General features: G+C 39.2%; 1 protein-coding gene across 12 annotated transcripts; it reads right to left on the reverse strand.

The window, feature by feature from the left end:
• Window positions 1–9,923: 9,923 nt before the first annotated feature.
• Window positions 9,924–79,126, reverse strand: FN1 (fibronectin 1). Of its 12 annotated transcripts, none has more exons than XM_070771813.1 (46): window positions 78,744–79,126; window positions 77,693–77,821; window positions 76,575–76,712; window positions 74,973–75,104; window positions 73,637–73,774; window positions 70,474–70,632; window positions 68,016–68,207; window positions 66,962–67,141; window positions 66,165–66,341; window positions 64,462–64,614; window positions 62,971–63,099; window positions 61,805–61,948; window positions 56,534–56,655; window positions 53,519–53,699; window positions 52,860–53,036; window positions 51,949–52,077; window positions 51,767–51,856; window positions 50,802–50,996; window positions 49,793–50,065; window positions 48,277–48,543; window positions 43,164–43,258; window positions 41,570–41,738; window positions 40,788–40,874; window positions 38,218–38,409; window positions 36,678–36,950; window positions 35,401–35,583; window positions 32,973–33,062; window positions 32,167–32,436; window positions 31,344–31,460; window positions 30,227–30,391; window positions 29,545–29,700; window positions 28,751–28,864; window positions 27,713–27,982; window positions 26,343–26,530; window positions 25,433–25,520; window positions 24,377–24,553; window positions 23,500–23,589; window positions 23,104–23,283; window positions 21,911–22,000; window positions 20,490–20,596; window positions 19,256–19,394; window positions 16,369–16,533; window positions 14,403–14,528; window positions 13,774–13,880; window positions 11,043–11,153; window positions 9,924–10,689 (listed from the first exon to the last, which is right to left on the reverse strand). In XM_070771813.1, exons 1-46 carry the CDS (start codon window positions 78,892–78,894, stop codon window positions 10,618–10,620), a joined length of 7,077 nt encoding a protein of 2,358 aa, XP_070627914.1. In that variant the 5' UTR covers window positions 78,895–79,126; the 3' UTR covers window positions 9,924–10,617. The 12 variants fall into 12 exon arrangements, with proteins under 12 accessions (XP_070627914.1, XP_070627886.1, XP_070627877.1 ...); XM_070771785.1 differs by having other exon boundaries at window positions 20,490–20,881; XM_070771776.1 differs by having other exon boundaries at window positions 20,490–20,956.
• Window positions 79,127–144,179: the final 65,053 nt, after the last annotated feature.

Genomic DNA, 144,179 nt, shown 5'->3' on the forward strand with positions numbered 1-144,179 from the left:
GGGGCAATGAACATAACTAAAACTAAGGTCGTGGTTTCTAACACCACTGTCTAAAAGGAGCCAGGACCCCGTGAAGAAATAGCTTACTGCAGTCTGTGCAGAAAACCCGTAACAAAACATCTGGATCAGTAAACAGTGTATTTAAGTTGGGGGAGCGCCTAGGGCCCAGGAAGAAAAACATCAGGCCTCACTCATTTATGAACCATCCCTGAGGGCAGCTTGTACCACCCTGATACCTCTAGGGGCACCTTCTTACTAAAGCCCAGTCTTTGTCCCTTCCTGAGAGCATGAGTTCCTGCAGGTCTTAAGTTTCCAGTGCTTCCATTCTTGGACACTCTTAAAGCTCATTTTTGCTAAACACAGTGCTAGGCACAAATTTACTTTAAAAAATAAATGTAATAAACCATGCCTGTGTGGAAAGTGCGTTAAACATCTGTAGCTTGAAGAATCTTTGTTTTTTGGCCATGCTGTGTGGCTTGTAAGATCTTAGTGCCCTGGCCAGGAATTGAATATGGGCTCCAGCAGCGAAGGCGAAAAGTTCTCTTAACTACTGGATCACCAGGGAATTGCCAAGAATCATTTTTAAATAAACACATACATCACCATCAATGAGGTGAAAAAGAATTTTGCCAGCAGTTCCCCTGCCAGTCCCCCTCCTCACCACACCTGCTCTTGATCACGTTCCTTGCTTTCCTTCTAGGAAACCACCTTTGGGTCGTTTATGATCATCACTACCTGTTTTGATACTCATCAGTTTGGTGATCTTGGGCACTTGCCTTGTGTTAGTTGCTCAGTCATGTCCGAATCTTTGTGATCCCAAGGACTGTGACCCAGCAGACTCTTCTGTCCATGGGGTTTTTCAGGCAAGAATACTGGAGTGGGTTGCCATTTCCTCCTCCAGGAGATCTTCCCAACCCAGGGGTCAACCCCATGTCTTCTACATTAGCAGGCAGATTCTTTACCACTAAGTCACCAGCCTCTTGGAATTTTGTTTTCTCAGCTATGAAATGGAGATGGATTTGCTCTCAGAGAGGCTGAATAGCTCCTTATTATTAGCACACAATCCAGGGCTAGTTTATCAGGTTCAAGTTCCAGCTTTGTTACTGACAAGCTGTGTGATGTTAGGTGATTCACCTAGACTTCCCCTAACTTTCTACTTGTAAAGTGATGTTGCAGTACACAACTCTTAGGGTTGCCCTAAGGAGTAAATGGAGCAAAATGTTTAAGAGCACTTAGAACACCACCTGGGGTGTGATAAATACTATTCATAAAAAAAGCTACGTATTGCTTTCATTATGCTTTTGTGTGTATGGGGCATAAAAGTTAATGGAAGATGATATTAATGTATGGAGATTGGATTTTGCCTCAGTTTTTGAACTGGTAGCCAGAAAGTTTCTGAGTTCCTTCAGTCTTTCATCTACTCTATTTTCCCAAACCCCACTTCTTTACAGCTACCAAATTGGTTGGCTAGACCTGTACCAGGGTCCTAGCCCAGGCCATGACCCCTCACCTGGGTCAGAGATGTTCTTTCTCTGATGGGATTCATGCAGCGAGTAGCACAAACTGATGCTGAGATTAAAACAGCACAAACTTTATTCAATGGCCAAAGAATGGAGAAGTAGGAACCTAGTTTGCAGATCAACTTCTTGTTCCAGTTCAGGTAGAGACACCAAATATATAGAAGGTTCAAGGTAAAAGGGAGGGAATTGGAAAGAGGGGGAGGAATATTCATGAGTTATCCAAGGACAACACTGGTTTATGGAATTCTGCAGGCCCAAATACTGGGGTGGATAGCCATTCCATTCCCCAGGGGATCCTCCCAACCCAGGGATCAAACCCAGGTCTCCTGCACTGCAGGCAGATTCTTTACCAGCTGAGCCACCTGACCTCCTGACCTGCCTCTTGAGAAATCTGTATGCAGGTCAGGAAGCGAAGGTTAGAACTGGACACAGAACAACAGACTGGTTCCAAATAGGGAAAGGAGTATGTCAAGGCTGTATATTATCACTCTGCTTATTTAACTTATATGCAGAGTACATCATGAGAAACGCTGGGCTGGATGAAGCACAAGCTGGAATCAAGATTGCTGGGAGAAATATCAGTAACCTCAGATATGCAGATAATACCGCCTTTAGGGCAAAAAGTGAAGAACTAAAGAGCCGCTTGATGAAAGTGAAAGAGGAGAGTGAAAGAGTTGGCTTAAAGCTCAACATTCAGAAAACCAAGATGATGGACCAGAGGTCCCATCACTTCATGGCAAACAGATGGGGAAACAGTGGCAGACTTTATTTTGGGGGGCTCCAAAATCACTGCAGATGGTGATTGCAGCCATGAAATTAAAAGATGCTTACTCCTTGGAAGAAAAGTTATGACCAACCTAGATAGCATATTAAAAAGCAGAGACATTACTTTGCCAACAAAGGTCTGTCTAGTCAAAGCTATGGTTTTTCTACTAATCATGTATGGATGTGAGAGTTGCACTATAAAGAAAGCTGAGCCCCGAAGAATTGAGGCTTTTGAACTGCAGTGTTGGAGAAGACTCTTGAGAGTCCCTTGAACTACAAGGAGATCCAACCAGTCCATCCTAAAGGAGATCAATCCTGGATATTCATTGGAAAGACTGATGTTGAAGCTGAAACTCCAATACTTTAGCCACCTGATGCAAAGAACTGACTCATTGGAAAAGACCCTGATGCTGGGAATGATTGAAGGCGATGACAGAGGATGAGATGGTTGAATAGCATCACCAACTCAATGGACATGAGGTTGAGTAAACTCTGGGAGTTGATGGTGGACAGGGAGGCCTGGTGTGCTGCAGTCCACAGGGTCACAAAGAGTTGGACACAACTGAGTGACAGAACTGAACTGATTCAAGGACAAGGCTGTGGTTTGGATCTGGAGACCAATGCAACACCTCAATCTATATGGGTGCTAGTGGGTGTGTCAGTATATGCTAATATATTACAATGAGCATATTACAAGACTCCTGGGCTAGTGGAAGTCAGCTATGTCAACATCTTGGGCCTAGGTGATTCTAAACAGTTCTTGTTTCTTCTCTTTGCAGCTTCCTTCTGAAACTTAGATAAAAGTAATCGGTCTCCATTTGAGAGAGGGGCAGGGATGTGATTTTGGAGTGACAGCCTTACATTACCAGTAAGCAACAGGATATTATGGAGGCTTTCTGTAACTAAAGTGCCGTTTTTTCCATTGAAATAAAATGCACATATAAAATTTATCATCTTTTAAAACTGAAAATCAGTGATTTTTAGTATATTCATAAAGTTGTAGAGCCATCAACCACTATTTAATTCTAGAACATTTCCATCACCCCAAAAAGAAGGCACATTCTGATTGCCAGCTATTTTCTGTTCTCTCTGGTAACCATTAGTATATTCTCTGTCTCTATTAGTTTGCCTATTCTGGACATTGTGTATAAATGGAGCCATATACATCATGTGGTCTTTTGTGCCTGACTTCTTTCATTTAGCGTGTTTCTAAGGTTCATGACACAGCATGTATGAGTACTTCATTCCTTTTTATGATCAAATAATATTCCATTATTTGAATATACCACATGTTTATTCATTTATCAGTTGATAGACATTTGAGTTGTTTCCACTGTTTGGAAGAAAAATGGTGAACATTTGTGTACAAGTTTTTATGTGAACACATGTTTTCAGTTCTCTTGGGTATATACATGGGAGTAGAAATGCTGGGTCATGTGATAACCCAAAGGTTAGCTTTTTTTCTAATTAATTAATTTCTTTTTGGCTGGGTCTTTGTTCCTATGTGAGGGCTTCCTCTAGTTGTAGTGCATGAGCTTCTCATGGTGGTGGCTTCTCTTGTTGCAGAGCACAGGCTCTAGGGCCTGATGGCTCAGTGGTCGTGGTGCATGGTTTTTGTTGCCCCACGGCATTTGGAATCTTTCCAGACCAGGGATCACACTCATGTCCCCTGGATTGGCAGGAGGATTCTTAACCACTGGACCATCAGAAAAGTCCGATGATTAGCCTTTTAAGGAACCACCAAACTGTTTTCCACAGCAGCTGCACCATTTTTACTTTTCTACGAGCAGTGTATGTAAGGGTTCCAATTTCTCCACCAAAGTGACATGATCAGCACTTGGCTCCACATATTACAGCTAATGCAGAATTATACAGCACAGCAGGTTTCATTGTAAAATCCTGTCCAGCAGTCTCCTGGCAGAGACAGTGTTTCTTTCTGGAACTAAACGATGACTTCTGAAGTAATGTGATGCAAAGAGCTACCTGGACACATCCTTGGCCTGTGATGTTTTTGCCTAAGGGCAGCCTGCTGGGATGGTCAGGCTGCAGGATGGGTGATTCCAGCCCCAGCCCATACAGGGTGCTGACAGTCACCCTATGCTGGTCACCTCCAAAGTTAATAACTTCAGGCCTTTGGAGACTCCACACAAGAGCCATTTTAGGATAAATTTGGCTCCTAAGATTGCTAAAACTTTTAATCTCTAAAGAGTAAGTAAAGAGGATTCAAGGAAATGTAAAACATGCTTTAATATCTCATACCTAACTTTACTGAGGAATGTTAAAAAATGAATTTCCCATTTGGGGCTTTCAGCTGAAGCATCATTTCTCTTGCTATTTTATTACTTACAGTATTCTCTTCACTTCCTCTGTAATTTATATAGATTTTTGTTTGCAATTTAAATTGAATCTCTTTTATTTTAATGATACGAAATAGGAAGATATGGCAATGATAATAACTTCCATCTCCAATATTACTGCCATATATACTCTTTAAAAATAACTTTCTTAGTCTGAAAAATCTAGGGCAAGGTCATTTTTGTGCTGTACCTGCTTTATCAGTCTACATGGTTATCTTTAAATGTCCCCAAACATGAGAAGTCCCAAGAGTGATCTTTTTTTTAATGGTTGAAATGTATCTACTGAAAATGGGTTTTTTTAATTGGAACTTGCCACTTTTCCTACCACAGTAATGGGAGTTTACTGAATGGGAAGCAATTTCAGCACTTAAATGTGCTGATGTTTTGTTTCTTAATCACTTTAATGAGTTTCATACAACTAGAAATGGAATAGAATTTTCAGTGGAAATATAATTAAACGGAAAAGTCATTTCCTGTACTTGTAATTTCCACCTGATCATTTCTTTATTCACCTCCACAGAATATCTGCCTTATAGGCTTATGTCATCAGTGTTAGTCACTCAGTCATATCTGAATCTTTGCGTCCCCATGGACGTAGCCCACCAGGCTCCTCTGTCCGTGCAATTTCCAGGCAAGAATACTGGAATGGGTTGCCATTTCCTTCTCAAGGCGATCTTCCCAACGCAGGGTTTGAACCCAGGTCTCCTGCATTGCAGGCAGATTATTTCTGTTTGAGCCACCAAGGAATGTATCGATATTTTAATACCCATTAACTTGCATAGTTCACTCAGGTCATGAAAGCTGAAAACAACAAAAATACGTAATAAGTTTTCTTACAAATCAAGTGCAGCAAGACAAAGTGTAACTTCAAAACCGCAATTTTTCTTTTTTAAGGCTCATATGTTTACAACTTTATCTAATTTTGCTTGAATTGCCAATGTCTTACCTGTATCCAGATTGGTGTTTTAATTATGCCTTTTCAATCTGGACTGCTTGAGAAGGCAATGGCCACCCACTCCAGTACTCTTGCCTGGCAAATCCCATGGATGGATAAGCCTGGTAGGCTGCAGTCCATGGGGTTGCTAGGAGTCGGACACGACTGAGCGACTTCACTTTCACTTTTCACTTTTCACTTTCATGTGTTGGAGAAGGAAATGGCAAACCATTCCAGTGTTCTTGCCTGGAGAATCCCAGGGACGGGGGAGCCTGGTGGGCTGCTGTCTCTGGGGTCGCACAGAGTTGGACACGACTGAAGTGACTTAGCAACAGCAGCAGCAGCAATCTGGCCTGCTTAAGACTGTTCTCAGAGACAACAGTAACATGAGTCAGTAAAAACTGTAAAAGATCTTTGGAAATGCTCATGTTTGAATGATTTTGCTGAGAAGCAGTAAACAAGAAAGTTTTACCATTTTGCATTGTGATACCAACACATAAAAGGCCACTGATTTTGTTTAATTTGTTCTAATTATCTAAATGTAGTTCAGTTCAGTCGCTCAGTCGTGTCCGACTCTTTGCGACCCCATGAATCGCAGCACACCAGGCCTCCCTGCCCATCACCAACTCCCGGAGTTCACTCAGACTCACATCCATCGAGTCAGTGATGCCATCCAGCCATCTCATCCTCTGTCGTCCCCTTCTCCTCCTGCCCCCAATCCCTCCCAGCATCAGAGTCGTTTCCAATGAGTCAACTCTTCGCATGGGTGGCCAAAGTACTTGGAGTTTCAGCTTTAGCATCATTCCTTCCAAAGAAATCTCGGGGCTGATCTCCTTCAGAATGGACTGGTTGGATCTCCTTGCAGTCTAAGGGACTCTCAAGAGTCTTCTCCAACACCACAGTTCAAAAGCATCGATTCTTCGGCGCTCAGCCTTCTTCACAGTCCAACTCTCACATCCATACATGACCACTGGAAAAACCATAGCCTTGACTAGACAGACCTTTGTTGGCAAAGTAATGTCTCTGCTTTTGAATATGCTATCTAGGTTGGTCATAACTTTCCTTCCAAGGAGTAAGCGTCTTTTAATTTCATGGCTGCAGTCACCATCTGCCGTGATTTTGGAGCCCCCAAAAATAAAGTCTGACACTGTTTCCACTGTTTCCCCATCTATTTCCACTGTTTTCCCATCTATTTCCCATGAAGTGATGGGACTGGATGCCATGATCTTCATTTTCTGAATGTTGAGCTTTAAACCAACTTTTTCACTCTGCACTTTCACTTTCATCAAGAGGCTTTTGAGTTCCTCTTCACTTTCTGCCGTAAGGGTGGTGTCATCTGCATATCTGAGGTTATTGATATTTCTCCCAGCAGTCTCGATTCCAGCTTGTGTTTCTTCCAGTCCAACGTTTCTCATGATGTACTCTGCACAGAAGTTAAATAAGCAGGGTGACAATATACAGCCTTAACATACTCCTTTTCCTATTTGGAACCAGTCTGTTGTTCCATGTCCAGTTCTAACTGTTGCTTCTTGACCTGCATACAGATTTCTCAAGACGCAGGTCAGGTGGTCTGGTATTCCCATCTCTTTCAGAATTTTCCACACTTTATTGTGATCTGCACAGTCAAAGGCTTTGGCATAGTCAATAAAGCAGAAATAGATGTTTTTCTTTTCAGAATGGACTATTGAAATAACTTCATGTGTAAGTTTGGTATATTGCTTTTGAGACTCTAGCAGGCATTTTGGAAAGGTGGTACTTTTTTTTAATCTTATATGTGAAACTTGCAGGTTTTATATTTCAGTGTGCAAGTTGTTGACAGGCTCACTGTGCATTTAATTAATATAATCCAGTTGGATTTACCTAAATGCACATTGGGGAAAATAGTTTTAGGCTTGTGATTAGATAAGTAGTTTAAAGCCAAGTCAGTCTCAACTCGTTCATTTTTTTTTTTTTTTTGACCATGCCAAGTGGCATATCAGATCTTAGTTCCCCGGCCAGGGACTGAACCTGCACCTCCTGCAGTGGGAGTGTGGAGTCTTACCCACTGCACAGCTAGGGAAGTCCTTCCTTTTTTTTTTTTTTTTTTTAAGTAATTTATTTATTTGTCTGCACTCAGTTTTTGTAGTTGCAGAGAGTGGGGGGCTACTCTCTAGTTGAGGTGCTTGGGCTTCTCTCTGGGGTGGCTTTCCTTGTGGAGCACGGACTTTAGGGTGCATGGGCTTCAGCAGTTGTAGCTCACAGGCTCAGTAGTTGTGGCGTGGGGACTTCCTTGTTCTGCAGTATGTGGGATCTTCCTGGACCAGGGATCGAACCCATGTACCCTGCTTTGCAAGGCAGATTCTCAACCACTGGACTAGGGAACCCTCCTCCTTATGTTTTTAAATGCAAAATTTTTCAACAGGATGGAGCTGAGGTGCAGACTTTCACTAGTGGGCCTCTTCACCTTAAAGATGGAGGCAACAGCCACTTTCTCTTTAGCAAGTCTACAGTAGGGTTTCCCCTTACACCGTGAGTAGATTTGTTCTGGGTCACATCCTCTCTCCATAAGCACTGATGACTCACATTATGTGGGACAGTCATTTAATATCACTGTAATCTCTTCTTCCTAAATGATTTTTCTTATCTTTCACATGTACAGTGCAGCTATCTTGGTAACTACTAGCTTGACAAAGCTGTACATTTAGTGATGTTAACAGAAGTGTGGGGTCTGTGTCCTGTTTAGGACTCATCTGAGCTGTAGTCTCTGTAAAATTAGACCATAAGACCTCTCCCAAATGAGATGCTAAATGGCAAGGAACTTTGTAAACTATACTATAAACCTGTTCCAACATGAGGTTTTGGTTTTTTAAACAAATGAACCCTAAGAAAATCTCTTTCTGAATTTAGTCTTAATATTCATTGCCAGGTGTTTCTTGAAATACTTTCTTTCATTGCACAATGATGTATTAAAAAGTATTTTCCATGTCTTGTATATTATGAATTACTAATCTTTTACTATTTACTAATTTATTTCCAGTGCTGCTGTTTTACTATTCTAGATGCTAGATATAATCTCAAAAGTTTTGTGGTTCCTCAAAGTTAAACTGAAAAGAAACAGCCTTTCCAGACCAGGACTATGCAAACTCTTCATCTGGGCACTTCAGGGTCAGCTAGCAGTAATTAAGGCAAGTTGGATTGAGGTTATTACACCACAGTGCTTCCCTAAGATTAGACTCCTCTTGGCCATATGATTTAAGTAGTTTGAACACCTCAGTCATCTTTTTCTTTCCCTTATATTCCCTCTTTGAACAGATGTTTATTTAATGAAGCGAAGAAAGGAAGTGGGAAAGAGGAGAGAATTATAATGGTTAGAAAAGAATAGTGAAAAGGTTATTTCAATTATACTTCTGAGGAGCTAACTAGCAAGTTAAATAAGTATTTGAATCCACCTAAATGTGGTAAAGTGGAAAATATAAAATTATCTGGAAGAGATAAAATGACAAGACCGAATCTGGGTTTAGGGACTGACAGACTTAGCAAATCGTGTATTTAAATCACCAGAATCTATGAGACTGACGCACTACCTACTGTGCTAACGAGGCACCTTGCTGCTGCTGCTGCTAAGTCACTTCAGTCATGTCCGACTCTTAGCGACCCCATGGACTGCAGCCTACCAGGCTCCTCCGCCCATAGGATTTTCCAGGCAAGAGTACTGGAATGGGGTGCCATTGCCTTCTCTGATGAGGCACCTTGCTTGCTTGCTTGCTAAGTTGCTTCAGTCGTGTCTGACTCTGTGCAACCCCATAGACGGCAGCCCACCAGGCTCCCCCATCCCTGGGATTCTCCAGGCAAGAACATTGCAGTGGGTTGCCATTTCCTTCTCCAATGCAGGAAAGTGAAAAGTGAAAGTGAAATTGCTCAGTCGTGTCCAACTCTTAGCGACCCCATGGACTGCAGCCTACCAGGCTCCTCTGTCCATGGGATTTTCCAGGCAAGAGTGCTGGAGTGGGGTGCCATCGCCTTCTCTACGAGGCACCTTAGATCACCAAAATTTAGAGCCATGTACATAAGTTTTCAAATGTTTGCTGAGTAACAAAGAAAAAAAAACATTTAGGAGGAATCTTTATCTTCCCCCTGAAGTTCTTTCTTTTCGGCTGCATCGGGTCTTGGTTGCAGCAGCAGGATCTTTTGTTTCGGCACAGGGGCTTAGTTGCCCCGTGGCACGTGGCCTCTTAGTTTCCCACCCAGGGATCAAACCTGTCTCCCGTGCATTGGAAGGCAGATTCTTGGCCACTAGACCACCAGGGAAATCCGGCCCTCCCACCCCACCTCTCGCCAATTTCTTTATGTAAAAAAGAAGACACAATATTCAAGTGATGGAATGTAAATCTTTTATTAAACAGTTGTCTTTCCACAGTAGTAAAGCTTTGGCACATACAGTATAAAAAATAATCACCAACCATAATTAGACCAGATTCCTCTTATCAACTGCATACTAAGTATCTTCAGTACAATTTTTTTTCCATATAAAAATACTGGGAAAAATTGATAAATAACAGGTAAGAAAAAGATATTTCTAGGCAATTACTAGAATCATTTGGAAAAAGTGAGTACTGTGGCTGTTCTGAATACCACAGTACAAAGGACATGCTGTTCCTACAATATTGCGGGCCAGTCAGTTAAGTGGAAGCAGAAGTGTTCAGGTAACTTTCCTACTTAAAATTTTGGTAATATCATTTCAAGACATTTTGTATCTTGGTTGGTGCATGTGCTTCCCTATGGATCCCAATCCAAATCACAAGTTAGAATCACTTCATTTAAAATACTGATCGGCATGGAATATTTTGAAGAATAGATAACCTACTGCTCCCATGTATGAGAAAAGTCTGAAAACACTCCCAGGGTGATGCTTGGAGAAGCTGTGAGTTGAGCTGAAGCTGGAGAAGTTACTCCAGAGCAAAGGGCTTAAGAAAGGAACACACTAACATGGGGTCTGCGAACACCACTCCAGTTTGGATGGACCTTGGCAGAGATCCACGCTTGTTTCTCTGGGTTGGAAATATTACTCTCGGGAATCTTCTCTGTCAGCCTGTACATCCAAAGGCATGAAGCACTCAATTGGGCAGTTGACATTCTGTGAAAATAGAAGAGAGAAGAAAAATCAACAGCAAATACTGTAAAGCCTACAGAAGAAAAAAGGGGAAGGGTGGCTTCTCTGACAATTACTTATAGATGGGAGAATACTTCTAGCTTTAAGCACTTGAGCTATACACTGGGCAATAGGAGATGCTCAAGAGAACCCACATTATATTATAGGATACAGTATTCTCCTCTTAGGTCATTTAAAAGAGCTTTGAAAAATGTGGTTCATTCAGAAGAAAGGTACTTCTTTCTTCTGAATAGTAGGGAAATAGTAGGGAAAGAGACTCCCTACTACATGCCTAATCGCCTTTTAAGGAGAAACGTGCAGGGCGCCAATGTACTTACAGTGTTTGTTCTCTGATGGTATCTCTGGGAATACTGGTTGTAGGAGTGGGCAGTGGAGCCTTCGTTACCGGGTTCAGCCCCAGGTCTGCGGCAGTTGTCACAGCGCCAGCCCTGAGAGCAGAGGCATTTAGAAGAGGTTTAGGATAACACAAGAAGATTGCAATTTAGTGCTGTGTCGAAGAATTTCAGTGCTCAAGCTGGCAGAATACACGCAATTTATCATAAAGGAAGTGTTGGTGATGATTTCATGCATTTATAACTCAGAGAATACATTCTGGCTAGCTTCTCACGATTGTACAGCTGCCTTTGTTTATGCTTTTCCTTTTTCTTGAAATGTCCTGTAAACTCCCATGTATGCTAGGTCACTTCAGACTCTTTGTGACCCTATGGACTACAGCCACCAGGCTCCTCTGTCCATGGGATTCTCCAGGCAAGAATACCGGTGTAGACTGCCATTTCCTTCTCCAGGGGATCTTCCCAACCCAGAGATCGAATCCATGTCTCTCATGTCTCCTGCATTGGTAGGTGGGCTCTTTACCATTAGCACCACCTGGGAACCATCTGGTAAGGCTCATTCCACTCCTTTCTTAATAAGCTTTCCACACTAGATGAAGGGAGAGGTTTTCCTAGAGTCCTAGGGCTTTTAAACCCACTCCAGTACTCTTGCCTGGAAAATCCCATGGACAGAGGAGCCTGGTGGGCTGCAGTCCATAGGGTCGTGAAGAGTCGGACACGACTGAGCAATTTCACTTTTCACTTTCATGCATTGGAGAAGGAAATGGCAACCCACTCCAGTGTTCTTGCCTGGAGAATCCCAGGGATGGGGGAGCCTGGTGGGCTGCCATCTATGGGGTCGCACAGAGTCAGACACGACTGAAGCGACTTAGCAGCAGCAGCAGCAGCAGGGCTTTTAAAAAGGACGTAAGATCACTTGGACAGACACCCTTATTTTACAGGTAAGGGTAAAGAGACCCAGATAAATGACTGGCTATGAGGAGCCTGAAAATCCCACAGTGACTTGCCACCCAGCTGGGTGAATACCAGTCATGTTCTTTCACTGGAAGGTCCTGGGACTTTCCAGTCAAGTGAGCTGCCTTTTGCCTAAATTAACCTGAGTTGGGCTTTTTTTCTTATAACCCAAAGAAACCTAAATAATACGATCACTTTCTTTTTTATATTGCCAGTTAAATATTTCAGAAGTATTTTTCCATTTAAAAGCATATTCCCATAATACATTACCAAGACAATTCAGGTAAATACGTATTATAGAATCAATGAATCTTGCTTTCATATAAATGATGTAATAGTACCCAGTCCTGTCTCTAGTGTTTCATTTAGCACTTTGCTTTAGAACAGGTGTCACACATGAAAGATTTTATGTGCATAAATCAAGAGGCAGAGTCTAAGGTGAGACCAAAACTGCACAACAAATTCACTCACCAGCACCCATTTATACAATGAGCACATGACTAGAAATGACTAGGTTCTGTGATCTTTATACATGTTAATAAGAGACTGAAACTTCCCCTCTACCCAACTACAAGTGGTAGGATAAGATCAGAGTAGCTTCCGGGGCTGCCCTCAGCCAGACTCCTGATGACCCTTCCCTGCTGCCAGTTTAATTTTCCTAAAAAAAAAAAAAAAAGAAACCCATCTTCCATCACGTTCCCTTTCTTCTTGGGCACCTGCAACTGGCTAATACCAAAGGCATCAACTGGTGAGTCCTACCCAGGAGTGTGAGCATGTTCTTGAGGTACCAGAATTTGAAAAAGCTATTGGGGAGGGTATGTTTTCATTGAAAATAAAGCAATGTTATGTTCCATTGCTTTTATGTGAGTTACAAAGGCATTTTATTTTGAGATTTCGAAGATTAGAGGAAAGAACAGGACTTTGGATTAGAGGAAAGAACAGGACTTTTTTGTTATACTGAAGTAAGACAGATTAGAAATGGTTGAGAAGTACTGGCATAAATAATGGCCTTGCAAGGCCCTCCGTAAGTGGCCCCCACTTCTTCCCATTCAATGTCTTACCACTGACAACAGGCAGAGGGTGATTTCCCCAGAGCCCATCTGTGCCAGCTCCTTGCCATCCCAGGAGGTGTGCTCTCTCTGCTTCCCTGCTGCCTCAACCACAATTTGCTCATCCTAAACCCCAGCCAGTTCATGATTCTCTTTTCCACTAAACCTTGCCTGCTGACATCAGCCTACCTGGGAGTTGGATTTGTCAGACCCACTCAGAACCTGACTTACTTAGCCTGACTTGCAGTGTATGCTAATTTAATTTAATGCCTCCAACTGTGTTGTTAAGATCCAGGACCATCTTTTACTCTTTTTATTTGTCCCATATTCCTGAGCACAACACCCGACCTATGGTAGGCATCTATTTGGGATTAAGGGAGGATATAAAGAAGTGATATTTTCTAAGATCTGGGTATTATTCAGAATATTTAACAGCAGTGTCACAGGGCATCTGCCCATCAGAATGGAGCAGGAGGCCTAGTGCTCCCCAAACATTTAACACTTTAGTTGCTGAAGAACGGAGGCAGTCTGAGAATAGAAGGTGTGGGGGAGAGGCTGAGGTTGCCAAGAAAGGGGAGAACTGGAAAGGGGTATGCGGTAGTCTTATGTGCCAACAGGAAATGGGCACCCATAGGAAGGGTAACTCTTAATCATTAGCACAGAAACCTCCCCCCTCATCTAAATAGCAAGGAGCCTGGACTATCTGGTCTTACCCGCTGGCCTCCAAAGCATGTGCAGGAGCAAATGGCACCAAGATATTCCTTCTGCCACTGTTCTCCCACGTGGTAAGTCTTCCCATCGTCATAGCACGTGGCCTCATCTACACAGACACACAAGTCAGAAGTGTTTACAGACCGATAACAATAATACAGACTTGATCCTTCTATGAGGGTGGGTTCTGTTTTTTTCCTAAGTTTGTATCATCACAGCCCACATTCCACATGTTAATAGGAATCATCCGTACAAGAGGTACTGCTGTACAGATCTTAGGGCAGTATTTCCAAAGACCAGATATAATGAACTAGAAAAAGTTCAATGCCAAGACAGAGAGCATATTTTAAAAGTTGAATCCAAAGACTTATAAAGCTTTCTTGTAACATTTCACTGCAGATTATAGTCAAAATACTCAGGTCGGAGAAGTGCTAAAGCGCCCTACGATAACATTAAATCATGGCTCATTTTTGAAGCCTATCTCTGCTTTGCCAAATCAAAAGATTAACAAACCCACTGTTCACTCCTCAAGAAGATCTAAAGTCAATCATTTCCAGGGATGAGAGTTACAGCTTAGTAATGAAAAGCAGGAGTATTCAATAGGCACTAAAAATGATCTGTGGCAACGTACGAGGATCACACTTGAATTCTCCTTTTCCATTTCCAAGACACGTGCAGCTCATCATCTGGCCATTCTCTCCCTGACGATCCCACTTCTCTCCAATCTTGTAGTTCACTCCATTGTCATGGCACCATTCTGGGAGGTGGGGAAAATCAGAGGCAAGGAGTTATTGGCATTTCTGACTCATACAATGCTGAGTGAAAGGGGACATGCCCCCGAATTTTCAAAGCCCTGTATCTGGAAGGAGTAGTAAGGAAAGTTGAAGGCCACGATTCCTCTGACAAGCCACTTTTTTGGTTGGATTTTAAAATATTATCTTTGCAGCTTAACATTTTCTCAGACATCTTAAGAACCAATTTATTCCATCATAATCATTTCACGAGAATAGTCAACGACCTTCATTTGACTTCTCCCTATTAAGATTTAAAATTGGGAAGGCTAAACTAGGATTTGAGTAGGTTTTTAGGAATAGATCATAGATGAAAAGTCACTTTCACAGAGATCCTGGGTGCAAAGTTCAATTAACCAAAAAACAAAGATCGGTTGGCTTCTTATAAATATGAAAAGTGAAAGAATAAACCTAAATATCAAAATAAAAACAAAAGTAATGATAAATCAATGGTGTCATTCCTACAAATAAAACTGGTTCCAAGGAATATCTAAAATTCACAGTTATATATTCTTTAACTTCTATACATAAAAGATGACTTTTTAATCTTCAAAGTTTATACTAAAAACAAACTTCAGAAGTTTGTATAACATACACAACTTCTATTTTATCAACAAGTCAGTCATTCCTAAAACTTTAAAAATGTTATTCAATAATTATGACATCAAGGAAAAAAATATGTAAGTTGAGCCAAAGAATCACATCAATCAGCTTACAGCTCTACTCTCATAACTGTGCCTAAGTACTTACATAGGTAATAAATACATAGACTTAAAAACAATTCAGTTTCAGAAATTAAAAACCACCTAATTGATACCAAGTGTTAAAGCTTCCAACTCCTAAACAGCAGTACGACACTTATACAGCTCTTTCCATTTTCAAACGGTCAAGCATAGTAGTTCTGCATTGAAAAAATTAGTTGTTTTTATATTTCAGTTTGAATTAAACTGTTTCAAATACATAAGTAAAATACTCTGAAAATCTTTAAAAAGTCTATTATGTTGTATTTTCCAGAATACAATTTTTGTATGTGTATGTAGGAGGCTTGTTATAAGGCATAATGGTTAAAACCTATAAAAATAAACCAGTTTTCAATAATAATCACATCTCCTAAAAACAAAGACATAAATGCTAATACTAAATCTCAAAGCATGATAAGCAATTCCTAGGATTATTTTAACTAAAACATATTTTAAAATATTAAAATCTCTTTTAATTAAAAATCAAATATTTTTCAACTGAAGTTGATTCTTGACTATCTACAAATGGATAATCTTTACTCTCTAGATTACTTGGCAAGGTTCAAGCTATCCAATGTGTGTATGTGTATGTATGATATCTGTGTACAGGAGATGTGAAAGAGTTAAGTGTGTGTATATACTATGATATGTGTGTATTTGGTTTGAACTGAAACAGAGTGTTTGTGAGTATAAATGTTCATCTCTTACCATGCTAAACACTAAAGATTCAGAGATTTGAGGTTTCTTTGTGTCTCTGCTACCCTTCATTAGACTTGACTCATTAAGCCTGACTTTATTCATTTATTTTAACAAGAAAACTTAAAAAATCATATTACCATTGCAAATTAATGTTTAATAGTCATATTGAAATACAACCTTTGAGATGAAGCCATATTCAACAAGTAAAATTTCCCATCATTTTTATATGATGCAAAATGTTACTTTGAGTCAAGCAATGTCCCTTCATTTGCTTCATGTTTGGAAGAGGCTTGTCTGCCAAACATGCTTCCTGGCACTCTGTGCGATTGCGTGGAACTGCAAGAGATGGACAAAGCAAGCTACTCACTAGATGAATCGCATCTGAAATGACCACTGCCAAAGCCTAAGCACTGGCACGAGAGTTTAAAGCCAGAATCAGACAATCGCTCCCACTCCTCTCCAATGGCATAATGGGAGACCGTGTAGGGGTCGAAGCAGGAGTCATCTGTGGGCTGACTCAGGCCCTGGTCAACTACAGGAAGAAAGAGAGAAGGAAAAAAGACATTTTATTATAGCTCTGGACCATAAGAAGAAAACCAAATTATCGTATATGATGACTTATTCTAAACCAAAAATCCCAGCAGCATTAAGAAGCACTCATGTGTTCCATCAGTGCATCAGCTGCTCTAATGAACAATGCTTAGATTTTGCTGGTCAACACTTGCAACAGCCTCTTAAAAGGAGTCCATCTTTCATTTTTGCCCTCAGTTCTAAAAAAAAAAAAAAAACTACATCATTTCTGGTAAATATAATTCATAGAACATGGAACAGATCGTGAGGCAATTAAGAACTTCATGGGGTGCAAATGCTGGAAATTCCTCTCCATCAGTATCTGAGTGACCTTAAGCTAGTAATATAATGTTTCTCTGCCTTTTTTCCTTCCTTGGTAATGTGGGGATAATAATAAAAATACTTCCTCCTGCTGAGGATCTTGTGAAGATCACATGCGATCATGAATTCCAGGTGTTGGCCTATTGCCAACACTTAGAACATGCTCACCAAATAAAGAGTAATTATTAGAGGGCGCCTTTTGCTTTTAATGCAAAAGTCATAGCAATTTTATATACCATTAAAATGTAATCACATAAATGTGATAGTCACTTTCACTGCATGTTTTGCATAATCGTGCAAAAAGCCTAGATTTTGTACATTATTGTCATAATGGTCAGACTGCTTTACTTTTATCAATAAACCCAACTGTTCCAAGTAAAAGGAAGTAGTGGAATATCAGTGACTTAGGAATCACTAATGGAATCTCTTCATGTTGTCTAAGATCCAGTCTTTTATGTTTTGTGAAAGCTGATTTTAAAATAATCTATGCAAATAAAGCATGCTTCAATTCAGTCTCTAAAAATTAAATAAACTAACTTCTGTGACTTTGAATACCACTGCGTACATTTCTTTTCACAGTGCAAAAACAAAAAACTCAAAAGCAATAATATTTGAAGTGCCTAATATTTTGAAAGGGATCAAACTGGAAGAAAATAAGAGTTTTGTTAAAACTAAGACATCTGTAATGTCTCAGAGCTGGGAGAACCTGGCTAGAATGCAGAATATTACTGTTGGTAATGAGTCGGAAGGAAAAATGGAAGGAACTTAAACTAAGAGGTTTTCAATAACCCTCCTAAAAATAACCAGAAGTAAAGTTTTGGAGATGGAATCTTTTTAAAAAACGATGAGGAAAAAGCACAAAGTCCTTTGTGCTCTTGAAAATTCCTTTCATGTGGCATTCTACTTGCAAAACCACACGAAGCAAAAGGTGTGCATTAAATGGATATATAATTCAATAAGCATAAAATGATCCATGACCCCCCCCAAAAAAAATTCAACTGCTAATTCAGAGGAGTTTATATGTAAAAGAACACAGTGATCTATCAAATGAGAAAGAAGGCTGAGGTTAAGTATCTGGCCATAGGAATAAAACCTATCACTGGGCAGATAGAATTTAGGGTTAGGAAATAGAGAACTCTCCGGTGGGAAGATTCATGGTTCTGATTATTTCTCTATTTCATGTTTCTGGTGAATCTTTAGCTGTCGAAGTTTGAAAAGCTAGCTGATACACTACTGGTTTAAAAGGACTTTCTAGGGAATTCCCCAGTAGTCCAGTAGTTAGGCCTTGGCACTTCCACTGCCATGGCCTGGGTTCAGTCCCTGGTCAGGGAACTAAGATCTTGCAAGCCACAAGGCACGGCCAAAAAACGAAAACAAACAAATATCCAGGTGCTATAAAGAAGAGTCAATGACCATTTAACCTCTATTGCAGGTTCGGGCCTCTATAATCATGAAATATCAGCTAGAATCTGCCTGCCAACACATGAGATGCAGGTTCAATCAATCCCTGAGTCAGAGCCCCTAGTATTCTTGCCTGGGAAATCCCATGGACAGAGGAGCTTGATGGACTACAGTCCATGGGGTCACAAAGAGTCAGAGACAGGTGAGTAACTGAGCATATACACACAATCATGAAATAATGTGGGAATAAGGGAGCTCTTTGGACAGAAATGGGCTATGTTGGTAGCATTTTACATCAGGAACAAAACCCAGCAGGCACTGATATATATACGCAGATAAGGAATTTCCTTTACAGGTAATCACCAGGACTTCCCTGGTAGCTCAGATGGTAAAGAATCTGCCTGCAATATGGGAGACCTGGGTCCCAGGTTCAATCCCTGGGTTGGGAAGATCCCCTGGAGAAGGGAATGGAAACCCACTCCAGTATGCTTGCCTGGAGAATTCCACGGACAGAGGAGCCAGGCGGGCTACAGCCCATGGACTTGCAAAGAGTCAGACATGACTGAAGTGAGTAACACTTTCACTTTCAATCATTTCAGTACTTAAACATTACTCAGGAGCAGCAACCTAGTAAGATGAAGAGGGTCTGGAAATAGAGATCTGGAGACTTGTGTCCTGTGTCACACCCGGTACTTACAGCTGGAACTCAAGAGTGCTGGACTAAACAATATTTGAAGTCCCTTCCAGGCCTATCACCCAATCATGTTTGAGACTCTTTCTTATTTATTTTACAAACATACCAGGATACTTTGAGGGAAAAAGGATGGAATTTAAAGTTGCTCATTTTCTTCATGGAATTATTTCCCAAAGTCAAAAGACAAAAACAGGAAAAGAACAGTCGCTTGAAGAAGCATCACTGGGCTGGTCCACAGTGTGCCCGAATAACCTGGACATTCACATACCAGAATTGCCCACGGTAACCACCTCCTCGCGAACCTTCTGCCTCTGCTGGTCTTTTACTGCCTCCACTATGATGTTGTAGGTGGCCCCTCTGGTGAGGCCCGTCAAGGTGGCACTAGCAGAGGTTCCAGGAACTCGGAACTGCAATGATTAGCACATCCAAAGCGGGGGAGACAGTGTTACAGTGAGGAATTGACACGACTTCCCCTATTCTTTTCTCAATAACCCCTACTGTGTAAACAAGCAAAGGGAGACAAATAAAAATGGAGAGTGCAAAGGTCCCAACCAATCAGGGAGTGAAATGGAACTTAAGTGAGGGGTCGTTTCTATCTGCCATATTTTCCTGCCCCAAATCTACCCTGTGAGCGCCATAGTTACCAGGAACCCTCACTAATTCTAGAGACAGCCTCCTTTTCGCTCTACTTTAGCTGCAAGTCTGGGCAAGCGGAAGCCCGGGCCATCCCCCCTCACATAAAAGGGGGACACTGTGCTATGTGAGGGACATTCATCCCACCAAGTGGCATCTGACTCCAACATGGGGTCCTTCAAACACTTTGTTTGAGGGGCAAATCCTCAAACTCCTATTTCTAAGCTCATAAGTCTTCAGTTTTTAAAATTCTGCCACTTTCTAAAACTAAGAAAACAGTAAAAACTGATATCAGCAAAACAAATTAAAGAAGAGAAATTTCAGTGAGCGAATCAATCACTTATAGGCACTGCTTCAGCCAAGGTCTTTCTCCTTTGACATATGGTAGATAATGGGATTTGATTCTTCAAGGACAAACCATAATGACAGCATTTGAGCCCTTCCTAAACAAAAGTCAATTCAGGCAAGATCTCTCTCTCTCTTCTAAGATCATTTCTTTGTCTATATTACTGTGGAACCTCAAACAATTGAGAGTAACAGAAGTAATTTTATTCTCTCCACTAAATGAAAGCTAATGACACTGTCTGGTACATCTCTTAAAGTAGAGTCATCTTGAGATTAAAAAAAAAAAATCAGGACTTTAAGGGATAAATGTATACATATAGCTGATTCACTTTGCTGTACAGCAAAAACTAATACAACACTGTAAAGCAATTAAACTCCAATCAAAAAAATACCAAGACTTAAGCACATCACATTTCTAAGAGGTCCTAGAAGTAGGGTCACTGGACATCAGAGCTTTGGTCATTTCAGTAGCCTAGCTTACTTCTTCCCCAAGTGTCCCAGAAGTAAAAGGAAACAGGAGTTACCTGTAAGGGTTCTTCATCAATGCCAACTGGATGACATGAAATGATATACTCAGAGCTTTCCTGGAATGGGGTCCATGAGATGGTTGTCTGAGAGAGAGCTTCTTGGCCTGTAGAAGCATTTGGATTGAGTCCCACAACGTGAGGGTAGAGATGATGGTCTACGTCTCCCCTGGGGACATGACCAATTTGGATCTCCTCATTTACATTCGGCGGATACGGTCTTGGCCTATGCCTTACGGGGGTGGCCGTGGTGGGCGGTGTGGTTCGCCTAAAACCATGCTCCTCAAAGATCATTTGTTGCCCAAGACTGGGCTGCTGACCAGAAGTGCCGGGAAGCTGAATACCGTTTCCAGTGTCATACCCAGGGTTGGTGATGAAAGGGGTCTTTTGAACTGTGGAGGGAACATCCAAGATCTCTGGTCCATGAAGATTGGGGTGTGGAAGGGTTACCAGCTGGGGGAGCTCATCTAGCCAAGAGAGGTTAGAGCCAAAAAAGCAAAGCGTGTTAAGCTCCCAGAAGTAGCCTCAGGAAGTCATTATCAATTCAGGCAACAACAACTATTTTACAATCTAATCAAAGCTCCTGAAAAATTAGCAGTTTTTAAATCACAAAACACTTTTTTTCCCCAGAAAGAAATCTTTATGATTTTTCTCAAAGTTTTCTTTATAGTTTAGAAGGAAAAAAAGTGTTAGTATGAATTTATCATACAAAGCTTTGAAACGCTAAGCCACATAAAAGCTGCCTCTGCTCGAATTAAGCCTAATGGAACTGAAATATGCAGGCTTTTTTCCCCTCTTTCTCACTTGAGAATCATGTTATAATTACTAGAATCTAGACTAATTATATCAGCATCTGAAGTATGAGAATATCAGAGGTTTGGTGCAGTAGTTTTTCATCATTTGAAATGTTAAGAATAGGTTAAAACACATAACGTAAAATTCATTTAAAAATTCTATCAGCATAAATAAAGCATTTTATTCAAATTAAACTGAAATTGGATAAAAAGTAAGACATTATTTAGTTCAAGCTTCAGAAACCAAATAGTAAATAAAGACAAATGAGAAAGAGTTTTCTCTTCCCTCCCCTCTTTTTATAAAAACACTTTTAACTCCAAAAGAATATACAGACCAACAGCAATGATCGAAACTTGGCTTTTACATTCTAATACCTGGTTTGAACTTTCTAAAGATGAATAAAAGGTCTTTATATTGACTGGCTAGGAAAAAAATAAAACTGAACTCTGCAGATGGTCAGGCCATTCTTGCTATCAAAAAGCACAACATACATGCTAGGCTGTTAGAGGAAAAAGAGTTCCATGAGAAATACATCAAAACCCGGAGCATTTTTTCACTGCAAGATAAATCGTCTGTAATTAGTTTTGTCATGGCCGGCTCCCCATTACCCAGAAGGTGCTCGTTACCTGTCTTTTTCCTCCCAATCAAAGGCTCACTCTTCTGATTGTTCTTGAGGGCAATGACTTGGATTGTGTACTCTGTTCCTGGTTCCAGACCTGATGGAAGGACAAATCATTACATTACATCTGTGGGCTCAGCTCATCAAATGGAAGTTGATCTTTGAAGCAAGCATCCTCTCTTCAGCTGGTCGCCAGCCTCTTGAAAGGCAATGGAGACTTTGCTTTGCGTCTGTAAACACTCAAATACTCTGTATACAATGGGCACTTAGCAAATTAATTATCTTCCTATCAAATCTGACACCCGAATAAGCACTTTAACTTCTCTGGGGTATTCTTTTAACATGTTGTCTCATCTGCTCTTTGAATTCAATAAAACCTATCAGCATTGTACACTGCCAGCGAAATACACATGTAGGAGCAATCAATGCAGACTGCATACATGAATCTACTTAGTGCCTAGGCCAGACCACTCCCAGTGGCAGGATCAATGAAAAGTCAGACTACAGAACAGTGCTCTGCAGAAAGAATGTTCACTCTTTGTGTGATCCTGGTAGGAAGTATCCAAATCAACACCTTCCATATCTGATTCTGTTTTCCTAACTCCAAAGTTCCTAAAAAAGCAGTGTTTCCTGGTACCTGTATGTTCTATAGGATATTTTAAGTCAAGATGATATCCTATATACACAGTTTTAATTTCTTGGACAAAAATGATACCAGAGGCCTATGATCTCTTATTCCCCATCCCAAGCACACTCTCCAGTATGAGTGAGAATCAATTTGCCTCAAGAACTATCCTGAGAAACTGGATAATGAAGGCCATGAGAGGTGGCACTCTGGCAAATCTTCTAGCTTATCTTTCTTTAGGTTGCCGAATAAGAGAACAGTGTCAGCATTTGGTAGTTTGCTTTGAAAAATGTCTTTTTCTAGGAAGAACTGATATGTGTTTGGCAAACATACAGCAAATAAAAAGATTCCAGAATACCATTATGACAGTACTGAAGTTATTGCATTTTCATGAATTCATGACTTCTGAGATGTATTGCGCTTAACAGCTCCTGTGTAGACAATGCCCTCTGAAGTTATCAGAAATGGGCTTCTTGATCTGATGGTAGAGCACCAAAGACACAGCTGTAGTCTGCTAAGCACTTTGTGTGTCCCAAAGAGTAACAAGGAAAATGGTAGCATGGATGCAGCAATACCAGTGATAGTAGCTTCTGTGACACCAGGGCGGGGCCGAGGGACCACTTCTCTGGGAGGGGACCCAGGCTTCTCGTACTTGATGATGTAACCAGTAATCCTGGCACGGGGTGGCTGCCATGATACCAGCAGGGAGTTGGGTGTGGTGGCCAGGAAACGCAGGTTGGATGGTGCATCAATGGCTAAAAGAAAACAAAATTACATTTATGTAAAAATAAACATTTATGCATTTCCCTAGACTTTAAAAATGGACTTGAATCTAAGAATTCTATAAACTGTAAAAATGATTCACTGTGATCTTAATACAGAAGTATCAACCTCATTTTTGTTGCTCAAGTCCACATGACGGATCATACATACATATAAAGGGGCATTTCTTCAGTAGAAAGTGTAGTTACCAGTGGAGGCATCGATGACCACAGGGGAGCTCCGGGCATTGTCATTCAAGGTGTACAAGTGGATCTTGTAGTCAGTACCAGGTTGTAAACCTGAAATTGGTAAAGAGATGATTTTTATCTGATCTCCACTAACTAGGAAAATTTTCAAACTCATCTGTGATTTTCATGATTCCTCCTATCATTGCCTACTTATACAAACCACTAAAGTGGTTCAAACTGAATAAATTAGAGCGTGGTATGGGTGTTAACTGTCCATGAGAAATATATATATATCAAAAGAAAGGCACTGATGCACACAAAGACAATTCCTAAAATAAATTTTAAAATACAAAAATGCTGTGTTAAAAGTGGCCATTTTGGTGATAAATAGGGGTGAGGACCTATTATCTGTGTTTTAATCTGATGGTCACTGGTTGGTAACTGGGATCAGAACTTTAAACCTCAAAAAGTTCTAAACTGACCCAGATATTAAACATTCTCTGACAACAATTTTGATCTCTGTGAAATAGTACTGTTTCCTTTTTAAATTTAATTTTGCTTTACAATCTACATAAATGTTAAAAACTATACATTCTTTCTGAGTTTCTTTTGGATTTCAAGCATTCGTATAATTTTTTTTTTTTTCATAAGAAAGGGTTCATTGCTGAAAGATCAAATTTGATGAATGGGACTTTCTCTGGCAAACATTAGCAAAACCAGGCATTTACAGGACAAAATTTTTGATCACAGGATGAAAACAGGTTGTAAACAATAGAGCTGGGTTATCATAAAACACTGAAGATAAATTTAATCAGTGTAAGTGGTAGAAAAACTAATAAGCTAATTTATGTTGTGAATTGCAATTAACAAATGTGGTCAGAAGAGTGGGTTCTCAGACCTGTGATGGTGTAACTTCTGACATCTGGCCTGATGGTTCTCTGAATTGGGGTCTGGCCATTTGCTGGGATAGCATCAACTTGGAAGCCGGTGATCGTCTCAGTCTTAGTTCTCCAGCTAATGGTGATGGTGGTCTCAGTAGCATCTGTCACACGGGCCCTTCTTGGAGGGCTGACATCTGCATGGGGTGATAGCCATAGATTAGTATTAGTGCCTGGCTGGCTCATATAGTTAAGGTTTTGATACTAATTTTTTTTATATACCAAATATATCCATTTTTATATATTACTAATAATGTGTAGATTTTCTCCTGTGGCAACCAGAGAGAAAAGCTGCCAGTAATCAGGAAAAAAGAAAATATTCACCTCGTGTATCTGTTTTTTTGAGAAATGAAAAGCTTTAGAGATATGGCCAGTGTTTTCCAAGGCTGGCTTTAGATATCTATAAATACCTCAGCAAGTGTTAAAATTATTGTTATCACAATATAAAATATATGTAGTAACATAAGGAAGGTATATATATTATACATGTGTATATAATATATATATAATAATACATTGCTAGTATTTTGTCATTCTTATAAGGATTCACATTTTTTCTCAACAGGTATGATGCCATCCCTGCTTTGTAGATCAGAAAACTTTGACACTTTATTTGATTTCTGAAAGAGAATAACTGTGGGTTATTGATATTGCAGAAAACAAGAATCTGGGCCACCATTGTCTAATACTCACGACACTGTTAAGATACAACAGAAGCCAGCATGCCGGCATCCCCAACCTTCACTCTATGAAAACAAATTCTAACCAGTAGAACAGAACCTAAGTGTAAGTCCTAGTTCATTGCACTAACACTATCACACCATGATTCTATGTATGTGCCAGTACACCACTTTCTAGAGAGGGCCACAGAAGTAACTCAAAAAGATAGGTAAGCTAATCAATTTCCAAATCGGGAATCAATCCATTGTTAACTTAGTGATCTAGAAAGCATTTGCCATTCTTTAATTTTTGTTTATAAAGAATGTTAATCAACACTAAAAAGTTTGATTACTCACTCTCCAGAGTTGTAACGACTCCCTGAGCCGGTCTGCTTGTCAAAGTGTCCTTAAGAGCATAGACACTCACTTCATATTTGGTGGCAACCTAGAAAGAAGGGCACGGTAAGCTTCAGCAATGAGATATTCTGAAGCCCGGGAATTTTCACTCCAGCATTCAAAAAAATGCAATGGTTAGAAAAGAAAAAGACAAAGCTAGCGAAAACCACAGACATTCTTAGCTTAATCTGCAGATGATCAACAACATATTTAACTACATGACTTTAAAAATGTATTTAGGGTTAAGCCCAAGTAAGCTATAATTCAGTTATTTCCACTCAGCTGACACAAAATGAGGAAAATGCTATTGGCCTGTTTTCTCCTTTGTGACTTGAAAGGTGCAAACCATGAATTTGTCTGATCACAGAGAGAAAGAGAATAGTCTTATCTCTGAACCCTCTTTCTGTAGTTTCTCCTGAAATTGGCCTTATGTTAAGAAGTACACTAGTTTCCTAGGTACCTGGCTAGCTCTTTGCATGTACCTCTAGAGGTTAAAAATGACTTCAGGAAGGTAGTATTAGGCTGTGTTGGTAAAAATTGGAGAGTATTTCTTGCAAGGGTAATAACATTCAGAAAAGCCAAAAATAAGATGGATTTATGCATTCAGCCTATGGCTATATAAATTGCTCCCCCCCACCACACACACACACACTATTTTAAAATAAACAGAATACATGTAAGAGCTATGCAACATCCAGTGCTCCTCATAAAATCCTGTCATCTGGAAAAGCTTCATTCTACTTGACACAAAATTATGACAAAATTAATCTGACAGCAAAGAACACAGATTTCTTATGACATTTTTTCCACCACTGTCAACTGTGTAAGAGATGACCTAATACTTTACTCCAGTGAAAAACACACTTCTTACCATGAGTCCTGATACAACCACGGATGAGCTATCAGGAGCAAGGTTGATTTCTTTCATCGGTCCGGTCTTCTCCTTCGGGGTCACCCGCACTCGATACCCAGTGAGCTGAACATTGGGTGCTGTCCACTGGGCAGTCAGGCTGGTTGGTGTCACCTGAGTAAACTTCAGGTTGGTTGGTGCAGGAATGGCTGTTGGGATGGTTATCGGTTAGAGTTGATCTTATATAAATGGGGGAAAGGGGGAAATAAAGTGAATTCCAACGAGTACATAGGTTGTGCTTGTTTGGTTTGGTAGGTACCCCAGTCAAGCAAAGATTCAGTATAGAAAAGTACAAAAGGGGATGCAAAATGAAGAAAATGCTTGCTGAAAAATAAAGTGCTTTTTAATCCAGCAATGCTCAGGATCACTGGAAACATCTGGGTAAATGCCAACAGTCTAAGAGAATTTAGGTTTTAGTAGTTTGGTTTTTTTTTTTCTTCTTTCCCTTAACAAATTAAAAAAAAAAAAAGTCACATTGGTTTATTGACCATTAGGATTGATTTTCCATTTCTAAGGGAAGATGAGCAGCAGCCCCTTTCTGACAAAAATTATCTTTGTATAGAAAACCATTTCACAGAGTATTCCATTCCAAAGATAGAATTATGTTTTTATTGTCTTTATTTGGACCCCATCACTGCTAAATCTGAAGTATTCTCCATGGTGCAGCATAGGAAGAAAATTGGCTCACAAGAGAAGCAGAAAAGAGAAGCAAAGAGCAATAATACGGATTGTCACCTCCAGGTTTTACGCTGTCACAAGGGGACATCTTTAGCATCCCACGCTGCTTCAGAGACAAAGCACAAGAAGATAAAGCATGGTGGAAAGCATCTGCCCTACCAACTCTTTCCTATGCATCTGATTCTTAGGCCTTTAAGCAAAATTATACACTGAGCATGTGACCTCTAACCAGAGAAGGAAGGGCTTACCCATGTTTTCTCAGAATCCTGCTACTATGAAATGGCTCAGTTTGGGTTCTTTTCTGAGAGTAGGCTCTAAGATGCCAGATTTCTTTCTTTTATACACAGTGAGCATAACCACAGGGAGACAAGAAATAATCCACAATTTTCATGTTAACTTCAAATGTCTTGCTTTATGGCCTTGGAGGTAAGCCAAGCCACTCCAAAATTTCCTATTATTAGAATTTCTCTATGTCACCTACACTTCACTGCTTATTACGGTTCCCCTTTAAAGAGGGGCTTTCCTAATAAAGAGGCTGTGTTTCTGGGTACCCCCTTACATGGGAATCAATAGCCTGATAAAAGTGTGATGCACTCAGCAGGGCATAAAGCCACTGCTCCCATGAGCACCCAGTGGTGCGATGAACGATATACCTGTGGACTGGGTTCCAATCAGGGGCTGGCTCTCCATATCATCGTGCAAGGCAACCACACTGACTGTGTACTCAGAACCCGGCCTGAGGCCTTGCAGCTCTGCAGTCTCTTCTTCACCATCAGGTGCAGGGAATAGCTCATGGATTCCATCCTCAGGGCTCGAGTAGGTCACCCTGTACCTGGAAACTTGCCCCTGTGGGCTTTCCCAAGCAATTTTGATGGAATCGACATCCACATCAGTGAATGCCAGTCCTTTAGGGCGATCAATGTCTGTTAGGCAAATTAATGGTAAGAGGTTATGTGAAAAGCAAGTTGTGAAATAAGCATTTTGATAACATGCAAAGCAGTTCTGCAGATACCATTTTTTCTTTGATGAATTAAATTCCAATTAACCCACTATTAAATAGAAAATTACTTGACCCTTGCTTAAGGCTTTTTGGTTCAGAAAATATTTAATGTCGCATCACTTACTAAAACATAGGTGTACGTGAGATGCATAGATACCCTGCAAAATGTCCCCAAATAAGGATTTATTTATATACATTTTAGGATATTCTACCAAGATTTGTTTTGGCAATGTGATGTTAGTCTCACAGACCTGGATTTTTTTATACTTGGAAGTGGTAAAGTTGATTTTAAATGTTAGATTCAGATTGTTATAATCTTTAACTACCTCCCACCCACCCATTGAGTATTTAAATTAAACATTGGACCAGCCACACAAATGCTCCAAACATAATAGCTTCATGTGGCACGCTTCAATCAACTTTACCATCCAGCTGTCGAAAAGGAGGTGCAAGCACAACATTTTATAGATTTGCTATAGGCTAATAAGATTTTGCTGAGGCCATTTGAGCAAAAGCAATTCAAAGCATAGCACAACTAAGTATGGTAGTTCCCCAACTTCTTTCCCTGTATGTTCATCACTAAGAAGGAAAAGTGTTTGCAATGGGCTCAGCTCAAGATACAAACTAGGTATCCAGACACCTAAGAACAAAGTTTGACTTTGAACATGGGAAACAGACACTGGTTACGTACTGGTTACCGCTGTCTGAACCAGAGGTTGACTCTCTCCGTTTTGATTCTGAGCATAGACACTGACCACATACTCCACTGTGGGCTGCAAGCCTTCAATTGTCATTTCTGTTTGATCTGCAAAGGGAGTGAAAAGCAAATGCAGCTTCCATGTCATTCATTATGACAACCAAGGACTTTCAGAAATCGTAATACACGTGTGGTGGCCAGGAATTTTCATTTGCAGAATTATCATGAAAACATTAGAGAACTCACACATGGATTTCCTCCTGGACAAACATGTTCATTGCTAATACAAATTACCATATTGGAGTGAAGTACATCAAAGGCTAAACTCTAAAACTGAATATGATGGTGCCAACAATGAATGATGCTGCTCTTGAAAAAATGAAAACTAACTGGACTTTAAGATATCACCTAAAGATCTTAATTTCACAATGATTTTATATGAAAACAGAAACAAGAGGTAAAAGAATCTTTAAAAGTCAGCTAGGCCCATCTGTCTTTTCTTAATGTGCATAATAAACAAAAACACAAAGATGAAATCTAATAATTTAAGATGTGCACACCATCAAACACTACTACACATATAAAAACAGAAATGCACTCCTCCTAAAACTTCTACTGTATAGGGAGTTGGTAACAACCTTGAGCCCCAAATTCACAAAAAGGGAAACTTTGACACGTGATATGAAACAGTGTAGTACTCAGAGCCAGCTGGTCATTTATTTACAGAAACATATCATGTGGTCCTCCTCTGTTTATCCTGATGTATGTGAGATGTTGGCTCTTCTTACCTGGACCTACAGTTTTCGTTTTCGATGGTCCTGGGCCATTTTTAGGAGCAGTGGTCACTCTGTAACCAGTAACAGGGGAACTTGAAGGCAGCCACCTGACACTAATGCTGTTGTCTTGGACATCAGTCACTTGCATCTGGGATGGTTTGTCAATTTCTACAAATAAAAACCAAGAGAAACCAATGAAGCCCCAGCTCCTAGGGACAAGACTAGACTAGTCTTTGTCTCCAGTTCTGTACAGACAGAATAATCTCTTACTACTACTAATGACTCTCAGATGTTTATTTTGCAGATGCAGAGAGAACTTTTGAGAGCTGGTGCTTGGATCTTGATACATTGCCTATTTTCAATATGACTGTTTCATTCACAAAGAAATTGTATTTCCTATAGAGGCTCGTCTCCTTATCTTATCAGCTCATCCACTCATTCATTAACAAGTATTTACTGAACATCCTCTGTGCCTGTCTGTATTACAGGCACATGAAATACAGCAATCAACAAAACAGACAAAAATCCCTGCCCTTAGGGTGCTTCTTATATATCTGGCTCAAAACTCTGTAGCTGCTGCTTCATCTTTTTTACAAAAGAAAATCGGTTCCACAATGAGGAAAATACTTTGGGAGAACACTGTAAAAATTTTTTGAGTAAACAAGCTTGGGTCGTCCAAGAGGAAGATAAGTACCTGTTCGGTAATTGATGGAAACGGGCTTGCTGCTTGCCGGGCTGTCCCCACGGCCGGTGACAGCATAGACAGTGATGGTGTAGTCCACTCCAGGTTTAAGACCACTGATGGTAGCTGTAGACTTGCTCCCAGGCACGGTGAACTCCTGGACAGGGCTACTTCCTCCTGTTTGAAACGGGGTTAGTTCAAAGTGTGAGGGACTGACAGACACTTGGGGATTGCTGAGTTACTGAATTAACACATTGAGAGCAGCAGGTAAGTTACACCTTTGCTTATTCACTTTTAAAGAGTGCTATTAACAGATCCTGAACAGAAAAGTATATTTATTTATGTATGTAGTAAGCCTTGAGTGTGTAAAAATTGAGAGAAAAATTGCAGTTAAAATGCTACTTTAACCTTGTAGCTTTAACATGTGGTAGGTTAAAATTAGAAGGGAAAAGAAGGTAAGTCCTCAACTCAAGACTGCCCATATTGGGCTTCCCTGGTGGCTCAGTGGTAAAAAAATATCTGCCTGCCAAGGCAGGAGATGTGGGTTCGATCCCTGAACCCACATCCCTGGAAAAATCCCACATGCCATAGACCACATGCCGTGCACCACAACTACTGAGCCTGTGCTCTAGGGCTTGTGCTCTTCAGCAAGAGAAGCCACTGCAATGAGAAGCCCGTGTACCGCAGCTAGAAAAAGGCCTGTGCAGCAACAAGGACCCAGCAGAGCCACAAACAAATTTTATATATATATATAAAAGATTTCATATACTGGGGTCCTTTTCCAAAATCTTAATGAAATACATTCATGTTAAATAAAGTCTTGAAAATACAGGAAAGTAAAAGGAAGAGAAAAACAAATTACTTATCATTTCACCACTGATAATATAGTTGTGAATTTACAATCCTTCTTCCTCAGCTCTACTGTTCCCCTCTAGTATTATACAAACAACGTTTTATCTTGATTTTGCCAAGTTATATCATACATATTTCCTACACACTCTTAAGAAAAATCAAGGCTCCACTGAATGGACTTGCCAAAGTTTCTTTAATTAGGCATCCAATACTGGGCTTTAAGGTTACCCATGACAGAAGACTCGATCGGGTGTGAAGAAGCCCTTCCCTAACGCACCTGTTTCTCCATAGGTGATCCTGTAGTATCTCACTGTGACGGCAGGCGCATCCCAGCTGATCAGCAGGCTAGTGGGGGTTGCAGCAATGACTTCCAGGTCCCTTGGAACATCAGAAACTAGAAACACAAGGGAAAGTTTTTACATCCGTAACTTTCAAAGGATGCCCCGATCCACCTTTTGTTCACTCTCTGGAACACTGCTTTTGTGTGTCCTCCATATAATAATGTAAATGCTATACAAAATCAGCAAAATTAAAAATTATGAACAACGCTAGGTTAGGGGTCAAGGAGACAATTCAAATCGTGGCAAGATGATTATTTCAAGTTTATTGAAGAGTTTTCCCCTCAACTTCTTATTTTGAAAAAATTTTGGAACAAAGTAAAAGTTATAAAAATAATATAATGAACACCCATATTTCCTGTCTTTAGGTATTTGCTATTTGGTGATATTTGCCACATTTCCTTGCCTCTGTGACTTTTTGTTAATCCATTTGAGATTGAAGTACAGAAATGATATTTCTTCCCTAAGCACTTAAGCATCTATAGCCTAAGAACAATTTATAATGTTATATTAAAATGATTTTGTTTTTAAGAGAACTTTGAAACAGAACATTTTCAACTTTTCGAATAAAACTTTAGTTCTTAAAAATGCACATACACCTAATTCAAGTAAGAAATTTCTTGGAATAAAGAAGTTATCTCATAACCGTAATCTATTTTGTTTAAGATATGATGACTTAGACAACACAAAGCTGTGTCACAGAGCTATTGCCTGCATAGGAAAAGTCCTCTGCGTTTCTTTGCAGATGGGAAAACAAGTTACCTGTTGATTGTTGGCCAACCAAGGGCAGACTTTCCTCTTTGCTATTAAGAGCAACAATGCTGACCACATATTCTGTGCCTGGGTTCAGGTTGGTGAGGGTGATGGAATTCCGAGAGGGGGGCACTCGATCTTCCCGAGGTCTTCCACCCATGTTTTCAGGATGATGGCGGATCCTGTAGCCAGTGATGGTGGCTCGTGGAGCAATCCAATGGACAGTGAAAGAGTTGGCAGTGATATCAGAAAAGTCAATGCCACTTGGGGAGTCAAGAGCTGTTTTTCCCATCCAGGGGAAGAAGAGATAAAGAGGAAAGTTATGATATAACTTCTGGCAAAATCAAGATAAAACATTGTTTGTATAATACAAATGGCATTATTATTTCATTGTTTTAAAATGACTGAGTAGTATTCCAATAAATATATGTACCACATCTTCTTTAGCCATTCATCTGTCGATGGTCATTTAGGCTATTTCCATATCTTGGCTATTGTAAACAGTGCCACTATGAACATAGGGTTGTGTGTGTCCTTTTGAATTATAGTTTGGCTGTGTATATGCTCAGGAGTGGGATTACTGGATCATATGGTAACTTAATTTTCAGTTTTCTAAGGAATCTCCTCACTGTTTTCCACAGTGGCTGTACCCATTTACATCCCCATAAGGTGTCTTAATTTTTAAGACCAGTGGTTAAAGATAATGGCCGCTCCCTCCAAAAATGGAGATGTAGTGCTAGAAGCAGCACCAAATCTTGCTCTTCAAAACTGGTAGGTGAAAGCCACTCTATAAGCGTGTCACCCACGTGACTCACCGGTTTTCTGTCTTCCTCTAAGAGGTATGCTCTCATGCTGCTCGTAAACACTGGAGACGCTGACTAAATACTCGGTGCCGGGCAGGAGATCTGAAAAGACAGATGAGAATTATTTTTATACTGTGTTTGAAAGAATGAAAACCTGACGCACCCTTGGTACAATTTCAACTAATAAAATATCCAAGAGTCCAGTTCTAGAGCCTATTTACACTGAAGTGAACATTGCTACCTGGAGAGGGGCTGTCGGCAGTGATGAGGAAGGGCCGCCCTACCCTGTAGCATCTTCAAGCCTTTCCCTCAACTCCACTTCTGTGGGTGTGACTCAGCTGCATCCAAAATAAGCTGGAGCTTCTGCAGCACAGTAATATTTCTGTCACTCACTTAACAGCGCGTCTGTTGAGGGCATGTGATCATGACTATGGCGCTGCAGATATCATTTATACTCCTCACAACAACACAAGGAGGAGACTGCAACTTTTTAAAACTGGTTTGTTGCCAAACAATAAACTGCCAATATTTAAAATGTCTAATTTGAAGGATTTTGACAATCGTATAGACTTCTGAAACCATCACCACATTCAAGACAATGAACATATCCATTACCTCCAAAAGTTTGGTTTACAATTATCCCCAGCTGACAAATGAGAAAAATAAGGCACAGAGAAGTTATCTTTTCTGATATATGTGCCCAAGATGACGCAGGAGATGACCCAAGCCAAGACCAATGGTCTTAACAATTAACCTTTACTTGAAAAGAGTCATACTTAATATCAAGAGTGATGGATTCTGCTATATTAAGGTAAGAACAGAAAATTTAAGGGGCTTCCCAGGTGGCTCACTGGTAAAGAATCTGCCTGCACTGCAGGAGATGGACAAGACATGGATTTGATCTCTGGGTCAGGAAGATCCCCTGGAGTAGGAAATGGCAACCCACTCCAGAATTCTTGCCTGGGAAAATCCCATGGACAGAGGAGTCTGGAGGGCTATAGTCCATGGAGTTACAAAGCCAAACATAACTGAGCAACTGAAGCACACACACACAGAATATTTGAGTTGAATATACATTCCTGGGTCTCCTTTCATTCCGAGGCACGAAAAAGATACAGAGTAAGGTTTCTAACCTTTGAATTCCTATTCACAAGACCCTTTTCCCGCTACACCATCTCCCCTTCTGCAGGGGACCCTGAAAGTTTTGAAAAATCACGAGACTAGGAAACAGGATGTTTGGACTCCCGTTTCCTCCTTCCTGCTTGGCCAGGGGCAATGGACTTGGCCCCTGGAGACCTCAGTTGCTTCAACTGTATAATCAGGATAATTAAAGGCTTCTCTGGGGGAAAATGGCTACCTTGAGATCTAGAATTGGATCTAGAATAAGACCTTAGAACATTTGAACACGTGACAGGTCTGTGGCTAATGTGGGACAGACAGTGCTCCTGAAGCAGAGCCTTGTGTATGGGTGATGCTGTAACTACTGATTCCAGAATGCTCCAGAACAGAATCATAGCCCCACTGAAAGGCAGACATAAGGATTTCTCACCCTCAACCACAAAATGAGAAACCAGGACTATGGTCATGCTGAGTTGCTTTTTCTTTGTATTTCATTCTCTAAAATACGTCTGAAAGATGGAGGATGTCTTCAGCCCATCATTAGGTAGTGTACCTAAGTGTGAGCTAGTGTTCCCTTATGTAAAAATGTTTGCTGTTCTTATATGTGTATTTTACTATTATAGCAAAAATAATGAGAAGCAATATTTATGTGAAAAGCAACATGTAGCAGTCTCCTTTTATTTTCTTTAATAAAAAATATCAATTTCAAAAGGGTAGGAACTAGAAAGAAACAATTTCCATAAACTGTGGCTGTTTATTTTAGTGTCAGTTATTTTCAAAAGTCCTCCGCCTTCAGAGAAATCCTGCTAACAGATTCTTTTTGAAGTACAAATTAAACTTCTGGCTCCTTCTTCAAAATAAAATCCTGATCTACCCTGAGTGACCAGTCACTGTTTCTAAGTTTCAAATACCAAACAGATTACCTGCTGACACTTAAATGAGAATAAAACAGATGCCATGACACTAGCTTCAATCCTCATTTTTTTCTCTCACTAAACACTGAGATTTAGTCATGTAACGTCTCTTGGCACACATTTGTTTTTAATGTGCTTATTTGGAAGCAGAACTTGTTTGAAGTCTTTGAACTTCACAGTTGGTGTTTCTCCACTGATTTTTAAAAAGTTGTAGATATCAAAGATATATTAAAATAACAACAAATGTAACATCTTTCAAAATTACAGAGCTGTGCATTAGATTTGAAATCTAGTTTGTAGTTCTGTTTTATCTGTCTTAATCTCTGTTGCTCCTACCCGAGAACACAAAATTCTTTTCCTTATGCGCTAGCCTAGTATTTATTGAACAAATACACTTGAATGCTTACTTGTTAAGACCACTGCGTTGTCTGAAGGAGAAATGGACAGCTCGGCAACATCCTCCTCATTTTTCACAGGCGAGTAGCGTACCAGGAGGTTGGTCAGTTCAATGGATGAGGGTGGAGCCCAGGTGACACGCATTGTGTCAGGACCAACATTGGTAAATCGCAAATCAGTGGGAGGAGGGACAGCTGGTTTCAAATAAGAGGGAAGATTCAGTTAATGTCACTTAAAAAATAAAGCTTAACAAGGATAGCTGGAAAGGTAAAAACCAGTATTTCATGCATAAAGGAAATGAGTCACCATCATGCAAATAGTCTCATCTAATCTAAAGTCATAGTGAACTACTGTTAAAAATAAAACACTACACCCAGTACTGTTAGGCCCCTTTAACCTTTCTGCCGTCCATATATTTTAAAGAAAACTTTTAATTCACTTTCAAATACATAAAATCAAGGTACATGATTAATATCACTGATGATTATTTGATCCCAGGCTGAAGAGGCTTAAGTTGCCACACAGCAAAGAGAAACATAGCGATACTTTCCAAAGAAACACATGCACACAGACAAGACAGAAGGGCCCTAAATGTCCCCCTGAAGGACTGACTACAGCTACGCCACAGCTACAATTCCATCAGTGAATCTACTCACGAGTGAGAAGGGTTCATGCAAATGGGTTCTCAGCATGTTTCTTACCATGCAGGGCAGAGAACCTTTATAATGTTGCATGCTGGTCCCCAGTCTGTGGTTAAAGAGGAGTTTCTTCACCTTATCATGCCATTAAAACCTAGAATGTACCAAAGTCTCTTTTTCTCCTACCACAAAAAAACCCTCCTTCCACTCTAACCTAAATTTCAATTAGTTTTTAGACACTCACAAACAAGATGGTAGAGTTTATGAAAGAGTAGAAGGAAGAGTCTAATGGTACATTTTGGAAGTACATTTCTTCTTATTAACTGGTGCTCTTGATACAATTTGGTATAAATGTTAGATTTTTTTAAAAAATTCCAGGTCTGCAATTTGTTAGATTAGGTATCTATATTTCTCTAGCTTTATACAAATTCATATTCATGGCTTCAGTGAAAATGTACTTAAGACTACGGCATATGTCTTCATCCAATCAGTGAAGCATATGCCTTCCACTCCTTAACCCCTGATCTACCCTCTCTTAATCTTTGGGAAATTGCTGGGTTTTCCCCTGAAACATCCAAATTTAACCAGAGTGACTGGGGACAGCATGCAACACCATCCATGTCTTAAACACAGAAGTTTTCAAAATTCACCCGTTTGTTGTGTCAGTGTAGTAGGGGCACTCTCTCCGCCATTAATGAGAGTGATAACGCTGATGTCATAGTCAATGCCGGGCTCCAGCCCTGTGACTGTGTAGTATCCTACTGAGGAGTCCACAAAATCTTCAAAAATAGGGATACCTTCTCCTGCCGCAACTACTGTGATGCGGTACCCAATAATGGTGGAAGAGTTTAGCGGGGTCCACCTCAGGCCGATGCTTGAATCAGTTATATCAACAAAGCTTAGGTCAGTGAGTTGGGGCACCTCTATTGAGTTACAAAGCAAAGGAGGGCAAAAGGAAAACAGAGGCAAAAAAGAGGAAAAAATAAAGCAGTGTACATCAGGTTACTAGTGGTAAAATAGTGTTAAAGCAATGATGGTAATATGCAATCTGTTCCAAATTATCTGAAAAGACTTTTTAAGCACCATGAATAGTTTGCTTCCCTGGGAGAATAAAACAGGTTACAATATTCTTTTAGGGATTTTTGGTTTGTTTCTTTTTTGAAAATCCCCAAAACAGTAAAGTTTGAACCTCTCAGGGTCTAAAGATTATAGTCCTGTTTGGGATATCAAAACCATTCTTAGAACCTAGATATAATATCTATAGTAAGTAACAGCAAAGTTTAAAAAATAATCTAAAACTTTTTAGTAGGAGAATAAAGCTTGCATGAAAAAGGTCCAAAAAATTAACTGATGAGTTTTTCTTTTTTTTCCCATAGAAAAACTCATGACAACATCAGGGCCATAATGCTAACGCATTATGAATGTATGGTATAAAATGTGCCATTCAAAAGCACATTCAGGTGAAAGACAGGCCTGAGTCCAAGGCCACTGTTAATATTTTGTTCATTTCATAATCAAAGTTATTTAATTAGTATTAGTAAAAGCATTCTACCAAATTGTGCAAAGAACACAATCTGTCCAACGCTTTCATTCCGTCATGATTCATTTTGGACGAACAATAGACCTATCCCAAGGCAGGTCTCTTCAATGTTGTCATTCAACCACAAGAAAGTACACCCTAAAAGTGTGGCCTTTCTTTTTCCTTTTTCTTTTTCAATTAAAAAAAAGAGGGATTTGAAATAGCAAGATGAAGAACTGAATGTGTGTGTCAACCAAGAGCTATTTCAGTGCTCACATATGGAGACTGTAAGATCAGGCAAAAATGTACAGATGGGATGCATTTACCATATTACTTTTTGCCTGTTGGTACTGAGTACAGACATATGACATCGTTTTAGTAATATTTCCACGTGAGCGGACAGTACAGAGTTAATGCCATGGTTGCCACTCCACTGCATACCCATTGCGACAAAAAGCATCCCAGTGAAGCACAGACAGTCAAGCAAGTGTTAACAGCAAGCATTTGTCCAAATAGTGGCTTTGACGTCATGGTTCTAGAGAGTGTGGTTGGGAGGTCAGAATTAAATCCCAAACATATTTTGACACACTCAACCATCTGGGAATGAAGAGGTTAATCCCCACTCTTATTGGAACTGCCTCTCTGAAGATAAGAGCTGATTTTTCCATTACCTGGGATGATGGTATCAGAGATAGGGACACTTTCCTTGTCATCTTTGACAGTGTAAACACTGACATTGTACTCCAGGCCCGGACTCAGGTTTTCAAAGGTGCAGGAACTCTGATCAGCATGGACCACTTCCTCCAGAGAGTATCCCTGCTGGCCGTTTGTGGGAGTGGTGGTGATTCTGTAGCCAGTAATGTCTGCAGAAAACAGAAAGGAGAAAGTTACTGCCCGGAACCTTTGCCACCCAGAGCCAATTACTAGACTGATGCACCCTCGAAGGGGAATGGGGAAAGGACTCAATATTCACGTGCTGAAGACTCCACCAACTGTCATTCAGCGTTTACAATAACCCTTTGAGGAAGGTATTAATATCCTCAGTTTAAAGACAACCTAGGAAAGGGAAAATGATTACCAAAGGCTCTTCTGTCTTACATTCCATGTTCCTCCTACCATGTGTGCCCTGATTTTCCTTAGTGGGTCATTTGCAGGACAGCTGAAGGATATTCTATTATACCTGCTTAGCACGGAACTGGCTCTCACCCTTAGGCATACTCCCCAAAATAGGTTCTCCTCGTTTATTAAAATAAGGTCTGAACCTAGGGGATTTATAGGTGGGGAAGATCCCCTGGAGAAGGGAATGGCTACCCACTCCAGTATTCTTGCCTGGAGAATTCCATGGACAGATGAGCCTGGCGGGCTACAGTCTATGAGGTTGCAAAGAGTCAGACATGACTGAGTGACTAATACTATTCAACAATAAGGAAAGGAGAAAAAGTGAAGAACAAAGGTGACTCTATTTATTCTAGGAAAAGTATATTGGGATTTCCCTGGTGGTTCAGTGGTTAAGACTCTGCGCTTTCAATGCAGGGCCTTGGGTTTGATACCTGGTCAGGGAATTAAAATCCCATATGCTACATGGCATGGCCAAATTAAAAAAAATAGTGTATTAACTGCTGAAGACTTCAGAAATCATAGAAGTGGGGCAGTGAGAGGGTTGAGGGGAGGAGAGAGACATTCAAATTAAAATAGCAATGACCAGAGAGTCACAGGGACAGACAAAGAGTAAACTGAGAAAGTATGTTTAAGTTAAACTTACTAAAAAGGGAGAAAATGATGGTATATTTTATAATTAGGAATAAGGTGACCACTTTGGAAGGAATGATGCTAAAGCTGAAATTCCAGTACTTTGACCACCTCATGCGAAGAGTTGACTCATTGGAAAAGACTCTGATGCTGGGAGGGATTGGGGGCAGGAGGAGAAGGGGACGACAGAGGATGAGATGGCTAGATGGCATCACTGACTCGATGGATGTGAGTCTGAGTGAACTCCAGGAGTTGGTGATGGACAGGGAGGCCTGGCGTGCTGCGATTCATGGGGTTGCCAAGAGTCAGACACGACTGAGAGACTGAACTGAACTGAACTGAAAGTAGTATATACAAGGAATTCCAACTGGATGGGAAATGAATGTTTGGGTCATTACATGTGCTAATGACCATTCAGATGGACAGACTAAACCATCCATTAAGACTAAATATTAATGATCTAGCTTCTGACAAGCATGAAACTTGCCAACCTAAAAGTTTCAACTTAAGAGTGATTCAACTGGAAATAGTGTAGTTTGGGCTTAAATGATGCTTCTACAGGTAATGAAAACTTCAAAAATCACTTTACTTCAGAGGGAATTAAAAAGGATATTCTGAGCTAGCTTTATTGTGTGTGACAGCACATATTGATCCGATTTAGAGATAATTGCCTCAACTGTGTATCCCAGCAAAGGTAAGAACTATTTTTAAAAAATGAGAGTACAAATCAGAACAGTGAAATAATAAGCAAAATAAAGCCATCTAATAAGTACACATAGTAGTTAATGTTAATGCCATCAACATTAGTTGGCATTTGTTTCTAATTTGGAATTTTCCCAATAATGAATATCCTGATATCTCAATAGTAATTCCCCCAATATAACCAATGATAAATATTTTAGTTAACATTTTTCATAGACTTGACAAAGATCAGGAATATCTAAAATTTCTCTTGCCATTGCCCCATTCCATAATGATACTTGAATATTGTCATAGATATCTCTACACATATTAGGATTGTATGGGGCTTCCCTGATGGCTCAGCAGGTAAAGAAACAGACTTAAATGCAGGAGACACCGGTTCAATCCCTGGGTCGGGAAGATCTCCTGGAGGAAATGGCAACCCACTCCAGTATTCTTGCCTGGAAAATTCCATGAACAGAGGAACTTGGCAGGCTACAGAACATGGGTCTAAATATGTGTGAACGAGTTTAGATAAAAGCTTTATGTAAAGCTTTAAAAAAAACAATCATGGAATGCATTTAGCCAAATTTCTCAGTATTGAGTATAAGTAAAACTAATAATTAAGATCCAAATACATGACGCTGAATGTGAGAGGTAGTCTGAACACTTAAGTTACAATCCCAGTTCTGTAACATTTGTGACAATGGATGTAAGTTAATTTTTTCCAAGTCTTTTCATTCTGTAAAAGTGAGGTCGTTTCTACCTGTCATCACCCTTAGAATTCTGTCCTGACGCATTGCGGGCTTACCAGGAGTGGTGCTCCTCTCCCAGGAGACAGTAAGCACTCCGGTGTCAGGGTTTGCCTCCAGGTGCAAGTTCGTTGGTGGGGACAGTGCTACACAGAAAAGAATTTTAATTAAAAGTTAAAGTTCGGATGGAGTTTCCCAGCTGGTGCTAGTAGTAAAGACCCTGCCTGCCAATGCAGTTGTTGTAAGAGATGTGGGTTCAACTCCTAGGTCAGGAAGATCCCCTGGAGGAGGGCATGCAAACCCACTCCAGTATTCTTGCCTGGAGAATCGCATGGACAGAGGAGCCTGGAAGGCTACGGTCCATGGGGTCACAAAGAGCTGGACACGACTGAAGTGACTTAGCATGCACACACACATGTACACAAACTAGCATAAAGTGCTTGAGCTGTAGAACTTCTCTCCCTTCCTTCCCGCCCCTCCCTCTCTCCCTTCCTTCGATTACCAGTAAAAATAAAGAAGTTGTACTGTAAAACCATGATGGATAGCAATTCTCTGAGAGCACTTTTTTTTTTACTATTTTAAATTTTGCAACACTGCTGAAATCTTTTTCTGTGTTGTCAATTCACAGATAACTTTTGATATGGAAAGAACACTTCTGATGTCATGAATTATATGATATCAGTTGAACTTGCTACTCCAGACTTAGAGAATAGCTAATAATATAAGTAGGAATGAAATCTTTCCCTTGTGTCATTATCATAAGTAAAAAGCGATACCTCTATCAGTTACCTTTAAAAAGTGCCAACAGTTTAAAATATGAAAAGAGGCAAGGAACTCTTACGTGTCACCACTTTCTTCACAATTGGCGCATCTCTCTCTTGCCCGTCTCTGAGGACAGAGATGGTGTAAACGTATTCCACACCTGGAGTCAGGCCAGATACCACGATGCTTCCTGACTCTGAAGTCACTTCTCGGGGTGCTTCTCCTCCCTGGCTTGGTCGTACACCCAGCTAGGAGAAAGAAGACAAAATCAACACCAAGGACAAATATTTCCAGAGCTGGGTTACTGCTGAGAATTTGTGGTTACGCTTCGCATAATGTGGACTCCTCAGGAACTGTACTCTGCTTTTAGTTGGGAATAAGTTGGGACCTTACTTTAGCTCTACTAAATAATTTCACTGGAAATTCCCCAGAACTGTGGGGAGGGTGCCAGTTAAGGCAAGTATCTTCCAAAACTAAGTTAAGGTAGTTTATAATGGAAGGTTCCAGAGAAACATCATTACATATTGCTTCGCTTGATAAACAACCTCCTGGTACAAACCAGAAGTACACAAAGGCTTTCAGCTACATGTCCGTTCGTTTCTTATTTTCTTTTTGCTGGAAGAAATCCTCGAGTTCTCTCTTTAATGAGTTACTAACATTCAACTTAGGTACCAGCCCCTGTAACACTTTGTACTTCAAAAACAGTCCTTTTGAAGAAGTATATTCACAGCTTCAAATGCAAGATTGTTATGTTACAAAAGAAGAATTAAGATTACTATGCCCAGAATTTTCAACCCTTTTAGTATTTAATTTAAAAAAACCTAGGTAATATTGTGTCATCAGGGTTCAACTCTGCAGGCAGCCTTAGTAAGGTATAAGGCTTCTGAAAGTCCAAATGACACTACTAAGGGAAATTTAAAAGATACATTGATGATCTTCAAAAAGGGATTCTCTGTATTTAAGTAGTGTAATTATCAATATGCTATTGCATATTTCAAAAAAGAAGTGGTCTTGGTATATATTTTAAAACAAACAATTATTAGGATTTAGTCTTGATTTTCAAGTATAATAAATATTTCTCTCTCCACACTCTAAATTCCAAAGAAAGGAAATCTTTTAAATACATTCATTTGTATTCCTCACTTCCCTAATACCATTAGTTTAAAAAAACAAGTATCCAGATCTATAGGGAAGAGCTTAATCTTAACTTCTATTAAGAGATTCACCCAAGGGGCTCTGAACAAGTTGAGATGAAACTGATTGAATAAAAATGTGATTTTTGAGCTATTCTGAGTTTAATTGGTCTCCCTAAATTGGTTTTTGTGAACTTGATACCTATTTAGAACAACACAACAAATGTGGTTTCCCTATATATATCTTTAAATGTAATTCCCTGGGGGAAAGGATAGAGAAAATAAGATAACAACAAATAACAGCTTCATACTAATGTTTTCTTCTTTGCAAAGCACTTTTACAGCCTCAATTCATCTTTCCAGCAATTCAGGGAGGCAGAAGTATTGTGATGCCCTGACAATGTGGCCAGAGAGGTATGAACAGAAACAGGATAAAACCCAAGTCACCCGATTCTTGAAACATCCTGTTTTAACCACATCCAGAAACACGAGGGCACCTCAGGGCTATATCACTAGAGATTAGAAACATCTGCAATTTACCTTAAAGCCAATCCTTGGGGCAGGTGTCCATGTAATCACGATGGTGGTCTCAGTCACCTCTGTGTTGTAATGTGGGATAGAGCCCAGAGGCTGCACTGTGAAATGGAATCAAAAAAGCATGTGTTCAAACCTCGGAATCACAGAGAATGCAGATAAATGTTTTTTATCTGGTACCTCAGTTCAGCCAACTAACGATCCAAAATGTAACATTTAACATACATGAAAATTTGGAGTAGATCAGTGCCTTTCAATCTTTCATGTACCACACAAATCATCTGAGACCTGGCTTAAATGCAGGATCTGATTCTATAGGTGCATACGTGGCTGGGTAGTTTGCCTTTCTGTAACACTAATGCCGTAGGTCCATGAATCACATTTGAATAACGAGGAGCTGGATGACCACAGAGGACACATTCAACTCCTTGGATTCTGTAATCTGTGTATTTTCACTATGTTTGGGATTTGAGTTTGATGACAACAACTTTCCCTATCATCAGTATAAAATCCCATATAAAATGTAAAATTGGTCATCACAAACTGATTATCACTCTGCTTCTTAACCATTATTTTGAGAACAATGGTTAAATTATAGATTATGCTGAGTCATTCCATAATGATGGCCAATTATTATTTTTTATTTCATATAGGAGTAACTAACTAACAATACTGTTAGTTTCAGGTGGAAAGCAAAGGGACTCAGCCATACATATACACGCATCCATTGTCCCTCAAACTCCCTTCCCATTCAAGCTGATGGCCAATTATTTTTGGTTGCAAAAAGAGATGTCATATGAAAGTTAAACAAAATCTGCCACCATGGATGAACTTATAAATTCTAAATAGTCTTTCTTTAAATATATAATTATTCATTCAGAATAATCACACTACAGAAATTTAGCATTCTGCCACTGGAATTAGGTATTATAAGAAAAGCTGATTTCAAATCTCCTAGATCCTGACATCATTTTTATTTCTTAGTGAAAATAATACTTAAAAAAAAAGGAAGAGTATGTGTACAGAAAGTTGAAATACACATTTTCAACAGTCTTACAGACTTTATCATAAACTTAAACTCTTTTAAAATATAATTTGCAGAACAACTAAACCTTGTAATAAGGGGAACAAGCATTTTGATAACTGGCTGCTATGGGAAAGGTGAGGTCTTAGACGTTAAGGCATTTGTATCAGGTGAGTCAAATTCCAGGTTTTCAAGCATGTGGCCATGGCACATGGCCTTCATAATCTCTTCCTCTTTGCATCCCAACCAAATTTTTGTACCCACAGAGAAAAAACTTAGCAAATGCATTTTTCTTCTAAATTATGAATGGTTGATTTGACAAAGACATCCTGCAGACTTAGACAAATGAATATTAAAAGTCTTTAAGACTACTCTGTTATTACTCAGCTCCAGTCATGGGAAAATTCAGGCCCAGCACTGCAATTGTCTTCCAATCTAGATTTTCATGTGCAACTTTTTAAAAAATTACTTTTAAAATCCTGTTGTCTGAAAAAACAAAATATGTGTGTGGGCTCCTTTGTAATGACTGCTCTAATGGCTGGACTGAAGTTCTACTGGTTTAGAGGCAAGTTTCATGAGTATGTTATTATTTTGATGATGTTTTCAGGAGAATTAGGATGGGTGACCCATGATGCCTTTCCAGACTCACTGAAATCATACACTATTTGGTTGCCACTGACTTTGCCAAAATGCCATGGCCATCCCTGAGTGACAATTTAATGACCACAAGAAACAATTCAGGGAGCAGTCAGTTTCCTTCACTGAACATCTGGGAAAGCCACAATTTTTTCAAAAAAAACATTCTCAGCTGTCTTGGGCTTTATGATTGGGTGTTTTCTATTGCTTGAGCCAGCCAGCTAAAAGGTTCCCAAGTTTAAGATGATGCTCTCTGCCTGGGAACACCATTACGGGAAACCCTCCAAACCACAAACCCACAAACTGATGGCAAACAAAGAATGTGACTGTATGAGCTATGGATTCTGGCAGGTCTTGTTAGGTGAAGGACAGCCTGGATGTTAAAAAAATAAAATTTGCCCTATTTATAAAGGAGTAGGCTGGTTTTCCCCCAGAAACAGCTCTCCTACCCCCACCATATGCTCTTAAGAATTTAGTACAAGTTATAAAACCCAGAAAAGTTATTCCAGAATTTAGTTTGGTAACAGTAAAAAAAACTACAGAAACTTAGAGCAATTCCAAAAATATGCAAGTCCAGCTGATATTCACAACCTCAGAACTCCCTGCTAACAGAAGCTTATTTAAATCTAAAGTATGGGGAGGCTTCCCAGGTGGTCCAGTGTTTAGAAGGCATGGATTCTACCCCTGGTCAGGGAACTAAGATCGTGCATGCTGCACAGTGTAGCCAAAGAAAAAAATGTTAAACCTAACTTTGATTGAGCTGTTTTCACAATCATCTAGTCAACAAATATTTTTTGAAAGCATACTATATGCAAAGCATAACTTTTATCTAATAAAAGAAGTTTTGTCAGTTAACTCAAATAAAATTTTATTTTTATAAATGTACTGTGTACACAATAAAATAACATGTCCAATATATCAAAGTCTCCAAAAGTACTTGAAATAGCCAATAACTGCCCCACCCATGCCACTTATTATTGTTAGTATCATTAAAAATGCTTTTTCTTAGAGAAATGCAAATTAAAACTACAATAAGATACCACCTCACACCAATCCGAATGGCCGTCATTATAAAGTCTACAAATAAAAAACATTGGGATCGCTTCTCGGCCTTTTGGCTAAGATCAAGTGTAAAAAACATTGGAGAGGGTGTGGAGAAAAGGGACCCACTCCTACACTGTTGTGGGAATGTAAATTGGTGCGGTCACTATGGAGAACAGTATGGAGGTTTTTCAAAAGAACTCAAAATAGAGTTGCCATGTGATCCAGCAATTCCACTCCTGGACATATACACAGACAAATTATAATTCTGAAAGATACATGCATCCCTAGATTTATAGCAGCACTATTTACAACAGCCAAGACACAGGAGCAACCTAAATGTCCATCAACATATGAATGAATAAAGATGTAGTACATACATTAAAATAGAATATTACTCAGCCATGAAAAAGAATGAATGCCATTTGTAGTAACATGGGTGGATCTAGAGATTTTCATACTAAATGAAGTCAGAAAGAAGGACAGATGCCATATATCACTTACGTGTGGAATCTAAAATAAAACACAAATGAACATATCTACAAAAAAAAAAGTCTCACAAATGCAGAGAACACCCTTGCGACTGCCAAAGGAAGGGGAGGTGGGGGAGGAAAGATTGGGAGTTTGGGCTTACAAAGTTCAACTAGTATACATAGGATGGATATACAACAAGGTCCTACTGTACAGCACAGGGACCTATACACAATATCCTGTGACAAATCATAATTGAAAAGGATATGAAAAAGAATATATTTTCATATGTATAACTGAGTCATTTTGCTGTTCAGCAGATATTAACCCAACATTGTAAATCAACTATTTTTCCAATAAAATAAACAAGATGCTTATTCTTTTATAGGCATTTATCCAACAAAAGGAAACTATGTAAAATATGTTTCATGTTAAAAAGTAAAAAAGATAACAGTGGTCAGTAAAAGACTACTAAACTCTCTGTTCTAATGCAATGAATGTCATCTATAAGAAGCAGGTATTTATAAGAAATACAAAGATACTGATCTCATGTTAATAGATTTTAGAGTCTTAGTAACATATAACATAAAATAGCAAAATTCAAAGGTCAGCTTATAGATAAAAAGTACGTTTTACTTGTTTATGACTAGTAGTTACTTAGGAAAAAGCATTTACTGCCAAGCTTTATACATGCAATTTAAATAGAAATACATTTTTAGTAAATTATGAATTCCTACAAAGAAAATTTTATAGACACTTTCTTTGTGTGAAATAAATTCCACAGTAATTTATAAACTAAACTTATATTCACTTTTTGAATGCTTTTTAACATCTATTTTTCAAGTTAGAGTAAGATTTGTGGAAAGCTTTTAGGAAATCGCAAGCTAGTTCACAGTTGCAATATATGCTGAAAAAGTGTTAAGTTAGGTCCTTCTGTAATTCAAAATGAGCTAAAAACAGCAATTAATGCTTATCTAGAAATTATGGGTCTCATATTTCTTTGTAATGTAAATGAGATGCATTAATAGAAATCAATTCATGAATACGAATTTAATAGAAATCAACTCATGAATACAATCCTCTATTGTGATATAGACATGAAAGAGATTTAAGGTCACTTCCTGTAAAGTGTTGAGCAAAAGACAGACATGACCAAAAATTACTGTCAATATTTTTCCTTCTGCGGAATTGAGAGTGATTTAAGAAAAGTTAAAAAAAAAAAGCTATCCTGTTCTGCAGAAGTACTTTAATCTGCTGTTGTCAACACTCATTACTTCCTTAGCTTCTTGTCCTGTTGGTTTCTATTCAACTGGTAGATGTTTTTCTTCCACATTTAATGCTGTCGTTCGATGCTCAAAGTATCGGGATGTAGACACAATGGCTGATTTTTTTCTTGCCTTAACTAGTATTTAGTAAATTCATTTAATTCAGTAGCATTCAATTTTCGAATAACTTGGGTGTCTTAAACCATGCTACTCAAAGTACTGGTCTAGGAGGAAATAAGGATCTTGGTAACATATATCATATAACCCACTGCTTCCTTCATCAAGAAAACTTTGCTTCAAAAAAGTATTAACTGAACAGTGTGCTCCTTGATCCATTCTGGCATAAGCTCATTAGTCCATGTAACAAACAACTCACAGAGCAGCAGTGGATCCATGGATCACACTTTGAGTAGGACCACTTTAAATATCTCTTTCAAATTAAAAATAATTATTTAAAACTTGTACAAAATTTTTAAGTTAACTTTGTTCTTTTTTGGCCACACTGCACAGCTTGTGGGATCTTAGTTCCCTGACCAGGGAACTAGGCAGGGACAGCAGAGAGTCTTAACCACTGGACCGCCATGAAATTCCCTAAGTTAACTTCTTAAAAAATGGATGAAGGAGAGAGAATGTAAATACAGATGAGACATCACCAAGAAAAGACATTTAAATTTTGACTTACGAGTGGTGAAGACTCCGGTGACTCTGGGGCTCTGCTGATTGCCCTTCACGGCTACGAGGCTTACAGCATACTCAGAGCCAGGCTGCAGGTTCCTCAGTGGGTACTGCGAGGCTGCGGGCCCCACGTTGTACTGCTTGGGCTGGCCTCCCCGGGTCAGGCCCACGGTCAGTCGGTACCCAACTATCCGGGCGCGAGGTGGAGTCCAGGTCACTATAACCGTGGTATCAGTTTCATTGATAAACTGGAGGTTGGTGGGAGCATCCAATTCTAGAAAAAGAGATGAAACATGTCAAGAAATAGCTGCACTTCAGAATTATCATACTGAAATCCTAAAGCTTGACTGAATTTTCTAAGTTCTGTCTTCTCAAGGTTGAAACAAAGATCAGAACCTTGGAAATACTGAGCCACGAAGAAGAGACTGAGTGCTACAGAGAACTTCACAAAACTCTTGTCAGTCATGAGAAATCACTCACTGTGTTTGCCTGACTTTGATCCTGTGGAAAGTTTATAATTTTCCAGCATGATTTTCCCATTACCCTCAGAAATTACACTAACATTGCAGAGATGGTATTTAAAAACAAAAGCCAGTACTTATGAAGCTATAGTTTGTTCTGCTCTGAGCCAAATAGGTGAAGAAAACAGAAATAAACCCATTAAAATGAGGGTAAGAAGAAAGTTCCACGTGGAGCACAGTGACGTTTTCTGCATTTATTCAATGACTAATCCTTTGCTTGAATAATAAAAGTAACTTTCACCTGATTCAGATGAGACAAAAATGATAACATATACTCAGAACCTCAGATTCATGGCAAGACCCTTGTGAGTTTGCTCTAGCACAAAGAATCACATAAATTGTTGGTTTTCTTCTTGAGTGTGATAACTGGCAACTTCCCTACAATAATTTAAAACACTTTTCAGAGGGAGGAAATGTTTAAGAGGTAGTCAAGTATAACAACAAAGCATGGGCTTTGGAGTCAAAAAGACATAGGTCTATGTGGATCCCCACTCCATCATTTCTCAGCTCTGTTACTTTACAAGTTGCAGCGTTTTTTATAAGCTTCAGTCTCTTCATGTATCCCGTAGGGATAATAATAAGACCTTCCTTATTAACTCAAAATGAGGATTAAATATGAGGATAATAAAGAACTGAGCATATGACCTGGTGCTTAATACACATTGAATGTTTTAGTAATTACTATTTATAAATAATTTTGCTATAAAAGAATTAGGAGACTATACTTGAAGTCTGACTTAGGTATATTTAGTTACACAAATAGTACTCAAATTTTCAATCCATGTCTCCATTAGCAAGGAAAATTAGGCTAAGTTTTGCTCCTTTCATGTCATGTCCCCATGTATTTGGGAAATGGATTACCATTTAGCCTCTATGGAGGCTATACATTTCCTGTTCTCTGAGTATGTTCCTGTTTCTAATTGTGAACCCAGGAGTGAATGGAGTGCTGCCCATTGATCACAAGTGGAAAGGGAGGGTAGAGATAAAGGACCCCAAACCTACTGGTTGCCTGCTGTGCCGTCAGAGGCTTGCTCTCCCTCCCCTGGTTCACGGCGAAGACTTTGAAGTGATAAGTGACCCCAGGGGACAGCCCGGTGACTTCCGCAAAGGTGTTCCTGCTGACGGGCAGCCTCTGCCCATGCTCCCCGGGCAGGTTGACGGGGATCACATCCACACGGTAACCGGTTACTGGACTCTCTGGGGGTGTCCACATGATGGTGATCTTCACATCTGTCACCTCCACAAACTGCAGGTCCCTGGGAGGGGGAACTTTATCTAACAGACAAGAGCCAAGCGGTCATTCGCAATTCCTGCTGAGGATTATTTTTAAAAAACCAGTTTGCCAAATGTGTATAAGGCAATTCATAGAGCCCCTCTCTTCAGAGCAAAGCTGTTTTCTCTTTAAATCTAAGAACACATTTTTGGGGTTATATTTTCATGGTTTAGTCATCTTGCTTACATTTGACATTTAAAACTATTATGTAAAATGTGAATGTAAGCAGATGAGTTTCCATCAAATGAAGTGTCCTAATGGGGGGTTTAAAATACACATACCCCCCAAAACCCCTAAGCAAACTCTTGTGACAACAGAAAAAAATGTGGTTTTTACTTTAATGAATCTTTTTTTTAATACTTAAGAGCAACAGATGAACTACCCCTTAGGTTTCTTGGGGAAAATATGAAAGCTTTATGCTGTCAATTTTTAATCAGGAAAGCCAATAGCCAGCTTGTATTAGTTACTTTACAGTGAGAACATTTCAGCTAAATTTCATAAGTTCAGGGATAGAGTAATCTATAGGATGACTTGCATATAGGAACCGTAGACAGAGACAAAATAAACCCCCCAAAGAGACAATTATTCTTTGATCTTACACGTCTGATTGTCCCTAGTAGGCTCATGGAGTGAACACAAGCCAAGGTTGGTTTTGTTCCTCTGGCAAAAGGGAGGTTCAAGATGTGACTTTCTTAAGCCTTAAAAGGTAAGACAGCACAAGAAGCAGCTTTAGGTTACCTGAACGTGGGACTCCAGTGGTTTCTTGCTGGATGAAGACCGGAGTACTTTCTTGATTTTCTTCCACAGCATAGATGGTGATGTTATACTGAACGCCAGGTTGCAAGTCACTGAGAGTGACAGAGTTGGCCGTTTCAGGAAGATTGAGTTCTGTGCTACTGCCCTCTACGGATGGGGAATAGACGATTCTGTATCCTGCAGATTCAGGAGAAAAACAGTAAAACACACTGATGAAACACAGGCTTCAAAAGGCATAAATTCCCCTTTCCTAATAGCCCTTAGCATCTTGGTAGATCACTCTTGAAGAGTGAGCAATTCTTCTGGACTCATTCAATAGTGCTACTTCTTATAAGGACTGTTCAGTCCAAAGATTAAATAAGAATAGTCATGCAAAGCTTTTTAATAATAAAAATCATCCTCAAAGACCGAGATCCTTAATAAATGTCTATTAGAGAAGCCAGGAGGTGAAAATATTCATGTTAAATCGATTTCTTTTTCTTTGAGCTCTAGATGATGGGAGCAATCAAGGAACCGCTCTGAGCCAGAGTTGTCTAGCCTGTCTATGTCTTTTAAGAACTTCAGAAACAGTTAAATCACCTAATGAGCTAATAAGGCATCTTGGCTGCCTCTAAGAATTAGTCTCAGAGTGAGGTTTTCAGAAGAATTACCCCTCTTCTATCATGGGAATGCCTTGTTTAATAAATCCATGAGCTGGATTTCGAGGTTTGTGCCTGTGTGATTGTGTGTGTGCATGTTTGTGTGAAACAGGTTAATTAAGACATATTTAAGAGGAAATTATTCATAAGAAGGTAAGGCTGTACAGACACACATATATCTACACTGTGGTCCAGTAATTACAGTAGAGATATATAAGTGATTTGCCTGCTCATAGATCAGAATCCACTCCCTCACCTCTTAGGGCAACAAGATTAACATAGGAGCCAAGAAGAGGCAGCTAAGCTGACCTGTGATGGGCGCCCTGGGTCTGCTCCAGCGAACGACAATGGAAGTGTCATCAACTTGGTCCACGGTAGGGTCAGGAGGGGCGTCAGGTGCTAACAAAGAAAGGAAGAAATGAGAAAAGCAGCAAATACTGCTACAGGTCTGTTTCACAGGGGGAAAAAAAGTCTTTTCACTCCACACATACCTGTGGTCTGTGAGGTAGACAGGATCAAATTCTGCTCTCCTTCCTCGGATATCTCGTAAACATTCACAGTGTATTTTCGGCCGGGAAGCAGGTCAGGGATGTTCACGGAAGTGGCTGTGCTGGGAAGATCTTTGAAATAAAAGGGAAAGGTTACTATCAGAGGATACCAATCCCTCTAATGACTCCATAACCTTTGAGAAGGATAGTTTTAAAACTATATATTCATGGGGGTGGGGGGAATGAATGAAGAAAACTATAAAGAAATATACTAATGTATAGTCAGTAATTATCAGTGCACTATGAGATAATTTTTTTCCCCCTTTCTCAAATATTTTCTCTAAGGATATATAATTTTAAACCACCCCCAAATTTGTAAACGTTGTCCTCTGTAGTTAGAAGTCTAAGTAGTGGTTATGGGTGAGGGATGATGGGGGAGGAGGGATGTTCTTTTTCTTGATCTGGGTCCTGGTCACGTGGGTGTGTTCTTTTTATAAAAATTCACTGAGTTCTATGTTTATGATTTGTGTACTTTTCAGTGTGTATATTTCTCCACAATAAAGTTTTTAAAAGTCTGTTACACATGAGAATCTGAAAAGCATGAATAAGGGTACTGTGTCTCTCCCAAAGCTAACAGTCCCCATGCTGGCAATTACTTCCAGGAAGAACACACTATTGTTATGTGGACCTGTGCCCAGGCTAACACATAACACAGCTCCCACCAGGGACCAGGAAAGTGAGCATGGTTTAGGAAACACCCAGGTTGGTTCTAAAAAGGGTCAGTTGTTTTCCATCCTCACACTGGAGGGCCAACTAGTTCCAAACTTCCCAGGCCACCTGCGTGGATGCCCCCCCGCCCAGCCCCACCCCCAGCAGAATCTGCCAGCAGCTGGTCATCAACACATCGAGCTCACCCAGGTACTGTGGTTCATCTCCCTCTTCACTCAGCTCATACTCCACCCGGAATCCAGACACAGTGTCCGAAGCTGAGACCCAGGAAACCACAAAGCTGCTGGCTGTGATTTCAGTCACCGACTCAGAGGTGGCCACAACAGGAGACAAGGGTGTGGTCTCTCCCGTCACAGTGTTGCCTAGAGTCACAGAGAGGACAAAGAGCCTTCAGCCACGGATAAAACTTACTACCATCATCTGTAAAATACCATTTAAAAAAAAAAAAATGTAGTTGCTGGACTTCCCCATTAGTCCCAGTGGTTAAGAATCCACCTGCCAGTGCAGCGGACACAGGCTTGATCCCTGCGTCCAGGAACTAAGATCCCACATGTTACAGGGCAACTCAGCCCATGCACCACAGCTACTGAAGCCCATGCGCCCATGCTCCACAACAAGAGAAGCCACTAGAATGGAAGCCCACACTGCAACAAAAAGTAGCCCCAGTTCACTGCAACTAGAGAAAGCCAGTGCAGCAGTGAAGACCAGCGCAACGAAAAAAAATAAAATGTGGGTATTCATATTCATCCACGGAAGAAGATGAATCGAGAAGGAAAGTACTTCCTCTGGGCAGCCCAGGTCTGAGAAAGGCAGGCACAGATGGACGGGCCACTGGGGTACATACTGGTCACCGCTGGGCTCGTGCTGGTGGTGGTAAAGTCGAAGCGCGTCACCTCTCTTTGGCCATAGTGCTGGACGCTGATAAGCTGGCCCTCGTATACCACACCTGGCCTCAGGCCTTTGATGGTGTAGGAGTTTAAGTGGCCAGGAATGGTAGCTTCCTTCCAGCGGTTTGGAGAATTTTTCTAAAAATTTAAGTGAAAAAAAAAAAAAAATCACACAAGAATTTACAAAGATGAATGCTGGGAGAGGATGTGGAGCATTTTTCAAAGAAGAACGAGGAGTCTATGAAGCTCCATTTGAGGGGGATATCACGGAAAATTGGGATCAGAATAGAAACCTGCAGCAGAATTTGTTAATGTTAATAATAATGGTTATTACAGCTAATATTTACTGATGGTTTACTATGTTCCATGCTCCGTGCTGTTTTCCTTCCATTCTCTTATTTAAGGTTTATCTCTTACCTCCTCCAAGTTAGTGGTATTATTGTCCTGATTTTACAGATGAAGAAACAGAGTATGTGACATGCCCAAGATTACACAAAGGGAGGCCCTGGGCACCTTCCTTTTTGCCAGATTAACTATTCAGTTTAATAACAGCAACCCAAGTTTTGCCTTTCCCAATTTTTAAATTTCCACAATGAACTGGGATATATTCCTCTTTGAAGTGGGATAAGGCTTTATAGTCTATATTTATTTAGTGGGATACAAACCAAGTTTCTTACAGAGCAAAGGCATAATATTCTTTCAGGACTCAGTTCCCGGGACCATCACATATGAGGCTTAACGCTGCTCTGGTTTTATGACTCATTCTTGGATATGAACTACTCCATCAAAAGTGGTTAGCCAACTTTGGGCAAGACTGCAGAAGAATGTGCTCTCAGTTTATTTAATCTTTGTCTCCAGTTTATATTTTCACATCCTGTCCGAATTTATTAATATCATGGATCACAAAATTTATGGCAATAAAATGTGTAAAAAAGAAACATCCTTACTTCAAACAAGTTGAGACCATTTTAAGTATAAATATTCTACACTAATATAAGTCAAAATACATTTTTAATAGCCAGTGATTTTACAAAATTATCCAATCAACCAGTTCCTCAATAATTCAGATACTCTAGTGTCCCTTTATAATTTTTAAATAAATGAAAGTGATCCTGGTACTCTCTAAATTTAAACACCTTGTGAAAAACATTAAAAGTAGTCATTATAATTAGCTCAGATTTAATAGTAAGCCTTTCGCTCAATGTGAAATTTTTGGTTTGTTATTAGAAGAAAATACTCAAGAATAAACTATCAGGTGACAAATATTAAAGAAAAACCTAAAAGTGTTAAAAAATTTCAAAGAAATAACCTCCACTCTTTGGAGACTTTCTAACTTATTATACACATTTTATATGTGTGCTAAGTCGCTTCAGTCGTGTCTGACTCTGTGTGACCCTATGAATTGTAGCACACCAGGCATCTGTCCATGGCATTCTTCAGACAAGAATACTGGAGTGGGTTGTCATGCCCTCCTCCAGGGGATCTTCCTGACCCAGGGATCAAACCCACATCTCTTAAGTCTCCTTTATTGGCAGGTGGGTTCTTTACCAGTAGCATCACCTGGGAAGCCCTGATATACATTTTATGCCTATGTGCAATTATCCCTTATTACTGTGGTCTCACAAATACTTCAAAGTTAAGTTTAAATTAAATAAAATCGATGAAGAGAAATGAGAGACAAGAAAGTGTTAGAGGGGAAATATATTCATCCCATCGACTAACATCATTAGACAAAAAGTTCTGCAAATGGCTACTACATATACTGTGGACATTAACAAAAAATGGGTGAGAGAAGAAAAAGAATGATTTCAACAGCTTGAATTTTTCAAAAAGAATTGAATACAATTCCATGAGTTGGTCAAATGTTTTATTTTACTTTGCTTTTTTAGTTCCTAGAAACCAATAGCTGTGATTTAAAATGGGCATTTTTCTCCTGTGCTTAAATAGTTTCTCAAATTAATGTCATACATTTTGGAGAGATATAAGGGCAGGCTTGAGAGGGTAAGAGAAACTACAACATAATAGATCAATATCCTCCCTAGTGAGACTTAATAGATCAATATCCTCCTTAGTGAGGTTTCTTCAATTTCTAGATGATTAGTGGGGAGTCACAAAGTCATTCATTAAATACACTAACTATCCTTCATCTATACTTTTCTCTCATCATCTCTCCCTTCTATCCAAATAACTGCAAAGATTAGAAAGTAAGGTTTTATGAAATGATCATGGAAATTCCCTGGAGGTCTAGTGGTTAAGACTTGGGGTGTTCACTGTCATGGCCTAGGTTCAACACCTGGTTGGGGAACTACGATCCCTCAGGCCATGCGGCATGGTCAAAAAAAAAGAAGAAACAATCACTTAAACAGTGAATTAAAAAAGAAAGATATTAATTTAGCTATTTTGTTTTACAAATCATGGAAAATGATGCCAGTAGTTTTCTTTCCCTTTGATGGAGTTGCAAGACTTTTAAAAACTTTAGATTCTCTTCCCGTGCTGGGTAAGAATAATTTTAAGCATTATCATTTCTACTCACAAACAAGATGTTTCTAACATGAAGAGTTAAGTTCTCCTAAATACCAAAAGACAGCTAAGTCTATATGTGAATTAGATTGACCACATATTGTTTGGTCACTAAACAAATATAATGCCAAGTGAATAGTTCGTCAGATCTACTGGCTCAAAAACTGAAACACATTTTCAGAATCTGTTCATTTCCTTCTCCTTTAAAAAAAATATTCGATTATTTACTTTTCTTTATTTCGCTGCACCTAGTCTTAGTTGTAGCACGTGGCATCTTTTAGTTGGGCACGCAAACTTAGATATGACATGCAGTATCTAGTTCCCTGCCCAGGGACTGAACAGGAGTCTCCTGAATTGGGAGCAGGAAGTCTTAGTCACTGGACCACCAGGAAGTCCCCAGAATCTATTAATCAAGAGCTTCAATATCCAAGGTTTCTGAGCAGGATACTCACAGGTTTCCATCTGAGAATGTACTTGGAAATGTGAGATGATTCTGGTGCGCTCCATTGGATGGGGTGAGAGTTGGGTTGACTTGGGGTCTCAGTGATGATTACTTGGACAGGACCACTTGTATCTGAAAATGAAAATATGAGAGTTGGTGATCCTGAGGATTCCCTTACTTCAACTTAAAATTTAGTGCACATGGATGGCCATCAGTAAAGACAGTTTTGCTTATGAGTAAATGGGAGCACAATAAAAATTATCTGGAGTTAATTTTTTACATATTGACATTGGAAATCAATGAGACAAATCCTTTTTTTCTTAATTAATCACTGTCAAATAACAATATTGTGTTAATCTCTGCTGTACAGCTATGTGATTCAGTTATACATACACACACACACATATATATATTCTTTTTTATATTCCTTTCCATTATGGTTTATTACAGGATATTGAATATTGTTCTCTGTGCGAAACAGTAGGATCTTGTGGCTCATGCATTTCGTGTATGATAGTTTGCGCCTGCTGACCCTTCACTCCCACTCCATGCCTTCCCTATGCCCTTCCTTTTGTCAACCACAGGTCTGTTCTCTATGAGACAAATTCTTTTTTAGCAGATAGATTCTTGTCTTTCACATGAAAAATGCAACTCAAACTTATTTATAAGCAAATAAAATAAATTTTTAAATGCCACTTAGTTTTCTTTCTTCTCCTTTTTCAAAGAATTGTGAAAAAACTGTGGAACCACTCTAACACAAATAATGTAATACAGAATACAAACTTCATTTACTTATACTAAACGTCTTTGAAGGAAATTCTAGCTTGTGGAGCTTTTCATCAAGGACAAATCTACCATCAAGAAAGAAAAAACATTCCAAAGGCCATATGACATGATGTAAAACAAACACATTTCTAAATGGGGTAGAATCTTAGACAAACAGACAAAGGTAATAATTAAAGACTCAATTTTATTTCTCATCCTCTCAGTCTAATATCCTATCAGTTTTGGAAAATGTTTTATTTTTATTCAATAAGTTTGCTCTAAAATCATTCCATTGATTGGTCAAATTGCTGAGATCAAAATTACATTTTTTCAAAAGTAGTTATCAATAAAATGACATTTTGAAGTGTATACTAAATTTAATATTTCCACATCTTTAATGTGTAAAACTATTATCAACAAATTTAGTGTGTGGTTTTGGTTCTGCTTTTTTTTAAGGCAAAACAAGAGAAGTAGAATCAATTTCTTAATAGGGTAGATTCTATTTAGGATAATTATTAAATAAATGGAAAATTTATGCCTGCAGAACAGAACACTATTAAATACTGTCTTTTTTATGATGTCACTCAATGTTCAACTTATTAGAAATAAAGTTCCTTGTAATAACGTTTCCAAGAATTTCTAACTGACATTCTGTTAAACAGAGCAAAATTTTGCATGTTAGCTAGAGCAGTTCAGCAGATTATTAACAGATTTAAGTTTTCCATAAGGTCGTAGAAAAAATATTGATTTTCAAACTTAATTATTATCCTCACTATTAAATTTTATTTGAAAATAAAGTTTTATCTAGCAGAACAAATATACAACTTGCATATCTGGACAGACTCAAAAGTTCTAGAATAATATACTCACTTCCATGATGAGAATAATTCAGTTTGGCTCAAGACTAATAAACATTCTTTAAATCTTAATTTCATCTAATACACATATTTGTAAGCTGTACAAAAACCAAAATTAATAAATAAAATTCTCAATTTTTAATTCTAAAGTGTATATTTCATAGATCATGGCAGGGTATTTGTTTTAATTAACTGGCAGAAGTCAATTCCACAACCCTCTTTGAATCACTCCTTCACCATTATATATATATGAATATAAATACATTTTTAAAAACAAACATTGAGGTAAAATTTTAGAGATGTGATTATTTACTCCCATAATCAGTAAATATAGAACTATCACATTTTTATATTACAATAATTGGTATAAGGCTATTTAAATATTGATCCTTAAAAGAAATCCTACCATAATTTCCTCATGTAAAGAGATGCCTGATATGTATTTTAGTTTAACAACCATGATTTTGAGAGAAAAAAGTTTATGATGCCATGAATGTACACCACCAAGAGTCATTCCTAAAGCTAACCAAGGACTTCGGATGATTAAATGCCAATAGTAGGTTCATTGATTGTAACAAACGTACCACTCTGGTGGGGATGTTGATATTAGAGGATGTTGTGCTGTGTGGGAGCAGAGGAAACACAGGAAATCTCTGTACCTTCCTTTTGATCTTGCTGTAAACCTAAAACTGCTTAAAAATAGTCTTAAATTTTAAAAAAAGATCATGATGATTATGGCTGATTCATGTTGATGTATGGCAGAAACAATACTATAAAGCAATTATCCTCCAATTAAAAATAAATCTTAAGAAAATTATGATGGTTACATGTTTATCAAAATTAAATTTTAGATAACATAAGTGACCTTTACTGCCTACCTTTAAGCTTAATCATGCTGCTATGTCCACAAGGAGGAGGATAGTGAAGAAAAGGGGAGGAAAAAGAAACAGGCGACTCAGAGGTTTTTACTCAGTGATGGAGCAAAACAACATAAGGTTTCCTCTAAAATTTCAAGTGCTGGTTTGAAACCCTATGTTTTCAATGTTAGCCTTGTACCATAGCTCACCTTTAAGGGAACTACCCTAAACAGTAATAAGATATCTTGCATTTAGCACAATTTTGTTCAGAGAGTAAAAAATTATCCATGATTTGTAAGGTCAATTAAATTCCAGCTATCACTCTATGCCACTTTTTCCACATATGATTAGAAGACAAGAAATTTGAAAATTCTGACATCATTTATATTTAGACTTAGCTTTTTGATAATCCTTTTGATATTGGTTAATTGGTAAAACTTTGTAAAGTAACCTGAGCAATGACTCACACCATTGTGAAAACTTGACTCCCTCTCTTATTCAATATAATCATACTAATTATGAAATAGTTATGAAGAGATATGACAAAATGTCTATACTTTCAAAACCAGTTTGAAAATAAGGCCCAAATGAATAATTTCCAGTAATAGTGACCCTGGAGAAGTTAAACATTCATGCATTTGCAACTCAGCCCTTTTTTTCTTTATTTAGTTTGCTGAGATCTGTGCTTTCCTGGTTGTTTATTGACAAACCAAATGCCTCTTATCTTCTGTTAGTTTGAACAACTCTACTGAATCCTCTGTAGGAGGAACAAACAGGGCAAGGCTCAGAGACAACGGACTGGTGATCTGTTGTTCCATCATCCTTCCCACACTCTGAAAGCCGCACAAGCCAGGCAGGAACCATTGAGTAAACCAAACACACAGATAAGACCCAGACTGTGTACTGAGGCCAATCTCCTCTCTGCTGAAATCGCCTCTATGCTCAATGGGCTCTTCTGTTATGAAGAGTAGAAACAAGGTCAAAACATAAAAGTCCAACACAGGAGGATTCCCTCCCGTTTAGATTTCATCTCTGGCGTGTCAACCTACAGGCTTCCAGCAAGCTGTTATGTGAACAGGCTTACTTTAAAAGAGAGAGCAAAAAAAGTTCTCTCTAATTCACCAAGAAGGAAATCACTTTCAAGACCACCACACCAGTAAGAACCATAAATAGACAGTAAGAGATTTTTTAGAAATGTCACTGACTCGATGGACATGAGTCTGAGTGAACTCCGGGAGTTGGTGATGGACAGGGAGGCCTGGCGTGCTGCGATTCATGGGGTCGCAAAGAGTCGGACACGACTGAGCGACTGATCTGATCTGATCTGATCCTTTTGTTGTATCATTAAAAAAAAAAAAAAGCTTCAGTTATATACTTTCTGAACTTACAGTAATTCTGCAGAGCTTTAAAAATTATTGAACAAAAAAAATTATTTTAAGTGATTCCTACACACAAATCTACCACAAAATACAGTTTAAGAGCCAGGTCAATCTATGCTGAGAACCTGTTAAGCAAAGTCATCTTCAGTAGCCCAGACAGCGCCTGAAGCCAGGGGAGAGGAGGGGCTCTTCTAAGTTCAGAAAGGGTATATATGAACAGTTTTTAGGATCACAGATTATTAGTTTGTTGGTGCTGGAAGGAACTTAAAGGTAATCAGCTAAAATCTTCCTGTCTTACAGCTGAGGAAATAATGACTGAAGCTTGACCTGTATCTGCTTAGCAGCATGTACAAACCTGGATCCATGTCTTGGCAAACACTGTTTTTGGCCAAGTTGTTCCATATCTTTTTCTTTATGACAGTAAATCTCTTATCACATTAAAAAAGGATTTAGTTAACTGAATCTTGATTTCTGTCATAGGTAGGTTCCAATGTCCTGACGATCTCTCTATTTCTGAATATAGGCCACATCTTAACTTAGCAGAGAGTCAAGAGACTTTGATCTCAGATATTGCTTAAGTAACTGATGCCTAAAAATTAATTTTATTTTTTGGTCACACCACAAGGCATGTGGAACTTCTCTGTCTAGGGATCAAACCCATGCCCCCTGCAGTGGAAGGGCAGAATCTTAGTCGCTGGGCTATCAGGAAGTCCACGATGCCTAAAAATTAGTTTCAGAATTCAACCCATCTTACTGTTAACTCATCACTCAGCAAAAATTAAATTCAATTTTTTAAAAAATGAATAACACCTCCAGCTAGGCATTATGTCCTGTGACCTGAAAAAAATCCAGTAATAAACATTTTTGAGTATTTGAACAGCCTGGGCAGAGAACTGACCAAGTTACTCAACTCTGGACCCAGGATATTTTGTTCCAGACTCCAAAAGATCAAACACATGAACATTCTGACAAAAAAAGGGCCTGGATGAAACACTGAATGAATACATATCATGTGTATGATACACATGAATGAATGTGTATGCATTTCATGCGATTTCTCCATGCAATCTTTCTGTTAAGAAACATAACATAAAATCCTGACCTTTACTCCCAGCATCGGTTACTCCGTGGTTTCTACTTACAGGTACAGATGAGAAATGAAATTTAGCCAGTGTTTTAACCTAATGGAATGTTCTGCAATGTTAAGAAACAAATTTACATGCAGGCACTTTTTCACAGCCTTCTACTCCTACTTGACTAGGGAGAAAGGAAAACCATTTAAGTAAAAAATATTCGATTAATGACTAGACAGTGAAATGAGAAAAAGATAGGAAAAGGAGGAGATACCAATTTCGGCCTCAGAGTGTTAATAAACACTGATGTTGCCGTGTATTTTATAATACAGTGGCATAAAGCTACTTACCTGGATAGGTCTGTAAGGGCTGGCAGGCCCACTCCCCAATGCCACGGCCATAGCAGTAGCACTGGTACCGGACTCCCTGCAAATACTTCTCCCATGAGTCTCCAATTTGATAAAAGGTGCGGGTTTCTGAATCCTGACATTGATCTGAAACATACACAAGTAGACTATTAAGCAGTCTTCAAAACTTAAAGTTACAAATGTGAATTTGGTGTGCTAGTGCACAGATTCTTAGTTTTAATAAAAACTTGCAACTGTCCTTACAAATATAGCAGTTCAAAAATGTTTTGTTCGTATCTTATACCTTACTGGACAGTTAATGGTCAAAAAGTACCCATTGGGAGGAATAATTAGCTTTCTAAAAGAATAACATTTCTAAATAAAAATGTTAAGATTTAGATTTCAGTATATACTGACAACCTGAATCTTAATTTGAGAAAAATAAATTAATTTTATATTTTACCCATCTTAATGCAAACAGTTTACCATTTGAAGAGCAAAGATAAAATACCACTTTATACATGTCTTCAAAATGTGGATGACTTAATTTTACATGTAAATGAACTGAGCTAAATTTCAACTAGTGAATAACTTGCTGAGCAGCTTCTAAGAAAGCCTTTCAGGCCTCTCACAGCTTTGACAATCGCAGGTCAAAAAAACTCATCTGATCAGTTTGTTTTCTGGGTGAGCAATATGTCTCTTTGAGTAAAGGAATATTAATGGATTACCTTAAAGCTGGTAACAGAGCTCTTTTAAGACCCAACCCTCACTATTTGCTTAGATCTATTAAAAGGGCAGCTAAGAAAAATAAGGAATTTGGGAAGGAGATATTTACTGGCATAATCATTTGTCCACATTATTGCACAGTCAGCAAAGGAAAGTTCTCTTTCAGACATGAATTATCTTTATGATTCAGAACCAAAAAACAGATTTGTTTCAACTAAAGGAAACCTTCATGTGTTACCAAATTCAGCAAAAATAAATTGACTACCACTCTCAAGTTTAGATATTGATCCATGATTAGAGAAAAGACTTTGCCAAGCTCTCTGCAGGCCATGATCAAAGTCTAGAGCCAGTTTCAATCAAGTAATATCAAAGAACTCTCCTTATCTGAAACTTGCTAGCTATACTCAGTGTTTAAATCCAGCTAGAGACACAAGGCTACTTACCAACAGGATCGCACTTCCACCGACCCCGGCCCTGACCGAAGCAGGTACAATTCAGCATGTGTCCCTCTTCATGACGTTTGTGGAATGTGTCATTCACATTGTAAGTGATGCCGTCGACGATGCACTGATCTGTTTAGGAAACAGTGGGATGGGTGGAGAACTTTTAAGTTTCACTGATGAAATAAAAGAAGCTACACTTTTCGAAGCATATAATTCCCTCCACTTAATTAGCAACATCTTCCACTAAAATAACTTTTCTACTGGCATAGAATAAACATTTTTTTCCAAAGCTTAGTCAGTACTACACTTCTTGCAAAAAAAAAAAAAAAATTCTCTTATAAACTTGTACAGATTAGAGATACAAGTATATACAACAAATTTTAACTTTCGGAACAAGTTCTTGCTGGGTTCAAAATGACCTTTAGATCTCTGCTTGTTACAATAAATAGGAGGCAGATTAAACATTCTAATATGATACCCAGCATGATGCGATGGTCTCATCTCTGGAATAGCAGGGCTAGGGAGATACTTGGAATGTGTAAATAGAATACCATAAATGACATTTGGAAAGTTAACAACAACAACAAAATCAGGCCAACTCTGTTGTTAACTTGCTGAGATTCTAAGAAATTACTTCCCTCTCTGGGCCTCAGTTCCTTCCTCTGTAAAATGAGGGCTTGGTCTGGATGCCTTCCTAGTGTCCTTTTCAGCTCTGCAACATCATATGTATTAGACCTGGATTGTGTCATCCATCGGGCCCCATAAAAGGAGAACAAGTCCAGGCCAATGTCAACACAGAGGCTACATGGACTATTTATCAACCCAGAGCTCTACCTAAGTCTTATTTTTCAAACCAAAGAAATAGAAACACTAAAATAGTTTTAATAGATCAACAACCCTTATATCATACACCAGGGTCCAAAGGGGAAAAACTCGAGTGAACAAAAGAAATTGGTCTTTATGTCTTTGTCTCCTTGAATTAAAGGAGATCTGCCAAGATGTGATTTTAGAATAGCACGGTCTCTTTTCTTTACAAAAATTGACCAGTCTTTTCTAGACAAGAATCCAACAGCATAAAGAAAGAAACTTGAGTTGCTCAGTCGTGTCTGACTCTTTGTAATCCCATGGACTGTAGCCTACCAGGCTCCTCCGTACATGGGATTTTCCAGGCAATACCACTGGAGTGGGCTGCCATTTCCTTAAGCTAAAAGGATCAAGTGATATCAAGTGATCATGTTCTATTCTCTGAAGTCATCTTTTTGGCTCAGCCTAAGTACTTACATCCTGGGAATGTTTCAGAATCTTAGAAATGCTCTGCCAGATTTTCTTAACTGGCTGTCTAACATGCAAAACCTATCCAACACAGTAGGCTAATGGAGTGGCATTGCATACTTCTTCTCCTGCTTTTGGTAAAGCACAAGTTTTCACGAAGAAGTCTGCTTCTCTGTATTCTTTGTCCTCTCAGCTATTTTCATTAACAAGTGCACATACCTCGGAGCTGAGAGTAGGCGACACACGTCCATTCTCCACGACCATTTCCAACACATGTGCATCTCATCATGTGGCCCATATCATGCTGTTTGTCCCACTGGTCTCCAATGCGATACATGACCCCTTCGTTGGTTGTACAGATTTCCTCGTGGGCTGTTTGGAAACAGAAGAGAAATGCATTACTGTATAAATGATCACAAGGGCTAAAATGTATGCAATATTATCAGTCTGGTTTGGTGATCCTAAGAACTCTCTTGGAAGTCTTCTGTGCCTCAAAAATTCACTGAGCTCTGACTACCAGAGAGAGAAAACATAGTCTGAAGATGATGTTTGTTGTAAGGAAAAATTACAGTATGGTTAAGGGATGTTAACCACAATTATGCCTACCCATTCAAGGGGTTTGCAATGTTCTAGAAAACTGGATTTGACTACTGTCCCATAACATTTTTTCTAGTTTCAGTTTATTCTAGATCAAAGGGAAACAACGTGTATGGGTATAAAATTGTAAGTTAATATGTGTTTTCCTTCTAAATCCAAATTTTCTTTTGCTGAAATGAGAGGAATAAAAGTAAGCCTAAGTATTAATAGTTTCCTTCTGATGTTTCATTGCCTCATATTCACACTTGACTGCAGCACATGGATTCTTAATTCTACTATCAGAAAATCAACTGTAGTCTAGTGGCTCTCAAAATTTGAAAACAAAAGGTATTGGTTCTCCTTTCTTCATTCACACAAACTAGAGCATGGCCTTTTAAAACAAGATCCCTACTGATTGGAAAATACAGAGTCTGGGTCCTTTTGGTGTTTAATAAGTGATAGACCTTATTCTAAAGCTGTATGTAAATACTGCAGGTCTGTGACTGCGGCAGTCACTGGCATGTTTTCAGCTACTCAGCTGTGTGCTTTTTACAAAAGACACACCTGTTTAAAAAAAAAAAAGTGTATTTCCAGACTTTTTAAAAGTATTTTTATTGTATTTACATGTTTTTGGACTTTATAATAGTGGGATTTTAAAATCATATAAAGTGAAGTGAAGTCGCTCAGTCATGTCCAACTCTTTGTGACCCCATGGACAGTAGCCTTCCAGGCTCCACCGTCCATGGGATTTTCCAGGCAAGAATACTGGAATGGGCTGCCATTTCCTTCTCCAGGGCATCTTCCCAACCCACGGATCAAACCCAGGTCTCCTGCATTGCAGACAGACGCTTTACAGTCTGAGCCACCAGGGAAGCCAGAAAGTGAAGTCACTCAGTCGTGTCCGACTCTTTGCGACCCCGTGGACTGTAGCCCACCAGGCTCCTCCGTCCATGGGATTCTCCAGGCAAGAATACTGGAGTGGGTTGCCATTTCCTTCTCTAGGGGATCTTCCGGACCCAGGGATCAAACCCAGGTCTCCCAAATTGCAGGCAGAGGCTTTAACCTGAGCCACCAGGGCAGACCCCTACATATATAATAGTGGGATTTTATAACAGTGGGATTTTAAAATCATATAAACAATTATATAATTCTTATACTTTTAAATAATTATATAATTCTTATAAATCATATGAATAATTATATAATTCTTAAATATTTGATTACATTTAGATCATGACGTTTTCTGCTGTCTAAAAATTAAGTCTTAATGCGTGAAACAGAAGTAAGCCAAACATTATTCTTCGGTCTTACACCACAAACGACTGCCTACAAGGGCTTCGTCTTACCAGCCATGGGGCAGAATCCAAACTTCTGGTCAGCGTCATAGTTCTGCGTGGTCCCACACCATTTCATGTTGTCCCTCCTGCCCTCAGAAGTACAGTCCGTGTAGTTGTGGTTGTTGTACAGGAAAGGAAAGTGGCACAAGGCACCATTGGAATTTCCACCTCGAGTCTGAACCAAAACTGTCCAAAACAACACACATGTCAGAAGAAAAAGATTGCAACTGAGCTTCCCAATGTACAGTGGGGAATTACTGCGACTAGACTAGCCAAGTTTCTGCAACTAACTCAGAGTGTGTCTCAGAATAAAAGATGTCTAATAATACAGTTCTAAGCCTCCTTAGTGTATTCACCTTCACCTTTCAAGCAGATTTAAATCCAATTTTTGCTCTCATTTTTCCAGCCAGAAAGAAAAAGATTAAATGGTCGCTTTGAATAAATCATGGTTTTAGCCAAAACAAAAGCAAGAGCACTCAGGCCTGCCTTCTGTGTAGTCTTCAGCCTGGGGGAGTGCCTACTGATTTTCCCATACAAGCATCTTTAATCACATAATGATCCCAATGTGTCAAAAATAAATGCACTGGAGGGCTTTTCCCTTGGTGTCATTTCCCAAGACGACTGGGAAACTTGGGAGGATCTTTAACTGTAAAGTTAGTTCCATCCATGTCCCTTGGGTCCAGATAACACAAAGGTGGTACTTCTCAAGTGTAGCCTTGAAAGGAACGCCCAGCTTGCTGGCCAATAAAAACAGAGCATGAGAAATGGGGTTTTCTCACTGTTGCGTTTTCCCCTGGGATACTCACCAGTATGGTCTGTACAGAAAGAATATTTCTGGTCTTGCTCATAATTGGAAGTTGTGCTGCACCAGAGGTGTCCGTCCTGCCGCCCTTCGGTCGTGCAGGAGTAGAAAGTCTTACCGTTGTAGGTGAACGGGAGGACGCACGGCTCTCCGTTGGAATTGCCACCATAAGTCTGGGTTACAGCTACAAGCATAACCAAAAGGGTCTCAGGAAACAGAGTTGCACTTGTCTCCCACTATTGTTCCTTATTTTCCACTTAACTGAGGCTGACCTTGTGTCCTCAAAGGGGGAAAAAGTACTATGAATATGACTAGCTATAAGTATTAACCAGATCATAGTGTTATCAAAATACCTTACTCAGAAAGCCACATTTTTTTTGTGGGTAGAACAACACCCGAGTTCTTCTGACATCCATTGTTACCACCTCAGCAGCCATGCCTCAGTTCCCCATTTGCAAAGCTATTGGGTTGGCCAAAAAGTTCATGCGGGTTTTTCTCTAAGGTGTTACTGAAAAACTCGAATGAATTTTTGGCCAACCCAATATATTACTATAGGTTAATTAAGGATGCTGCTCAAGTGATCCTGCAGGGGTATATATGGCTCTGTTGGTGCTATAAGAATTAATACAAGAAGCTGTACTAGGGGAAAAGTCAAGTGCACCAATTATTATTGCTACAATTTCTACCACTTTTATAGCCCAGAAGAGTTGCACCAGGTTGTTGAAAGAAGTTTACATCACAAAGGTTCAGAACTTTGGGATTTAGAGTACTAAATAGGGATGGATTAGTTTACTCAGAAAGTAACCACTTGTAACATTTTAGACAGATAAAAAATACACAGTAGCTTAATACTTACTACAGGAAAGAAAACACATAGATTAAAAAGACTGAAAAAATAGATATCAAATGCCAACCATGGTTGTTATCATAGGCTGGTAAGGTTATAAACTTTTCTTGTTTTATTGTTTTACATTTTTTGGTAAATGAATGTATTGCCTTTCAAAGTCTAAATAATAAGAAAGTCATTGGTCCCCTTTTTAAAAAAAGATAACACAGACCTGTCTCTTGGCAGCTGACTCCGTTGCCCAGGCAAGTGCAAAGCATTTGCTTATTCCCTTGTGTCTTCAGCCACTGCATCCCCACAGAGTAAACCACACCGCTGTCTGTGACACAGTGACCATACGGAGGCGGCTGAGGATGAGGCTGGGGCTGGTAGATGGCCGTTCGGACATCAGTGAAGGAGCCAGATCCTGAGGACATGAGAAAGAAAAGTCACAGAGCTGGTTAAGGGAAAGCTACTTCCTGGAGTACTTTTCCAGAATCTTCAAGGTCTCATCCAGATGACTCTACAATCTGTCTTCTTACTGAGCTGGGATTGGAAAGAAATGCCCCTCCCTCTTTGCATTAGCTTTGGCACTCAGCCTAAGAAATAATCCATAAGAGGCTACCCAGTGTTCTCTACCTTCCAGCTTACCTGGAGCTACCAAGAGTGTATTTCCAAATCACCGACATTATTCTGCCACTCCACAGAGCAGGTACCTCCAACGACTGCTTACTCATTTCAGCGAGCCAAAGCCCATGACTTTACAGTCCTCTACACCTAACCTCTGATCAGCTCACTTCATTCTTTCCATTTCATTCAGTTCAGACCACTTTATCCTTTGTTCTATGCCTCATCTGCACTGAGCTTCTCATTATCCCTTCCTGTACCCTGAGCTGTCCCCAGGCTTTTCCCTTGGCCTGTAATGGTCTGTCTCACCATCTCTTAGCAGTTCCCACTAGCCCAAAATATCTGGGCATCTCTCTTCCTGATATTATTTTGAGAAGTCTCTGCAGCTCTGCAGCAGACCTCTCGCCATCGATGTAACTCTGAGCTCCTCAGACCATGCCCTGGGCACCCATATTGGATTTCCTATTCACTAGCCCTCCACCTTCCACATTTCGTGTCTCCAAAGATTATTTGGGAATTCTGTTGTGGTTTTTTCCCTAAAATCAGTCAATCCTCTTAAGACAGCTTTCATTTCAGAGTAAGACAACAGAATATGCTGATCTTTTCTTTACACATAGAAATCTGTTCTCTTGGGGGTCAGGCCCAAGGAGGAGCAGAATTAGAACTGAAGCTAGAATGACTGGTAGACTGAATTCAGCATCTCTCTAAGGCAATCCTCTTAAGACATTTTTCCTTTCAGAGTAACAATGGAACCCAAATACTTCATAGGCAATGGTCCCAAGGTCACACATATCAGGGGAATATGGCATCTGTTTTCATACACCCCACTTGGGAGAGTCACAATGCAAAGGAATATTAAGCTCCTATAGAAGAAAGTTTTTATTGGTTTAACCCCATGTCTCTCAGACTTTTTTGAACAGAGCCATTTCAGTATTAATATTAGTAATACTAATAAAAATAGATAGCAGTCAATGAATGCTTACTCCCCATTAACCTCTACTCTTTTTAATTTAAACTGTTTCAGTAAGCTGAGATTAGTAATTGTTTCTTTTTTAGGTTAGCAGCAATTTTACTGAAAGTAATCAAATAACAAAAAATGTTATCAAATCCAATCTTGTTCTCCTTCTGAAGTGCTCATGGCAAGATGAACACTCATCAAAAGGAGGCAAATCCAAGTAAGTAATTAATACTTTTTGCTAAATGACCTAGATGAAAGACTAAACAATAATGCTAGTGCATTGTATAGTGAAAACTTGACAAAATAGAGCAAGAATAATAACAGAAGTACCCATTCTTGACTGCCCTCTTTCTTTCTTTAGATTCTTACAAAACAAGCTATAATGCAAAGATCCTAGTCTTGTACTAGAAATAATTAAAACTTATTTTTTTAAAAAAGCTTATATTATTATGTCATTCCTTCCCATGTCTAGGACTCCTCTGAATTTTTCAAATGTGAAACCCAACACATGAAGAAAATGACTGTGCATTATTTTATGGAATGCAACAGAGTTTGCTGGAGCATGGAAACCACACATAGAGGATTGTTTTCACAACAAAAAGAATAGAATGTCAGGGTAAGGAGATATATGCCATGCTGAGAAAGAACAAATGTACTTTTCCCCCTCTTCCCAGCAGAAGAATCAAGGGATCATGTAACTCAGCAAAAGTTTCTCATTTCCATTAAAATGTACTTTAGATATTCCACATACATATACAAGGGTATATATATGAATATTCACATGTGTATCGATCTACAGATCTCAGTATATTTATTTATATCTTTGTATATAAATCATGTAGGTTTCATGATATTAGTAATTTTTCTTGCCCACCAGTTTAACCTCTTGGAACTAAAATTAGTTTTTTTCCCCCAAGATCCATTTTAGTTTCATTTTTATTTAAGTTTAAAAAACTTGATAGTAAACAAAGTTTTAACTAACAGTCTGCAAAGGAACTCAGCTTCATAGCCACATCATCCTTCAAGGGCACACCAAGGGAAAGATGGTTTTGCGGAAATGCTTAGTGCAAGGTGCCCCCGTTTGGGTCCCCGGGGCCCCGTGCCTCACCTGCAGATGTGGTCTGCAGGGATGTATGCCTCTCACACTTCCACTCGCCACGGCCATTGCCCGTGCAGATGCACTGGAGCAGGTTCCCCCGGTTGTCCTTCTTGCTCCAGGTATCCCCAATTCTATAGGATGTTCTAGTGTCCTGATCGTTGCATCTGTCTGTGTCAGAAAGGGAGCGTTAAAACATGTAAATCAGCTTGAGCTTGGCAAGTGCTTGATGCAAACCTAAAATAAAAATAGAGTTGCTTCTAATAAGGACCTACTGTATAGCACAGGGAACTCTACTCAATACTCTGTAATAAGTCTGTAATGGTGGTGGTTTAGTCGCTAAGTTGTGTCCAACTCTTATGACCCCAAGGACTATAGCCTGCCACGTTCTTCTGTCCATGGGATTCTCCAGGCAAGAATAATGGAGGGGGTAGCCATACCCTTCTCCAATCTCCCCAACCCAGGAATCGAACCTGCGTCTCCTGCATTGCAGGCAGATTCTTTCGACTGAGCTAAATGATATAAATAAACAATCTAAAACTGATTCACTTTGCTGTACACCCAAAACTAACACAATACTGTCACTGCTACTGCTAAGTCACTTCAGTCGTGTCCGACTCTGTGCGACCCCATAGACGGCAGCCCACCAAGCTCCCCCGTCCCTGGGATTCTCCAGGCAAGAACACTGGAGTGGGTTGCCATTTCCTTCTCCAGTGCATGAAAGTGAAAAGTTAAAGTGAAGTCGCTCAGTAGTATCCGACTCTTAGTGACCCCATGGACTGCAGCCTACCAGGCTCCTCCATCCATGGGATTTTCCAGGCAAGAGTACTGGAGTGGGGTGCCATTGCCTTCTCCGACAATACTGTTAACTATACTCCAATAAAAAGTTTTTTTTAAAAAAGGAGAATACAGTTGCTTCAAGTTTGGTAAGCTGTTTTTGGGTGATACCTTTATATTCAGCTGTGGTACCATGGGTGGTAAACTTCTGAAAGATGTGATTGCATTTAAATCAGTGTGAAGGAAGCTATACGATGTAGTCTAATTCCACTCATCTGTTTGCCAGAATGCTATTTTTCACTCATCAAATTTTCATTTAGTCATTCAGTTCATTAAATTTGATAAAAATCTTTCATTCATTACATTTTTTCACATTGTTTATTTGATCAAATACATCCCCTGGCTTTCTAGTCTTCCCTCTGTATCCTTCTCTGGCTCTCCTGGCTTTGAGTCATGACTATTTACAACCTACCTTATCATAGGGGATTTTCTTTAGAAAACTAGAAACAATAGGGAGGCAAGTAGGTCTCATAGGGTCTCAACTAACTGCCCCAAAGGAGCTATTAAAAGATAGCAGCATCTGTTTTTTCATTTGTTATGTAAAACAATTCAAGGCACCACCAACTTCTCTAACTAAAATATTCTCTCCCCTGGTTCCACCCCACCCGCTACCAAATACAAACCTATTTAACATTACTAACAAAATGGCATCTCTTGAATTGCTCATGGTGTTAACTCTTTGATGGGAAAGTGAGATTATTAATATAAAATAATGTTTGTTTAAGTTCATTTAGTCACGTCTGACTCTTGTGACCCTATGGACTGTAGCCCGCTAGGCTCCTCTGTCCATGGGATTAGACAGACAAGAAAATAAAATGATAATTTGTAACTAAATTACCATCAGTCTATGATTATCTGGCAAATAAACTGTTTCAATTATAATCCAGCTTTGTCCATATGCTGTAATGTGATAGAGAGGATTTGATTGGTTTGTGAAACAGAACTACACTGGGTTAGATAAAAAATAATTAGTTCATGTTAAGTTCAGACAAATACAGACACATATTGATCTCCCACCACAGCAGAAGTCTGAATAAAAGATAGCATTGCTGGTGACACTTTTTCCCAAATCTCCAACCAAGTGTTGTCTTCCCCTGAACCTCCATAGTACTATTTCAGTATCTGTCTCAAAGTGTTTAATTCTGTGCTTTGTAGAAGATGATATATATAAGCCTTTCTCATCATCCTGACCTACTTACTAAGTTCTCTTTGACAAGTCGGCTAATGTCCAGTTCATTTTTGCATCCCTACACCATCTTGAATAAAGTAGGGACTTAAAAAATTTCATGGAAGAAATGACTTTTCTTTGAGAAGCTTTTCCCAATTTGTTATTAGAAGAGCTTTAAATACTAGATAAGAGTTTGAGTCAAACATCTAACTTGTCTTAAACTAAAACACTGCCGCCGAGGTCTTGAAAGTCTGATAATCATAATAAAATGTTAAATGCAAGAGAACTGGCAAGGTGCTCAAAAACATTTAGTTTAAATTGCTATCACTATTTAAGAGAGATTATTTTTTGTTTGAAGGAATTCAAATTTGGATGGTGAACATGATGAGATTGTTAAAACTTCCAGCTAGATAAGACATGTTCAAAATATTTAGATTTGATTTTAAATGTATAACACTGATAGTTGATAGCTGTTTTGCTTCCACAAACTTTATAGTTTGACATTTCAAAAAAGGAGCATTGAATCCCTAAGGCAAAAAGTAAGGCCTCGGGGCAATCTTAGAAGGAGCTACAGAGATACCAGTGTTTCTTTCAGAAACTTTCAAAGTTTAGCTTCTTCACAGCACTAATAAACCTACAGAGACACTGTCCTTAACCCCGGAATAGGGGTTAAACATAATTTAACCTATGGGATAAGTACCTTTTATTTTTATCAATTTTGCTAATGTATATGCCTTAAATGTCAAGCATAGAAGGAAGCCCAAAACTTTAGAGCTTTGCTCCTCTCTATGTCAAGAGCATTCACATGCCCAAAGATGCATGTGCCTATTATTTTAAAGATTTCCTTGCTACTTAGAAAATATCTCAGTGATCATTTAGATGAAACATTTGCAACTCATCTTTGGGTCTGCAACACATTTGGCACTGAAATGAACATTAAGGTTCTTTCTCAGTAGCTGATAACCTAAGACCTTATTGAACTAAGCTGTTTTATTTTAATTTAGTCTTCTTTGACAAAGTAGAATAAGTTGGTTACAAAATCTTTCTTGACATCCAAATGTTAGCATGTTGGAGGAACGGATGTTGTATGTGATATCGTACGACAATTCTCTCTAGGAATCCAGAAAACAATGCCTGGCCTCATCTTTAACATACAGATCTAAAACGTACTTCTGGAGGTGCAAGTGATACGTCCGCTGCCTTCTCCCAGGCAAGTGCAGTCCACCATCATCCAGCCTTGATAAGGCTTTTCCCAGGTCTCCCCGACAACGTAGGAAGTACCAGCAGCTTGATCAAAACACTTCTCAGCTGTAGGGAAATTGGAAGGAAAAACAGAAAAAAAAAAAGGAGTTATTTCAAATTGTGCTGTCTCCCTGTAATTTTAAGTATATTGTGTAAGCAAAAACCCAACCACATTTTTTTAAGTGGTACTCTCTTCAAAAAGAAAGGCACGCCCTGTAACTAAGCACAGAACAAGTAACCGAAGTGAAAGGAGGCTCTAGCCAAGTTGGCAGGCAGAAATTCTGTTCTCCTAGTAAGTACATGGATTGGACATTTTCAGCTAGCACCGTTCTTCACACCAGTATTTTGAGCAAAAAGGATCTATGTGCCTCCTGTGGATCTATGAATCTCTTGCATATTGAGACTAAATATGCAAAATTCCAATCTTAATTAAAAATGACCAATTATGAATGCCTGCATAAAATGACAAGAAAGCTATTTAAAATTTGGATTTCTGCAAATATAGAGGCAACACAAAGAAAAAACCTCTGTATTAGAGAACAATCAGAATAAAATTTATAGCCAGAAACTCTTAGATTTGTATCTATAGAGTTCAGCTGAAGATCGACACCAAAGGAAACAGCAATTTTGACAAAAAATGACCAAGAGATGATAAAACACACACCATATGGTGTTTATATCTGCCACGTTCCAATAAAGAAAGATGTTAAAAGTCTCATTTTTTTTTTACCTTTAAAAAATTTACATCTTGACCAAGGAGAAATCTGAGAACAGATCTTAGAGAAAACAAATGACTTCTTCCTAAATCTTTCAACTCTATCTTAAGCTTTGAAAAAAAATTAAGACTTCTATTGATACATGTATGGTCAGTCGTGTCCGACTTTTTTCCAGCCCATGGACTGTATGCAGTCTACCAGCATTCTCTGTCCCCAGAATTTTCCAGGCAAGGATAATGGATACTGTTTGAGTTGCCATTTCCTTCTTCCAGATCCAGGAATCAAACCCAGATCTCTTGCATCTCCTACATTGTCATGCGGATTCTTTACCAGGGCGCCACCTGGGAATCCCTAAGACTTCTATACATGGTTGGGAATTTGAACTGATTCCTTGAAGAAGACTATGGATTACACATTTGATTATTTTAAATAAAATTCTCAGTCTCTTATCTTTTTTATTGGAAGGCAGGTATCCTGTCATGTCAATTTTGACTGAACCCAGCATTTTGACTGTGTATCCCACCCCCATGTATCCCCAAGTCACACACCTATGGGCTTGCAGGTCCATTCTCCTTTGCCATTACCCAGACACACACACTCTAACATGTAACCACCAGTTTCGTGTGGTCTCCTCCAGGTGTCACCAATCTTGTAGGACTGCCCCCCTTCATGGCAGCGGTCTGTTCAAGATAAAAAGCAAATGTTACAGACAGTGGGACAGAAAATAGTTTTAAAACAGAAAAAGTCTCATATTCCAACCCCTTTGGTTAGCCAAAGAGAGCAGCTTTCCCATCGGGGACAGGGGAAAAGTTAACAGGTCTGGTCATTTGGGGTCCTTCAATTGAATGTCTGGTTTAAGCACAATGGTAAACCACAGAGGAAATCTGAATAGCAAAGAAAGGAGTCATAAATCCTGGATCCCCAGAGAGATCACAGGAAATTGAGTTCTAAAGTAGAAAAGAAAGGCTGCCAGGCGTGGCCTCCACACACACATAGTGGGTTTAGCCTGAGACTAATTAAATGCAAAAGGCACACTAGACCTAGAATTCCAGCTTTCAGGATGCGGAGAGTCCGTATTTCACCCTAGGATACAAATGTCTTTTTGATGGAAAGCAAATAGATGTATACATAGCAAGTGTGGAAATCTGGTTAAACACAAGGGCACATACAAAGGTTAAACTGCCCACTATGTAAACATTATGTAAACACTACGGAACACTGACTCTTAACATATACCAATAATCTTGGATAAACTCTAACATTAAACGGAGGACAGGCTGATTGGGCTTATTCACAAGAGACTGATTTGTCTTTTCCAGAAGGCTGTACATCATGCTTTTTTGGGGGAGTGCCACTTAGTTCCCTGACCGGACATTGAACCTCCACCCCCGGCAGTGGAAGCGCAGAGTCTTTACCACTAGATCGCCAGGGAAGTCTGATTTGTCTTTTGGACTGAGCCTTTAAGAGACTTATACAACGATGGATTAAAAAACACTAAATGCTGTGTTAATAGAAGCTATTGGTAACCCAATGAATCATACTGGAAAGTTTGACTTAGCTAAACTAGAATTGCTGAGAGTAAGTCCAGATCCCTAAGTACCTTGGAAAATTCATTCCACATTATTCCTAGGAATAGAGAGCTCTGCTTCCTGGTTATAAACTACTGGTTACAAAGAAACCAGACTGTTTCTGTGAGATCCAAGCAGTGTGTACATTGCTAACAAGACTAGCAGAGCACACAACGGCTAATTCATTCTTCTTGACCATCTTTCCAATCACTGCAGATCACCACATGAGCAGTCTGGCTTGAAGATGCCCAGATAACATAAAATGGGCAACTCCTCTAAGAATGGGATGGAACCCAAGAGATTTGCTTGGTTAGGCTACATACATATGTGTACACACACACACACACACACTCTCTCTCTGTCTCTCATAAATGCAAACAGACTGAACACTGCCTCCACCTGTGCTCAGAGCCACCTTACAGAGGCACAGGAATCAGCTGTGTGGCCATAGAAGGGTGTCTGCTCACCTGGGATAAATCCCCACATTAGGAATATCCGGTCATGGATAACAGAAAGTGACAGTGATGGGAATGGAAAAGCTCACACTGTTATCTCAGGTCCTAGACAGAAGGCCATTCTTACTTGCAATGGTGCAGCTTATTCTTCCTCGCCCAGCGCCGATGCAGGTACAGTCCCAGATCATGGAGTCCTTAGGGCGCTCATAAGTGTCACCCACCCGGTAAGTGTTCCCAGTGTACTTGTCAAAGCAAGTCTCTTCAGCTGAGGGAAGATTGAAAGTCCATGTGAACCTTAATAGGGAAAACCGTTTCTATTCCACTCCTCTCATCCAAGGGAAAACCTTTCTTTTCTATTCTGTGAGTAGCAAGGGACAGTGGAAAGTTTTTAAAACTTGAAGTAGGAGATCTCAATTTTACCCTAGGGTCTAACAAAGCCTCAGTTTTCAACCTTTGACAAGTTTTCTAATTTTCTGGTGACGAATTTCCATTGGAAAGGATTCTCAGGCACTTAGGAAAAAGCTATAAAGCACAACCTTAGGACCAGCTAGATTGTGAAGGAAGGACTTTAGATTCCTCTCTCTGGCAGAAAATCAAACCAAGGTCCACTTGAACAATCTGAGCTCCCACCCCCACCCCAGTACTGGCCCTTGTCAATCCTACTATTTCCATTTTGGCCTCATCAGTGGTTCTCTGCAGGAGTTGCCATAATTTACAAGAAATAGATCAAGAGTCATAAAGGAATGAGAACTTTGAAGTAGTCAGTGGTTTTACGTTGAACTGCAGCTGACAAATCGCTTGATAATGTACTGCCCAAAGTGCTTTCTGCCCCATAATCTTACAGTCTAAGATTTGGAATTACTTTCTAATAAATTAGAATTTTATAAGCAATTCTTTTTCTTTGAAGGGAGAAGACACATCATTCATGTTTTTCTTTTTTTTTTTTTTTCATTCATGTTTTTCATCAAACGTTTTGGGAAAGTAAAACAGAAAGAAGACCCTAGAAACTACTTTGGGATATATTTGTTCTTTTGTTTTAAAGGTAAAAAGAACAATATAATTTGAAAAGCAAATATAAGCAGTTATTAAACATTTTTTAAAGATAATTCTATTAGGGAAATGGAATATGTAATTTTACTACTAATCCTAAATTTAATCAACAAGCCCTACTTCTCTATCTATTAGATTCTAATAACTATAATAAGTAGAAGATACTAAGAACTAGGCAGGCTCCCCATCACTTACGTTCAGGCTTGCTCTCACAATTAAAGCCCCGGCTCCCTCCATAACAGGTACAGACCAAGGCGCTGCCCAGGTAGGTGCGCTCCCATTGTTGGTTTATCTGATAGTGCTTTCCATTGTCATAACAACCAGCTGTAAGAAATGAAGAAAAAAGTCATTAAATTTGGATCCTTCCTTTTTCCAAAGTATGGAATTTTCTTGCATGACTAAATTGATGAGCCTAAGCAACAAACGAAGGGGAAAAAAGTTAATCATCAGAGCATCAGAAGAATTAAAAGCAACTAGATATCTAAAGAGTTAACCACACATTTGCACACGTAGATATTTAGGTATTCCTTTTGTTTTTCTTTTGACTGAGTTAAATGTTATACAATGATGTCATTTCCATCTGGCCATGGGTCTGCACCAAAGGAATGGAAACATTTTGAAAAGCAGATAACTGGGAATTACATTTTAAAATGTGCAAGGAATTTCAGCGCTCTTTGGGGGTAATAAGTCAAGAAGGGCAATGCTAAGCAGTTTCCATTAGCCAAGGAAAAGGGAGGGTGTGTCTTTGAGAAACTGGAAGAGGAATTCCAATCTCTGTTCTTGGAGAAGCATCCTGAGAAAGCATTTTGAAGCAATTACATCTCATTCAAAGTAGGCACAGCACAATTATTCAGCTACTCTCCCCTCATCCCCATTTTGAAAGTATTTAACCGATTACTTAGTAACAAAGAAAATAAGCGTAAGGACCACACTAATCCCAAAAATAAAAGTTTAAAGGGGTGCATCATTTTTCTCTTTAAAAACGAGTTTTGGTTAATTCAAAGGAGGATGACCTGAGTCGGTATCAGCACTGCTGGGCATCGCTGAGCTCCGCCTTCCAACGCCTTATCTTACCTAAGCCCACAAAACCAGCCTGCTCAAAGCCAGTCTTTAATGCACCCCTCTCATTTAGGAGTATACACACGCCACGCGCGCGCGCGCGCACAAAACTTAAATCACAACTTTGGTTGGTTTTCTGGCCCCGTCCTGAGGCAGCCTGTTCCAGCCCACTGGGGTCAGTACTCACGTTTGCTCTGACTGACAGTCAGCGGGGACTGGGGCTGAACGATCTGCTGCGCCTGTCTCCTGCTCTTCGAGGCTCCCGCGGAGGGTACCGCTGTCCCCAGGGACAGGACGGCCAGCAGCAGCAGCAGCCCGGGCCCCGGACCCCCGAGCATCTTGAGACGGTGAGGCAACTTGCCGCTTAAGTTTGGTTCCCTTCGCAACCTGCGGGCGGAGTCCCCTTCCAGTACCTCCAAGAGAGTCAGGGCTGGATGATGGGGAAGGGGAAGGGTAGAGGGACAGAGGGGAAGGAGAGGACGAAAGAAGTTGTGGCTGCAGGTCCCCTCGTCCCCGCTCGCGACTAGGGCTCCCCCTCCTCCCCTTGCAAAGCGCAGCCGGCGCGAGCGGCCGAGCCCCGAGAACCAGGGTTTATATGGGACGGTCCCTTCCCGCCCCCCGCGAGGCCCAGGGCGCCGGGGAGGAGGGACCGGCCGGACCCCCTCCCACCCTCCTGCGGCCGCGGCCGCCGCCGACCGCGCGCCCATTGGCCCAGGCTCCGGGTGACGTCAGGGGAACTGTGGGTTCGCCTTGAACAAAAGAGATGCTGATCGCCCGCCAGGATTGGGACAAGAGAACTTTTTTCGGTTTCCTTTGCGGTCGTCAAACTTTTGGGGGGCAGAAGGGGAGGGATGGGAAGCGTCTGGAAACGGGTAGTCTGGGAGGAAAGGGAGGGGCTGGAGTCCCGTGTAGCCAAGGGATAGCAAGTCCATCCTCCCTCTCCCCCCCGCCCCCCGCCGCTTCCCTTTTTAAATATTTTATTGGGGGGGGGGGGAGTAGGGGGGAGTTCAGATTGCGTCATCGCTGGGGGTAGGGGGGAAATCTCCGCTCACTGGAGTGTACTTCGACGGGGAGGAAAAACCATAAAGTAGCCACCACCTTGCAGCTGTAGGAATGTAGACTTTGCCGTCCCGGGGAGCGGCTGGCTGGCTTTCCTGCGGTTCCCTCTCTTGGGTCTGTGCAATGACTGGGGACTCACTTTGCCTTCACAGCTTCCTGTTCAAGTCTTCCGCCTTTCTAAACGCAGTATCTGCTGGTTCTGAGGACGTTTTAACTGAGGGTGAGGGGTGGGAAGGGAGGAAGGCAACGGAGGGCGGAAGGGAGAAAGGATCCCTTTAATGAGCTTCTACTATGTACCAGGAATTCCGCGGGGCGGATCTAGACGGAAACTCGGAGAACGAGGTTTCTTTGGAAAGGACAGAGCAGCCGTTTCCCTTTTTTTTTTTTTTTCTTCCCCAAATATGCAAGAAAGTCTTCTTGTCCTGGGGATGGGATGACTGCTGAAAACTGTAAAGTTGGACCTACCTGGGAGAGAGAAAGATCGTAATGTCCTTGCCCATGTTCACCGTTACACAGAACAGAAATCGTTGAGTCATTAAAAGTTGAGAAAAGACCAGTTCCAGTCTTTCCTTCTTACAGTAGCTTCCTTGCTTTTATTTGGCATTTTCATTTGGTAGACATAGGTTTCATCATAGAATTCCCCTCCCCCAGCCCCGCTGCCAGACTTTTTTTTTTTTTTCCAAGTGTTACTTAGTCTAAGAAATGTGGAAAGTTCCCATTTAAGATTTCCCAGTCTTTCCCTCTAAAGGCATGAGTAGAAAGGGAATCTGAGAAGTCGCTAGCATTTAGCAACTCATCACATCAGTTCTTTTTACAGAGAAACACAAGTCACACTTGGTTTTTAAAGATCTTCAAAAGGAGTCTTCAACTTTCTTGAGCAACTCCTGAAAGATCTAAACTCAAAGTTTTGCCTCGCTAGTTTTGTTAGTAGTGCAGACCTCCCCTTGGCTTTGAGAATTTATGAAGGGTGCAAGCAGGTTTGTCTTTTTCTGCACATACTTAGAGAAAAAGTTTCGCCTTTGGTAACTGCCATAGGTAATTCGAACTCTGGTCTATAAAATGCCGAACATCAAAGGCATAAAACTAACATTTGTTTTCATTAACACAGGGACTTAAAGGGGAAAAAACAGCAAATATCAGTTTCCTACAAGAAGTGTAAAACTTCCTAAGGCAACTTTGTGACCAATTTTGCAAGTTGAAAGAGTGCCACAAATTTCCCCAAATTTAGAGTCCTGTCTGGGTTAGAGTTTTTTTTGTTTGTTTGTTTGTTTTTTCAATTTCTCATCATCACTTGACAAAGCAGTTTTCTCTTTCACACATAAAAGGGCCCCTGTAAATTTCTGGGAAGCCGATGTTCCTTCCAGAGGGAAGGGTACCTGGAAATCAGGATGTAAATAAGATAAACTTGAAGCTAATGCTTTCTTAAAATATACAGATTCTGGGGGAAGGAAATCGGTGGTTAAAAAGTATTTTGCCAACCAAAACCATAATAGTTTGACATATTTACTGTACTCAAAATACATAAGAATAATATACACATGAGAGCTTGGAGGAAATAGCCTAAGTGACTTACATTTCAGAAGAAACTGATATTTCAGTCTGTTGAAATATAATCTGCTTAAGGATATGGTATATTTGTAAAGTCTTACAAGCAAAAATATACAATATTCTGACTGAATGTTATAGAAATGGTTGACAGTTTACCCTTTTACTTAAAAGTGGATTTTTTTTTTTTTAACCTTGGAGACAGAAGCATTTTCTTAGTTAAGACAGTAAGGCTTGCTGTAGTATTCTTTCATTATCAGAGTCCCTTGTAATTGTGTAAGTCTGTTATCTCTAGCTGGAGAGATAATTAAATCTCTCCATTCTAACCCTGATCAAACTAGCCACGCCTGGTGTCCAAGGTTCTCTTGCACTCCCGTAAGAATTCTGAAGTTTATTTTGACAAGGACTGTTTCTTCAGCAAACAGTGTCCTCCTATTTATAGAACATATCTTTGGATTTCTTTTTCTCATCTCGAATTGGAGAGGGAAATGTGACAAAAAGAGATAGAAAGTAGATTGATAGGTGGCTGGCACTGGGGCTGGGAATGGGAATCAGCTGTAAATGGGCATAAGGCATCTTGAAGGGGTGATGGAAAGGAATGTTCTAAAATGAGAATGTAGTGATGGCTGCACAACTTGATGAAGTTACTGAAATTCACCACGTTGTAAACTTAAAATGGGTAAATTTTATGATATGTGAGTTGATTATTGTTTAGTTGCTAAGTCGTGTCTGATTCTTTCGTGACCCCATATACTGGCGCCTTCCTGTCTCCTCTGTCCATAGGATTTCCCAGGCAAGAACACTGGAGTGGGTAGCCTTTTCCTTCCTCAGGGATTCTTCCTGACCCAGTGATCAAACCCTCATCTCCTGCCTTGGCAGGTGGACTCTTTACCACTGAGTCATGTGGGAAGCCCTGGTATATAAATTATACCCCAACGAAGTTGTTTTTAAAATATCAATTAAAACATAGGATATCTTTAATCATTTTTACTTGTACCGTCTTCTGATTTTGTTTCAAGGACATTTGCACTCAAGTGGCAGCAGCATATACAAGCTAGCCTCATTTCTTCATTTTTCTAATAGGAAATTTGCCATTAATACAGTAGTAGATTCTTTCTTCTACACCAGCAACCTGTTACCAAACCTAGTACTGGTGTGATGTCATGTGTGTGGTAGAGACAGAACATATATTCATTGACAACTGTGCCTGGCTTCTTCTTGGACTTGCCATAGAGATAAGATTTTCTCAGAACTTAGGTCAAATTACATGTTCAGTAACAAAAAGGAACACAAGTATTTGTGTGTTGGGGGTATCATTTGGATATTTTATTATTGAAGAAGGCTAATGAGGAACATGGGCAATTATGGAAATCTGAAGTGAATTGACTTCATTTGAGTTGAACATTATGGTTAAGCACAAAAGGAATTGATCAGAGCCAGTCATTTAGAGAAGACTGAAATTAAACAATTTAAGGAATAGTTTTAAAAGGCAGTTTTTTCCTAAGTGAAAAATGACTTCTTTAACGGGAATACACACAGGACAGACAATACCCATCCTAGTCAAATCCCTTTCCTGTTGAAAAACAAAATCTTATCCCTGATAAGAAATAACTTCTTGACCCCAAGGGTTACATTTAAATGAAGGTGGGCTGTTTTTCCTGAAAACCTTTGGCTTTTATCCTGTTCTTAATCTCTTTCAGTTCTGTTAGAGGGGAGGCCATTGATTAGGTGACCTTTGGAATTTTCTGCCTTAAGAGCCTGTAGTGTCTTTTACTGTTTCACAGTCTTCTCTGGGTAGATTTTGTTTCTTAACTTGATTTTATTTTTGGGGCATAAGTCCTTCACATCTTCTCTTGAAAACAGTTGAGTTTGCAAAACTGCTACTCATTAAGCACAGGTGTGAGAAGGAAAAATAAACTGCCCCATGGGCAGCCCCATGGGTGGAATGTCTGGACAATTTGTCTAGAACTGACAGGGCCTTGCAACTGTGGAGGGGCGGGGGGTGGGTGGGGTGGAAATACTTGATAAGGACATTAATTTATGCCTTGAAAGCTAGTCGGTTTTCACTTACTCAGCATTCTGTTTGTATTTTAAGTTACTTTATTGTTTAATGAGCACTTTTAAGAGCCTTAATCGGTGCCCTTTGTTGCTTAACAGGAGTGCCCTTTTCCTCACTAGAGTGATGTACCTCCCAAAAGGCTTTGCAAAGATGTCTTATTCATTCAGTAGCATGGAGCCAACTACTCGGTGGCTAGACCACTCACCCAGAACTCTATTACAGAACATTTCAGCTTTCTAGGATAGGTAGCAGTTTCTTGGAAAATATTTATTTTTGTGTGCTGTTGCTCCTTTTTTCCAATTCTGCTTTATTTTATGTAGGTGGCTTTAAAGGTTTGTTTTGAAAGGCTGAAAAAATTATTAGAAAGATTTTTGGTATTACTTATTTTTTATCTTTCTTACATTCCATACTTTAAGTATCTTGCATGCTAAGTCACTTCAGTTGTGTCCAACTCTTTGCACCCCTATGGACTGTAGCCCACCAGGCCCCTCTGTCCATGGGATTCTCCAGACAAGAATACTGCCATGCCCTCCTCCAGGGGATCTTCCCGATCCAGGGATCAACCTGCACCTCTTGTCTACTGCATTGGCAAGTGGGTTCTTTATCACTAGCGCCACCCAGGGAAGTCTCCTAAGCATCTTATTTGAAGCTAATTTTATTTATTTATTCATTCATTTATTTGTTTTTTGGCCCTGGTGGGTCTTCATTGCTGCACATGGGCTTTCTCTAGCTGCGGCGAGCGGGGGCCACTCTTCATGGTGGTGTGTGGGCTTCTCGGTGGGTTGGCTTCTCTTACTGTGGAGCACAGGCTCTAAGTGCACCGGCCTCAGTAGTTGTAGCACGTGGGCTCAGTAGTCATGGCACACGCCTTAGCTGCTTCATGGCATGTGGTATCTTCCCAGACCAGGGATCAAACCAGCATCCCTTGCCTCACAAGATGTATTCTTAACCACTCTACCACCCCTACCACCAGGGAAGCTTTGTGCAGCTAATTTTGAAAGTTGCCTCAGATGCTTAAAAACAACCATAAACTTTATCTCTTGGATAAATTTTTATACCAACAATAGACTTTTGTGATATAGGTGGTCAATAGACACTTTTTTTATGGATTAAATTAGTTATTAAAAATTAAGGACTTATTCACCTGAATTACAGCAATGGAAGGATAATTATTACTATTCCTAAATTTGTGCTGAACCATTTTCTTGATAAATGTAATATATTCTCTCATTAGTTGTGAAAATTTTACTGAGATGAAATGGATATTTCAAATTATTACTATGTTTTCACAGTAATAGTAATGTTTCATAGTAAACATGAAAAACTAAGGTAAGCTTAAGCATGTAGTGAACACGTTCATAATGACATGAGTATCTGAAGAGAATTATGAGAAATTCATTTAAACTGCCAGACTTTATTAAACACTTTCTCTGAGCCAGACTCAGTACTAAATAGTTTAATGCATTTTTTCATGTGTGGGTCACGACAAACTGTGGAACATTCCTAAAAGAATGAGAAAATCAGACAACCTTACCTGTCCCCAGAGAAACCTGTATGTGGATTAAGAAGCAACAGTAAGAACCTAACATGGAACAACTGACTGGTTCAAAATTGGGAAGGAGGTATGATATGACTGTATATTGTCATCCTGCTTATTTAACTTATGTCCAGAGTACATCATGCGAAATGCCAGACTGGATGAATTACAAGCTGGAATCAGTCCTAAAAGAAATCAACCCTGAATTTGCATTGGAAGGATGATGCTGAAACTGAAGCTCCAATACTTTGGCCACCTGATGCAAAGAGCTGACTCATTGGAAAAGACCCTGATGCTGGGAAAGAGTAAAGGCAAAAGGATCCAAGGGCAGCAGAGGAGGAGATATTTAGATAGCATACTGACTCAATGGGCATGAATTTGAGCAAACTCCAGGATAGAGTGACAGACAGGGAAACCTGGCATGCTGCAGTCCATGGGATCACAAAAAGTCAGACATGACTTTGCAAGAAAACAACAACAATGCATTTTTTCGTTCAACCATCAACCACCCTCTGGATATGTACTCTTATCCTCTTATTGGTACAGATGAGGATACAAAACTTAGAAACAAACAAATGAAGCTTTCTGAATCACCAGCCTTGTAGAAATTGTGGTATCACTTAATGATCTCCTTCTGGAATAAAAATCTGGGCAAAGCAATTGACTAAAAGATTTTGTGGATGACTTTTTCAACATGAGACTAATGCATTCAGTAGGTGTCACACAGACATGCTAGCAGTTTTCTCTGTTGTATCCAAGGCCATTCTTTCTTTTTCTCTTTTAAGACTTTCATTATGTTTTATGAAGACCAGATTTTTCCAAAGCCAGTACCTCATAACTCTTAATTAAGCAGTTAACAGTTCTTCTTTCATTGTTCATTCCTGAATACTAGCATATGTGCTGTGCTTGCCCAGTTGTGTCCAACTCTACAACCCCATGGACTGTAGCCTGCCAGGCTTCTCTGTCTATGGGGATTCTCCAGGCAAGAATAATGGAGTGGGATGGACCTTCTGGACCCAGGGATTAAACCCAGGATGGAGTGGGATGCCATGCCCTCCTCCAGGGGACCTTCTGGACCCAGGGATCAAACCCAGGTCTCCCACATTGCAGGCAGATTCTTTCCCTTCTGAGCCACCAGAGACACCCATACTAGCATATAGCACAGTCAAAATCCCCTTTCCCTTCAGGTGTGAGTGTCACTGTAAGATTGTTTTGCCACTCTGTTGACTGCTGCAGACAGCCTCAGAGCCCATCATGGCTGTCAATGAGAGGGAAGATGTGCTTCCCTTACCAGTGTGCTAAAAATTTCTTACCAAGTTCAGCAGTATAATCTGATCTATGTTTATTTAAAAGTTCTTCCCATGAATATTCTTGAAGTCCTTTTGCAAAGCATCAGCTTGCTGCTGCTGCTGCTGCTAAGTCGCTTCAGTCGTGTCCGACTCTGTGTGACCCCATAGACGGCAGCCCACCAGGCTCCCCCATCCCTGGGATTCTCCAGGCAAGAACACTGGAGTGGGTTGCCATTTCCTGTCTATTAAAGACTGAAAAGGCAAGGTTAAACATTTGATCACAATGTGTTGACAAAGAAGCTTAATCAAGCTGCTGTGAAATAATCAGAATTATAGCTGATAGGTTATACCAGGAAACATCTATAATTCAGAAACTTTGATTTCTAGAAGATCTATAGTAGTAACATTTACCCATATAGTATAATCTTAGAAAACTTATCACTCCTTTGGCAATACTTCCCATGTAATTCAACATATCAAATAAAACTAATCAAATATTCCTCTTGAGATATCTTAAGGGCTCCCTTAATGAACTCCAAAGTTAGCTGGAGTTCAAAAGAAACTAAATTAAAATTTCATATTTGGGTAGTTTGTCAAAAAGTTTCAAAACACTTGGTCAAATAAGATCATTGGTCCCTGTCAGACAATACAAAGATAGTCTAAAGCTTAAATATTATGGCACAAGGTCTGGTACTCAATAAAAAATAAATGGCTGACTAAAGGATACATGCAGCAAGATTAGTTAATGCCAATTTCTCTTTTGTTGCCAGAATAAGCACTGCTTCAGAAATTTACTCTTCTGGAAAGTTTCTGTGAGGCCAGTTCTAGATAAATATGCTATAATTTAAAGGAGATTTAACATCCCAGGTTGAGATAATATAAATATATATATTTTCAGAAGAGGTTCCTTTGAACCTATATTTATGAGCATTTCAGGTTTCTTCCAAAACCTTTGGCCACTAAAGAAAGATCTGCCTTTTGGGAGGAGCAACTTTGGGGAATTTGGGCTTGATTATCTAAGCAGATTGCTAGTGAAGATGTAGGTGATAGCAGTATTAACCAAGGCCATTCTTTTGTGAACCAGTTTCCTTCAAATTGATTTCCCAAGTGGTTCAGTGATAAAGAATCGGCCTGCCAATGCAGGAGATGCAAGAGACACAGGTTCAATACCTATATCTGGAAGATCCCCTAGAGGAGGAAATGGCAACCCACTCCAGTATCCTTGCCTGGACAATTCCATGGACAGAGGAGCCTGGAGGGCTATAGTCCTTGGGGTCGCAAAGAGTCAGATATGACTGAGCAACTAAGCATGCAAAAAGCCCTCCTTCAAACAACTTGAATGTGTTTTGGCATTTTGATTAATACCTCTGACCCTTCTATAGACTGCAGGTTTGGTGGGCCAGAGTCTTTGTCTTGGCACTTATGAATGAAAAGAAAGAAGGGCAGATGCAAAACTTTCAAATTCACAGTTAGTGATTATTTATCCAGACGGTCACATTAGTAAGTGCTCTGAGTATGTTATTTTAGTTTATCCTCAAAGCAACTGCCAGAAGTAGATATCCAGAGCCCCAGTTTACTCTCAGAGACTCAGCATGTTTAAAGGTAGTCCTTAAGCCTCTTCAGTGAAAGAGGAACAAAGCTGAAACTTAACATCTTCTTTACACAAAATTCATGTTCTTTCTAAGCCATTCAAGGCTTTCCCCAAACAGATTTTTGCCCCTTAATTATAACTTATAATTAAGTTATAAGAAATCTGGAAAAATTATCTGGGGGTTACTCTTTTTGTTCCCTCAGATCTTCATGCTCTGTTCTTCACTGCCTTGCTCTTCTCCCACAGCTGACACCCTGTCCTGTATGGCAGACTCCTCTGCCTGCTGCAGGGTAGGGAGCCAAAAAGGTCAAGGTGTTTCCTCTGAAGCCAAGCTTTAGGGCCACAGTTCTGGTGGCCGCTGCCTCTCTGTAGAACATGCGTGCTCAGTGGGAGCAACATTGCCCCCAAGAGGGTGAAAATTCCGTCGTTGGCGGGCTAGGGGAGTAGGGAGTAGAAAGAAAAAAATAAAGCCAACTCAACCCTACCTGTTTAAATCTTATTCCTTACTTGTTAATATATTTCATCAGGTAGAATTTAAATTAGATTTGATTTTTTTTCATGGGTGTGGGAATAATAACTAAAAAGAAGTGGGGAGGAACATAATTCTGGATCAGTGGCTGTTGCCAGGCTGTTCTCTGAAGCACCAGCTCTCCCATGCACCCTCCAACAATGGCAGCCCTCAGTTCAGTTCAGTTCAGTCGCTCAGTCGTGTCCGACTCTTTGCGACCCCGTGAACCGCAGCACGCCAGGCCTCCCTGTCCATCACCAACTCCCGGAGTTCACCCAAACTCATGTGCATCGAGTTGGTGATGTCATCCAGCCATCTCATCCTCTGTGGTCCCCTTCTCCTCCTGCCCCCAATCCCTCCCAGCATCAGGAGGGATTTTCCAATGAGTCAACTCTTCGCATGAGGTGGCCAAAGTGTTGGAGTTTCAGCCTCAACATCAGTCCTTCCAATGACCCAGGACTGGTCTCCTTTAGGATGGACTGGTTGGATCTTCTTGCTGTCCAAGGGACTCTCAAGAGTCTTCTCCAGCACCACAGTTCAAAAGCATCAATTCTTCAGTGCTTAGCTTTCTTCACAGTCCAACTCTCACATTCATACATGACCACTGGAAAAACCATAGCCTTGACTAGATGAACCTTTGTTGGCAAAGTAATGTCTCTGCTTTTTAATATGCTATCTAGGTTGGTCATAACTTTTCTTCCAAGGAGTAAGCGTCTTTTAATTTCATGGCTGCAGTCACCATCTGCAGTGATTTTGGAGCCCCCCAAAATAAAGTCTAACACTGTTTCCACTGTTTCCCCATCTATTTCCCATGAAATGATGGGACCAGATACCATGGTCTTAGTTTTCTGAATGGCAGCCCTAGATGCAATAAAACTTCCTACCTTGCTGGTCCCTGGGAGTCTCAACATCCTTCCTTCTCCATCCCTCAACTGTGCCAACACCCTTTTAACCGTGTCTTCACCAAAGGCTTTCCTTGGAAATCATTTGAATTGTTTCCAGTCGAACCCCTGACAGTCTAGATTCTAACAATCTTAACTGTGACATGAACAGTTCACATAAGCTATGATTTTAGTTGTAAATTGTAGCAAAATAGATTTGGGACACATGAATTATTTTCCAGACTTAGCAACTGTCATTACTCAGTGATTTGCCCTTGTATTTCAATGTCTTGAATAGCTCTCTCTCTCTTTTTCTCATTCTCTTTGCTGAATATATGTCCAGCATATATTGAACACTGTAAATTTCTCAGAGTAAAATACTCTGATGACAGGAGAAAATGACCTAGTGATGGTAACATGACAAAAAAAAGAAACCAGGATTTTATTTGTGAGTATATAATATGGTCTTGGGTTTCCCAAGTGTCCTAGTGGTAAAGAACCCACCTGCCAATGCAGGAGACCTAAGAGATTCGGATTCAATCACTTGGTCAGGACCATCCCCTGAAGGATGGCATGGCAACCCACTCTAGTAGTCTTGCCTGGAGAATCTTACAGACAGAGGAACCTGGTGGGTTACAGTCCATGGGGTCACACAGAGTCTGACATGACCTAAGTGACTAAGCATGCACACATGCAGTGTGTGTTTTAACTACTTTTAAACTCTTAACTACCTTGGAAATAATTTGATTTGTCCACCAAGTATTTGGTTCATGAAAAGAAGTTGGAATCAGGAATCCAAAATATTTTTAAAAGTCCATCATAAATCTACAATGTCATGTAGGTAAAAGTTAAAGATTTTTTTATGTTTTTTACATATGTAAAAATACAAGTTTTATTTTTTATTCATTTTAGATACTGAAATATTTAGCTGAGAGCCTGTAAAGTCAAGGAAAGTTTGCTCATTATTTTGAAGTAAAATAATACAGATATTTATAGACCCAAATTTTTAACCATCTCAGTTTAGAAGAACAACACAGAGTTAGTATAGAATTATCACTAGAATATCAAGTTCTGATTTTTTTTAACCTCTCTTAAGAACTGAGTTTTTCAATATAGGTACACAATATATCAAATTCAAAAGTATTTTCCTTTACTCCTGAAAATCCTTGTCCTTTAATTGCTCTTTTTAAAATTTGGTTTTTAATTAAAGACTAATGAAAATTGTTTAAAGTTACAACTTAGAGAATTAATTTGAAAAGTTTAGCAAATTGTGATTCTAGTTGTTCCCAACATAAAAGGCAATTTTAAAAATGTAAAAACATGGATATGGATATATTGTTTTCTTTAAAATGTTCCCTTCCAATTTTTTAAACAGCTTCATTGAGCTATAGTTGACATATAATGAACTGTGCAAACAAGTATACAGTTTGATAAATGTTAATACATATATACACACACTCAAGAAATGATTACCACAGTTAAGACAGTGAGCAATATCCATCACCCCCACAAAGTTTCCTTGCACCCCATGGCAATCTCACCCTCCTGATTTACCTATTCCTAGGCAACCACTCATCTGTTTTCTGTCACTAAGGATTAATTTGCATTTTCTAGATTTTTATATAATTGGAACCACACAGCATATAATCATTTGAATTTCAAGCCGTGTAATTATTTTGAGATTCACCCACACTGTTACATGTATCAGTAGTTCAGTCTTTTTGTTACTGAGTGGTATTCCATTCGATATCCCACAATATGTTTATCCATTCATCTGCTGATGGGCATTTGAGTAGTTTCTAGTGACTAGAAACAAAAGTACAGTAGAAATTATGTATGAGTCTTTGGACATATACTTTCTTTTCTCTTGGGTAAATGTCTAGGAGTGGAATAGTTGGATCATACCATAAGTGTATTTTTTAACATTTTGAGAATATACAGAATAGTTATCCTAACAAGCTGTCCCATTTCCTCCCTACCTGCAATGTCCGAGGAGTCCAGTTTCGTAACATCCTGTCAACACTTAGTTTAATCAGTGTTTTTCATTTTAGTCATAGTACCAGGTGCGTAATTCCTTTTTCTGTGGTTTTCATTTGCATTTCCTTAATGATGAGTAACATTGAGCCTCTTTTCATGTGTGTTTTGCTATTTGTGCGTCTCCTCTTGTAAAGTGGCTGTTTGAGTCTTTTGCTTGTTTTTCATTGGGTATTTATTTTGTATTGAGTTTTTTGAAAATGCTGTATATTCTAGATGCAAGTTGTTTATTAGGTAGTTATTTTATATATCTCACAGTGTGTAGCTTGTCTTTTTTTCCCTAATAATGTCTTTTGTCACACATTCCTGCATGTGTGAGTACTCAGTCATGTCCCACTCTTGGAGACCTCATGGACTGTAGCCAGCCGGGATCTTCTGTCCATGGAATTTTCCAGGCAAGAATACTGGACAGGGTTGCTATTTCCTCCTCCAAGGGATCTTCCTGCCACAGAGATCGAACTCGTGTCTCTTGCTTGGCAGGCGGATTCTTTACCACTGAGCCACCTGGGAAGCTGCTCTGAAATGCAGAGTTTTCTATTTTGGTTAAGTACAGTTTATCAAATTTTTTGTGTGTCTCTAAAAGATAACTGTCCTTTGTTGCCTGATGTTCAGTGCCTTGAAGACCATGGTTTTATATACTTTTTCTAGAGACTTCTCCGTCTTTGTTTCTCTGTCTCTGTTTCTGTGTTTCTCTCTCCTTCCTCCCTCCCTCTCTTTGGTTGTTTCAAGTGAGATAAAAAGTTTAGTCTCTAGTACTCTATCTTGGCTGCCTAGTGGCTCAACAATAAAGAACCCATCTGCAATGCAAGAGACTTGCAGAAGATGGGGGTTCGACCCCTGGGTTGGGAAGGTCCCCTGGATGAGAAAATGGCAACCCACTCTAGTATTCTTGCCTGGAAAATCCCCGTGGACAGAAGAGCCTAGTCCAGTCCAGTCCATGGAGTCACAACAGTCAGACACAACTGAGCAACTAAACAACAACAGCACTCTCTTTTACCTGGAAGTAAGAATTCCATTCAGTTTTCAAGGTTTTAAAGATACTAATCAACAACATGACAAATCCTGTTCTTTGAGATCTTCAGTTCAGTTCAGTCTCTCAGTCGTGTCTGCTTCTTTGCGACCCCATGGACTGCAGCACGCCAGGCCTCCCTGTCCATCACCAACCCCCAGAACTTACTCAAACTCATGTCCATGCACTTGGTGATGCCATCCAACCATCTCATCCTCTGTCGTCCCCTTTTCTTCCCGCCTTCAATCTTTCGCAACATCAGGGTCTTTTCCAGTGAGTCAGTTTTTCTCATCAGGTAGCCAAAGGATTGGAGCTTCAGCTTCAGCATCAGTCCTTCCAATGAATATTCAGGATTGATTTCCTTTAGGATGGACTGGTTGGATCTCCTTGCAGTCCAAGGGACTCTCAAGAGTCTCCTCCAATACCACAGTTCAAAGCATCAATTCTTCGGCACTCAGCTTTCTTCATAGTCCAACTCTCACATCCATACATGACCACCGGAAAAACCATAGCTATGACTAGACAGACCTTTTTGGCAAAGTAATGTCTGCTTTTTAATATGCTGTCTAGATTGGTCATCACTTTTCTTCCAAGGAGCAAGCATCTTTTAATTTCATGGCTGCAGTCACCAACTGCAGTGATTTAGGAGCTCAGGAAAATGTCTGCCACTCTTTCTTTTGTTTCACCCTTTATTTGCCATGAAGTGATGGGACTGGACGCCATGATCTTAGTTTTTTGAATGTTGATTTTTAAGCCAACATCTTACTTCAAATATAACTTGGAATTTTTAGACAGTTTCGTGTCTCTTATTTTGTGCCCAATAGAAGTATTACTTTTGAGATCTTTTTTGTATAACTTTTAACTATTGTTTTAATATTTCCTTTTAGCTTACTATATCCTTTTGTACCAGTCTATTCTTTGAGAACAAATTTTATTTCTCTTGGAAAGTGATATCAAATTATGAAGTTGAAGGAAAGTTTCAGCTTGAATCCACAGGGAGAAAAGATACCACAGGAAACAAATATTATAACCACAGCGTCTCTAGGTATTGAACTAAATGGTTTTTAAACTAATTGGCAGGTAATTATGGAATCTATTATCATTTTATGTAAGTAGTACATAAATAAGATGATATAAATGTGTTCTCTGTGAAGTTGTTACTAATAATGGTGCTTATCTCCACGTGCAAGTGAGAAAACCACCAGGAAAATGATGATTATTACTGACAATTGTAATAATTATAGGTCTCTGAGTATTCTGGCCCAATCTGCTATTTTTCTTCTCCTCATTTTGATTATACGTATACTCTTTTCCATGTGCTGAGTTGCTCAGTTGTGTCCGACTCTTTGCGACCCCATGGACTGTAGCCTGCCAGGCTCCTCTGTCCATAAGAATTTTCCAGGCAAAAATTCTGGAATGGGCAGCCATTGCCTTCTCCAGGGGAGCTTCCTAACCCAGAGATCAAATCTGGGTCTCCTGCACTGCAGGTGGATTGGGAAGCCAAAGAGTGGTTTTGCTCTCAACCCCATGGACCATAGCCCAGCAGGCTCCTCTGTCCATGGGGATTCTCCAAGCAAGAATACTGTAGTGGGTAACCATTCCCTTCTCCAGGGGCTTTTCCTGATTTAGGGACTGAACCCGTGTCTCCTGCATTGCATTTTCATATCATGATAGCCCAATGAAAGAAGTTTACACCAATTCTTTTCTGCCCAATAACACTATATACTCTTTGATTTGGGACACTGACTTTAGCCCCAGCAGAAGCTGTTTTATTTCTATCCTGTGGAGTTCTTGAAGGTGTATGGTGGAGACTGCTGGTTGTCCACTCATATCCATTTTCTTCTTCCACAGTTAGTCCCATTGTGGACAACTAGATCACATTTTACAGCCCCTCTAGCTGCTAGGCATCACAGTGGAAATAGTTCTCACCAGTGGAATGTGATAAGTGATGTCTCCCTACTCTGGGTCTGGGATTTTATTCATTCAACGTGCCTGTCCCAAATTTTTTTATTCCTTCCCACCAGCTGAAATGCAGGCATGGAAAGCACCCAGATTTTACCAAGAAAATGATAAAAATGTCTTAGTGAATCATAGTGAACATAGTTTTTCCACTGACCTGGACCTTTGACCTGGAACTATTGCAGGAAAAAGAAATACACTCCTTTATTCTTTAATCATCTTTGTAGCAGCAAAATAGCTGTGGCTCGAGGCCTTAGTTGTCCTGTAGCATGTGGGATCTTCCTGGCCTGAGATCGAACCCATGTCTCCTTCATTGGCAGGCGGATTTTTAATTGCTGGACCACCAGGGAAGACTGTCAACTTGCTTTTGTTTCTAAGGAAGGCTTCCCAGGTGGTGCTAGTGGTAAAGAATCTGCCTGCCAATGCAGGAGACATAAGAGACCCAGGTTCGATCCCTGGGTTGGGAAGATCCTCTGGAGAAGGGCATGGTAACCCACTCCAATATTCTTGCCTGGAGAATCCCATGGACAGGGGAGCCTGGTGGGCTACAATCCATGGGGTTGCAAAGAGTCAGACATGACTGAAGTGACTTAGCACACACAGGAGCTAAAGCTTTACTTCTTGTAAGAATAAACATATTGTTTTTTCTCTCTGTTTAAGTAATCCAAAGATCTTTGTTGCTCTACTTCATGATGTCCCACATTTGGGATCCCTGGAGGTAGGAAGTGCAGCTCATAAATCCATTTCTTCCCTGCTTGAGTTCTAAATAGATGACTGATAGGGGCAAAGCTGAAGGAAGTGATTCAGCATGAGAGTAAGGTAAGCCTGCTAACTGTGCCCTGAATTAGGGAGTCTCATCTGTCTATTATAGGTCCCATTGGACTGGAATGACCCACGCAGGGCATGTGACAGCCTGAGAAAGGCCAACTGCACGGAGGAACAGAGAAGAAACAAAAATTTCCATGGCCAAGCTCCATCCCTAGGGGAGAGAAAAGAGTGCAGGCTTGTCTGGTTATTCTTACATATTTACAAATTCAGTAAGTCATCTTACTTCTCCAGAGGAGAGACAAAATCAGAAAAAGCTCAGAGAGTTACCAGGACTGTGCTTATGGAAACTTATCAGGTACTGAGTAAAGATGTCCCCTTTTTATTTATTTATTTTCGTGTATGTGGGATATAGTTCCCCAGCCAGGGATTGAACTCAGGCCTCCTGCATTGGGATCTCAGAGTCTTGGCCACTGGATCACCAGGGAAGTCCCCAAGATGTCCCCTTTCTTAAACTATTATCATAATCATTAATAGCTATGTTCTCTAGAAATAAACCTTTGAAAAAAATTTTTAAATCTTAAAGAATGGCAAGATATGGCATGTAAAATAATTTGATACAACTTTTCAAGCAGATTTGTGTATAATGAAATGTTTCATGGTTCTACCTTTGCAGATGCTCTTTGCAAAGAAATGCATGCATGTTTAACATTTACCTTTGATATTAACTGTGTGAGTATTACTATTGCTTCCTTTGACATTTGAGCTTTAACATTTCTATTTAGAGGAATTAAAAAAAACACAACCTCAAAGGAGCTTTAATTCATTGTCATAGTATGAGTTCATGTGAGTGTTTTAGAAGACACTTCAGAAATGGCTTTGAGTGAATTTCAGTAATGAAGTGCCCATTGAGACAAAGTTTAAGATCATGCCATTTGAAATTAAAATCCTACTTGTGGAAATTGCTTCAATGGAAATACATATTGAGGTACAATGTAGTTTGATAGAATGAGTATGTTAGCAGAATTTTCATTGTGATCAGATAAAGACCTGTAATTAAATAATAACTAGCAAGATAAGAACAAAACAGCTACAATCTTAAGTACAATTTGACTTTTATGGCAATAGAGAGAAATTATAGAGGTAGATTTTATTTCAACATAAAGACAAACTTCCTAATAGAGCTATCCAAGACTGAAACAGACTGCAGTAATCAAAGACTAGATAATCACTTGATTATGGTACTTGTAGCAGACTCATTGATGGCTGTATTGTACTGGGCTATATTGAACTTGATTTCCAAATTCTCTTTCAGTTCTAATATTCTATGAGAGGTACTGAAACATGCAAGCCCTTTCAAAGTTTTTTTATTAGCTAATAAAATATACGAAGACTATTCAGCACACTTCTGCTAATAATAATAGAAGAGAACCAGAAACATTTAAAATAAGGAAGAAGGGGACCATTTGAAATAATTTCTTTACAAATTAAGGTGTTGAGAACCATATCTCTTTTCAAAAATTATTTTAAAAGGATCCTTGTGTATATGAAGGGTCTTAGTCTATTAGTGTTCCTTAGCTAGTTCTGAAAATATTACTCCTTCAACAGTAATGAAGTAATGAAGGATCATTTATTTCACAAATCATCTTTTTGAAATTATTTGCCTGATTCTAAAATTTATAAGAGGAAACTCAGTAACAAAAGCTGCCCCCAAAATGGATCGTATTGACTTGGAAATGTGGTCCTAACAATTTGGAAGCGTTCATTCTAGTGAATCAGCCATCATTTATAATTAATCACAGTTTCTTATCTGGATAGATAAAGCAACACTGAGTTACAGTCCTTGAGGCAACAATGGTCAGGACGCATGACTAAGTTCTTTATTCCATCTTAGAGTTAGCCTTCACTAGAAACATATTTCCTGATATGATAATAAATGCCACACTCTCAATGACAACTAGGAGGAGCTGTTCAGTCTTTACTCTGTCTCAGCACCCTCTCTGTGGAATCAAAACATTGTACCTACTTACACTGAATTCACTTTTGTGTCTTTTGGGTTACATATATAAATGGTAAAGGAAAATACATGTTTTGTAATGAAAGCATGATCTCTGGGGTCTTTTTTTTTCTTCTTTAAAAATTTTTTTTTTCTTTTATTGAAGCATAGTTGCTTTACAATGTTGTTTTAGTTTCTCCTATACAGCAAAAGAAATCAGTTGTATGTATACATATATTCCCTCTTTTTTGGATTTCCTTTCCATTTAGGTCACCATAGAGCACTGAGTAGAGTTCCCTGTACTATGCAGTAGATTCTCATTAGTTATCTATTTAATACATTGTATCAATAGTGTATATATGTCAATCCCAGTCTTCCAATTCATCCCCCTCCCCTCTGCCCCTTGGTATCCATACATTTGTTCCCTACATCTTGTCTCTATTTCTGCTTTGCTAACAAGATCATCTATACCATTTTTGTAGGTTCCATATTAGTTTGGTAATATATGATATTATTCTTTCTGACTCATCTCACTCCATATGATATTCTCTAAGTCCATCCATGTCTCTGCAAATGGCACAATTTTGTTCTTTTTTATGGCTGAGTAATAGATTGTTGGATTCTTTTATGCCAGTGAAGATTCCTCTACCCATTTTTGTTCTCAAATGCTTTCATGAGCTGTTTTGAAAGGGTGACTTGTTGAATTCTCCGGTCAATCATCAGCATCTTGTTTCTGTGCATGGGAACTTCTACACTCCTCTATTGCTCTTTCATTTTGAAGAAAAAAAGGTCAAAAGTCTCAATCTGTGGTCTAAACTGTAAAACAGTTTCTCTCTCCCCAGTGGTCATAGCAAAACAAAGCCCTGTCTATCACTCTTCATAACTGAATCAGATAATATTTACATGTCAAAAGCCATCATTGTCAACCTTAATGTTGTATTGTTTGTTAACATAGTATGTACAAAAAATTGTATGGGTAATAAAGATATGCTTTCTGACCTCAAACACTTTAAGATCACATTTGAGAACAGCCACTAGGTAACAGTTAGAAACAACAACGATTAAGCATAGGAGACATTTTCTCTAGTATAGAACTCAAGCAATGATCAACACCTATCCATTTTTTGGTGTGTGCATTTGGGGGAGTAAAGAACAAAGGAGTGAGTAAAGTCTGTGAACATTTGTTTCTGCAGTTTTCCTAAGATGTCAAGGATGTAAGAACTCATCAACCAAATAATATTAAATGGAACACACCCAAATAATATTAGGCTGAACCAAATGAAATAATTATTTCTATAGAGCAAAAATAGACAATATTGTCAATTTCATGTGGGTCAATCAATAAAAATCTGCATTAGCTATTTTTAAGTTCTTTTTATGCAGATTTAAAGTCTTTATTTATTGAATTTGTTACAACACTGCTTTTGTTTTACTTTTCAGCTTTTGCCACCCAAGGCTTGTAAGATTTTAGCTCCCTGACCAGTGATCCAACCAGCATCCCCTGCATTGGAAGATGAAATCTTAACCACGGGACTGCCAGGGAAGTCCCTCTAATAGAATTTTTTGACATCAAAAATAAGGAAGTCCCTGCATTAGTTTTCTGTTGGTGGTGATGGTGGTGGTTTAGTCACTCAGTCGTGTCCAGCTCTTTGTGACAGTATGGACTATAGCCCACAAATCTCCTCTGTATATGGGATTTTCCAGGCAAGAATACTGGAGTGGATTGCCATTTCCTCCAGAGGATCTGCCTGACCCATGGATCAAATCTGTGTCTCCTGCATTGGCAAGCATGTTCTTTACCACTGAGCCACTTGGGAAACCCTAATTGCTCAGTGAGTAGCACTTATTGTTACTGCTGAAGGCATGGAAGATGGAAGGAAAAAGAAGTGGAAGGAAACTGAACTAGGCAAAATGATTTAGGGAAGATTTATAAAAGAGATGAAAGCTGACTTGTATTGAATTAAATAGAATTTTTATAATTGATAAAGAGGGTAAATCTATTCATTCTCAATTATTTCAAATTTGCCGATATGAAGCTTTTATTTTGAGAAGTGAGAAACTCATGATATCTGCTTCTTTGGACAGTGACTGAGATTAGAGACAAGCCATACATTCAGCCTTTTGGCAAATACCAGGTCTATGTAATTTTATTTTGTTCAAGGATAAGTGAACCGGTGTCTAGTCCATTAAGGCTGCTATAACAAAATACCACAGCCTGGATGACTTATAAACAAAAGAATTCCTTTCTCACAGTTCTGGAAGCTAGAAGTCTAAGATCAGAGTGGCATCGTGATTGGGTTCTGATGAAGGCCCCTTCTGGAATGCAGACTTACCTCCTTGTTGTGTCCTTACATGGTGGAAGGAGCTGGCAAGCCCTCTAAGTTTTCTTTTATAAGGGCATTAATGACCTAATCACCTTTCAAAGGCCCCATACCATCACATTTGGCATTAGGATGTCAACATACAAGTTTTGGGGAAATATAGACATTCAGACCATAGCAATAGGCAAACAAACCAAACAACGCACACTGGACCAATAGGCCCTCAGGCTCCACTGGAGAAGCAGGATTGTTTCTGACGCATTGGGCTCACTCCAGGGAACTTGCTAAACTGAGTTTGAATATTTAGCTTGACTAGGGAGGAACCTGGTGTATATTTTTTCATCATCATTTGATTGGCTCAAGTACCTTAGTCATGCCCTTCCAACATAAACCAAGCTAAGATGAACAACAGCAAATGATTTAAGGCTCAACCTTCAGTCAGAACAATGGGAAAGCATCACAGTCATTGAGATTTAAAAAAAAAAGTCTGGGTTTATAACTTCCCAGTCAGTCCATTCTGTGGACAACTTTGCATTTATATACTTCCCATCCAAGAACTGACCAATCCAAGAGTGCTCCTAGATGATCAATCCACAGATCAGTTAACCAGCAACCAATTAACCAATCAATGCTCACCCTTTTCCCCCCCTAATATATGACCCCATAACGTAATAAAGCACCTCAATTTTCCTCTGAAGAAGCATTCCTTCTCCAGTTTCAGCCCCTAATCTTCGGGCATGGCTCACCTCAAGGGTAGGATTTTGACTTGTGTCTGGGTAATGAGAGCATGTTCTAGCTACTTTGCTATTGGTTCAAGGACTCACAATCCAAACTAGGCCAATCAAAATCTTTCCTAAGAATTTCTGTAGAATTAACTAATAGTTGTTCTTCCTTTGTGCTTAGCCACTCAGTCATGTCCAGCTCTTTGCAATCCCATGTGTAGCCCACCATAATTCTCTGTCCATGGGGATTCTCCAGGCAAGAATACTGGAGTGGGTTGTCATGCTCTCCTCCAGGGGCTCTTCCCAATTCAGAGATGGAACCCAGGTCTCCTGCATTGAAGGTGGATTCTTTACTGCGTGAGCCATTTGGGAAGCTTCTGATGCTTCCTTTAGGGAATTGCTAAAGTGGTGGATTATAGGTGTGAAGCTAATGGTGGATGATTTCCTCTGTAGAGGATGATGCTGCCTCTGAATGAAAACAACCCCAAGAAAATGAACTCAGAAATGGATTGATTCAGCCCTGAAGATGTCATCTGAGCACTTAAAACCAGTCATGTAATAACATCATTCCTCTGCATGATGAATCCAGTGCATCAGGAACAATCCTACTTCTCCATTTTAAATTAATGAGCCCAATAAATTATTTGTATTTTTAAAGCACATTTAAAATTTCATTTCTGGCACTATCAACCAAAAGAGTTCTAACAGAGATTTAATATTTCCATATTAACCATCCATATTAATTAATTAATTTTAGTTCCAAATTATAGAATCCTGGTGGAGAGAATCTTTACCTTCTGGTCCAGTCAACTGTGTTGAGCATCAGACAGGCTCATGGTGCACAAACATGCCTGTTGTTGGGGTTCACCCTGGTGGGTGGATAAGGAGAGGTGGTGCTCTCAAAGAGAGACAGAGGTGCATGTCAAAAAGTCATTTGGTTTAATCTCTAAGGACATTTTGGAAAAGAGTAATTATAAAAGGGAATTTTCTCTAATGACTATAAATTACAACAATTAAAAGGTTTATAACTTTTATAATCAGAATATTTATTAAAGAAAGAAAAAAATAAAATTTCTCTTTTGTTAAAGTCAATGGCTTCTAGGAGTTTTTAGCCTTCAAATATTAATTTAATAATGGAAATGTGTGAAGCAAAAATGTTTCCTCTATGTCATTTGAAATAAGGGGACTAGTGCTCATATGGTATGTGGAAAGCCAGACCAATGTAGTCATCCTTCCTTTTCGTGTCTCATAGTCTCACTCTTTAGCCAAATTCCTACAACCAGTTCTAAGATCTATTCTCAGTCTCTAACTACCCCCTCTTTCTAAGGCACATTTGCTCCATGTACTCATCTAATCTATGGCTAAGTAGATGGTAGAGATTATTTAGAATAGCTTTCTTTTGGGATCATGTTTCCAAGAAGTCAGGAAGAGTGAAACATACAAAAGGGAAGGAAACCTAATTTAATCAGAATCCCCTCAACAATGTGATCTTGCTGTACTTAAATCTTAACTCAGACTATGTCTGGTGGGGTCCCCTGTTTATAGACTTTGTCCCTAAGTAGATCTTTTTCCTTAGAAGTGAGTGGTCAACCTAGCTCAATAATTATAAGATGGAAGAGACTTTGGAAGTTATCTGGTCCAACCCCACCATTTTACAGAAGAAGGAACTCAGACTCAGAAAATGGAATCCAACAAGTAAAGTTAAGAGAGAAGAGCATTTCAGGAATGAAAAACAGCTTGAATAAAGTCAGTGATTTGAGAAAAGGGAGGTGCTCAGGGAAGCTTTCCTGGGAAGCTCAGGGATGGACTTCCCAGGTGTCTCAGTGGGTAAAGAATCCACCTGCAACCCAGAAGATGTAGGAGACTCGGGTTTGATCCATGGGTCGGGAAGTTCCCCTGGAGGAGAGCATGGCAACCCACCCCGGTATTCTTGCCTGAAGAATCCCACGGACAGAGGAGTGTGGTTGGTCACGACTGAAGTGACTGCGCACACACACAAGCTCAGGGACAACAGTTCAACAATGATTTGATACGGCTTTGGATGCTTGCAAAATTGACTATAAACCTGAAAAGTAAATCACTAGGCCCAATTTATAAGAAGATTTGAAAGTTAATATTGAGTCTCTTTTGTTCAACTTTATAAAATAGAGAAAAATCTGATACTGAACCCCTTGAACCCATCTTCAACAATGATCAACTCATGGCCAATCTGAATCCATCAATGCCTCCACTCCTTCCCTCCCTTCACAGGCCCCTAGGTTATTTTGAAACAAATCAGGTCATAATATCAATTTATCTATATTGATTTCAATACATATATCTAGAAAAAGTGTTTTTTTTTTTTTTAACTGTTTGAGTGTTTTTAACCTGAGGTGCAATGTGTTCAGACCTATGGTTTTTAGGAAGGTTATTCTGGCAATTACTGGTAGATGGGTTATGGAAGGACAAGGCAGCATAGACAATATTTTCCATTGTCACTGTCACATATGCTACTTGAAAATTCTTTCCTCTTCTCAAATTTAAAATAGCTGTATGGTTTCCCATGTTGATATTTAGGGTAGAAATAATTTATACTCTTGGCCGATGAGCTGCTTCCCTTTGGATGTTTTGTCATCTTGACATTTCAGTTTCATGATCTGTAGTTCTTTTATTCATTGAGGTAGATGGCAATGATGTAAGTGTGAATTTTTGTTTCTGCTTATATATTAAATATTCATCTTTTAATTTATTATATTGCTTATAAAGACATTCTGAGTATTATCTTGATGTTTATGGAGGAATACAGCTTTCTAAAAAATTAGCTTCTCAGTTCCTCTTCTCCACGTGTAGCAACATAAATTACACAAATTATTCAGGCGATATGAAAATAAATACAGTTCAAGTGGCCATTTATGAGTCATTTTGGTGAGTCCTGAGTTCTCTTTCATATAGACACAGCAGAACCATGAAAGACTGAAATATTTTCTGAATGAAAAAGCTTTCAAGATGATGCAGGACACAGGGCATTGCAAAAAGAAATGAAAATAAGCCCTGTCTGGCCATAGGATTCATATTGAATATTTAGAGTGGGAAACACCCATTTCAGGGTACATTTTTTTTTATCCCTGTCATCTCAAAGTAGAACAACAACCTTAGGGAAGAGATAAGAGTGTGCGTCTGGCCGGTCGAAAATGCTGTCTTCCATGCTGCTGAAAGATTTACAGAGTATAGTAGAGGTCTTCAGATCCTGAATCCATACAATTCATCTTCTGCTTTTAATTTATGCTTTGAAGATTTACACAAAATGGAAAGACCAAATAACTCACTTTCCAGTTAAAGCACTCACATTTCCATCTGGCATATTGCTCTGAATAGCATGTCTGCATTACATAATAGTACATTTTTCATACCAAGGCTCGTTTGTGATCAATTTATAATCACAAATGTCACACGATGTATTGAAAAGAATTCAGAATTACACATGGCTGCTATATTTACCTCCTTATATTTCTTACCAGAAGTGTTTTCCTTCTGTTAGTTACCTCTGCAAATTATGAGGAATTGTTCCAAAAATATCCACTTGAAGAGCCAGAAACTTCACAAAACTGTAAAAAGACTTTGTTTAACCATCACAATAGTAGAGCATCTTTTAAACTTTTCCTTATCTTTATGGGTGTATTTTTTCTTTCTCCCTCTCTTTCTTTCCTTCCTTCCATCTTTTTCTTCTTTCTTTTTTCCAAGGAAGTTTTCTCTCATCACATTTATTTATTTTACATTTCAGCTTCATGATGGCATAGTTGACAATATTTTAAAATATTTAAAGTGTGCATTGTGGTGATTTGATATCTGTATACATTGTGAAAGGATCCCCCCATCTGGTTATTCAACCCATTTGGGGATATATTTTCAAATCTAAATGCAAAGTTGATGACAGATAACCAGGAATTTTTATAACCAAGTCTCTCTTAATGCTTGAAATTTTTGACAGACCAGCAGGAAGAGATATGAGCATGTGGGAATTGTTAAAATGGGTTAGGCTGATACATCATGCTACCACAAACTCTATCTTTGATTGTGGCAGTCATGTATGTTTTCTGCAAATAGAGTTCTAATCACCCTACAGAATTTCAGTCTTAAAAAGTCAGAGATGTGCCCAAAGCTTTCTCAGATGTCTTCTAATCAACACAGAAGAGAGGTGGGAAAGCCGAAATCTCATTCCTGATCTTCCAGAGTGTGTTGGGCTAACGAGCATGATATTGATTTTCTTGCTTTAAGTGCTTCACTTTTTAAAATATTTCCAAATAAGAAAAGATTTTAATTATAAAACAGTTTTAAAAGAGCCCATACATAAGACAGTGAGTGCTTTTATTTTTATTTACCTAAATTTTATTTACATAAGACAGTAGTTGCTCTTATTTTTATTTACCTAAGATTGCTAACAATCATTCAGCCACAAAAATTTTATTGACTGTCCATTCAATAAATTGTTCAAATAAATTGCTGCTAGGGATCTAGTAGTGAACCAGACTGGGTCTCTGCTCCACTAGACATCAAGTGGGAGAGTCAGACATTGATGAAAGTAATTTTAAGTGCCACAAATATTTCAAAAGGCAGAGTAGAAAGCTCTTTGGCACTGAATGTTAGGGTGTCCTAACCAAATGTGGGCATTCAGGGAAGGCCTAGAAGAACTGATGTAAAAGTTAAATCTCAAAGGCTGAGCTAAGTGAAGAGTTGGTGCATTGTATTCCAGGCAGTGGAAACATCACTAATAAAAGCCCTGAAGGGGAGGAGAAGCTAATGCATTTGTGGGATTGGAAGGGGATCAGCATAGCTGGAGTAGAGCAATGCTTCCTGGTATTTTTCACATCACTGGACATGACAGTCAGTGGACCAGCCTGTGCCTCTGAGACCTCGATATCTTGGTATATGTGCCATCAGTTTGTGGAAGTGCTTTGAGTCTTGGCTAACCAGTTGGGAATCTCAAGCATGGCATTCAAGAGAGAACTTGGCATGAAAGGATGCTGATGAAGTAGACAAGGACCAGATTAGAGGGGACTGGGTGGTGAGTGAGAGGTAGGAAAGGCGGGGTTAGAACAGGCCACACACTTAAGATTGGCTAAGGTGACGGAGGCCTCTCTGAGTGTACTTGATTATACGAAGGACAATGGAGAGTTACAGAAGGAGAGAAGTTCATCTAGAAAGGGGAGGGAGTGATCCTAAAATGTCTTCCTGGAATCTAGTTGTAGGTGTTACAGATCTGGAGCTCAGAGAAGAGTCTGGCCCTAAACCCAGTTGTCTAGTTTCATGCTGATTCTAAGAAACTTTGATATTCTTCCAAAACATTCCCTTTTACCTACAGCAGTCAACTTGATTTATTGCTGCTGCTTGCAGTCAAGAAAGTCTAATATAATCATGTGGAAATAACAATGAAGATGACACTGATTTACACAAGATAGGCACTCAGTTTAATTTATTGAATAAAGAAACAGAACAAAATGTCCAGTGTTTCCTAATACTGAATCCCCCTTAGGAGTATGTTGAGTTGCCTGGCCTGCAAGGCCTTTGTGAGAGTTTATAACATTGAAAGATTATACAGCATTTTCTTTAGGTAAAAAAGAAATGTAAAGCATTCTCTTTAAAATAGGTCATATTCATTGTAATTAAAAGTAAAAGTTGTAAAAATTATGGACTGTGTAGGAAAAAAAGTCCCAGTGTCAACACTATGCATGAATTTTATGAAAGAAATATCTACTATAACATATCAAGTCACATATGATAGACATATAGTTAAAAAACTAAAAAGCTGTCAAACTTGCTGTCTCATTTTTACAGTCAGTAAAAGCCTTTATTTTTCTGAGTATTTAGGGAAGCCAACTTTTAAAGTTATTTAATATTTAAAATTTTGCCTCAGTAGGTATAAATAGAGCACAAATTAGCTATACTGTTTCCCAAGAGTAAATTATGTCATTTTACTTAGCTTTTTCTTGTTTTACATGAGTTCCATTTTTTTTTTTTTAGAATAAGGAATAAGAGATATATTTCTTAACTTGTATTACTTCAGTAGATTAATTTTCCATTTCACTTTAAGATTGAGATGGCATCATTTCTATAAAAAGCATCTTACTACACATATTTATGAATAGGTTTTGCCAAAATTAATGAAGTCATTCATTTTTTTAATGCAGATATATTCCACATTTATTAATAGGTAGAGCCATTATTTTTAAGATGTTCATTCTTCTCAGTATTGTCCACAGATTCAACACAATTTCATTCAAAACCCTAGTAGGTTATTATTTGGATATAAACAAAATAATTTTAGAATCTAATGCCTTACATTAGACTTTAAATGACAACAAAATATTGAAGAAGAACACAGAGTACAAATACTACTCAACTTCCAAACCGTGTATGAAGCTGCAGTTATCAATAAAGTGTAGTTGTATTTAAATTTATTATTATTATTGCCCATCTGCATGACCTGCAGAATCTTGGTTTCCTGACTAAGGTTTGAACCTGTGCCCTCTACAGTAGAATCCCAGAGTCTTCTGGACTTCTGGAAGTCCACTGAACTGCCATGGAAGTTCCCATAAAGTGTGTATGGTGCTGATGGACGTCATGGAAACAGTCAGTGAACAAGCAGAATGTAATGGGTAAGCAGGAGACAGGAGTTGTATCCAGAGGGAATGGCATCTGAAGTAGGTGTTGGGAAGGAGGTGTGGGAAGGGGCCTCTGAGGCCTGACAGAGGGGACAACAGGAAACCTGGCATGAGTGAGGCCCACAGGACGTTTGACGGGTCAGTAGATAAAGCACCAGGAGCTGGAATCGAAGGAGGCACCATTCAATTTTGACAGTGATTTTCAGAGGTAGAGTCAACAGTGTGTAAATAACCTAAAGAATTTACTAGACATAAAAGAAAGAAAGCCTATAAAAGCACATAAAAAATTAACTCGAGGGGTTGTTCAATTTACACATGGTTTCTCCTCATAAATTCAGTCATAAGTGTAACCTATTCCTCACCCCCATTTCTTGGTAAATTCTTCCTGTTCTGATGTATGATTGTGTATGGATTCAGTCTAGACATACCAACCATGAAGCAACTGGTTTCACAGTGAACTGAATTGTCTGTTTAGATTTCCTGTTGGTCTCTTAAGCCCTGTTGACTTCTTCCCTTGTGATCAACAAATTATACACCACAGTGAGTATCCCATTTCAGAGATACAACCCAGTGGCTCTCATCCTAGTGAAGAACATTTCTAGTAGAATTCCCACCCTATCCTGTTGGACATGATTTTTTTTTTTTTTTTGCCCTAGAGCAATTGTCTCAGCTTTACAATTGAGTCTTGATAAGGGAGTCCTGAGGAAATTCTTTTATGATGACAGGCATATTTGTACTCCTAAAATGTTAATAAGACAAACATGAAATGTTTTAAATTCTCTATGCTGTTAATTTCTAATTAATGTGCCTTTACTTCTGACATCTTCTTTAAGGAAGCATATTTAATTTATCACATATCTTTTAATTTCCATTAACATTCCCTGAATGAGAAGTGCCACTGTTTCCAAACTTTCAAATGTGAGCTACTAAAGCTATTGCCACGAGACATTTGAAAATCAAATATATGTTGGAGAAGGAAATGGCAACCCACTCCAGTATTCTTGCCTGGAAGATTCCATGGACAGAGGAGCCTGGCGGGCTACAGTCTATGGAGTGGCAAGAGTTGGACACGACTGAGCAACTAAGCACACATATATTCATGTGTGAAGAAAATTAACTTACTACAAAAGCTAAAAATAGCAACAAGAAAACCCAAACAGAAAGTATAACATAATGTAGTTAACCAGCAAGCAGCCCTTTTATTTTGGAAAGTTACATTCTATTCCTCAGTCATACTTGCCACCTGTACGCTCCAGGTACCTGACAAGAGCATCTCTGAAAGGGATAAGGTTGGGAGCAGCTACTAACTTCGTCTGCCAGCCCAATATTTTCAACTCAAGCTAATGATTTGCAACTTTGAAATTTACATTTTATCCAGTTTAGAAACAGATTAAGAAGCAGATGTTTTCGTGACTAAGATGTAAGAAAAACAGCTCATCCTTAAACAATATTGGTCAGCTTCAGCGCAAGAGTCCAAAATCTAACTGTAACTGGCCTGAGAAAAAGAGGGAATGTGTTGGCTCTTATAACGGCAGAGTTCACAGGCATCAGATACAGCTGGACACAGATGATCAATGTGTGTCATCAGGACATGGTCTCGTTCCAATACCCCTGGCTCTGTATTCTTCTCATTGGCTTGTTTTCAGGAAGGACTGCACCCCGGCCGCCCCCACTGCCCACCCCAAATACAGTGATAAGATGTCTACCAGCGATTACAGTGATAAGATGTCTACCAGCGATTTCAGGCTCCTAATCTAATAATTTGAAACTCTAGCAGAATGGATGCCTCTTTTTGGATTGATATGATCTTTCTGGGGCTTAGTAAATATCATTCATTCTTTATTTTCTGTGGCAATTGAGAAATAAGGCAAATAATAAGGAACCCAGATACCACTTTTATTACCCATGGGGGCTGTCAGTTGGCATTAGAGCCAGTCGGATTTCCGAATATGAACCCATAGAATTGGGGAGCCTTTCAACCCAGTCCTGGGTCCAGGCAGTGTGCACTGTGAGTAGGTTGGCCAGTGAATGTACCCAATTTATTCTTTTCAAATGTATCCGTTGGGTAAGTCACTTTTCCTCTGTGGGCTAGAGTGAGGAGGGTGAAAGGCCAGGACTGTCATAGCTAGTGGAACAGCTTTCATCTGGAAGGAAATGTCAGGAATGTGGAGAAAGTTCCTACCTCATGTTCTCTGGTTCCTAGGTCTCTTCACGAACTGAATTAACCATTAAACCCATGGGCAGCCGCTGTCCAGCTTTCTCTTTATAGGGCCATCCCCAATACTAGTTTCCCTTCCATTGAAAATCCCTTTGGGACCTTCAGTAGGCAAGGTAGTTTGAGGACCCAGAAAGCTCTGAAGTGACTCAAAGAATGCATTAATTCAGTTAACTATAAAGCCAGTTTGTATCCAAGGTTCAGTGTTCAGTTATTCTCCTTCCCAACCCACATGAATATCTGCAGTCATTCAAAATAATCTTTCAGAGATCAAATAATATAAATATACCCCATTAATAAAATGCATAGAAATTCTGCTAGTAAAATTCCAACCATTTAAAGATTTCCCAAATGTAAGTATAATATCCTTTCAATGATCACAATTCTAGAAAGAAGTTATAAAGCCCATAAACAAAGCCCTCTTTTATTTTAAAAAATATTCATTTATTTATTTGGCTGCAGCGGGGCTTAGTTGCAGCGGACAGGATCTTCACTGCTGTGTATGGGATCTTAGATGCAGCATACAGCGTCCAGTTCCCTGTTGTTGTTCTTCAGTTGCCCATTCATGTCTGACTCTTTGCGGCCCCATGGACTACAGCATGCCAGACCTCCCCGTCCCTCGCCATTTCCCAGAGTTCCGCCTAAGTTCATGTGCATTGTGTCGGTGATGACATCCACCCTTCTTATCCTCTGATGCCCTTTGCTCCTTCTGCCCTCAATCTTTCTCAGCATCAGGGACTTTTCCAATGAGTCGGCTGTCTGCATCAGATGAGCAAAATACTGGAGCATCAGCTTCAACATCAGTCTTTCCAACAAGTATACAGGGTTGATTTCCCTTAATATTGACTGGCTTGATCTCCTTGCTGTCCAAGGAACCCTCAGGAGTCTTCTCTGGCACCACAGTTCAAAGGTATCAATTCTTTTGCTCTCTGCCTTCTTTACAATCAGCAATTACAACCGTACCTGACCACTGGGAAAACCATAGCCTTGACTATATGAACTTTTGTCAGCAGAATGTCTTTGCTTTTCAGCACACTGTCTAGGTTTGTCATAGCTTTCCTGCCAGGAAGCAATCATCTTCTAATTTCGTGGCGGCAGTCACCATCTGAAGTGATTTTAGAGCCCAAGAAGAGGTAATCTGTCACTACTTCCACCTTTTCCCCTTCTATTTGCCATGAAGTAAGGGGGACAAGAACCTTGTATGCAGGTCAGGAAGAAACAGTTAGAACTGGAAATGGAACAACAGATTGGTTCCAAATAGGAAAAGGAGTACGTCAAGGCTGTATATTGTCACCCTGCTTATTTAACTTATATGCAGAGTACTTCATGAGAAATGCTGGGCTGGATGAAGCACAAGCTAGAATCAAGACTGCTGGGAGAAATATCAATAACCTCAGATATGCAGATGACACCACCCTTATGGCAGAAAGTTAAGAAGAACTAAAGAGCCTATGATGAAACTGAAAGAGGAGAGTGAAAAAGTTGGCTTAAAGCTCAACATTCAGAAAACTAAGATCATGGCATCTGGTCCCATCACTTCATGGGAAATAGATGGGGAAACAGTGGAAACAGTGGCAGACTTTATTTTTCTGGGCTCCAAATCACTGCAGATGGTGACTGCAGCCATGAAATTAAAAGACGCTTACTCCTTGGAAGGAGAGTTATGACCAACCTAGACAGCATATTAAAAAGCAGGACAGAGGATGAGATGGTTGGATGGCATCACTGACTCAGTGGACATGGGTTTGGGTGAACTCCGGGAATTGATAATGGACAGGGAGGCCTGGTGTGCTGCGGTTCACGGGGTCGCAAAGAGTTGGACATGACTGAGCGACTGAACTGAACTGAACTGAAGGGGAACAAGTGTCATGATCTTCAGTTCAGTTCAGTCACTCAGTTGTGTCCAACTCTTTGCAACCCCGTGGACTGTAGCACACCTGGCTTCTCTGTCCATCACCAACTCCTGGAGCTTATTCAAACTCATGTCCATCAAGTCGTTGATGCCATCCAACTATCTCATCCTCTGCCATCCCCTTCTCCTCCTGCCCTCAATCTTTCCCAGCATCAGAGTCTTTTCCAATGAGTCACCTCTTTGCATCAGGTGGCCAGAGTATTAGAGTTTCGGCTTCAACATCAATCCTTCCAATGAACACCCAGGACTGATCTCTTTTAGGATGGACTGGTTAGATTTCCTTGCAGTCCAAGGGACTCTCAAGAGTCTTCTCCAACACCACAGTTCAAAAGCATCAGTTCTTCAGTGCTCAGCTTTCTTTATAGTACAACTCTCACATCCATACGTGACTACTCGAAAAACCATAGCCTTGACTAGATGGACCTTTGTTGGCAAAGTAATATCTCTGCTTTTTAATATGCTGTCTAGGTTGGTCATAGCTTTTCTTCCAAGGAGCAAGCGTCTTTTAATTTCATGGCCGCAGTCACCATCTGCAGTGATTTTGGAACCCCCAAAAATAAAGTCTGTCAGTTTCCATTGTTTCCCCGTCTATTTGCCATGAAGTGATGGGACCAGATGCCATGATCTTAGTTTTCTGAATGTTGAGTTTTAAGCCAACTTTTTCACTCTCCTCTTTCACTTTTATCAAGAGGCTCTTTAGTTCCTCTTGGGTTTCTGACATAAGAATGGTATCATCCGCATCTCTGAGGTTGTTGAAGTTTCTCCTGCTTATCTTGATTCCAGCTTATAACTCATCCACCCTGGCATTTCTCATGATGTACTCAGTATAGGTTAAACAAACAGGGTGACAGCAGACAGCCCTGTTGTTACTCCTTTCTCAATCTTGAACCAATCAGTTGTTCCATACAGGGTCCTAACTGTAGCTTCTTGACCCACATACAGGTTTCTCAGAAGACAGATAAGATGGTCAGTTATCTAGTTCCCTGGCCAGGGATCAAACCTGGGCCTGAGGCTTAATAGCTGGACCACCAAGGAAGTCCCAACAAAGCCCTCTTTTACATGCAAATACTTAGATATTGAATCTAGAAACATTGAATTCTACAATAAATGTCATTGTCCTTGTGAACTAAAAGCCCAAGGTTCAAAATGTTTACACAGAATTAAAAGCTCAAAAGCCATTCTCACTGCTTTACTATGCAGCATATTAGTCTTGGAATATGGGGCTGCAGGTACCTTGGGAGGGGGGAGGTTCTTTGACCATGTAGAGCCTGCATGATTTTTTTCAGGAGAGTGTAGTTCTTTTAGGACCTCAGAAGTTGTATTTTTAATGTCAAATCTATCATTTTCTTAAAAATGCCAAAAGTCAGTAGGATACATTAGATTTCCATAGCACTGGCTTCACATCCATCTTTTATAGAAACAAGATGTCTAAGCCCCTAGAGCAGTCATTCCCAGTAAGACTGTGCACAGTGCTGAGTGTTTATGGCTGCCAAAGAGCATTACAGTGACTTGGGTTGTCTACAGCAGGAGGAGTGGATGAAAATCTTAGTTTTAGCCTTGACCAATGTTGATTAGTCAATGCTAGTTACCTGGAATCCATAGCCTGTTAAGGAACGTATCAAGGAGATTTTCCTTGAGTATTTGGGTGGTCCCAGTGCTGGCTCAGCAGGTAAAGAACCCGCCTGCAGTGCAGGAGATGCAGGAGACTCAAGTTCAATCCTTGGGTCAGGAAGATTCCCTGGAGAAGGAAATGGCAAGTCGCTGCAGTATCTTGACTGAAAAACCCCATGTACAGAAGAGCCTGGTGGGTTACAGTCCATAAGGTCACCAAGAGTCAGACACGACTGAGCACAAGATCGATTTGATTGAATATAATCCCAAGGGTTCTTAAAACCGGGAGCTGGAGGGTGAGAGTCAGAGGAGTGGGGAATGACTGAAGCAGCGGAGGGTGTGACATGATTGCTGGAGGGAGGCCACAAGCCAAGGAATGAAGGCAGTCTATAGATGCTGGAATAGACAAGAAAACAGATTCTGCCCAAGAGCCTTCAGAAGGAACATCTTAATTTTAGCCCAGTGGAGTCCATTTTGGACCTCTGAACTCCAGAACTGTAAGAGAAACAATTCATGTTATTTTAAGCCACCTAGGTTATGGTTATGGAGAAGGCAATGGCAAGCCACTCCAGTACTCTTGCCTAGAAAATCCCATGGATGGAGGAGCCTGGTGGGCTACAGTCCATGGGGTCGCCACGAGTGAGTCGCGACTGAGTGACTTCACTTTCACTTTTCACTTTCACTCAATGGAGAAGGAAATGGCAACCCACTCCAGTGTTCTTGCCTGGAGAATCCCAGGGACGGCAGAGCCTGGTGGGCTGCCGTCTATGTGGTCGCACAAAGTAGGACATAACTGAAGCGACTTAGCAGCAGCAGCAGCAGGTTATGGTTATGTGTTATAACAGCTCTGGAAACTAATACAGTCCTCACCACCCACCTCTGAACTCTTCATTTCCCTCACCTGTTTAGTTTTCTCCATGTACTTATCACCATAAGATACACTAAATGTTTTCCTTATTAATTTCTTTACTTTCTCCTCTACCCACTACAATGTTATGCCATGATTCTAAGGAATATTTTTGTTTGCTGTTGATCCCTAACATCTAGAACAGTATCTGCCATATCCTAGACCCTCAATACTTAGTTGTCAAAAGAAAGGAATTTTTTTCATTAAAAAGTATCACATCATATCATTACTTTTTTTAAAAAAATTGTATTTATTTTTGGCTGCACTGGGTTTTTGTTGCTGTCAGGAGGCTTTTGCTGGTTGTAGCAAGCGGGGGCCCCTCTAGTTGCGGTGCACAGACTTTTTGTTTCAGTGGCTTCTCTTATTCCAGAGCATAGGCTCTAGGATACTCAGGCTCAGTAGCTGTGGTGTGCGGGCTTAGTTGTCCTGTGGAGTGTGGACTTTCACGGTCCAGAGAATGAAACTGTGTCCCCTGCCTTGGCAGGTGCATTCTTAACCAATGGACCTCTAGGGAAATCCATCTTAGTTGTTTTTACCAAGGCAGCCTTTAAAAAAAAAATGGTAATAATGATATCTTCTTTCTTGTAACAAAGAATTTATTTTCCTAGTTTTCCAGCTCTTTCAAACGTAAGACAATTGGCAGTACTCTATTATTGATTTTTTTAAAAGCTACTTTAGACGAATATTAGCAGCTTCATTTACAAACTCTACTCCTGCATTTTAAGTGTTCTGAAATAGAAAAAAACAGTCTTCACATTTTAGATTCTTAAAGAAACTCATGTTCCAAAAGCATTAGAAAATTCAGAAATTATGTTCTTACCTAATAAAGTAAGCAATCTTTAAATTCCTGGCAAAATATCAATTTCCTGAACTCATATAACTTCAAATCTAAGGACCTGAAGTCTTTTAGTGAGAATTCCAAAATATGTTTCTCATAGATCCAGGGAAAGTAAATCAACTTAAAATAATTGCCTTCTTCCCTCCTTCCCTACTATTACATTGTCTTTTTCACATTTCAAGTAGAGGAGAATGAGAAAATGTGCTATGTTCTGGTTTTTATGAAATCTACTGTGATGTATTTTATCGTTATGACCCTGTGTCCCACGTGGGATTAATGGTTTTCCACTTCCTGCCCGTGTAATTGAAGAATATTACTTTTTCTTCTCACCTTTGGAAAGGATATGGTAGTGCTACATGTGGTCATTCTGTTCCAATGTTTATTGGGGTTGTCATCAACTCTGCATGTTATCTAGTGCTAGAGAAGCAGTTGTCTGCACAGCTTTTCCTTCTATTCATCAAAGAGTAATTATGACGCGTCTATTTTATGAGAGGTACTAGAGGTACAAAGATCACAGTCTCTGATCACCTTTCAGTATAGTGAGTACCCTCCATCTTGCTTTCAAACAATGAAGTGTCAGAGCTTTGTATGTAATCAATTCCAACAGGCAAGGAGAAAAATGTAGGAGAAATCTTTATTTTTCAGAGAATAGTTTTTTAGCTTGTAAAACATATTATTCAAGCTTTTTTTTATAGAAGAAAAATATAGTGCTTCCATTTCAAGGTGGCATTTTGAGCTCATATGTTTGGATCCCTCTTTCTCCAAATTCCCATGAAAATGCAGAGGAAACTGGATCATTGCTGAGGCCACATGTTCAAACTGAATAGAATTCTTGAGAGATGCTATGCAGATAGATTGGGTTGAATGATGGGCCAAACAACCATTGCTTGGTTAACTGATTAAGAAGTCAGATGTACAAGCAAAGGGATAAATCTCACAAGTACTTCATATCTCAGAGGCACACGAGTTAGATGAAAAGGAGGAGGGGGGCTATGGGAGGTCTTTGAAGTACACATATCCGTGACAGTGGCCATAGCACACACAGAGCATGATTCTATAAGGAAAACATGTCCATATTTGTTTGCTCAGAGCAAGTTATCTGAGCTCACACTTGATATAGATGGCCATTCCTAGGCAAAAAGCCAGAGCTCCTTTAGCTGGCTTCTAATGAGGGTAGTTATGCCAGTTAGAAAAGGGAAGCACTGCTTCAGCTGGCTGGTTACCTCACCAAGGAGAAAAGGAATTCTCCCTAACTGAAGAGAGCTCTTGGGACTAATGGCTTTTGGCTCGGAGTTCCTGTCCTAGGTCCTAGTCCACAAGCTAATGGGCCACCAAATCTGAGAAAGACGTGCACGTTTTTCTGAGTTTCCTCTTTTCTCTCTTCTTTTCTCTTTCCCTCCCTTAATCCCTCCCTCCCTTTCCTTTTCTTTCTTCTCCTAATGAATCATTTCAACAGGTACACTTGAAATTTCTGATGAAAGCCTTTTTAACCCACAACAATGGATAAACCTCTTCCTGCTTTTGTAAGAAGGCTTGTAAACAGAGATAAATAACAGGTTAGATAGGGAAGTGCATTCAGCTGTCCAAAGGAGGGAATGATTCTGAGAAAAGATGTTCTTGTTAGACAATGATCATAAAAGATAAGGTCCAAAGGTCTAAAAGTTCGTTCTTCACCATTGATTAAATAAATTACAATGCCCCACAAAAAGTGGTAGCCATTAAAAATGATATTATTAGAAACTTTTACTGACACAGAAAGATTTTCACAGTATACTGCTAGGTTTAGTGAGAGAAAGAAATCAGGTAACAAAACAGTCAAGTCAAGGCTCTGTGTTTATGTATTTGCCTAAAGAGCACAGGTGAACATTGTCAATGACAAGAAGATAAATACTGGACAATTGTGGGCCAATAAAATAATAGGCAAACAGTTAATATACACTCTTAAATGTGATGATAAAATGATACTATAAACTTCTTTATGATGAGCTATGTTTTTAATTTTTTCAGAGCTTAACATAAATGGACATGTATTCCTTATAGAATTATAAAAAAGTAAATACTGTTTGTTAGAAAGCTTATTTCTAAAAAAGTGTCAACTAGGAAAATTTGATAGATGAGTCCTTAAAACTTAACAAAGAGAAGGGCAATTTCCATTTTATTGAAAATATTCTGTAATGCAGGAAAAGAGAGAAAAAGTGTACTGATCCATCTTATGCAACCATCAGATCTCTGTATATCAAAACCTAATGAAGAGCTAAAAAAAAATCAACAACGAGCCAAATTTTACTTGTGAATACAATGCAAAACTTTACAAATCGTAATGTCGACTATAAGGATGCACAAAGTGAGAGTTGTGAGTTAAACTTTCTTTGGGGCAAAATGAGGACTGCAGCCTGGGAGACAGCACCTCAGATAGCTCTGAGAGAATGCTTCAGAGAGGCAGTGGGGGAAGGTCAATACAAAAGATTTTGGTGAAAGGGGAGTTCAGTGCTATCAAGCATTAATTTTATAAAAGGTTTTCTGCTAGTCAAAAGGATCTGATGTCACCATGAAGGGATTTTTGTTGTTGTTCAGTTGCTAAGTTGTGTCAGACTCTTTGTAGCCCCATGAACTGCAACATGCCAGGCTTCCCTGTCCATCACTATCTCCTGGAGTTTGCTCAACTCATGTCCATTGAGCTGGTGATCTCATCCAACCATCTGATATTTTGTCACCCTTTTCTCCTCCGCCCTCAAACTTTCCCAGCATCAGGGTCTTTTCCAATGAGTCAGCTCTTCGCATAAGGTGGCCAAAGGATTGGAGCTTCAGCTTCAGCATCAGTCCTTCCAATGAATATTCAGAATTGATTCCCTTTAGGATTGACTGGTTTGATCTCCTTGCTATCCCAGAAACTCTCAAGAGTCTTCTCCAGCACCACAATGTGAAAGCATCAATTCTTCAGTGCTCAGTCTTCTTTATGGTCCAACTCTCCCATCCATATCCTACTGGAAAAACTATAGCTTCGACTATATGGACCTCTGTTGGCTAAGTGATATCTCTACTTTTTATTATTCTGTCTAGGTTTATCATAGCTTTTTTTCCCCAAGGACCAAATATCTTTTAATTTCATGGCTGCAGTCACTGTCTGCAGTGATTTTTGAGTCTAAGAAAATAAAATCTGCCATTGTTTCCCCATCTATTTGCCATGAAGTGATGGGACTGGATGCCATGATCTTCGTTTTTTGAATATTGAGTTTTAAGCCACCTTTTTAACTCTCCTCTTTCACCTTCATCAACAGGCCCTCTAGTTCCTCTTCTCTTTCTGCCATGAGGGTGGTGTCGTATCTGAGGTTGTTTGTATTTCTCCCGGCAATCTTGATTCCAGCTTGTGCTTCATCCAGCCTGGCATTTGCATGATGTACTCTGCATATAATTTAAACAAACAGGGTGACAAAATACAGCCTTGATGTACCCCTTTCCAAATTTTGAACCAGTCCATTGCTCCATGTAATTTTCTAACTGTTGCTTCTTGACCTACATAAAGGTTTCTCAGGAGACAGGTAAGGTAGTCTGGTATTCCTGTCTCTAAGAATTTTCCACAGTTTGTTGTGATCCACATAGTCCAAGATTTTAGCATATTCAGTGAAGCAGAAGTAGATATTTTTCTGGAATTCTCTTGCTTTTTCTATGACCCAGTGGATGTTGGCAATTTGGTCTCTTGTTCCTCTGCCTATTCCAAACCCAGTTTGAACATCTGGAAGTTCTCAATTTACGTACTCTTGAAGCCTAGCTTTGAGAATTTTGTGCATTACCTTGCTAGTATGTGGAATGAGCACAATTGTATGGTAGTTTGACAATCTTTGGCATTGCCTTTTTTTGGGAATTGGAATGAAAACTTACCTTTTCCAGTCCTGTGGCCACTGCTGAGTTTTCTAAATTTTCTGGCATATTGAGTGCAGCACTTTCACCACATCATCTTTTAGGATTTGAATTGGCTCCGTTGGAATTCCATCACCTCCATTAGCTTTGTTCATTGTAATGCTTCCTAAAGCCCACTTGACTTCAAACTCTAGGATGTCTGGTTCTAGGTAAGTGATCACACTATCATGATTATCTGGGTCATGAAGATCTTTTTTACCAAGGCATCCTTTAAAAAAAAATGGTAATAATGATATCTTCTTCTTTGTAACAAACAATTTGTTTTGTTTGTTCATCTGTGTATTCTTGCCACCTCTTCTTAATATCTTCTGCTTCTGTTAGGTCCATACCATTTCTGTCCTTTATTTTGCCCATCTGTGTATGAAATATTCCCTGGTATCTCTAATTTTCTTGAAGAGATTGCTAATATTTCCCATTCTGTTGTTTTCCTCTATTTCTTTGCATTGTTCACTTAAGAAGGCTTTCTTATCTCTCCTTGCTATTCTCTGGAACTCTGCATTCAATTGGGTATATATTTCCCTTTTTCCTTTGCCTTTTACTTCTCTTCTTTTCTCAGCTACATGTAAGGCCTCCGCAGACAACCACTTTGCCTTTTTGCATTTCTTTTTGGGATGGTTTTGATCACCTTCCTGAACAATGTTATGAACCTCTGTCTATAGTTCTTCACTCACTGTTTACCAGATCTAATCCCTTGAATCTCTTCATCACTTCCACTGTATAATCGTAGATTATTGTTTTTATTATTATTTTATTATTTATTTATAATTTATAAATAATAATTTATTTATTATATATATAAATTTATATATTATATATATAATATATTTATTATAAATAATAAATAATTTATTTATTATTATTATTATTTTATTATTATTATCGTAGATTATTATTCCACTGTATAATCGTATATAGATTATATACGATTGATGTAGATCGTAACTGAATGGATCATACCTGAATCACCAACTCAATGGACATGAGTTTGAGTAAACTCTGAGAGTTGGTGATGGACAGGGAGGCCTAGCGTGCTGCAGTCCAGCACTCTTTGGGATCACAAAGAGTCAGACATGATTGAGTGACTGAACTGACTGACTGATACCTGAATGGTCAAGTGTTTTCCTTTGCCTTTTTGCATTTCTTTTTGGGATGGTTTTGATCACCTTCCTGAACATGATTGAGTGACTGAACTGACTGACTGATACCTGAATGGTCAAGTGTTTTCACTTTGCCTTTTTGCATTTCTTTCTGGGATGGTTTTGATCACCTTCCTGAACAATGTTATGAACCTCTGTCTATAGTTCTTCACTCACTGTTTACCAGATCTAATCCCTTGAATCTCTTCATCACTTCCACTGTATAATCGTAGATTATTATTTTTATTATTATTTTATTATTTATTTATAATTTATAAATAATAAATAATTTATTTATTATATATATAAATTTAAATATTATTATATTTATTATAAATTATAATTTATTATTATTATAATAATATATTATAAATAATATAAATATTTATTATATTTATTATAAATTATAATATTATATAATTATATTATATATTATATTATAATAATTTTATTATATTATAAATAATTATTATATTTATTATTATAAATAATAATTTATTATTATAAATTATAATATTATTATAAATAATAATTTATTATTATTATTATTATTTTATTATTATTATCATAGATTATTATTCCACTGTTTTATTATAAATAAATATTATTATTTTTTATTATTATAAATAATTATTATAAATAATATTATAATTATAATATTATTATTATAAATAATAATTTATTATTATTATTATTATTTTATTATTATTATCATAGATTATTATTCCACTGTATAATCGTATATAGATTATATACGATTGATGTAGATCGTAACTGAATGGATCATACCTGAATCACCAACTCAATGGACATGAGTTTGAGTAAACTCTGAGAGTTGGTGATGGACAGGGAGGCCTAGCGTGCTGCAGTCCAGCACTCTTTGGGATCACAAAGAGTCAGACATGATTGAGTGACTGAACTGACTGACTGATACCTGAATGGTCAAGTGTTTTCCCCTATTTTCTTCAATTTAAGTCTGAATTTTGCAATAAGGAGCTCATGATCAGAATCATAGTCAGCTCCTCGTCTTGTTTTTGTTCATTTTATAGAGCTTCTTCTCCATCTTTGGCTGCAAAGAATATAATCAATCTGATTTTGATATTGACCATCTGGTGCTGTCCTTGTGTAGAGCTGTCTCCTGTGTTGTTGGAAGCAGATATTTTCTATGCCTAGTGTGTTATCTTGGCAAAACTCTGTTAGCTTTTGCCCTGTTTCATTTTGTACTCCAAGCCCAAACTTGTCTGTTACACTAGATATATCTTGATTATCCTACTTTTTTATTCCAATCCCCTATGATGAAAAAGACTTTTTTTTTTTTGGTGTTAGTTTTAGAAGGTCTTGCTGGTCTTCATTAAACTGTTCACCTTCAGCTTCTTTGGCATTAGTGGTTGGGGCATAGCCTTGGATTATTCAGATGTTGAATGGTTTGCTTCAAAATGAACAAAGAGCATTCCGTCATTTTTGAGCTTGCATCCAAGTACTGCATTTCAGACTCTTTTGTTGATTATGAGGGTTACTCCATTTTTTCTAAGGGATTCTTGCCCACAGTGGTAGATATGATGGCCATCTGAATTAAATTCACCCATTCCCCTCGACTTTAGTTCACTGATTCCTAAAATGTCAATATTCATTCTTTCTGTGTCCTGACTGACCATGTCCAATTTACCTTGATTCATGGACCTAAATTCCAGGTTCCTATATAATATTGTACTTTACAGCATCAGAATTTACTTTCACTGCCAGATACATCCACAGCTGAGTGTTCTTTCTGCTTTGGCCCAGCCTCTTCTTTCTTTCTGGAGCTGTTTCTCCTTTCTTCTCCAGGAGTATATTGAACACCTGACTGGGTGGGCTCATCTTCCAGTGTCATATCTTTTTGCCTTTGTATACCGTTTGTAGGGTTCTCAAGGGCCGAAGTGGTTTGCCCTTCTCCAGGGGACCACATTTTGTCAAAATTCTCCACCATGATCTGTCCATCTCAGATGGCCCTGCAGGGCAAGGCTCATAGATTCATTGAGTTACACAAGGCTTTGATGAAGGGATGTAGTGCTTTTCTAGATATGAGTAGATGCAAAGATTGGGATTATGAAATCAGTTCCTAAAAATACCCAACTATCTAAAGACCTGTTTCACCACTTTCTCTGGAGAACAGAGTGCCTCACTCTCCACCCTGAATTCCTTTAAGGGAGTGTCCAAGGTCAGCTGCTGCAGCAGTGCAGACAGATGGCAAATGTCCTTCTTGTTGTTGTCTAGTCACTGGCAATGCTCTTGGCAAGTGCCAATTTTTAGTTGACAATAGCAATTTGTTTTAGTATTATGCTAAAACAGCATTATGCCATAAGCAAGTAAGATTTATTCTTAATCTGAAAGCCTGTTTCAATATTATCTAGGTTAATAAAATTTTTAATCAATAGATCAAAGACAAACTATTTGACATTGAAGTGTCAATAGATTCTGAAAAAACATCTTATGACAAAAGGCCCAGTTCATTAAAAACAAGTAACAAAAAATTGACCTCTTCACTTCAGACTAGAGATTAGAATGACAGGTCCCCCCAAAAGATAGAATGTTTATCTGAAGCATACACCCAACACTTTGCTAAACAATTGAACAGTAAAGGCATTCCTGTTAGGATTATCATTATTTGTAAAGATAATCTATAAAATCCTGAAGTTGTCAATTGAAAAGTGGTTATACTATTAAGATTTGGGCAGTTGGTCAGTGACCAAGTCAAACAGGTAAATTACATATAACTAAAGGACTGAAGAGAGCAATGACCTAAGTAAGTGAACCCCACTAAGACATTTTAAATACATGACTCTGTTTGGTAATTTACTTTGTTGTTTCCCTTGGACAAGTAACTTTCTTCCTATTCTGTTTATTGGGTTAAGTTACCACCCATGAGGTAACTGGCCTTCCCAAGTCTCCTGGGGCAGGAGTTGGAAGCAAAGTTAAGCACTGATGCACTTAAGGGAAATGCACATATAAGTTAAGCTGAGACTCAAGAAATGAATATACTTGTGACACAAAGAACATAGGAAATGGCTTTCATTCTGGTTGTATACTTTTCTGGGATGGGGCATTGTCAGGTGTTTCTTCCTCCTGACACCAACTAATTCTGACACCAAATGTGTGTCCCACAATTAATTCATTTCTGCCACTAACTACCTACAGGTTCAAGTGCTCTGTCTACAAGGTACTCTCATTTAGATGTCAGCCACAGCACAGATCCCCAGGTTACCCACAAATTGACTTGGCTACAAACCTAGAGATTATCACAACTGCTTTTCAGAGAGCTTACTTCTGAAAATAGTTTTGGACTGAGACAACTTGACAGATACACTCTTAATACTTAATAGTAAAGTAAAGAAATGGGTATTTTTTATTTTATTTCAAATATTCTATAATGCAGGAAAAGATAAGAAGTATTTTGATAATTCACTAGAATAGCTCACAAAACTCAGGGAAACATTTGACTTAGGTGTATCTATTTATGAAAAAGGATATAAATGACCAGCCAGATAAAGAGGTGCATAGAGTGGGGTCTAGAGGGTTAATGAATGAAGTAGCTTCTCCTTCCATTGATTGGGGAGGCACTGCCTTCGTGGTATGGGGATGTGTTTGGCAATTTGGAAGCTCCCTCAAACCCATTGTTTAGAGCTTTATATGGAAGTTTCATTACAGAGCTATACCTGATTAAATCACTAGCCAGTCAGTCAGTCAGTTCAGTTGCTCAGTCATGTTCAGCTTTTTGCAACCCCATGGACTGCAGCACACCAGGCTTCCCTGTCCATCACCAACTCCTAGAGTTTACTCAAACTCATATCCATTGAGTCAGTGATGCCACCCAGCCATCTCATCCTCTGTTGTCCCTTTCTCCTCCTGCCTTCAATCTTTCCCAGCATCAGGGTCTTTTCAAATGAGTCTGTTCCTCGCATCAGGTGGCCAAAGTATTGGAGCTTCAGCTTCAACATTAGTCCTTCCAGTGAATATTTAGGACTGATTTTCTTTAGGATGGACTGATTGGATCTCCGTGCAGTCCAAGGGACTCTCAAGAGTCTTCTCCAACACCACAGTTCAAAAGCATCAATTCTTCAGCACTCAGCTTCCTTTATAGTCCAACTCTCACATCCATACATGACCACTGGAAAAACCATAACCTTGACTATATGGCCCTTTGTTGGTAAAGTAATGTCTCTGCTTTTCAATATGCTATCTAGGTTGGTCATAACTTTCCTTCCAAAGAGTAAGCATCTTTTAATTTCATGGCTGCAGTCACCATCTGCAGTGATTTTGGAGCCCACAAAAATAAAGTCAGCCACTGTTTCCAGTGTTTCCCCATCCATTTGCCATGAAGTGATGGGACCAGATGCCATGATCTTCATTTTCTGAATGTTGAGCTTTAAGCCAACTTTTTCACTCTCCTCTTTCACTTTCATCAAGAGGTCTTTAGTTTTTCTTCATTTTGTGCCAAAGGGTGGTGTTATCTTTATATCTGAGGTTATTGATATTTCTCCTGGTGATTTTGATTTCAGCTTGTGCTTCATCCAGCCCAGTGTTTCTCATGATGTACTCTACATATAAGTTAAATAAGCAGGGTGACAATATACAGCCCTAACGTACTCCTTTCCCAATTTCAAACCAGTCTGTTGTTCCATGTACAATTCTAACTGTTGTTTCCTGACCTGAATACAGATTTCTCAAGAGGCAGGTCAGGTGGTCTGGTATGACCATCTCTTTCAGAATTTTCCACAGTTTATTGTGATCTACACAGTCAAAGCCTTTGGCATAGTCAATAAAGCAGAAGTAGACATTTTCCTGGAACTCTCTTGCTTTTTCAATGATCCAATGGATATTGGCAATTTGATCTCTGGTTCCTCTGCTTTTTCTAAAACCAGCTTCAGCATCTGGAAGTTCATGGTTCACGTATTGCTGAAGCCTGGCTTGGAGAACTTTGAGCATTACTTTACTAGCGTGTGAGATGAGTGCAATTGTGTGGTCATTTGAGCATTCTTTGACATTGCCTTTCTTTGGGATTGGAATGAAAACTTACCTTTTCCAGTCCTGTGGCATCTGCTGAGTTTTCCAAATTTGCTGGCATATTGAGTGCAGCACTTTAACAGCATCATCTTTTAGGATTGGAAATAGCTCCACTGGAATTCCATCACCTCCACTAGCTTTGTTCATAGTGATGCTTACCACCAGGGAAAAAATCACTGGCCATTAGTGATTTAGTTCCCCCTACAACCCTTTTCCTCTTCCTGGAGGTATAGGGGTAGGAAGGGAAGTTCCAACCCTTTAATCATGCCTTGAGTTTTCTGGCGACCAGAATGTATCTAAGGGTTCCCAGCTACTGATACCTCCCCCGCCACAGATCTTCTCAGTAGCATATGGAATATACTTTTATCACTGGAGATCACAAGGGTTTTAGGACCTGTGTGCCAGGAAGTAGGGAGGAGGACCAAATGTTTACTTTTTATTGTATTCAACGAAGAAGGAGGATTCTGTAATAGCTAAAGGATTAGCTATTGCCAGTAGTTGAATGAGACCACGGTAGACTGCCACAATTACTAAGAAGAGACTTCAAATCAAGGGTGATGCCTTCTAACTCGGTGTATGCGCTTAGTCACTCAGTTGTGGCTGACTCTGTGACCCCATGGACTATAGCCCACTGGATTCCTCTGTCCATGGAATTGTCCAGGCAAGAATACTGGGGTGGGTTTTCATGCCCTTCTCCAGGGGTTCTTCCCGACCCAGGGATCAAACCCAGGTCTTTCGCATTGCAGGCAGATTCTTTATCATCTAAGTTACCAAGGAAATACACTCTTTATTTCCTCAGAAGGCTGATCTTTTAAAATGACTACAGAAAGCAACAACAGCAAATACAAGAAAGCAAAAAAATCTAAGTTTTACCTTGTTACTCTCACCTGAAAGACTTTTGCTGGGATTTATGCAGTCTTTGACAAAATCCCCGATAAAATGGACAGTGCAACAAAAAAATTTTATAAAATATATCATTAATTTTATTATTAAAAACATAATGGCAGGAATAAAAGCCAATAAATTGGAAAACAACTCAGGAATTCTCCCAGCACAGAGAGAAGATTGAAAAAATAAATATGAAGAAAGAAGGGACAACTGACCTGGAAGAGAGATCTGAGTGGTTCAGTGTTATGTGTGGGAATTTTCAGGAGTTGATGAGAAAAACTCACAGATCTGAGTCAATAAAGATTTGGTATTTATAACAAGAAGGCTAACAAAATACCAGGCATATTGTTTAATAAACCCACACATAGGCATAAGCATAAAATTTCTGAATTTTAAAGACGAAATTCTTTAAGTAGAGAGTTAAAGGTATCCTGACATTGAGATGCAAAGGCAGAGATTATGTCCTCATGGGATGGACCCCAACCCCTAACGTGATTGAGTGGTGGAGAACAGAGTTTGAAATGTTCAAGCTGAGGTGAGTCTGCAAATATATCAACTACTACTCTGCTCTATATAAAAGAAACCAGATAGTGATTTTCCCAAATATGACAAGGATGCAAAAAAGATTATGTCACACTATCAATAACAAGTTATAAAATTAAAAGTAATTTTTGAAACTATCAGTAATCTGAAGGAAAATTTGGTCAGTTATGCTCTAGGAATTTCCTTTTGCCTCTCCATATAAAAATGATATTAAAAAATTGTCATGACGAGGTGAATAAAGAAGATGTGATTTAAAATATGTAGAAAAATATGTACTGTAGCAGTCAATTAATATCAATGCTGTGTTATTTTCTGGATTTTATGCCATTTGTAGTATTTGTTCATACTTTAAGATTTTGCAATTTATTTCTCATCCTGAGTAAAAGTTTATTTTCATACCTAATTTTTTTTTATCAAGTTACAATTACATACCATAAAATGAGCATTCATAACTGTGTGTTTTTCTTAATAGATAGAATTCCTAAAATTACTGAAGTTTCAGGCCTCCCAAACCTGGTTTCTTCTCCTGTGTGTTACCCAAGTGACCTTCCTGTATTTCCCCATCCTATCAAGAAATGAATCAACACAAAGATATAAAATGTAACTTTAAACAGGGGGAAGATTAGGAATTAAAAAGATTCTGGGTGATACCAAGACCAGAAAACATGTTTGCTATCTAAATAATTAATAGGCTTATAAAACCTAGCATAAATGTAAAAATTGATTCTTAAGAGAGAAAAATAATATGAAAAATCAGTTGCCATTGATCATAAACATTGAATCATTTTCATAAAATGTGGTGTGGAGTGGGAGGAGATATGAAACGGTTCTATTCCTCATCTTCCATAAGTTTTGTATTTAGTTTATTGATGGCATAGGGTTTTGCTGTCTGATATAAAAAGTACATAATATTCTAAATATGTCATAACTGGTGCATTATGAGGATTTAGCAATTAGAAAGGCCACCATTCTTAACAACCCATATGTGCATTCTCGTATATACAGAAGTAACAGTATCTTAGATATAGATGGTAATCAAAGGTGGTAAAGTAGGAATTTATAATTCCTAAATTGCTACATTTTTTTAAAAAGGAAATTCCTTTTTGGGGGGGGAATTCCATTATTTTAATTAACATCTGATAATTTTTCAGTGAGAACAGTGGCTTTGGGGGTGATAAATATTCAGTGGGTGAAAAATTAGCTGTCTTTGCTTTGCTGTCATTAAGCTGAGGCAAATAAAGAGATAGAGACTTCTTATCTTCTATCTTGGATTGTTAGGTTACCAGTGCTCAAAACATAGGAGCTGCAAAGCCTTTGATGCTTTAGTGTTGGCATCAAAGACAGAAAGCAGTTGCAATTTCTGTGAACTATTGAAGAGCTAATCTCATGGTCATTTTCTTTTCTTTCAGGAATGAAAGCAAAGCCTTTCTGAAAAACCCATACTCATCATCTACTACTGCTTTGACTTTGTTCTTTCCGTTTCAAGTTCTTTGGTTAAGAAAAAACATGTTTGCTATAATAGGCAAAGACTGATAAATAAATAGGCAAATAAGTCCCCCAAACTCAAAACAACCACTACTTCCAGGAAATTATTGATTAATTGATGCATTTGTTTTACGAGAACTGTTGGAATTGGCAAAGTAGTGAACTTTGGCTTGGAACTTTGAAAAGAGTAATTCTTTGAATGATTCTTTCCTATGCAAGGCATGGATTTTAATTTTTAAGGCCTCTAAGTTCTATATTATATTCTTTTATTTGTCACTCATTTCAGCTCTTTTATCATCCCTAGGTTGTTGGCATACAGTCATCATCCCAATTGTTCATCTATCTATCTGTGCATGACGACAGTGGGTTTTTTTTTTTTTTTTTTTTTCATTTTTTTCATTTAGCTGTGAACTGTGTAGCTAAACTGAGCACCAGTTAGCTTGCTGGCTATAGGAGTGTGTGTCTGTTTGTCTGTGCATGCGGGTATCCTACGTCTGTCTCCATGTACAAAATTTTCAAGTAACATTAAGAGTGTGATACCACCAAAGTAACTTTAAGAGTGTGATACCAAGACAAATATTTCCAGCTTCCAAAATAATTTTTTCATGAGCCTGTCATTTTTTTGGCTTTGACTTAGAATAGTTTAGTTCAGCTGCTTGGGTACAACTGATTGAATACAGTTGCAACAACTGAAAAAATCTGTTATAAGTTAGGGGCACTTTACATTTGCACTCCATTGATTTCAATACGATGCATTATTTTCAACCCAAAATTTAGTGCCAGTAAAAACTCTGAAGCCTTGACTAACAACAGAGAGGATGAGGGAAGCATGAATTCACTTTGAAACAAAGAATAGTTTATTAAAAATATAATATTCTATAAAAAGGTGACCAAAAATAAATAAGAGAATTCAGCAAGATGATTGGATAAAAAAATAAAATAAAATAAAATAAAATAAAAAATAAATAAAAAGGTGACCAAAGCAGTTTCTTTCTCTTGTCTTGTTAAAAATAGGTAAGGCTCCCTTGCAACAGGACTTCCTGTTAAAGGTTGGATCTGGCCAGTGGAGGCCACAGTAGGAAATTGGAGGATGAAAGGAGTGTGACGTCCTGTATTTATCCTCCCAACTTCTTGTCTGCCGGGTTGCTGAGGGCTGGCTTTGTTCCTCTACCAAAGGCCACAGTTCATGTTGGGGAACCTCTCCGTCTAGTTTTGTATCTGAGTTCTAATACTCTTTCTCTCCCTTTGCTTTTTCAGACCTAGGATTGGTCACAGTTCCCTTCTGTTGCTAGTTCCAAGGTGCTGTACCACGCCTTCTAACTTCCCTTAAACCCGGAATACACCTTTGCAAAAAAATGGTTTTAATTAAATGCTCCTCAAATTTTCCGGTGTTTAAGTGTACCTTTTGGTTTCAACCAGATCATTGAGTAAGCAGTAATTTGAAATAAAAAGAAGCATTTTGACCAATATTAGAGATGAGTAAGAGAGAGTAAGGGCTTCCCAGCTGGCACTAGTGGTAAAGAAACCCCTGCCAGTGCAAGAGTCCTAAGAAATGTGGGCTTGATCCCTGAATCAGGAAGATCCCCTGGAAGAGGGCATGGCAACCCACTCCAGTATTCTTGCCTGGAGAATCCCATGGACAGAGGAGCGTGGCAGGCTGTCATCCATAGTGTCGCAAAGAGTCAGAACCAACTGAAGTAACTTAGCATGCATGCACATATGCAAGAGAGAGTAAAGGGGCCATGGAGCACTAACTGCAGTTTCTACACAGCCCCTTCCTATCTCCCAGTTCTACTTGATCATCCTGATCTCTTTCCCTTTTTCTGGTCCCCAGTTTCCTCATGACTGACCAAAGTCTTTTATTTCATTCTCCAAGGAATCCTCTCTAGTTGGGATTAAGTTCAATACTCTAAAATATAGCACTTTCTCCCATCTCCTGATGGGAATCAGTTTTCATCTCATATGCCCCATTCTCTCAGAACACCAATGTCAACTGGCAATTAAATAGAGAAACAATTTGATACACTAATTTATGCTGCTGCTGATGCTGCTTAGTCACTTCAGTTGTGTCCTGTGTGATTCTATGGACTATAGCCTGCCAGGCTCCTCTGTCCATAGTATTCTTCAGACAGGAGTACTGGAGTGGGTGGCCACATTCTCCTCCAGGGGATCTTCCCAACCCAGGGATCAAACCCAGGTCTCCTGCATTGCAGACAGATCTTTACCACTGAGCCACCAGGAAGCCCACACTAATTTAATGCTAAGGTATAAATCTCTAATAATGCCTTAAGCATGTGTTGCATTTCACAGAATAATGACTTTTAATGAAGACTTCTAAGATAAAAATGTCTTGTCCCAGATTATACAGCATAAATAAAGGAATGACTCTCTAATGGTGAGGATATCATCCACAAAGTCTGGAAATTCCTTTGGGGAAATATTACTAGACAACAAGTTCAACTCTTAGGTCATATGATAAGAGTTGACAGCTCTACTTGGATGTAAGTTTTACAATGAGAAACTAAATAGTAGGCTTAGTGTAAAGATTATGCCAAAATGAAACCATTTCTCTTCCTGGTAAAATGGAGGGGAAAGGTAGCATAGATATTAGCAACTTTGATATAATAAATGAGCAGATACAATAGCTCTTTCTAGACAGGAGCAATCTCCATTTAGATATGATTTAGACATGATTTAATGGAGAAGGAAATGGCAGCCCACTCCAGTATTCTTCCCTGGAAAATCCCAAGGACAGAGGAGCCTGGCAGGCTATATAGTCCATGGGGCTGCAAAAGAGTCAGACATGACTTAGTGACTAAACTGCCATCAACATATTAAAAATTAAGCAGAAATATAAAAACAATATGGAATTTGATGAGCTTTTGATAAAATCAAGGACTGCTGTATGATTTGGGCCATTTTCAGAGCCATAGTCTTTTTTATTCCCCAATAGGAAAAGCTTGATGTGTTATAACCCATGGCCCAACTTATGGTTTGCATTATTGTGTATTTGATGCTATTAATTCAGCTCTCAGCTGTGTTTTACATACCATTTCGTCAGAGCTTCTGCTGAGAATACTTTTCAATTCAAACTTTATCAGTCATATTTGCTTTAATCCAGTTAAATAAGGGCATGTACATTGCCTCAAAGAAATACTTTATTAAGATATTATGTATCAATTCATCTGCATGGGAGAAGCTCAGTAATATTCCTCCAGGGTCAAAATCCCATCTCTTGTACCCTCAACCCTAAATCTCTGAGCTGGCCTAGAAGCCAGAAGTGAAGAACAGTGAGCTCTCAGCATCAGGGGCAGAGGCGGAAGGCATATAGCTGGGTGTAAATTGGAGGCCATAAGCTTATAGGAGAGCAGATTTAAAAAGTACCACCAGGGACTTCCTGGTGGGCCAGTGGTTAGGACTCCATACTTTCACTGCAGGGGGCGCAGGTTTGATCCCTGGTCAGGGAAATAAGATCCTGCATGCCTGAAGGCCTGGCTAAAAAGTAAGAATAAATAAACAAAATAAAACCTCTGGTAAGGGGTGAAAAATATTTTTTTAAAAAGCACCACCTTTGACAACCTTACCTAAAGGCCTTCCATACTAGATATTTCACTAGAATATTTTTCATTCATTCATCGTATTAAAAAATTTTGTTTACTAGGTACCAGGCACTGTTCTATGCGCTAAGGGTGCATCAGTGAGGAAAAACAGATATAGTTCTGCCTTATAGAAGTAGAGGCAAGGGGAAGAGACCAGAAACAATATAACTGAAAGGAGATAGAGCCGGGTAAGGAGGTCAGGAATTTAGGAATTGTAATTGATATTAGAGTCTTCCCTGGTGACACAGTGGTAAAGAACCTGCCTGCCAGTGCAGGAGACGCAGGTTCCATCCCTGGATCAGGAAGATGCCCTGGAATAGAAAATGCCAAACCATTCTTATTCTTGCCTGGGAAATCCCACGGACAAGGGACCCTAGAAGGCTACAGTCCATGGGGCTGCAAAAGAGTTAGACATGATTTAGTGACTAAATGACAACAACAGTTGACATTTAGTGACCTTTTTAATTAGATGACATTTGAAAAAAAACGGAGTTGAGGGAATGAGCCATGCATCTACCTCTTTCACACAGATCTATTGGGTCAATCAACATGTTAAAGTATCTCTGTCCAATGCAAGCACAGAGGTAATTTAAAATTTTGTGGTATCTACATTTTTAAAAGTCTAAAAAATAGGCAAAATTAATTTGAATAAAATATTAACTCTAACCAAATATATCCAGAATATTATTTTAGCATGTAATCAAGATCTAGAAAAACATACTAATTAGATACTTTTTATTCTTTTTTTTTCATAATAGGTCTTTGACATGGGATATGTATTATAATTACAACACATCTCAAATTGGACTAGCCTATGTCAAGCGCTCAGTAACCACACATGGTCAATGGCTACTGTATCAGACAGTGCAACTGTTGAGTATGGAAAATTTGCCACTTTTAAAGAAAATACTTAAGGAGAGCATTAGGGCATTTCATTTCTTTTTTAGCCCAGTGATGCTGCTGCTGCTAAGTCGCGTCAGTCGTGTCCGACTCTGTGCGACCCCATAGACGGCAGCCCACCAGGCTCCCCTGTCCCTGGGATTCTCCAGGCAAGAACACTGGAGTGGGTTGCCATTTCCTTCTCCAATGCATGAAAGTGAAAAGTGAAAGTGAGAGTGACCCATATTGTCCCCTTTGAATCAGCAACCCAACATAAGAGTCATGTTTAATCCTCAGATGTTCACATACATCTTTTGCCAAAACCTTCCTCTCTTTTAGAATTGTCCCACTGAGACACTGGTTTTGCTAGACTGTCAATTCAAGTACAAACTTTGGTGGTATTTTGTACATCTGTTGTGCTTTTGTGTGTTAGATGTTTGTTGAATTCTGTATGTTTGTTAAAAAGTAGCTGATAATGTTAAACTAGAAGTTAAGGATATAAATAGGGGTTTTAAGGATGCAATTGTATTCTAAATGCCTGCGTTCTAATACTGTGTTTATGAGGTATCAAGTTTAGTGTGAATAAGAAGAAATAAACCGTACATAAATGCCATTTTTGTTTTCCCTAAAAATCAACTACCAGGGCAACTGTTTGATCCATTTCCCCTTCTTCAACTAGCCTGTAAGTCCCAAAGGATGGAAATCGTATCTTTGTTCTTTTTCTTTTGTATCCTCCTTAGAATAGAGGGTTGTGCTGAGTACACAGTCTATATTTAATAAATATTTATAGGGGTCTGCAAACTTTTTTTGTGAGGACCACGTAATGATTATTTTAGTCTTTAATGGCTATAGAGTCTCTGCCACAACTACTCTCTCTATTTGCATCACAAAAACCACCCTAGAATAGCTTTTACATTTTTGTAAATGGTTGGAGAAAAATCAAAAGAAGAACAATGTTTTATGATACATAAAATTGGTGTGTCCATACATAAAACTTTACTGGTTATATGGAAACTTGTGCTCATAAATAAAATCTTATTGGAACACACAATTATGTCCGTTGTCACATGTTATCTAGGGAAGATACAAAAGAAAAAGAACACACACAGGAAATAGGCTGGATCTAGCTGTGGGCCGCGGAGAAGGCGATGGCACCCCACTCCAGTACTCTTGCCTGGAAAATCCCATGGACGGAGGAGCCTGGTAGGCCGCAGGCCATGGGGTCACTAAGAGTCGGACACGACTGAGCGACTTCTTTCACTTTTCACTTTCATGCATTGGAGAAGGAAATGGCAACCCACTCCAGTGTTCTTGCCTGGAGAATCCCAGGGATGGGGGAGCCTGGTGGGCTGCCGTCTATGGGGTCATACAGAGTCGGACACGACTGAAGCGACTTAGCAGCAGCAGCAGCAGCAGGTGTGGGCTGCAGTGGGCCAGTGTATGACTCATGTATCCTTATTTTTTGCTTCTTCCTTTTTCCTTTTTTTTTTTGTTTCTTCTCCTCTGTATTTCCTAATCATTCTCTCTCTCTCTTTTTGGCCTTCCTTCATTTCACTGTTATGCTATGTCCTCCCTTCTTCCTTATCTCTCTTTTCTTTCTTTAAAGATCATAGCCATTCTATTAGTTTAGCTAAATGCTTAGGTGGAACGATTTCTTGAAACTTGGATTCAATCCTGGGGGGGGGAAATATATATATATATACATATATATGAGATTAAAACAATATTTGAAACATGGAGTCCTAAGTTATTGTTTTATGGCCTGCTTCCTATTCCTTCATGGACAAAGTTCAACTGTAAAAGAGTAAAAATGACTTATAGGTTGGTATTGACAGAAGTCCCATTACTAATATGTGCAAGTATGTGGGTGGGTAATGGTTATTCCAGTCGGGCTATTTATTTTGCATCAATTTGTAATAATTGAGCCCCTCAGTTGTTTATTCTTTCACTCCTTCCTGCAAATTCAGACACCTACTTGCAAAAATTATCTTGACTCACTAACAATTTTGGCTATGCTGAATAATTTTTTTTTTCTAATTTCCAACCACTCCAATTCATAGCTGCTAATTTTAAAGATGGCTTTATTCAAGTCTTCTTATTTTCACAACACTCTCATAAACAATTTGCCTCAAATCTACCAGGTTTGAGCAATAGTCTTTAAAATTCAGTTACCAGGGGAATTTTTGAAAGTACAGACACTACAAAGACAAAATAACCTCGACAAAAAACCTCCTTTGGGTCTTGTCAACAAATGTTCAGAGCATGTTTTCTTTAAAACAAGCAGCATTTTCCCCCAATGCAGCACCTTAGAGAAATTTCTACTTTTTCTTTCTTTCTTTACAAAATTACCAACTTAAAGAATATGATAGAATTTTACTATTGTCAGAAGTTGTATAGAATTATACCCATAAATCGAAAATGTTGTTGCTTTCTTTCTTTTTTTTTTTTTGAGGTTCTCTGCTTAGGTGTTAGAATTAATGACCCTCCTTTTTAATAGACTTTTTTTTTCTTCCACTAAGTAATGGTTTCTGAATTAAGAGTAGACAATGGTTTCTTCAGTTGGATTTACTCTTGTGTGAGTCACCTCATCTTCTTAAAACATTCCATGAATTTTTTTCCTCTTAATTCAGAATATTTGATAGAAAATGATATAGCTCAATCAGTGAAATCTAGATAGAAGCAAAATATTTACAAAAGGCATGGAAGCTTTGTAATTATCCTATCTTCAAATAAACACAGTATTGATTTGAAATACAGTCAACCCTCTTTACCAGTGGGTTCCACATCTATATGGATGAAATCCAGGATTGATTGAATCCACAGATTCAGAACCTGTAGGTATGGAGGGCTGACTGAAATGAATTTGAGCATACATGGATTTTTGGTAGCGATGAGATGGTTGGATGGCCTCACTGACTCAATGGAAATGGGTTTGGATGGACTCCGGGAGTTGGTGATGGACAGGGAGGCCTGGCATGCTGCGGTTCACGGGGTCGCAAAGAGTTGGACACGACTGAGCGACTGAACTGAACTGAACTGATGGGGGTTCTGGGACCAATCCTCTATGGATGACTGCATTGTTGGGGTTCTTGTGCTTTTTGGGAATCGACTGTCAATACACTGAATCTCATCAAATCATCTTAGTTGGTGTATATTGTCAACAAATGTTGACTATGGTAGAATCTGATTTATCACCTGCAAATTTAAAGATAAAATGATTATCCTCTAGTTGCAAAGGTTTTCTTTTAACTTTATCATATTTTCAACATTCCAAAGATATGAGGAAAAGGATAATAGCCATATTTCCAAACAAGAAAGCATAGGCATCCAGCAATTGTGTTTTGTAATATAATTTTCACAATATTATAAAGCTAATGAATCATATTAAAATTTATAACCTTTATTATAAATTTATATAACCCTCCATATAATGCTTCATATTTCCACTTTAGTTCATTACAAAAATTATCTTAAAGACCACAGACATAAAATAAGATTTTATCTATAATACAAATAGCTGCCAAACATATTCCCTACAGTCTTTCAAATATTTTATATGGAGTTTTGCCAATGTTAGAGGAAGAGAAAAAGACTTAATCTTCTCTTTGAATCCAGAAAGGAGAAGAAAAAAGACTTTGATGGGCATCCTCAAAGCAGTAGAAACTGTGAAGCAAGTCTTCCTGAGAGTGGCATTGCTCTGATTGGGCGGACTCAAAAAAAGAGCAAAAAAACTAGTAGGCCTTTGTGGTTTATTTTTTCCAAAGACTGCTGCCAATGTATGTTCCATTCCATGTGCTCTTCTTACACTGGGGCACTGGCATTCCCCCTTTCAGAGGTGGGACCTACTTTTTCCCCCTGAACCTAGATGCATCTTTCTAACTGCCTCAGTCAGTAGAATGTGATGGATGTTACGTTGCATGACTTCCAAGGTTAGGACAGAGAAGGAAATCCAGCCTCTGTCTGCTATCTCTCTCTGGCTCAGGGCACTTGCCTGTTTGGAATCAACCACCTTGTCTTGAGGAAGTCCAGGCCACATGAAGAAGCCACGTGTAGGTGTCTTGGTTAAAATTCTAGTTAATAGCTAGGCTGACAGCTCTCATCAATCACCACTTATGTGACTCAATGAGTCTTCAGATGATTCCAAGCCCCCTTGCCTCTGAGGAGGCTAATGTCAAGTGGAGCAGAGATGAGCTATCCTTATTGAGCTCTGCCTACATTGCAGATTGGTGAGCAAAATAAATGTTATCATTGTTTAACCCTCTATATTTTGGAGTAGTTTAGTGTATACCCATAGAAAACTGTTACAGCCTTCAACAAGACAGTTGACACTGTAAGAATCACATTGCCATGTAATTTGAGTTCCATTGCATCATAAAAACTAATGCTTAGCCCTAACAATTCCTGGCATACTTAGAATGTCTCCCTTTTTATTAAATGTGGAGTTCCCTTTTTGTGATTGCTTTGAGAAGAGAAACTAGTGAGACCACTTCAGAACAGGAAGTGGCCAGAGAATTATTGTTTTATGATTTTTGTGAGTCCTTAGAACTAGAAAATAACTAATTAGCTTGTAGTAAAATGCTTCCTTTAGGTCTGCTCTTGGCAGAACATCTTGATAGTTAGTAACATAATGTCACCCCTGTGTACCTTTTATGAAGCAAGAATGAGCCAGATCTTACCTTGATCTATCCCTGTAATTCTAAAAAAATAATTTTTAGGGGGTAGATGAGTAAGCAATATACACAGACAGAGTATTAACTAAGTAATATTCTTATTTATTGAGCAAGTTCTCATGTGAGCTGAAAGCATATGGTTGCAGCAAGTTTAGAGTTATTTTCTCATTTGTAATGCAGTAGAATGGCTCATGTGGTTGACCTTGGAGTCACAGAATGAGCTGAAGAAATCCATCAGGATGTGTGGACTGACTCCTCAGATAAACATTTTAGTTAACTTATAGGTCAGCATCACCATTTCAGCTTGGCTTTCTCCAGTTTTGGCAGCTTGAGTAAGATTCCTGTCCACAAAAGCCCTTAAGCTTGATTAAGGTAAATTGTTTACAACAATCTATAGCAACTAGCTTATATGGCTGAAAGCTAATTCCAGGTGTTTTTAGAAGTCAACAACATAGTTCTTCCCCTAGTTTGGTCCTGAGAAATCCATAAGGACTACTGAGCAAAGATAATCCCTATAGGATAGAAGGAGGTTTGCATGCAGCAATGTAATCTACAATTGTAATATCTAAATCAATTTCAGGTCATCAGGCAAAACTTCAGGTCAAAGCTTTCAGGCAAATACTCTCTGAAAGTGCCCTAATAAGCTGGCCAAAACAACGTAATAACCATTTAGAAGAAATAGGCGTAGAGTAGACTATTTAATCGGAGAAGGCAATGGCACCTCACTCCAGTACTCTTGCCTGGAAAATCCCATGGATGGAGGAGTCTGGAAGGCTGCAGTCCATGGCGTCGCTGAGGGTCGGACATGACTGAGGGACTTCACTTTCACTTTTCACTTTCATGCATTGGAGAAGGAAATGGCAACCCACTCCAGTGTTCTTGCCTGGAGAATCCCAGGGACGGGGGAGCCTGGTGGGCTGCCGTCTATGGGGTCACACAGAGTCGGACACGACTGAGGTGACTTAGCAGCAGCAGACTATTTAATGGTATGGACTCTGGGACCAGTCTTCCTGGGTTCATTCCTGTATCTGACACTGGTTGTGTGATCCTAGGGCAAGTTTTTATTTCCTAGGATTAGAAAATTAATCTAGGGAATTCCTTGGCATCCCAGTGGTTAGGGATCTGTACTTTCACTACCAAGGGTGCAAGTTTGATCCCTGGTCAGGGAACTGAAATTTTATAAGCTGCACAGCACGGTCAAAAGAAAAAAAGAAAGAAAATTTGTCTTTTATTGCCTTGGTTTCCTCGTTTCTTTAAAATGAAAATGATAGAGTTGCTGTAAGGTTTAAAAGTTAACTGATGTGCGGTGTATACAGCAGTTCTTAGTCTGCAGAACGTCCCCAAGAAAAAGAAATGCAAAAAAGCAAAATGGCTGTCTGGGGAGGCCTTACAAATAACTGTGGAAAGGAGAGAAGGGAAAAGCAAAGGAGAAAAGGAAAGATATACCCATTTGAATGCAAAGTTCCAAAGAATAACAAGGAGAGATAAGAAAGCCTTCCTCAGTAACCAGTGCAAAGAAATAAAAGAAAACAATAGAATGGGAAAGACTAGAGATGTCTTTAAGAAAATTAGAGATACCAAGGGAACATTTCATGCAAAGATGGTCTCAATAAGGACAGAAATGGTAGGGACCTAACAGAAGCAGAAGATATTAAGAGGAGGTGACACGAATACAGGGAACAACTATACAAAACAGATCTTCATGACCCAGATAATCATGATGGTGTGATCACTCACTTACAGCCAGACATCCTGGATTGTGAAGTCAAGTGGGCCTTAGGAAGCATCACTATGAACAAAGCTAGTGGAGGTGATGGAATTCCAGTTGAGCTATTTCCAATCATAAAAGATGATGCTGTGAAAGTGCTGCACTCAATATACCAGCAAATTTGGAAAACTCAGCAGTGGCCACAGGACTGGAAAAGGTCAGTTTTCATTCCAAGCCCAAAGAAAGGCAATGCCAAAGAATGCTTAAACTACTGCACAATTGCACTCATCTCACACGCTAGCGAAGTAATGCTTAAAATTCTCCAAGCCAGGCTTCAGCAATACGTGAACCGTGAACTTCCAGATGTTCAAGCTGGTTTTAGGAAAGGCAGAGGAACCAGAGATCAAATTGCCAACATCTGCTGGATCATCGAAAAAGCAAGAGAATTCCAGAAAAACATCTAGTTCTGCTTTGTTGACTATGCCAAAGACTTTGACAGTGTGGATCACAACAAACTGTGGAAAATTCTGAAAGAGATGGGAATACCAGACCGCCTGACCTGCCTCTTGAGAAATCTGTATGCAGGTCAGGAAGCAACAGTTAGAACTGGACATGGAACAACAGACTGGTTCCAAATAGAAAAAGGAGTACGTCAAGGCTGTATATTGTCACCCTGCTTATTTAACTTACATGCAGAGTACATCATGAGAAACGCTGGGCTGGAAGAAGCACAAGCTAAAATCAAAATTGCTGGGAGAAATATCAATAACCTCAGATATGCAGATGACACCACCCTTATGGCAGAAAGCCAAGAAGAGCTAAAGAGCCTCTTGATGAAAGTGAAAGAAGAGAATAAAAATGTTGGCTTAAAGCTCAACATTCAGAAAACTAAGATCATGGCATCTGGTCCCATCTTCATGGGAAAGAGATGGGGAAACAGTGGAAACAGTGTCAGACTTTATTTTTCTGGGCTCCAAAATCACTGCAGATGGTGATTGCAGCCATGAAATTAAAATACACTTACTCTTTGGAAGGAAAGTTATGACCAACCCAGATAGCATATTCAAAAGCAGAGACACTGCTTTGCCAACAAAGGTCCATCTGGTCAAGGCTATGGTTTTCCAGTGGTCATGTATGAATGTGAGAGTTGGACTATAAAGAAAGCTGAGTGCTGAAGAATTGATGCTTTTAAACTGTGTGTTGTATAAGACTCTTGAGAGTCCCTTGGACTGCAAGGAGATCCAACCAGTCCATCCTAAAGGAGATCAGTCCTGAGTGTTCATTGGAGGGACTGATGTTGAAGCTGAAGCTCCAGTGTTTTGGCCATCTGATGCTGACTCATTGGAAAAGACCCTGATTCTGGGAAAGATTGAAGACAGGAGGAGAAGGGGACAACGGAGGATGAGATGGTTGGATGGTATCACTGACTCAGTGGAGATGAGTTTGAGTAGACTCTGGGACTTGGTGATGGACAGGGAGGCCTGGTGTGCTATGGTTCATGGGGTCACGAAGAGTAGGACACGGCTGAGCGATTGAATTGAACTGAACTGAAATGTTAACTGTAACTGTTATTTTGTGAATGAATGGTTGAGTGTCTTGAATTCTTCAAGAATTTCCCCTTTTTTACCATTGTAAAACATTTTAGGCTTCTGTGAAGTTAATCATGAAACTTGTTCAGGCAGAAGATATGCTTCAAGCACATTTTTATCATCAGCACCTTCTCTGGAAGTGTCACAGTCTCTCCAGGGATGTCCTGTGACAGCTGTGGACATTAAGATTCCATACTATTATTTTCGTTATACTCTAGGCAAGTAGAGAACACTTCATGACCACCAAGTATGTGTCTTCCACACTGTGTATATCGTGATAATGATAATCAAATTAGGTTTGTATTATATTTGTATTACTTCAAATGAGGTTTATATTGTGTTGGTGAAAAAAAGTAATCAAAAAATGGGCAGAAGACCTAAATAGACATTTTTCCAAAGAACACATACAGATGGCCGACAAACACATGAAGAGATGATCAACATCACTAATTATTAGAGAAATGCAAATCAAAGCTACAATAAGGTATCACCTCACACCAGTCAGAAAGGCCATCATCAAACACTCTACAAAAATAAATGCTGGAGAATGTGCGGAGAAAATGTATACTATTGGTGGGAATGTAAATTGGTGCAGTCACTGTGGAGAACAGTATGGAGGTACCTTAAAAACTGAAAATGGAGCTACAATATGACCCAGCAATCTCACTCTTAGGAGAAATCATAATTCGAAAGGATGCATGCACTCCAATGTTCGTTGCAGCACTATTTACAATAGCCAAGACATGGAAAAAACCTAAATATCCATCAACAGAGGAATGGATAAAGAAAATGTAGCACACATATACAACAAAATATTACTCAGCCGTGAAAAGGAAGAAAAGTGCCATTTGCAGAAACACAGGTGGACCTAGAGGCTGTCGTACAGAGTGCAGTAAGTCAGAAAGAGAACAACAAATGGTGTATGGTATTTCTTAAATGTGGAATCAGAAAAATGATAGAGATGAGCTTATTTGCAATGCAGAAATAGAGTCACAGATATAGATAACAAGTGATGATTGCCAAGGAGGGTAAGAGGGGTGGGATGCATTGGTAGATTGGGACTGACATATATATTGCTATGTATAAAATAGATAACAAATGGTTAATTAGTTATTATCTATAATTATAGATAATTATATGTATCTATCATTATCTATAGATAATTATCAATAGATAATTATTATCTATCTAATTATCTATAGATAATTACTATCTATCTAATTATCTATAGATAATTACTATCATCTAATTATTTATAGATAATTACTATCTATCTAATTATCTATAGATAATTACTATCTATCTAATTATCTATAAATAATTATCATCTATCTAATTACCTATAAAATAGATAACTAATGTCCCTTGGAGTGTGAATATAATGTGCTGAGCACTCTGGGAAGAGTGCCAACAATAAAGCCCGCAGCGCTGGGGTCCCCGCTGGGGCCTGGCCCTACCTCCTCCTGGTTTTCTGCATCTTATCCCTGGTTATGCAGAGAGAGGGGAGATAATTCTCAACCTTAGAGAACAAGTGTTCATCATCAGTTACAAAGGCACTGGTTATCACTTTTACACCATCCTAGTGACTTTGCTTTTTAAATGAATGGACAACAATGTACAGTTTTTACTATGTGGCCACTGGTTTAAAAGATGCTGACTTTGTTTTTCATTCAGTTGCGGGAGAAGGGGACTTGTAAGTCTGGCTCCCTCAGAATCATGTCAAATGTGGCTAACAGTGTAGTTACAAAACTGTAGTTAGTTGTGCATTTGTGATTTTTATCACTCTGTTTTTGAGCACACACATTGAGCACACCACTCAATGCTCTATGGTGACCTAAATGCGAAGGAAATAGGAAAAAACGGACATATATGTATACCTATAACAGATTCAATCAAGAAACTAACACCACATTGTAAAGCAACTACACTTCAATAAAAATTAATAAAAATGAAAATAAATAAATAAAATAGCTTTATAATTTAAAAAAAAATCAGAAAAAGAAAAAAAGAAAATTGAGCAGCTGGGAGATTTTGACTTGTGGAATGAACTCATGATGTCAGTGGTATTCTTTGAAGCACTTCTCAAAGTTAGCCACCATTGTTATTATTTTTATGGTGCATAGCATCTTCACATAAGCTGAAGAATAATTAATAGGAAATTGTGGTTTATTCTTAACATAAGAGACCAATTTTGACTGGAAAGAGAATGATGATACAACATCCCAGAAAGCAACATTTTTCTGAGACCAGCCCCATAGAATGGTATTTCCAATAAGTTATGAAGCAACCCAGGAATGGCAGACTTGACGGTAGGAAGTATGGAGCCCCAGGGAAGGTCAGTTTTGCTTGGCTTTGGATCACATCTGGTGTTGCACATAATACTTCTCTCAGTTGGCAACATGCTGATAGCCGGATAGGGTAACCCAAGAAAGTGCCAATGGAAGTGCTCATTCCAAAAATTCCCTCATTATTTGGATGCCCACCATGCTCTCCTTTTATGAGATTATCAGCATTTTTTTCCCTTTCTTTAAAAGACATCAGAATTTTATCATTATCAGTGGTTATGGGAAACTGTGAAAACAAGATTCTTCTTCTCTACCTATTTATGAGTTTTTCTCTGAGTTCAGGCTTTCTGATTGAGCCCACGACTGACATATTGCTTAAATATTAGTGCCTTTCTCCAGTCATTTGTGTGTTTTGTTTTCAAATATATTCCCTGCCCTTCTACATACTGGAGGGAGTTCCACTTCTCAGATTCCTTTGCACTCTGCGACTGGAAGAGATTTAGCTGATAGAAAACACAAGTAAGAGACTGGAGATTAGGAGAAAGGGAGAAAATAAGATATTCTCTTCTCTCTCTGCTTTGAGCAACGTATCTGTCTCTTCTTTGTCTCTTCTATGGCGCTAGCTTCCATTGAGTTCCCCACCATGGTCCCACTGGGCACTGGGACTTGGCTTCGGAACTTCAGTAACACTGATATCTCCCTTTCTCCTTCTAGCGATTGTGGCTACTGCTTTTCTAACCTCTGGTTTTGTCACCATCCTTTACTTGCCTTCTGTGAGCTTCCATATACAGTGTGGCGATTCACTGTATTAAACTCCTCTTTTGGAAACATCTAGAGTAATTTCTGTGTTCTGATTGATATTTAGATATAGGGCCTTTGTAAGATCTCTGGGGAAAAAGCTCTAGAGTTCTAGGAAATTCAAGGATCTGAAAAACAACAGACATTCTAAAAAACAATTGAAACTACTTTTGGATCACTGATAATTTGTAATCTACAGCCACATTAATGATCAACTATTAAAAGACAGGGCTTCCCTGGTGGCTCAGATGGTAAAGAATCTGCCTGCAGCGTGGGAGACTGGGGTTTGATACCTAGGTTGGGAAGATCCCCTGGAGAAGGGAATGGCAACCCACTCCAGTATTCTTGCCTGGGAAATCTCATGGAGAGAGGAGCTTGGCAGGCTACAGTTACAGTCCATGGGGTTGCAAAGAGGCGGACATGACTGAGCAACTAACACACACGCACACACATTAATAAACAAGGCAAATTTTTGTTTATTATCTTAAAGATACTGAGAAGTTTATTAAGTACAAATACTACATATGTGAACTTCTTAAGGTCTTTCTGCAGAGTCCTTTTATAATCTCTATAGAGTTGAACATGAAGCATTAGTAAGAGTAAAATTAGTCCATGCTGCTGCCAACAAGTGCTCAGTCATGTCTGACTCTTTGTAACCCCATGGCCTATAACCCACCAGGATCCTTTAAGCATGAGATTTTTCCAGGCAAGAATACTGGAGTGGGTTGCCATTTCTTTCTTCAGAGGATCTTCCCAACCCAGGGATTGAAATCAGGTCTCTTGCATCTGCTGCTTTGGCAGACAGATTCTTTACCACTGGCACGACCTGGGAAGCCGATAGTATGCACAATTTATTCAGTGATACTAAGACCTCAAGTATCTCCTCTATATTTTTCTTTTGAGCAAAAGGTTCATCTCTAACTTGGAGTACTACAGTGACTGGACTGGATATAGGTAGAAAGACACATGCATACTTCTTAGTGCAATATTCAGAGATGTCATGAGAAATCTGTTACCATCTTATTGAAGCTAGACTTTTCCACAGCTTTGAATATCTCAGAAATTAACTCCCAATTTTATGAGATAGCATCTCTCCTCCACTATGTTTTAAGGAGAAATAGAAATATTTCTCTAAGCATAACATAGTTTCTGAGAATATAAATTATTCTGATCTCAAAGAATTATGATGAGTGGTTCTAGCGGTGATAGACCATTTCAATTTCTTTCAAGAAGAAATGCTTTTACAGCTTGTACATGATGCAAAGTCATTTCTTATTTCTTAAAAAGCATCTAAGTTTTGAACATCTCTCTCTTCTATTACTTACAGGATTAACTCCAGCCTCCTTAGCTTAGCATGCATAACCCTTCACAGGCTACAGCTTCTTTTCAGTCTTAGCTTCTGTGCCATCATCCCAAATTCTGAAAGGACAAATGGGCTTGTTATTTTCTACACCTGACCCATCATTTATGCCTCTGTGTGTTTGCATATATAGCTCTCCATCGGTAATGTCCCTTGCCCTCCTGTCTGAGTGGCAGACTCCCAATTTATTCTTCAGAGTCCTATTCAAATACTATCCTCAAATACTATCTCCCAGTCCTTCGCCCTCATTCTAATAGGTTTTGAACAGCTTATGCTGTTTAAGTGGCTTCCCATTCTTGAAGATTCTGCCCTTCATATGCTAGAATTTG

This window comes from Bos indicus, chromosome 2 (assembly GCF_029378745.1).
Source record: "Bos indicus isolate NIAB-ARS_2022 breed Sahiwal x Tharparkar chromosome 2, NIAB-ARS_B.indTharparkar_mat_pri_1.0, whole genome shotgun sequence".
Taxonomy (NCBI): Eukaryota; Metazoa; Chordata; class Mammalia; order Artiodactyla; family Bovidae; genus Bos; species Bos indicus.

What these genes read in the sequence shown, in the direction of transcription:
- FN1 (XM_070771776.1), bottom strand. Translation starts at nt 78,894, where the DNA reads ATGCTCGGGGGTCCGGGGCCCGGGCTGCTGCTGCTGCTGGCCGTCCTG. An exon ending in TTTCTGTACAGACCATACTG is followed by an intron (nt 66,342 to 66,961) that starts GTGAGTATCCCA and finishes TGTTTTGGACAG; the next exon opens with TTTTGGTTCAGACTCGAGGT. An exon ending in TAGAGGAAGACAGAAAACCG is followed by an intron (nt 32,437 to 32,972) that starts GTGAGTCACGTG and finishes TGGGAAAAACAG; the next exon opens with CTCTTGACTCCCCAAGTGGC.